The sequence below is a fragment of the Typopeltis vanoorti genome, chromosome 3, assembly GCF_054136105.1.
Source record: "Typopeltis vanoorti isolate ZY-2024b chromosome 3, IOZ_Tvanoo_1.0, whole genome shotgun sequence".
Classification (NCBI taxonomy): domain Eukaryota; kingdom Metazoa; phylum Arthropoda; class Arachnida; order Uropygi; family Thelyphonidae; genus Typopeltis; species Typopeltis vanoorti.
In genome coordinates this window covers 78244912-78366807 of record NC_143551.1, presented here as the reverse complement: position 1 = coordinate 78366807, position 121896 = coordinate 78244912, and the positions used below count along the sequence as shown (strand labels likewise).

Below are 121896 nucleotides of genomic sequence, written 5' to 3'. Positions count from 1 at the left end.
TCCAATCCATCTCTCAAATTCATGAATTAAAATTGGTTCTGAACACCATCTTGTATACAGACTAGTTTAGTCTTCTGACTTGTTTCTCTATTAATCTATATAAATTTATTCAGTTGATCATACCATAGCATCTATGCTAATTCTGTTATCCGTTTCATATTTGTTTCCCATCTTCACTAAAAATTGTGCTTTTTGCAAGTTTAATTTAATTTCAGCAATAGCTGAAATTAAATTAAACTTGCCAAGAAATTATATTATGGTTTTATCCTTTATTGGAGTGTAAGCAAATAAAGTTTGCATGTGAAAATGACTAGACTACTTGTATATAAAGGCTAAAATGACTTTGTGTTAATTGTTTGTATCCCATAATGCAAAGCATTCACGCTTGTATTATGGGAAGGGCTACTATCCAGACTGGTTTTGATCTTTGCATAGGTGCTATTAAGCTGGGGGGGGGGGATGCTCTCTCTTTGAAAAAAAACTGAGTAATCAAGTAGAACCATTCTGCTCTCCAGGAAGCAAGCAAACGTCAAGTCAAACATTATTAAATGTTATCCATGGGAACCAGACCCAGAGGAGATACCAAGGTTGAATTAATGCAGAGGCCATACATTTCTCATATATACAAGTAGTAAAAATGTGTATCACCTTATTATTAATTCTAATTAAAGTCTTCCATATATCTGGTAGGATTAAACCATGGTTCCTGTCGAGGTTATTTGTGGAACGAGCGACTGTAGCAGCTTCTTTGAAGATTCTGGAACGGTAGTTTTCCCTCTATATATGGCATAAGACTTTTATTCCATTCAATAATGTGGTTGGTTGTAGAGAAGTGGGAAGAAAGGCCAGAAATATCTTGTCTGTTGTTTCTAACATAGCTGATGTGTTCCTTTTGTCTCACTTCGAAGCTTTTAGACGTCTGACCAATGTAACTTAGACCACAAGAACAGCGGATGTTATAAACTCCTGCATGTTTGTAGAAAGGATTGAAATCTTTTGGTGATCTTAGAAATTTCTGGATAGTTTCAACTGGCTTGAAGGTCACTCTAATATTATGTGGTTTTAGGAGGCGAGCTAGTTTTTTGGAGATGGTACCAATGTATGGAATAGTTATAGTAGTTATATATTGGGTGGTATATCAGAGAAGAGAATCTTGTTAACAAATCCTCTAGGATAGCCATTTAGGAGTAGATCGTTTGATATTTTATTTAATTCTTCTTGTAGATCATTATGATCCGTGGTGAATTGTATAGCTCTTTTCTTTAGCATATGAATAATGCTGAGTTTTTGGGAGATGTGGCGTGATGAGCTAAAGTTTAGATAACGTCCAGTATTTGTTGGTTTCTATAAACTGATAAGTTGGCACTGTTATTTTCTTTTCTGTATTATGATGTCTAGGAATGGTAGTTGTTTGTACTTTTCAAGATCTAGTGTGAATTTGATAGTATGGTACCTCAGTGTATCGCCTCCTTAAACCACACAATATTAGAGTGATCTTCAAGCCAGTGGAAACTATCCAGAAATTTCTAAGATCACCAAAAGACCTTTCTACAAACATGCAGGAGTTTATAACATCCCTTGTTCCTGTGGTCTAAGTTACATTGGTCAGACATCTAGAAGCTTCGAAGTGAGACAAAAGAAACACATCAGCTATGTTAGAAACAACAGACAAGATATTTCTAGCCTTTCTTCCCACTTCTCTACAACCAACCAACCACATTATTGAATGGAATAAAAGTCTTATGCCATATATAGAGGGAAAACTACCGTTCCAGAATCTTCAAAGAAGCTGCTACAGTCACTCGTTCCACAAATAACCTCGACAGGAACTAGGGTTTAATCCTACCAGATATATGGAAGACTTTAATTAGATCAATAAACATACAAGAAATGAACTTCAGCGTGCAAACTACAAAATGCACCTCAACAAGTAAATCATGTATCCGTGACACGCATATTGTTTCATGCGCACTACTATTTTGTTATTGAAATAGAATTGTCAGTTAACGTATAACTTGTAATTTTCATTTCTTTACTTTCCTGATTGTACCCTGAAGAAGCCGACAGCACAAGCTGGCGAAACTAGTTGGTAATTAAATTAGTTATTCATCTACATTTGACCAATATCTAAATAATAGTTAATTTTCTTTAATCTTTGTGGTCAATAATTAACAATTTCTAGTTATTCGATTTAGTTTGGATATCCTGTATAAAGCAAAGAGCTGAGATTAACATCTCTAATTTCAGTATCAGGTTTAATGCCATGTTCCTTCATAATGTGCATCATTGTCTCACACCTGATCTTTTTAGCTGCTGTGATGATTTTAGTTTTTTCTGCTGCTGTCTTCATACACAGAATTGTGTGAGCCTCCTAGTTCCATTAGTGGTGTCGTGTGCAGCCAACATTCGCTAGTTTATCAGTAGAGAGAGAGAGAGAGTTGTCTAGTTATATGGGTTAACATGCTATGGGGAAATTATAAGAACCATGGAGCTCTAATAACTCTTCAGAAGGTTGGAATGCAGCCACCTGTTATTTTCAACATGTTAAAAACACTCAGGATCAGTAGGATATTTGTGTAGCACACTATTAACCATTATAACCATACAGAAGACATATGACTGCCAAAGAACAGGTCAACCACACTGCATTAGGATGCAAGGGCTATGAAGACATGCTTCCACTGTAATCCTGTGAGAACGAAAAAAAGCGATGTCACCAGAGATGAACATTTTGTAGAGAACAATGTTACATGTACTAACTGGTGACCAGCGGTATGCAAAAAACAGAGACAGATATTCTTTACAGATGAAGCTTTTCACCATTGAAGAGTTGTTTATCGACCAATATGACTGCACAGCACAATAGCAGCCATGATTTGGAGAGGTCATCACCCCACGTCAGTGATGGTTTGGTGAGGGGGGGGGGGTATCCAAGTTGCATTTCGGTGAGAAAGGGGTCAAAACCTCTGCCAAACTGTATTACCATACTGGAACATGTGTCCTGAACAGCACCTTATTTCATGGTAGGCAGCGGACCTTTCAACAGGATTCAGCTCCTGCACACAAGGAGAGGACTACACAACAGTAGTTGTAGGCAAAATGTGCCTGACCATATTTCACTATTCGATTGACCATCTGGAAGTCCTAATCTGAATCCATTGGACTTCAAATTGTGGTTAGAGCTTGAGAGTAGCCTGCAAGAAATGACACCCCAGCATTTTCATTGGATATTGTGTGCACCAACATTTATATGTTGCCTCACGGACTTTAGGTATGCATGAAGGTAAAAGGGGGTAATTTCGAATATTGAGTGCTGCTATATGCATGTTATGTGTGTGGTTTATATGTGCTGAAAGCTGTAAGTGATTTACTGATAGATGAAAGATTTATGCACTGTTCAAGTGATAACAGTATTTATGGCTGGACCAGGATTTTGAGCCGCCTCCTTAGTTGATTTTGATTATGCCATTTGGTTGCAGAGACCTGGGTTCGAGTTCTCTCTCTCTAGGATGCAAAGAACCTTCTTCAGGGTTTTTCAGTTGAAGGTGAGTTAGCCAGTCTCATAAAGTGGTGTCAGGGTTTTTTCATCCCACAAAACAGGCAAACCTGCCAGAATACATGTAATCAATCTATAGACAGAGAATATTATAGGAATAAAAATTAACTACATTATTCCTTCGGATCTGATTTTGAAAGCCTGCATGGTCTACACATAAAGCAGGAAGGAATTTCATATTTTACTTTTCTACTGCATTAATGAAGGCATTTGGTAGTCTGATGCAAAAGTGACCATGCAGTAATAACTTGGGAGATTATACAACATGAGGAATATTCTGTTAAGAAAGGGTATATGTGGAACTACAAGGCAGGTGATTATGACAAACTTAGGAGGAAGCTTAATCTGTACCATAGTATAAAACTGCAGGATAAGGATATTAATAGTGCATGGGAGATAGTTAAAGGTCATCTAGAGGACACAATATTAAATTGTATACCAAGGTAAGGAGGTTAATCAGGTAGAAGTTAGATGGATGAGTAATATCATTCAGCACGAGCTGCAGAAGAAGAAAATGCTATGCAGGCTATATAAAGAGAAAAGTGACCAGCATGGCAAGAAAGGCAAAATCAGATTATGAGGAGAATCTGCCAAGCAGGCCAAAGGAAATCTTTTAGAATTCTTTTGTTAGCTGGCAAGTAAGAGGAAGAATGACTATGAAAAATTAACCTTAATGAATGATGATGGTAATGAGATGACAGAAGCAGATAAAATAGTTGAGTTACTGAGTTACTACTTTGCAAGGATATATCATCCAAGTGAGGTTACTGCTTTAACAATGTGACAGACACTAATGTGAGAACAGAGGTGGATGAATTGGAGGTTCTTAGGATATTGCAGAGTTTCAGTGTAATACAGCTATGGGATTAGATGGGATATCATCTCGGGTGTTTCGAGAATGTATATTGGTAACTAGCAATGCCTTTGACTAGGCTCTTTAAGTCTCAGCTCTGGTAGAGTTCCAAGGCAATGGAAAGAGGGCAGAAATAATTCTTTTGCATAAGGGAGATTATAAGACTACAGTAGCAAATTATAGACCATTCAGTATCTCAGGCTTCATGGTAAAAGTACTGGAAGAATTGGGCAAAAAGAGAATTCAAGAATGGGTGGATAAAAATATGATACTGTATGAGTGGTAACATGGCTTTTGTGAAGTGTCAGTCATGCCTTAGTAATTTAATAACTTTGTATAACAGATACTGAGTTGGATAATGGAAATGGCTGTGCAGTGATTCTGCTGGATTTTGCAAAGGCATCTGATAGAATACCACATGGAACTCTGTTATGCAAATTAGAACAAATGGGGATAAATATGACACTGGTTATATGGATAAGAGGGTGACTGCTGGACAGATATCAAAAAGTGCTATATATGGAGGAGCAGCATGTAGGTGAAAGCAGGTGACTGGCAGTGTGTTGCAAGGTTAGTGTTAGAACCACTATTGTGTATATTGTACATAAATGATAGGAAATATTCAGTTGTTTGCTGATGATGCAAAATTAGGTAGAGTAATAGTTAATCAAGGCTGTAGAGAGCTTGCAGGACAATTTAAGTAGGCTGTCAGCATGGGCAAAAGATAATGGGTGTTAGTTTAATGTGGAGAAATGTAAAGTTATATATTTTGGGATAAATAGATTACAAGCTGTATACCACATTGATGGGACTGTACTCCAGGAAATAGATGAAGCTTGAGATTTAGGGGTGGTAGTGGACAGAGTTAAAATTTTGAGTACAGATTGATAAGGTAGCACATAAGATTACTTGACTATTGAAGAATGCATTAGCAAGTAGAGATAAGGAAGTATTTGTTGTTATTGCTCTTTATAAGGCCTTGATATATTCACATCTGGATGACTGCTCAAATCTGGTCTCCTCGGTTTCTTAGGAATGAGGAAGCAGTGGAGAAGATTTAGATGCGAGCAACCTAAGATGATGAATAGTCTGTGGAATGTTCCCTGTTAGGGTAGATTGTGGGTGTGTTGATTGCAGAGGTTGGTTAATAGGAGAAAAAGAGGGGATATCATAGAAACGTTTAAGTTGCTTAAAGGGTTTTATAGGATTGGTGCAGGAGAAATGTTTCAGCACTTGGCTATAGGGGATCAGAACAAGCATTCATCTCTGTAAACTTTTTTTTTAAAGCTGTGATTAGTAGGATTGTGAGGACTAGGTTTTTTTGCTTTGTGAGTCTTGGATGAGTAAAGTGGTTGCCAAAGTCATTTGTGAGTGCTTTGTCTGTTAATAGGTTCCAGGAGAGGTATGATAGATTGGGTCTTCAGCAATGAATCTTTGGACTCCGTGGAAGTGCCCATACAATAATAATAATAATCTTTGTAAATCATTTTCATTTTATTGCTAGTATGAATATATCGTGAACAGTAGCGCACTCAGGATATAATCTTGGGGGGGGAGTTGGGTAGCTGATTTGAGAATACACACTATGCATCACTTACGACCTTTGACTGAGCATCTGCAATGATCGCTAATTCATAAGTAGTATAAAAATAGAAGACAAAACACAACATAAATTTAAAAAACGAATTTTAATTTAATCTTCCAAAAATAAGATTTTTGGAAAATATTCTAGTGTTTTTTTTTCTTTGTGGGGAGTCAGGGCCCCTTGCCCCCCCCCCCGGGTATGCCACTGATTGTGAACATATCCAATCGTTCTTAGTTTTTCATTTTCAAACATCAGTCCTGCGGCATTCTACCATTGAACACACTGTTGCAATGGATGCAGTTCGTGGCCCATATATGCATAATGGAAGTGAATAAAAATGTGTTATTTATGCTTGTGTTACTTTTCTCCTTACACACAGAAAAATTACTACATCTACATTCAGTACAGCCCCCTGGTGAGTTTTGGAACTTTTTTCTCAGATATCGCTTCTGCATGTTGCACAGAGTATTCCTGCAAAGTTTCACAGCATTTGGGATAGTGCTTTACGAGGCCTTAAACAGGAATACTTTAATTTTGATCACCCTGTAGTTTGAATATGTGAAACATGGTTGGATGAGAATGATATCCTGATGGGAATAAAAATGGAAGGATATATTTTTTCCAAGAAAACACTGTGGAGGCAATAGAAGATGAATAATAATCAGTTGCATGATGACTACAAAGAATAGGCTAGGAAGGAGACTTGGTAAAAGCAGCACAAGTGCAGTATATAGCAGAAATTAGCATCAGCGAAGCCAAAAAAAATCCTAGTGAGTTCTTTCGATATGAGGCAAAGTAGAAAAAAGAATGACTATGCAAGGATGATGATAGTTGATGGCAATGATAGATTGTAACTGATGCAGAAGATATAAACTATGCAGTGAGCAGCATATTTCATTCTCAAAGAGATATCGTGAGAGGCTCCTGAGGGTATGTGGACTGATGATGAACGAGCAGGAGGTATATGAGGAATTAAATAAACTTTATGATAATAAGGCAGCGGGACTTGACAATACATCACAACATGTCTTGACGTACTTCTTTAGAGTCGTGGTTTTCAACCTTTTTTTTTAATAATTGTAACCCCAACACCAAAACTGAAAATTTTCAGTATGACTTTTTAAAACATGTAAAACACAAAATGAACTATAACATACTATATTAACACAGGTATTTAACTGTAATAACAATTAAATGAATCTTATGATTAATTTCCACCAAAAAACACAATATTGTTGTGACATAAATTAGAAGTTAAATGAAAAGGAAATGTTGATATGACATTAAATTATATGAGTGGGCATGCAAGACATATTACATTGATTGATGCAGACTGTTACTAAATCCTCATATAATGCTGTACTTTAAAGTACAATGTTGTACTTTAACATACTGGCAGTAACACTGCCATGTAAAAGAGTTTCCAGGAAGAAATAGAAAACAACCCACAATAAGACTCACTCATGATTTTAAGCTTTCCGAGAACCACATAGCTATATACTCAGAGATTGAACAATCAAAATATTTGAAAATCACATGATTTGTCAACTCCTGCTAGATTGAAAAAAAGATAGGTAAAACATTTAATTATTTATCTTTAGAGTGACATTCTGGGAATTACAGAGAACAGATTGAATGAAGATCATTTCAGAAGACAGGATGTGAGAGTTGTTTACTGAGGTCATTCAGAGTATCATGGGATTGCTCTGGTACTGAGAAAAGATTAGGTGAGATACTTTTTTATTAGGCTAAAGGCTCATCCTCACAATGTGTCAGTTGTAGTTGTTTATGCACTCTATACAGATAAGCTTGATGAAGAGAGGAGTTCTGTGAAAACCTACAGACTATTTTGGACTGCCTTCCAAGGATGGATATACTTTTCATCTTAGGGGACCTCAGTGCAATGCAAAAGTGAGAGAGAGAGAGAGTATGACAGTTGTTGGAAGTTTTTCCACTTGGTTATGCTATAAATTAAAGATACCGAGAAATTATATACTTGGTTTAATCCTTTATCCAAGTTAAAGAATTAAGCAAACAAAGTTTGTGCCTGAAATATAATCAGAACTGGCAACTCGTGTGTATATATATATATATATATATATATGACTTCACATCACTTGCCTTAGTATCCCATAATGCAAAGCACATCCATATGGGCTTCATATAATGCTATGCATTATGAGAAGAGGTTACTACCCAGACCAGTTTTGACCTTCATTGAGGTCTCGTCAGTCGGAGCCAGACCCAGACGTGATACTAAGGTTGAAGTAATGCGAAGTCATATTTTCATATACAAGTAGCCAAAAGGTGTCACACCTTATTATTAAAATACTCTGGATATCAGGTGCAAACTTTGTTTGCTTACACTTGGATAAAGGATTAAACCAAGTATATAATTTCTTGGCATCTTTAATTTATAGTATAACCAACTGGAAAAACTTCCAACAACTATCTCTAATCCAGAGTATTTTAATAAGAAGGTGTGACACGTTTTAACTACTTCTATATGAAAATATGACTTCAGCCTTATTTCAACCTTGGTATTACTTCTAGGCTTGCCCCCACTGACAAGACATCAATAAAGGTTGAAAGCAGTCTGGGTAGTGCATAGCATTATACATGTCTGTAAGGATATGTGCTTTGAATTATGACAATGGCAAGAAACTGTATCACTCAAAATCAGCTAAAGGCAATATTATCACACAATACAAAGGTGAGGATGTTACCTTTGCCTCATCTTTAGTATTCAACACTAAATAGGAGGCTAAACTTCTTCAGTGGCAGGCAATATCATGTAGAATGATGTGGACAAATATCAGAATGGGGAACTACAAGTAGGTCCTTGTTGGGGATCTAAATAGCATAGTAGGAAATGATTGTCAGACATACAAAAATATATTGGAAAAATTTGGAGAAAAGAGCAAAGCTAATAATAATGGAAAATACCTGTTGGATTTCTGTTCAGGACATGGACTGGTTATTACTAACACCATGTTCCAACATAAAAATGTGCACAAATTCACATGGAGAGAAGAGGTAAGGAATAAGAAAAATCTTGACTATGTTATTGTTGATAGTGATGTTTTCCCACTGGTGCAGGACACCAGAGTGTACAGAGGATTTGAAATTGGTAGCAATCACTATTTAGTCTTGAGCAGGATAAAACTAAATTTCATATTGAAAAGAATAACATGTAAGAAAGTTTTAAAGAGAATAAAAGTTGACCAGCTCTCAGATGTGAACCATAGACTAAAATACACAAACATTATTATTGAACTAAAAAATGAGAGAGTTTGAGAACAGGAACCAAACCTTGGAGATTTAGTGGTAAGCCCTGAAGAAAACATTCATTGATTCAGCCAGAGAGGCATGTGGGAGGGTTGTCTGCAACGAGAGAAAAATCTGAACTCCATGATGGACACAGGGGAAGTGAAGGAAAAGAAGAAAGCATATCAAAAGTTCCTGGCAAATAAGTCAGCTTGTGCTCTTAGAGAATACAGAGACAAATGTAAGAAAGCTAAACAGTGTGTAAAACTAGCTTAACAAAAGTCATAGAAAGACTTTGGCAGGAATATAGAAAATAAATATCAGGAAGGTGGCAAAATATTCTGGAGGCTGTCAAAAAACCTCAGAAATGGAGGAAAGAGTACTTTTCAAGGAATTAGAGATGACAAAGGTGACATGAAAACTGGAGAAAAAGATATCCTTGATATATGGAGTAATTGCTTCGAGAAATAGCTAAATGAAACAAGTAGTGACAGCACAGTGGTAAAAAACACTCGACAGGTATGCAATCAGGAATATATATTCATACTTGAAGTAGAAAAAGCCATCAAAAACCTGAAATGTGGAAGGCAGCAGGAGTAGATGATATTCAACCAGAAATGCTTAAATATGGGAGGTATAAAAGTCTTGCAGTGGTTGCACTGCATAGTTCAGAAGGCCTGGACAGAGAAACGAATTCCAGATGATTAATGCTACAGTTATATGGGGCAGGGGCGTAGATAGAGCTGTTGCCGCCCCTCTCAATACACACCAAAAATACTACAAAAAGTCAAAACGACGTATAGGGAAATAAATTAAAACACTATGTTTATTTTTGAAGTAAAAATTTAATTTCAACATTCTAAAATGTTATTTTTCTTGCTTTTCCGTTAGCAAAATCGTCAATGACATTGGCGAAGTCTATTTCATTGTAATGTAGGTAACTGTTAATCAAATTTTGTTTAGAAAAACTCCTCTCACAGCTAGCAACACTTACAGCAATTGTAAGGAAAATTCGCAGTAGTATTACAATATTTGGAAATGAGTTCTCGAGACTGTATTTTAGAATTAACTGCAAAAGTTCAAAAAGGTTCAAAGTGCTGCACCCCCCCCCCCCCAGCTACGCCACTGCAATGGGGCATTATATCAAGCAATACTTAGTCCTTAATTGATTTGTAAGTCAGCAGTTAGAATTGAAGGAAGTATAGGAAGATGGTTTGGTATTAAATCTAGTGTCAGACAAGGATGTAAATTATTCCCTCTGTTATTATATTATCTGTATGGATCATTGGCACCCAGGGAGGGTGGCAAGGGGCCCTGTTCCCCCCAAAAAAAGAAAAAGGGAAAAACACTAGAAAAATTTCCAAAAATCTCCCAATTCAAATTCTTTTTTTTTTTAAATTTATGTTGTGTGTGTCTTTTCTTCCACAATTCTTCTCAACCGTTTTATACTAGCATAAATCTTACCAGGAACATTCAGTAGTGAAATACCTCTGTAATTCTCACATTCAGTTTTATTTCCCTTTTTATATATTAGTACTATGAGAGCTCTACTCCAATCATCGGGAATTCATCCCCCTGTCCACGCCTTCTGAACTATGCAGTGCAACCACTGTAAGACTTTTATACCACCATACTTAAGCATTTCTAGTAGAATATTATTATTATTATTATTAAACAAGACCTCATGGAGTCAAAGACTCATCTAGGAGGTCCTTTTATCTCACACACATCTCATCATACCGGGTCTTAAACACATTCAAACTCCCTGCAGACACCACACTCTCAGGCAAGGCATTCCAATCATTCACAACTCTGCACGAAAAAAACCTGCCTCTCACTCCCCTACTCACACCCTCTTTATACAGTTTCCAGGGATGACCTCTTGTTCTCCCCTGATCTCCCACTATTCTCTGTAGAACTTCTCCACCATTGATCCTATAACAACCCCTTACCAACTTGTAGGTCTCTATCATATCTCCCCTCTTCCTTCTCTCCACTAGACTCTGCAAATTACATCTTTTCAATCTTTCCTCATACTCGACATTCCAGAGGTCAGAAACTACCTTAGTCAGTCGCCTTTGGACCCTTTCCAACATCTCTTCATCCTTCTGAAAACCAGGTGACCAAATCTGGGCACAATAGTCCATGTATGGCCTAATCAAAGCCTTATACAATGGAACAAGAATCTCCCTACTTCTACACGTCAGTGTCCTCCTCATCATTCCCAGAAGTCTTTGTGTTGTCTTCACAATTTTGGCAATGTGTCCCCTAAATTTTAGATCCTTATCCACTATCACTCCCAGATCTCTTATTTCCTCTACTTCCAACAATATATTCTCACCAAGCATAAATTCTGCATCCCATCTTTGTTTTCCAAATTTTAAAACCTTACATTTTGCAACATTGAACTCACATCCCCATTTGCTTGCCTAATCACTCAATTTATTCAAGTCTTCTTGCAAGGCCACAACATCTTCACTACTCTTTATGGTTCGTCCCAACTTTGCATCATCTGCAAACAATTTAGTTCTGCTGCCTTTCTGCATTTCAAGCCTTCGATGGCTTTTTCTACTTCAAGTATGGATATGTATTCCTGACTATATGCTTGTTGCGTGTTTTTTACCACTGTGTTATTACTGCTTGTTTCATTTAGCAATTTTTCGAAGTAATTACTCCATACTTCAAGGATATCTTTTACTCCTTTTTTCATGTCACCTTTATCATCTCTAATTCCTTTTGCAGCACTCTTTCCTCCATTTCTGAGCTTCTTCAACAACCTCCAGAATATCTTACCACCTTCTTGATATTTATTTTCTATGTTCTTGCCAAAGTCCTCCCATGACTTTTGTTTAGCTAGTTTTATACAGTAGAAAGTATTTTTAACTTGGGTATAATTATGTTAAAGATACCAAGCTATTTTAAACCTGGTTTTACTCCATTTTTTCCAAGTGAGCAAACAGACAAAATGCCAAGTTTGCACCTGCAATTGATGCAAGACTAGCTGATCCTACAGGTAGTGCAAGACCAAGGCAACTCGTGGTAAAGGTGGAGCAAGCTCTGATCACTAATCTTAATATTTACCCTTAATGCCAAAACACATCTCCAAGAAGGGGATGTATGATGTTTTGTATTAAAGTGGGCCCCTTGCCTTTAATACAAAACATCATACATCCCCTTCTTGGAGATGCGTTTTGGCATTAAGGGTAAATATTAAGATTAGTGATCAGAGCTTGCTCCACCTTTACCATGAGTTGCCTTGGTCTTGCACTACCTGTAGGATCAGCTAGTCTTGCATCAATTGCAGGCGCAAACTTGACATTTTGTCTGTTTGCTCACTTGGAAAAAATGGAGTAAAACCAGGTTTAAAATTGCTTGGTATCTTTAACAGTTTTATACAGTGTTCACATTTGTCTTTGTTCTACATTTGTCTCTGTATTCTCTAAGAGCACAACCTGACTTATTTGCCAGGAATTTTTGATATGCTTTTTTCTTTTCCTTCACTGCCTCCAGTGAAGGAAAGTTACTTCCAGTGTTCACCATGGAGTTCTGATTTTTCTATCTTTGCAGACAACCCCACCACATGCCTCTCTGGCTAAATCAATCAGGGGTGATCTTCAAGGTTTGCCACTGAATCACCAAGGTTTGGTTTCTGTTCTCAAACTCTTTCATTTTTTCTTCAATAATCTTTGTGTATTTTAGTCTACAGTTAACATCTGAGAGCTGCTCGACTTTTATTCACTTTAAAACTTTCTTACATGTTATTCTTTTCAATATGAAATTCAATTTTATCCTGCTTAAGACTAAATAGTGATCACTTCCAATTTCAAATCCTCTGTACACTCTGGTGTCCTGCACCAGGGAGAAATAATCACTATGAACAATAACATAGTTAATAAAACTTTTCTTATTCCTTGCCTCTTCTCTCCATGTGAATTTGTGCGCAATTAATAATAACCAGTCTATCTCCTGAGCAAAAATCCAACAGGTATTTGCCATTATTATTAGCTTTGTTCTTTTCTCCAAATTTTCCCAAAATATTTTTGTATGTCTGACAATCATTTCCTACTCTGCTTTTTAGATTCCCAACAAGGACCAACTTTTCCTTTTTCATTGTGTCAGTAGCTTACTCCAGAGCCTCAAAAAATTCTTCCACTTCTACCTTAGCAGAGCCTTCTGTGGGACCATAGACACAAATAAGTTTCATTGTCCAGTTCCCCATTCTGATATTTGCCCATATCACTCTACTTGAGACTGCCTGTCATTCAAGAAGATTAGCCTCGTATTTAGTGTTGAATACTATGGCTACTTCTTTTCCTTGGTTGTCATTGCTTGAATATAACATTTTGTATTTATTGCTCAGAAAGATCTCACCAGTTTTTGTCTTTTTTGTTTTAGTCACCCCTATTATATCTATCTGGTACTTATCTAATTTCTCGGCTAGCTCCATTTCTTTGCCACTCAGGCTTCTTATGTTGATAGTACCTATCTTCAACTCTGGTGATATTGAGTTGGGGTGTGTTTTCAGATTTGTTCCAGTAGCTGACTTTTCGCTGTTCGCCCTGGTTCCCTGGCGAAAAGAATGGGGGCTTTGTTTAACCGGGCGACACCCCAGCCAGCATGAAATTTTGGCGTGTTGTACCATCATTTTATATTTAGGTTTAAGTCAATAAGAATACAATTTGGTCTGCTAAATCCCAAATTTCCAGCCCATCCTCGTTCGTTTTCAGTATCCAGGTAGATACCCAACAGGGTGCACCACGAGAAAGTGAGGATTGGACATTAGGTCAGAAGCTCTGGTTGGTTCTCCGCATTCCTTTAAAGGTTATGTGGAGGTCTCCTCTCAGTTATTTGACCCTTAGGCACCCCTGTATTGGAGATTGATTCTCTAAATGACACCAGCAAATTGTGTATGGTGGGGCAGTATCTTAGAAGATGAAGGCAAGCAGTGGTATGCCATAACTGATTGGTTAATAATATTTTATGTGGATTGATTGAGGATTTTCAGCTGCTATTTGGTAGAATTATAAGGAATGATGCTGATTCAGGAAGCAAATAGATTTTTAGCTTGGAAAAATGAATAGGGTTTTAGTTTTATTATTAATAAGTGCAAGGTGTTTTACTTTGGAATGTAGAGGTATAAGACGTGTACTGTATTGGTGGAACTGTAATTCACTAAACTCTGCTTTTTTAGATTTATTATTATTATTTCTACATGATACCTCCAGGGAGTCCATAGACTCATCGAGGGAGGGCACTTGCTCTACAACTCTGTCTCTACCAACTACAACAAATGGCAACTACACCAATGCCATCTACCTCCCACCACCACCATTAGTATTTTCACATCACAACTGAAACTAGGTGTGATGTGGAAAAACACTATAGGGGAGGATCTAGAGACAGACCTGTATAAACCATTGATAACACTCGCAATGTGTTCTCTGAACATGAGGCACCTGTCAGCCATCACTCTGTTGTGAATTACATTATTTTAATAATAATCATTAATAAAGGTGGAATTTCTATTCAATAAGTAATGAAATTCACTTTCTCTTACTACTGCTCTGTATTTTGATATAAAATCACTATTCCACAGCATGCATTGTTTAATATCTTAATACTGTTTCTATTCTGTTGATTAACATATGTACAACTATGAGGTTCGTTATACTTTAAATGCATTGCTAGAATTGCTTTAAATGCTGGAAAATATGATGTTGTTGATGCTCACCACCACTCTAATATCACATAACTAGTGTCCTGTGTGCACAAAATATCTCAGGGCCATAGGAACTTCTGTATCATCCTATACTTTTTTTTTTTACTTTGTTAAATTCAGTCAGGGGTAGTCAAAATTTTAAACAGTGTAACTTCCTTCTTGGAAATAAAGATTTCAGAATAGAATTTGAAAACTTAGGAGGTGCTTGCAACTACTGGGTGCCCTGGATTTAGGTACTATCTTTGTGCTCAATTTGATAAAAGAGATAAGTACCATGCTTAAAAATAAACATACTCTTGTATGAGAAAGGGAGGGGTGAGAAAGTGAGATTGAGTACAGTGTTTGGAAAAGTGTATTTGCAGAATTTGGTAGATAGCAATAGGAGTAGGAGAGGTAATATGATTTAGACATAAGTTATTGAGAGATGTTTCCTAAATAGATACTGTGCAGATTTTTCCAAAGGGACACACACAGAAAGAGCTACATCCAAAGTTGTGCAAATGAGCAAGAAGTTAGTTTTTTGTGGAAAGCAGTGGGTGTATGTCTTGCATTCCCTGTGAGTGTGCAGACAATGAATGATTTTGCAGTATGGTGTGATCAGTTTTTTGTTGGACACAATGAGAGCTGAGAATGGCTCTCATGTGTCCTGTGAGTCTATAATAATAAATTCTGTATTAATACATTTTAAATCAGTTTATCGCTTATTACCATCAGACCTCCAGTCACAAGCACCATGATGGACATGTCTACTCTGACTGTCACTGTATCATGCCTTCTCTTAAATTTATTCATTGTTAGTGAATTCAGTAATTTCTCTCCCCCCTCCTTGATCTCTATACATAATATCATCCTCTTAGTTTCCCTGCCCTTACTCAACTTTTGTGCTAATCTTCCTATTACCCCCCCCCACACACACACACTGAAAAATTTCTTCATCTAAAACTTGTCTTACCAGTTCAATATGTGATTATCCTTTATCCCTCTAATCCCAATTTTGTCTGATGACTTGCCCTGTTCACTGCATCATGCCTTCTCTTAAAATTAAAAGATCTGCAAAATTATGTACAATCTGATGAATGCTGCAAGTGGAACTGTGCTCAAAAAAGAACTCCACTTAAATAAGAGGCAAGCAATCATTCATCCTGCCCTTGAGCGAAAATTCTGTTGAGAATTCTGAATGCTTCATGTTGTCTATTTTTAACAACTGAATCTTTACAAATGGATTTTTAGATTCCCACTCAAAATTGAAACATATATATCTGTAGTATAGGTGAAGAAGCAAATTAATTTCATATTATTATTATTATTCAGGCCTCCATGGAGTCAAAAGACTCATCATGGGAGGTCCTTCCTAAGAACATAAAGTCTGTCAAGACTCATTGAGGGGAGGTCCCCCTTAAGAAAAACAAAGTCTATCATACCACTCTTTAAACTCATTGACCGTTCTCGCTCCCACCACCACATCAGGCAATGCATTCGACGGTTCAACCACCCTCCATGCAAAGAAACCACTCCTTACCATTTTGCTCACAGTTTCCTTTCGTAACTTCCAGGGATGGCCTCTTGTCATCACTCCATCCCGCTGTTCAACCAAGCGAAAGAATTCCCCAGTGTCAACCCTGTAACCACCTCTCAACAGTTTAAGAGTCTCAATCATATCACCTCTCCTCCTTCTATCCACCAACTCTGCAGTCCACATTCCCTCAGCCGATCCTCATAACTATCCTTGTACAGTCCTGAAACCATCTTTGTCATATTACTGTGTCTATGAAGACTGAAGAGATAAAAAGACATCATTGCTCTGACTCTTTACTCTCATTTTCCCTCCTTCAGAAATGCTTCCAAAATGACCTGAAGATCTGCAAGCAGCTGCACAGAATTTTTAATGGTTTTAATAATAGGATGCCATAAAGTAATTCCTAATTTTACAATTTAATGATATGTACAAAATTAACAAAATACTTCATTTGTAAACATACATTGAAATTAAAAATTATGCACATTATGACAAGTTAGCCCATAACAGCCCTAATATCTGAAACAGTAGAAAACTAAATTATTTCACAGTACTCTTTCCCTCAGTTTTTGATTTCCAGTTCTTCTGTTTGTATTGCTCCATTCTTGTCGTCGATAACGTTCAATGTGGACTTAAACTCATGTTTAAGGTTATGAACTGCTGAAATTCCCATTCATGGGTCGTCTCCTATCTAGGAGGTTGACTACCATGATGTGACTCATGGTTAACTACGGGCGTAACGACATGTGGTGAGGACCCTATCTCTTCCACATATTGTCATAAGTATTCATGACTGTAATCTGTGTATATTCAAGTGGCCGGTTTAGTTTTGAGGGACAAAAACCCCAAGTTTCCAGATGAAAAAACCCTCTACCTCTGTATGAGACCGGCTAACTCACCTTTAGTCGAAAGAGACCAGATAAAGGTTCCTCATATCATAGACGGGAATCCTAGTGAGCTCGTTAACGTTAAGCAATGTAGAAAGCATCTCTTCATTGCTGAGAAAGCAATATTTCTCCCTTTAGACACTCATGTATCATCATAATGCAGATGGTATTGATATGTACCCGTAGGTAGGTTGTGATTCCCTTGTGAGAATTGGTGAGACTATATATGAATTACTGAGTACAGTTTTTTTTTTTTTTTTTTTTTTTTTTTTTTTTAGTGAGGCATATTGGAAGTGGCCCAGAGAAAATTGATTGGGGAATGATTCTCATCTCTGGAACGTTAGGTCATATGTTAGGGGAGTAAAGTTTGTGGGACCTAGTGGATAGAAGCCAGGAATATGACCGAGGCATGTGGGTTGATTGGAGAATTGTTGTCAGATTGGTATGAGATGTTTCACTGAGTGAACCAGGTAATGAGTAGGAAGGCTAAGAGTGTTTTTTTTTTTTTTGCATGAGGCAGTTTGTGGATAGAGTGCTTTACCAGAGGATGTGGAGTGGTTAATGAGTTCAGGGGACGGTTTGGTGGGCTGTGTATTCGTTTGAACATTGGGACATTCCACAATAAATCTCTTGCCTCCAGCAGCATAGCTAGGTTTTAAGAGCCTTTGGCGAGTTAGGTGGCTTTTATAATATTACAACTTCGATAGTTGATAAAATATTTTGCAACTAACGCTCTTCCTTTGGTAACTTCCCCAATACCGAAGCGTGTGTGTGTGTGTGGTTGACTCCATGAATGGCAATAATAATAATAGAAACGCAGTTAACAGCAACAGGGAAGAAAATGTAGTAAAATAAAGGAATATAGTAATAAAAATTAAGGGGTGAACTACATTTTCAAGTTATTTGGTTTCTTCTTACCTCATGAACTTGCGGTGTTTCGCAATACCTTATTTCTCAGGTAAACAACTCAAAAAAAAAAGGAGAGAGACATGTCAGAGAAAGTCTAGCTTTTGCTATAAACTTGATATTATGTACCCCCCCCCCAAGAAAATATTTATTATTCTTTTTCGAACGGTTTCACTTCCGAAAAACATATCAGAGAAAGACGAGTAAGACTTGATCATTTCTATCCCTTTTCAATAGCCCACTTACCTTGTGTGTTTGATGTAACGGTCATTTTGGCACAGCCTGTTGTCTCTTGTTAATTGTGATTTACAACACAATTTGTGATTTATAAGAGCATCTTTCGTCCAAGAGATAATTATAATGCTCTTGTGGGCTTGGAATAGAAATAAAATTCATCATATTCCATGTAAGCAGATATATACAACAACCCGGAATAGATGTGCTCAGAATTATTATTATTATTTCGGGCAACTCCAAAAAAGAATGTTTCGATTCATGATATTTTCATCATATTCAAGCTTCAAATATAACATCAACAAAATAAAACGCATTTCTATAAAAATTAATGAAAGCTTGAAATTCAAATAAATACTTGAAAGTTGGCGTGCGTGCGCGTGTGTGTCAATTAATAATCTGCTTTTTTGTTTGTTTTGGTTATTTTTTTTTATTTCCAAGAATTGTTAATAATTTGTAAAACGAAAAACTGGAGAGAGAAGGAGAAATTCTGAATACGAAATAATTGCGAATTAAAATAAGAATTAACACGCATTATTTTTATATGTGTGAATTAATAACTTATTTTTGGAATTCATATTTTTTCAAAAAAATACTAAAATAATTTATTTAAAAAATTAAGATTTCATTAAATTATGTAGTCAGTCAGCTTTAATGTGGTGCGCGAGTAGAATAGTTCTATGGAACGCTTGTTCAGCGTTCGACTTCATTTCTGTTTGGAGTTTTGGATGAATTTTGGTTATCGCAAATAAGATCTACTTAACGTAAGTGATTCACAACTAATTTTATTTTAGAAAACACTCACAGAAATATAATTTTTGATGTTTTTCAGGATTTGAAATCTTATGTAATAAAAACTTACCAGTTTTTAATGAGAAAGAAGAGTTATTTAACTTGAAACGGAAAACATTCCATCGATCACTAAAATTCACCCATTATAATCAAATTTAAAAAATTGTATATTCAGTAGTAGCGTATGAAAATTTATAAAACATTAGAGAAATTAAATATATTTATGAACATCCCTTTCTCGAATTATCTGAGAAACTAATGAAAACTGATTTGAACTAAAAGTAGAATTTGGATATTTCCGACGTATAATGTACTTGATAAATAATACCGAATAGAAATATATTTGAAGTGTAATCATTATTTCTGGTTGCAATAATACTCTTAGAAGAGATTACAGAGTTATATATTTACCAAACATAGGATTTGTCTTGTTTATTTTCAGATATGAACAATTTTGTTATGCATATCAGATCATTTGAATGTGTGTGTGTGTGTGAACAAAATAGAAACTTGGATTTAAAGTTATGTATACTTTTGATAATAGATTACAATCTGTCAAACACTTTTGCCAACTTTAAAAAAAAATCATAAGAACTAACGTATATTAAAATATCACAAATATGTTGTGTGTATGTGTATCACCATTAAATATCTTGCTAATGTTTTAATGTATATGAAATTCCGGGTTTTTTTTTTTTTTTTTTTTTTTTTTTTTTTTTTTTTTTTTTGCTGATCCGCACATAACTTCTTTGTGTTTGTGCAATCACTGTGTTATATATTACAACTTAAAAAAAAAAAAAAAAAACTTTTCTTTTCAAACGTGTTGGTTTAAAATCAATGTATTATTGTTGCACATATAAAAAATAATTGTGTGCAACTATTTTTTATATATGGTTGTGTTTACCGAATTCTATACGACAGGCATAATAGTTTTGGTTATTGAAAAAAAAAATTTTTTTTTCCGTTTTTTTCCCCCATCCTGAAGTTAGACGCTGAAAAAGTTTTCAATAATTGCTGAATTGCGAACATATCCCCCCCCCCCCCGTTTCCAAGTATGAACTCAAAACATTACGCAATGGCGTTCACAGCAAGCAGGCTTTTCCAAACCTGTTACCTCTGCGCAAAACAGGCAGCGGTTTTAGACATCCAAGTTCCTGGGCAGAATTGATTCGAGTTTTATATACACATATAACTGTTACTTAACAGGCATTTATTATTATTTTATTAAGCTATAGTATTTTTATTTATTTTTTTATTAATAAATTGATTTATACCTCTCAATTAAGTAATTGAGGGATTTAAATCAATTTTTAATAAATACATATTTTGTTAATAAATTTTCTGTATACAACCGCTGATGTTTACATACACAAAATTGCCATCTGTATTAATTCTCGCTTCAGTGGATTAAACTGCTTTTTTTTTCTTACTGTGGTTGGACATTGATATTTTAAATATTGTTACTCCAAGCAGATGATTTAGTTTATAATTCAGAGCAAAGAGGAAAATAGTTTTCTCTATTGAGCATATAATTTAAGTTTTTTACAGAAAATGAATTCAGTTTTTCAAAATGGATTTTTGTTATTATTATTATTATTATTATTATTATACAGGACACTTATGTGGAGTCTGAAGACTCATCGTGGAAGACCCAATCTATCCACAGGATCACCCCTTGTTCTGTCATCAACTTCCTTATCTGTACTTGTTAATATGTTCTTCAATAGCCAAGTAATCTTATGGACTACCTTAGCAATATGATCTCTAAACTCTAACTCTCTGTCTGCCACCACCCCTAAATCTCTAGCTTCTGGAGTACAGTGCCATCAATGTGATACAAGGCTTGTAATCTATTTATCCCAAAATGCATAACTTTACATTTCTCCACATTAAACTGAAACCCGTTATCTTATGCCCATACTGACAGCTTATTTAAATTGTCCTGCAACTCTCCACATCACCTTGATTAACTATTACTCTACCTAATTTTGCATCATCAGCAAACAATCTAATATTTCCTTAGGTTATTTCCTATATCATTTATGTACAAATTAAACAGTAATGGTCCCAGCATTGAACCTTGTGGCACACCACTGGTCATCTGTTTTTGACTGGATTCTGTTCCCTCCATATACCACATTTTGATATCTGTCCAGCAGCCACCACCCTCTTATCCACTTAACCAGTATCATATCTATACCCATTTGTTCTAATTTGTGTAACAGAGTTGATGTCAAATAACTTTGCGAAATCATAGTGAAGCCATTTCCTTTATCCCACTCAGCTCTTACTCTATTATAAAAAGTTAGTAAATTACTAAGGCATGACCAACTCTTCATAAAGCCATGTTGACCCTCATATAGTATCATATTTTTATCTAACCATTCTTTAATTCTCTTTTTTACCAATTTTTCTAGTACTTTTACCACCATGGCTGAAATACTGATTGGTCTATAATTTGCTATTCTAGCCTTGGAACCTCCCTTATGCAAAGGAATAATTTTGCCCTCTTTCCACCCACTTGGAACTACCAGAGCTGAGACTTAAATTGAACAGCCTAGTCAGAGGCATTGCCAGTTCCCCTGCACATTCTTGCAAAACCCTAGCTGATATTCTATCTAATTCCACAGCTGTATTTACATTGAAATTCTGCAATATGGAACTTCCAATTCATCCACCTCTGTTTCCACATCAGTGTTGGTCACATATGTTACAGCAGTAACCTCACTATGATGATATATCATAATCCAATTTTGCTTTCCTTGCCATGTGCTGGTCACTTTTCTTGCCTGAGCCTAATACTGTTCATCAGTTTGCTGGTCACCTTTCTCTTTATATAGCCTCCACACCATTTTCTTCTGCAGCTCATGCTTAATGATATTACTCATCCATCTAACTCCTACCTGATTAACCCTCCTTATCTTAGGCAGTTTTATGACATGGCACAGATTTAAGCATCTTCCTAAGCTTGTCATAAACACCTGCCTTGTAATTCCACATATATCTCTTCTTGACAGAATATTACTGTACACTCACAGATGCGAGACCCTTCAACACATATCCAATAATAGGGTAATCAATCCATATTGTGGGATGAATTGCTTATTATTACACATCGGAAAATTAACTTCTCTTTTATAAACATTGTAGTTTTTAAAGTTGTAACTATTTTGCTTGTATAATAGTTGGAAAATGTTTATGTATAAGGCACATGATTTTGCATGTTGTGACCAATTTGTACATTGCCTTATTTCTTTCTACTCTTCAACATGAATTGACTCTTCTTGGCACATTTCCAATTGAGGTTCTCATATCTGTGGTCGGACAGTAGTCATGTTTTCCAGTCTCCCATGTGAAGACTGCATGGCCACTTTCACCAATTGGAAGTATTGTGGTCACTTTGGTTATGGATAGCTCTTCTGATCCTATTGGTCAGGTCCAATACTCTCCCACCCTCTAGTCCCCTCCATCACATGTTGCCTTAAGTAATTATCTCTTAGTAGGTGTATAAATTCTAATTCCTTCTTAACATGTGATCTTTCTTTCTTCCAGTCTATATTTCCATAGTTCCCCTTAATAATCAGTTGAACCTGTACTCATTGTACTAATTTGGTGATGCATGTCTTCCAGATCATCTGTGGAACTCTCTAGCCGAGAGCAACAACTGTATATTTTATCGGCCTATTTTATTTTATTATTTTTTTTTACACTGATTTTCCGCGATATCAAAATAAACACATTTTTGAGCATTGTTTCCTCAGTGAACCTCCAAATATGCCATATACCAATGCCTGCAACCAGTATATCTGCAAACAGTGGCTGGATGAAATTCTTTATGTAACCAGGTAAGTTGTGGTATAGTTAATATGATTGGAAGATGAAGTACCTGAATTGTTTATTAATAAGTAGTCTGAAGAGTTGTGAGGTAGTAAACTTTATAGCAGCATTACATTTTTTTGTTTTGAAAGAAATGAAAATAATATCCTTCAAAATTAAAATGGATAGACTTTTTTTCATAAATATCTCTACATGCTTGAACTTGAAACATTTAGCTTACAAAATTTATTTGTGTATTATATAATCATGGAGATTATTCAGTTTATTGTTATGCCATGAGTTGGTTAAATCATGGTTTTCATTTTCATTTCATAACTGCATCTTTTAATTTTTTTACATTTTAATAAAAAATAATTTTTATATTTTTTAATAAATGAGTTTCTTTTTTATGTTGAGCACATACACAAGAGATTGGTTGATCAACCTATAGTACATTAGTACCACATATGGGTAGATAAACAAGTAGAAATGACTTAACACAAATCAGTATAACAAATCGCATGGATTACAAAAAAAAAAAAAAAAAATCATGAAAATTACTCAAATCAAAAATATTTGCACTATTTAACTGCAGTTATGACTTTCAAAACTGATAACATTAGGCATACAATAAAGTATCAATACTTATAAAAGTCAGTAGTTTTTATGTGAATCTTACCCATCAATGGTTATAAGCTTTATGTATGTTAGTACCCTCAGTGGACACTCTGCTCTAGAGAGGAATATTTTCTAGAGGTGGTGAGATCTACTGATTGTTATTTTTATTTAAACTAATTAAGCTGATATTTGATAATGTCAGATGAACTAAAAGTTCTTAAAGTATAAAATTGGTAATATATATATATACAAATGCCAGGAATCTGTCTTCAGTTAAAGACAGATTTATGTTTATGTCTATGTTAGTTTTCAGAATTCATCAGTTAATGAAATTTGATTTAATTTATGAATCTTTATAACAGAAAATGTCAGAGCTATAACTCATTTATTGAAATCTGGGAAAAAAAATGATGCTAAGGAGATGTTAAGATATAACAGTTTTGATTCAATGTCTTGCCATTAACTCATGTTTTCTTAAATTTGACAGATGGTTACAAAATAATTATTATTATTATTACATGACACCTCCAAGGACTGATTGTGGGAGAGTACACTGTTCCACTATACAACTCACTGTCTCCTCTGCTTAATCCTCCAACAATACAACAAACTACCACCATCAACCCACAGTACCCAGGGCCTGCCATCTTGGGGGTGCAGTGGGTGCAATGCACCCAGGCCCCACGATCGAGTGGGCACAGTCGATACACATTTGCAGAAACGTATTATATTTCGAATGCGTTTTTTTTTGTTTGCCTGTGCCAAAATCATTTGCAGGTAAGAGGTTTACAATACGTTTATTTCAAATCCTTTAATTTTAACCTTTGAAAAATATTTTAGGGCCCCCAAAAGGTTTCTTGTACCTGGACCCCTTTATAGAGAAGGCCGGTCCTGACAGTACCATCTACTGTCCACCACCAGTAATATTTCTGTCTGTAAATTGTGTGTGTTCTCAAGGTCGATTTGCCTTTCTGTGGGTTGAAAAACCTGATTTTTTGTGAGGAAAAAGCCCTACTACCTCTGTAGGAGATCAGCCAACTCGTCTGCAATTGAAATAGCCCAAATAAGGATATTCCTCCCATCCTGACAAGAATTGAATTTGGGTGTTTTCCATGTTAATGGCACAATGTTTCTTAATCCTTCCAATTATGTTACAGAGGAAGTTCATATATTAATATTTGATATTTTGTTTTATTACTGTTTTGCAGTGAAATTGCAAAGTATATAACATCTTGTGGAATTGAAACTCATTATGACGATGATGATTGAGTGGAGGAGGGGAATATCTTGAATATTAAACCAGCCACCTACAATAATAATCACTGCTCTCTCTCTCTCTCTCTCTCTTAGTGAACACAATGAGAAGTTTATTCTGAGTGCTAGTAATTACAATCAGAAACAAATTGCAGATAATTTTCATTTCCTCAGTTAATCAGTCAGCATAACTGATTGATTAACTGAGTAAATGAAAATCAGTAACCTGACTTTCACTGACATAACTACTTTATCAATGCAAGGAGAAGAGAAGAATACTCAGACCTGAGGGTTCTGACATATGACATTGCGAGTTAAGGCTGCAATTTCATGATATTAGCATGATAGAATAATATACTATATTACTAACAGAATGCTGAATTTAACAAAAACCACATTCTTTTATTTCTACTCTTTGATGGTCATTGATTTTATACATTTTATGAACTGCTACTTATGGAAATCTGACAGTTATGACAAACAGATTAAATTATATACCACCTTTATTTTTTAACAACAAACCTGCAGAGATATTTTAGTTTTTAATATCAGTTATTTAAGTACTATTTTGAGATCCATCAGAAATTAAGTCATATTGTCATATGTCACATAGTTCATCATCATCATCAAATTCCTGATGTATACCCTCAGGGGGGGGGGTACAGAATATGATAGTACTACATGAAAAATTTATGTCTTTGCTAACTTCCTATCTACAATTTTCCTCCAAATCAGTCTGTTAAATGTCAAGACTCCAATCTTATCAGGTCTTATATTTCTCTCTTCTAAGGCACTTTTTACTGTATCAATCTACCTATATCTTGGTCTTCCTCTGGGTCTTTTTCCTGCCAACCTGGCAGAGAACACTTGTTTTGCTAATCTTTCCTCTCCCATTCTGCTTAAGTGACCATACCACCTGAGTTTAGCTCTGCATGCATTCCTGGATGCTGACAATATTAAGGTATTTCCTAATATCCTCCTTTTTAATATGATATTGCCATTGATGCCATCTGCTCATGCCCCTAAACTTTCTCGGGACTCTCATATCTGTGGTCTCTAGTCTTTGGTCAAGTGTTTTACTTCTAACCCAGCTCTCAGAACCATAAGTTAAAATTGTTTTGAACACTGTCTTGTATACAGCTAATTTAGTGTTTTGGCTAATTTCTCTCTTATTCCATATAAATTTATTCAGTTGACTTCCTACCATACCAGCTTTGTTGATTCTGTTGTCTATTTTCATATTTCTGCCTATTTTCATTGTCTTTGTCTTTTTAATGCTGACCTTCATACCATATCTATTACAACAGTTATTCAATTTAGTCAGGGAATCTTGCAGACTTGTAGTGGATTTATTTAGAAGTATAACATCATCCGCATAAAGCTAAGGCTGAGATTAACGCCTACAATTTTGATATCAGGTTTAATACGACTTTCCTTCATAATGTGATCCATATAGATAATGAACAAGAGAGGGGATAATGTACATCCCTGTCTGACACCAGATTTAACATTAAACCATCTTCCTGTACTTCCTTCAATTCTAACTACTGACTTACAACTCAAATAGAGACTAAGTATTGCTTGATAAAATGTCCCATTAACACCATATAACTGTAGCGTTTGGAATAGCTTCTCTCTTGGCACCTTGTCATATGCCTTTTCCAGATCTACAAAACTTAAATACAGATCTTTGTTATATTCCCATGATTTCTCAACTATCTGTTATAAAGGGAAAATCTGATCTTAACAGCCTCTATTTGGCCTGAATCCAGCTTGTTCTTCACCGAGCTTCTCTTCCACAGTCCCTCTCAACTGTTTCTCAAGTATACTTGCATATATTTTATCAGGAACACTCAGTAATGAAATGCCTCTGTAATTCTCATGTTCAGTTTTATTTCCCTTTTTATATATGGGTACTATGAGCTCTACTCCAATCATCTGAAATTCATCCCTCTGTTCAAGCCTTCTGAACTATGCAGTGCAGCCACTGTACGACTTCTATACCTCCATACTTGAGCATTTTGGTCGAATATTATTATTACTACCCCAAGACTTTATGGAGTCAAAGACTCGTCCGGGGAGGTCTTTTTATCACACACACACACACAGCTCATCATACTGTGTTTTAAACACACTCAAACTCCTTGCAGACACTACACTACAATCCCAGGCAAGGCATTCCAATCATTTACAACTCTACCGAAAAAACCTGCCTCTCCCCTACTCACACCCTCTTTATACAGTTTACAGGATGACCTCTGGTTCTCCTCTGATCTCCCACTATTTTCGAACTTCTCCAGCATTGATCCTATAACAACCCCTTACCAACTTTTAGCTCTCTATCATATCTCCCCCTCTTCCTCCTGTCCACCAGACTCTGCAAATTACATCTAATTTGCCGAGTCTGGTGGACTAATCTAAGGCAGCAGGAGTAGAATATCATCTACTCCTGCTGCATTTCCACATTTCAGGCTTTTTCTACTTCAAGTATGGATATGTATTCCTGACTGCATGCCTAGTCAGTGTTTTTTACCACTGTGCTGTCATCACTGCTTGTTTCATTTAGCAGTTTTTCAAAATAATTACTTCATACTTCAAGGATATCATTTTCTCCTGTTTTCATGTCACCTTGCCATAGCGCAATTGGAAGAACGACGGTTTATTGCACGCTTCGATTAGAAAAGGCCTAAGTTCAATTCTCGTCATGACGGGAAGAATCTTTATATGGACTTTTTCAGTTGAAGGTGAGTTAGCCAATCTCATTCAGAGGTAGCAGGGTTTTTTCTCCTCAGAAACTCGGATTTTTCATCCCACATACAGACAAATCGGCCCTTCAGAACACACGCAATTTACAGACAAAAAATACTAGCTGTGGTGGTAGTAGTTGTAGGCAGTAGATGGCATTGATGTAAGTGATTGGTAGTAGAGATGGAGAGTTGTACAGTAGGTGTCTTCCCACGATGAGTCTTCGGACTCCTTGTAGGTGTCATGAATAATAATAATAATAATTCTTTTACAGCACTTTTTCCTCCATTTCTGAGCTTTTTCAACAACCTCCAGAATATTTTGCCACCTTCTTGATATTTATTTTCTGTGTTCTTGCCAAAGTCCTCCCATGACTTTTGCTTAGCCAGTCACAGTGTTTAGCTTTCTTACATTTGTCTCTGTATTCTCTAAGAGCACAAGCTGACTTATTTTGCCAGGAACTTTTGATATGCTTTCTTCATTTCCTTCACTGCCTCTTTAACTTCCTGTGTCCACGATGTAGTTTTGATTTTTCTATCCTTGCACACAGCCTTACCACATGCCTCTCTGGCTGAATCAATCAGGGTTATCTTCAAGGTTTGCCACTGAATCACCAAGGTTTGGTTCCTGTTCTCAAACTCTTTCATTTTTTCTTGAATAATATTTGTGTATTTTAGTCTACAGTTCACATCTGAGAGCTGCTCAACTTTTATTCTCTTTAAAACTTTCTTACATGTTATTCTTTTCAGTATGAAATTTAGTTTTATCCTGCTCAAGACTAAATAGTGATTGCTACCAATTTCAAATCCTCTGTACACTCTGGTGTCCTGCACCATTGGGAAAACATCACTATCAACAATAACATACTCAATGAGACTTTTCTTATTCCTTGCCTCTTCTCTCCATGTGAATTTGTACACGTTTTTATGTTGGAACATAGCTGTGGTAAGTACTTTGTTTTCAAAGTGTTCCATGTAAAAATTTGCTAATGGGGGGGACCCATAGCAGTGCCATTAATCTGTTTGTAGAATTTTCCTCCCCATGTAAAGTAACCTGCATTCATGGTATATTTAAATAATTCAAAAATATCAATGGGAAATTTAGACTTGATTAAATCAAGAGTGTCTATAAGTGGTACATTGGCAAATAAGGAGGTGACATGGAACACTTCGGGATAAAAGTACTTACCACAGCTACATACAATCCACAAGTGTGGTCACGCTATGTAGATGATGTGTTTACCATCTGGCCCCATGGAACAGAACACTTTGGATGCATTTGCCACCTACCTAAGCAGCCAACACCCCAAAATCCACTTCACAGTAGAAAAAGAATCAAATAACCGTTTACCATTTCTTGATATATTAGTCACCTGCCTTTCAGATGGATCACTACCTTTTTCTATTTACAGAAAGCCTACACACACACAGGAAGATACCTGCATAAACAATCACATCATCATCCAGTCCAACAGTGCGGCAGTTTAAAAACACTTACACACAGAGCCAGAATCATTTGTTCTAATGATACAGCTCTGACCATAGAACTCCAATATCTGCGCCATACATTCTTAGCCTATGGCTTCAATACCTACAAAATAGATAAAATACTACATAGGCCCATTACTCTGCCCTCCCCTAATACACAAGAATACAACATGACCATTTCTATTCCCTATATCAGAGGTACATCGGAAAAGATAGCCAGAGTTTTATTGAAACATGGCCTTCGCACCACTTTCAAACCTCATGTCAAGCTGGCAACTCTGATCTGCTCGCCTAAGGATAAATTTCACCCTTTAGCACACCCAGGAGTGTATGAAGTTCCTTGTAACTGTGACCTGGCTTATTATGGGCAAACAGGAAGAACAGTGAACATCCGCCTAAAAGAACATGAAAGATACATTCACTACTATTACTATGGCAAGTCAGGACTGGCAGACCATACTTTGGACACTCCTTCACACAGGATTAAATGGAGGACAACAAATGTGCTATTTAGGAGTCGTTATAGATCCGAAAGGTTATTTTTTGGGTCGGCAATGGCTTTGAAGAATTCTCCCAACCTTAACAAATATGGTTGCATTAATTTGCCAAAAATTTGGGAGACAGTTATCCTAAGAAAAACTCCTGTATAGCGTTTTTTTTTTTTTTTCGTGAGAGGGCGCCAAAAATAGGAGTTTAGAGCTTTTGTCTTTTGCTTCACTCACTCACTGTCGCGTGTACAAGTGTGTTGTGCTCTGATGATGCCGAGTTGAAAATCAGCGAAATATAAGCATTAATAAAACATCTTTGTGAAAAAAGTATGTGGTGTTGTTAATACCATGAAAAATAAGTCATGAATAACCATCAACACCTAAGCTTATCTGCATTTTTGAAAATTCTGGAGACAACTACCGTATTTGAATAAAAACTTTAGTTTAATATAACTAAAATCTACATTCGACGTTTCAACCTTTATATCAAGGTCATCTTCTGGAGCATGCAACTATACACAGGAAACAAGCTATACTACAATCAAACTGGTTTGTTAAAGACACTGGCCAACCGCTACAACAATTGTTGGCCTGACCTCTGGTGAGAAAAAAAATAAATAAATAAAATAAAAATTAAAAAATAAATAAATAAATAAAAATAATAATAAATAAAAAATTATACACTAATGCTAGAGTCCTATTATTAGTGTTGTCCACTATATACATATATTAACATCATTCCAGCCAGTTGGTATGGAATGGTTTCTAATACTAGCTAAGGATTGGCTAGAGTCCTGACTTATGCTGGATCTTTCATATTAGGTAGGCTGAATGTGTGCCATCCAGATCCTTGGAATTTTCATGCCATCTTTGTTGTTGTTGATATTTGGGTGGTTTATCAGGATTTCGTAGGATTCCTTAAATTTCCTTTCGTACCAGGTTTTTGTGCAGTGTAAGGAGCAGGTGCTTTTCCAGTTGATTTGGTGTAAGGTGTTGAGTGCGTGGTCTGAGAGGCCTGCTTCACCATAATGGTTATGTTTAATGTGTCTGATGTGTTCTTTCTTGCGTATATGGATTGTCCGTCCTGTTTCACCAATGTATGGTAAGTTATAGGTGCAGCGGATGCAATAGACTCCAGAATGTGCTAATGGGAGGAGAGGATCCTTAGAGGAGTTGAATATGGTTTTAAGTTTAGTGGGTGGTTTAAAGGTGGCATTGAGGTTATAATGTTGTAGGATTCTGTTGAATTTTTCTGATAACCCTTTAATGTATGGGATGGCTATGGTTTTACTGTAATCTAGATTCGTTTTTGTTGTAGTTTTATAGAGTATTTTATTAACAGTATTTTTGTTATAGCCATTATTTATGAATGTGTCGCTGATGATTTTTAGTTCTTGTTTCAGGGCTTGCTGGTTAGAGCAAATTGTTGTAGCTCTGTTTTTAAGGGTGTTAATGACTCCATATTTTTGTGATGGGTGGTGGTATGAATTAGCATGTATGTATTGGCCAGTGTGTGTCGGTTTTCGGTAGACCGTGAAGGATAGACAGCCTGAAGGAAGATGTGTGACTAGCGTGTCTAGGAACGGGAGCGAATTTTGGTTTTCGATTTCGATGGTAAATTGTATGCGTTCGTGTGGTTTGTTCAGGTGGCTGAGGAATGTGTTTAGCATTTGTCGCCCATGCGGCCAGATTGCGAACACGTCGTCAACGTATCTAAGCCAGACTGTCAGTCTTAGCATGGCAGAATCAAGAGCCCTTTGCTCAAAGGTTTCCATGTAGAAGTTAGTGATTGGGGGGGGAATAGTGGTGAGCTCATGGCTGTACCTTCTTTTTGTAGGTAGAATTTGTTTTGCCACATGAAGTAACCGGACTTTAGTACGTGGGCAAAGAGGGATGTAATGTCCGGCAGAAATTTGTTCTGTAGTAGGAGAATTGTGTCATTAATGGGTACATTAGTGAAAAGGGCAGAAACGTCGAAACTGACTAATAAGTCGTCTTTGTCGAGTGTTATGTTTTTAATTTTGTTTATAAAGTGTTGTGTGTTTTTTATGTAGGAGGGGGAATGACCTACCAACTCCTTGAGTGTTGCCGCTGATTTCTTGGTTAGGTGGTAATTGGGACTGTCTATTCCTTCCACGATTGGTCGAAGGGGCACATTTTGTTTGTGTATTTTCGGAACCCCATATAATCTGGGGGGACGAGCGTAGTGGGGTTTGAGTTTTTTAACTGTGTCTGGTGGCCAAGAAGTGATGGACTTGAGTAGTTTTTCTGTTTTATCCTTTATCCTTTTTGTTGGTTATAATTTACCATTTTATATGTGTTGTTATCGGCTACTAGTTGATTCATTTGAAGTACGTATGTTGACCTGTCAAGGATAACAGTGGCATTGCCTTTATCCGCTTTTGTTATTATTATGTTTTGTTTGGCTTTTAATGATTTAATTGCTGCTAATTCTGTTTTTGTCAGGTTGTTCTGTATGGTTTTCTTAGTATTCAGAACATTACTGTTTCTAGTCATATTTTATCTGCTATATTGCTATATTGTTTGGCATCAGATACCTACCTAACAATATAGCAGATATTGTTATATAACAATATCTACTATATTGTTAGGTAGGGATCTGATGCCACTTTCAATGTGGTAGATAAAATCCAATTTGTTTACCTTTTTAGGTGCTATTGCATAGTTCAGTAGTTCAGTCCTTTATTCAGTAGCATAAGTTTGCGGTTGTTCAGGGTGTGGCTTGATAGGTTAATCACATGGTTCTTGCTTGTCGGTGGTTGGTCGCTCCTTGTCTCCCTTGTTTGTTATTCATTGTTGGTGTTTATCGGGGAGGAAGTCCTCTGATTGGATGGATTCATTTGATTGGCCACCATATTTTGCCGTTGTTTCAAACTGTGGAATTTTTTCTTGAGTTTTTCTTTATTCTTTTCGAGGATATGTTTGGACACTCCTAAAAGAAAGGACCTAAGCTTATCTGTTAGGTTCTTCTGGCTGGTTTGTCTATTTTGTGGATGGAACTAACCTAAGTTTTCATGAGGAAAAAAACTCTGCTGCCTCTGAATTAGATGAAAAGAGAATGAAACAGGTCCTAGACTCTAATCTGAATTTGCATGTAGAATCACAGAGAGAGATTGATTAGGGCTGGGATCCAGTAATACTGGATTGATAACTTCAGCATTCTCTACAGGCATGAGCATGGATTTGTTAAAGTGAATTTGTGTTCACAAATGATTTACATATCGCAACAGAATAGCATACTTATATTGGGGGTAGGGGAGGAACATGTACCTACATTTTGTAAAGACCTGTGCTGGGCGAGATGGCAGTTAATAAGGTGAAACTTAGCAAGGATGGCATCATTTGGGTGATAATGACTTGAGAGGGTGTACACTATATTGCAGAGCCAGAGCGTGGGGGAATAATAATGACAATATGAATACTGGCAGTACTCTACATTTTTATATACAAATGCTAGGAGCATTAGAAATAAAGGGAACAAAAGTGTGGCATTGATTGACTCAGTTTCTTCAAAAATTGTTAGTAAAACTTGGTTAACTGAGGAGGATGTTCTAACAGGAAGAGAAGTCAAAGTGTATAGCAGATTTCCTACATTGAAGCTTATAGCATATTTGGCAGGATAAGGAAGGTAAATGTGATGTTGGAGTATTACTCAAGGTAGATAAATTGTGCCCTCTCTCAGAGTGGAGAATCACATTGTTGGTGTTATAAGATGTTACTATAGACCATGGAATATAGATGGTGATAAGCAGGAGACAGTTAAACAGATTAGTTTGGCAAGTGTAAGGTGAGTGATCATTATTGGGAGCTTTGACTATAACTGTATAAACTGGGCATAAAAGGCAACATATAGTACTTAAGGGAACAGAATGTTTGGATTTCTTGAGGGACAACTGTTTTTAAGCCATGGTACAAAGAAAACGAGGATCAAGAGTTCTAGATTTGGTCATAGCATTAAGGATCTGATTTTTTATTTATTTATTTATTTTTATGTTGGGCCCATATACGAGAGGTTGGCTGGTCAACCTATAGTACTCTAGTACCATATATAGGGTAGTGGGATGGGAAAGGAGAAAAAAAGCCTGAATATTATATTTCTTGGGAAATACATCATGGGGGAAGACTGTTCCACAGTACAGCAGTAGCATGGATCTAGGAGGAGGAAAAGAAACTTGTTCTGTGGATTTCACAGTGTACTGTGAAAGGATGGTGGGTGGTGGCTGTACGTATTCCAATGGGCTTAGTACAGAATGGGGGAATTATTGATGCTGTTTCAGATGAACATTTTCCATGGAAATATTTATAGAATATACAAATGCAGAGACTACACATCTATGTGAAAGGGGGGAGGAGTGAGTTGGTAAGAGGTGGATCATTTATCAGTCTAATTTTTCTCCTCTGTATTGAGTCAAGCATTTTGAGGGAGCTTTTAGGAGCCCCACTCCTAATGTGAGAACAGTATTCGATAGCTGGGCAGATTTGTGATTTGTATTATAAGGTTAACAGCTGTTTTGAGGTGAAGTAACGTCTTGAGTGAAAGAGAAAACCTAGTTTTTTGGAAGCTGAGGATGCAATGGTTGTGATTGTCACTGAGATGTTGTACTTGTCCCTCAGTTGGTGAGAGTGACCATGTAGTCCTGACTTTAAAAGAAGAATAGGCATGTAGAAGTATCAAGGCAGAAGGAATTTATATGGAATTATAAGGCAGGCAACTGTTGTATACTTAAATTAAAGATGCCAAGAAATTATATTCTTGGTTTAATCCTTTATCCAAGTGTCATTTGGATAAAGGATTAAACCAAGAATATAATTTCTTGGCATCTTTAATTTATAGTATAACCAAGTGGAAAAACTTCCAATATTGTAGCTTAGAAACTAGCTTTCAACAGTACCATGGATGAAAGTAAAATAAAAATGCGAAGGAAGAGAGGTCAGTAGTGCATGGGAGATACTTAAGAAAAAAATTATTGACAGCAATGGTAGATTGATTGTATACCTCAGGTGAAGAAGATAGTGATTTGGAGTCAAATGGATGACTAGAGAAAAAAACTAAAAATAAAATTAACAGGAATTTTCAATGAAAAAGAGATTATGCAAGAGGTGAAGAACAGGTGCATGAAGAATATAAGACTCGGGCTTGGAAAATGACCAGTATTATAGGAGAAAAAAATTAGAATATGAGAGGAGACGTGCTGCAATTCAAGGAGAATGCCAAGGAGTTTTTTTGCTGTGTGGTGAGTAGGAGAAAAAATGATGGTAGACAGATTACCTTGCTGCATAGAGATGGGGCTCGGTGACCAAAAGAGATGACATTGTTGAGCTATTTTATGATCACTTTATTAGTGTTCCATTGTGGTACAGCAGGCTTTATCCCTAGAGGAATAAGGAGTAGTAAAGTGTTAGAAATGAATTAATAGGATGTATTCCAAATGCTGAGTATGTAAATAAGGCAGGGGGACTAGATAGAATTTTGCCACTTGTTTTAAGGGAATGTGATGTGGAACTGACTGTGCTGTTAACTTCATTGTTTAATAAAAGTCTTGCAACAGGACAGGTTCCTTGTTGGAGAGTTGTAGGAGAATAAGATAGTGCCATTACATAAGAGTAGCAGTAGAATGGAGGTATCAAACTATAAGCCTATTTATGTATTTTTTCTGTAGTTGTTTAGATTTTGAAGAAATTGGTAAGACCTCCTATATGTATTAGGCAGATAATGATATAATTATTTGTGCAGGCCAGCATGGATTTATTATGGGATACTCTTGTTTTAGTAATCTGATTACCTTTTACAATAGAGTAATAAGAGCTGTAGATGAGGGTAAGGCATATTCTGTCTTTCTTGCTATGGCATTTGACATGGTGCCATAGTTGGTTTTTCAATTGCATCATACAGGTTTGAATATCAGGTTAGTGGATTGGATTGGTAACTAATTTTCTAATAGATATTAGAGAGTTGTATAGGGAAAGCAGCATCAGAGCATAGGAAGGTTATATATAACTCCACTTATAAGTGGCGTTCCGCAGGATTCATTACTGTCAAGGAACTACGCAGAGATATTCAGTTGTTCCATCTAATTTTTGCCAGCATGTGTATGAAAAACATTTTGTGTGCAAGTTTCCAGTCTCAGACTCAATGTGTGTCTAATATAATACGTAGGCTGTTTAATAAGTAATAAGACTATATTTATGCAGAAAGCAGATTACCTTTAATCGTCATTATTTACACGGTCTTTTTTGAAGTAACTACCGTGAGACGCGATGCATTTGTCCCAACGTTGCGTCCACTTCTTAAACACATGTGAAAGTCCGTTTTTTGGGAGTTCTTTCAAAACCGCCTCCGCAGCTTTTACACATGTTTTGTTGCTTTCGAAATGGCGGCCTCTTAGTGGTTTCTTGAGCTGAGGAAACAGCCAGAAATCGCACAGTGCGAGATCAGGACTGAATGGAGGGTGTGGTAGGATATCTATGTTGTTCTTCTGCAAAACGTCCACTACACAACCAGCAATATATGGCCTTGCATTACGTGGTGCAACAAGAAGCCATTCTTCAGCAATGGACGCTTCCTTTTGACGTGCTGTACCATTCGTAAAACATCCGCATAGTGTTGATCATTGTCTCTGTGATGGACGTTGAAGGTCTTCCCTCACGTTCAAGATCTTCCACATTTTGCCTTCCTTCCTTAAAAGTTTTATGCCAGCAAAAAACACTTGCCCTCGACATTGCTTCATCGTGAAAAGCTTCGCGTATCATGTTAAGTGTTCGATGCCGATTTTTGCAAACGCACACAAAATTTAATCGCATAACGCTGTTCCAAGGACGCTTCCATTTTGACGATTGGTCGCAGCTCATAGGTACGCCGAAACAAGCTTGCGTTTAGTCACGTGACACTCTGGCACATCAGCCCGTATACACCATCTATCAACCTTTTTTGTTAATACAGACAGCAACATTTCTTTATTCCACAGAAATTAATATTGTGATGAGTGGTTTCACAACAGTAAAATTAGTCTTATTAATTATTGAACAGCCCTCGTATTTCTCATATTAATGTTGCCTTTTTTTCATCTGGCTATAACCTGTAAATTGTGAACACTAAATTAATTTGCTTGAATCCACATAGCTACAAAAATCCTTCATCGTTTGCATCAGTTCAAGTGATGTTGTCACAACCTTTGCAGTATATCCTCTGAATTTCAAATTTCTATCTACAATCACCCCAAGATCTCTTGCTTTCTCCACTTCCTCATTTATAACTCCAGTATGAAGTATGAAGCATTTCATCATGTGGACTGTCTGGATGGTAGACACTCTAAACAAATTTATCTCTGCAACTTGGTGACATCAATGGCAGTTCACTGATGTCACACCAGCTAAAAAGTAACTAATTATAGTGTATTAATTGGAACGGGTTAGAGTATATTAGAGTGGAGACATTGGAGAAATTACTAAATAAAATAAGCGACAAATATGATTTTATCATATGCGTTTTTATAGTATGTTCAAAAATTGACTGTAAATTAGAAATTCTGAAAGCAGAAATTTTGTGTGCACACAAGTTACATGTACAGAGCTGAGAGGAAACATTAGTGCTGGTGTTTTTTCTCTAAAAGATTATTTGAATAAGCTGGAAATGTGGACAAATGAGTGGGGATGTCATTTTAATGTAACTAAATATAAGGTTTTGAAATTTGGGATCCACGATGGAATGCTTCATATTTGCTTGGTGGAGTTATACAGGAGGAAGTGGAGAAAGCAAGAGATCTTGGGGGTGATTGTAGATAGAAATTTGAAATTCAGAGGACATATTGCAAAGGTCGGGACGACATCTCAGACAGTTGTTGCAATATTGAGGAGGACATAAACATGAGAGATAAAAGGATGGTGGGCCTATTATATAAAGTTTTGATCATACCACATCTGGATTTTTGTGCTCGGATCTGGTCACTGAAATTTGAAAGGGATGAAGTAACCTTATAGAGGATACATAAGTGAATAACAAAAATGATATCAGGATTGTACAATGTTGGTTATATGTATAGACTGAGGACATACAGACTGCAGGGTTTGGTGAATAGAAGACAGAGGAGGGATATGATTGAGACATTTAAGCTGTTGAAGAGTTAATGGATTAACACTGGAGAGATTTTTCATATAGGAAAATGAGAGGGGAAGGAGAAGGACAAGAGGACCATCCCTGGAAGTTGGAAAAAGAAGTAGTGAGTAACAGGGTATTATTATTATTATTATTATTATACGGGCACCTCCATGGAGTCTGAAGACTCATCACTAGAAACCCAATCTATCATACCTCTCCTTGAAGCCATTAACAGACAAAGCACTCTCAAACTGACTCTGGCAACCCATTCCACTTATTCACAACTCTCCAAGCAAAAAATATAATCCTCACATCCCTACTAACCACACCTTCATTCAACTTCTAGGGATGACCCCCCCTCCCCTTGTTCTTGTTCCTCTAGCCAATTTCTGAAACATTTCCCCTGCATCTATCCTATAAAACCTTTTAAACAACTTAAATGTTTCATATCCCACTCTTTTTCTCCTATCAACCAACTTCTGCAATCTACACACCTTCAATCTATCCTCATGGGGAACATTCCACAGGCCACTCATCATTTTGGGCACTCGCCTCTAAATCCTCTCCATCACTTCCTCATCCGCAAGAAACCCAGGGGATCAGACTTCAGTACAGTAATCCAGATGTAGGCATATCAAGGCCTTATAAAGAGAAATAATAACTTCCTTATCTCTACTTGTTAATGTGTTCTTCAGTAGCCAAGTAATCTTATGGGCTACATTTGCAATCTTGGCAATAAGTTCTCTAAACTTTAACTCTCTGTCTACCACCACCCCTAAATCTCTAGCTTCATCTATTTCCTGGATTACAGTGCCATCAATGTGATACATGGCTTGTAATCTATTTATCCCAAAATGCATAACTTTACATTTCTCCACATTTAAACTAACACCCATTAACTTTTGCCTAACAGCCTATTTAAATCATTTTGCAGGCTTTCCACTTCACATTGATTAACTATTACTCTATCTAATTTTGCATTTTGTGGTCTGATATTGGATCAGACCACAACCCTGTGGTCATTAAAGCAGCAATAAAATTAAAGAAAACAATGAAACTTATAAACATGGAAAAATATGATCTTGGCTCCCTTAAAAATCAAGAAATACAAGATAAATTTTTGAAGAAACTGGCACAATCCACCAAGTATCCTTACCCTAAAGATGTGATTGAGGATAAATGGCAGAAATTTAAAGAGGGCATAAAAAAAGGCAGTAAAACAAACAATTCCCAAATTTGAGAAGAAGATGAGTAAACCCTGAATGAATGATAAGATACTGAAAATGATGGAGGAAAGAAAGAAACACAAAAATCATCCTTAATACAAGAACTTAAACAAAGAGATCAGGAAAGAATGTAAGATTGCAAAAGAACTATGGCTCAATGACAGATGCAAGGAAATTGAACTTCTTGACAAAAAGCACAAAACCAGAGAACTTCATGAGAAAGTTAGGGAGCTAACTAGCAAATCTTACAAAAGGGTAGGCTCTCATTGCATTGAAGATACCAGTGGAAACATCTTAATGGAGAAAGACAAAATAAGAGATAGATGGGTAGAGTATTCAAAGGATCTCTACAATCATGATAGAATAGTTAAGCCAATGCAAGAAGATTTGGAGAGGGGGGGGATCTACTATTCTTACTGGGAAATAACAAATGCCATTAGGAAACTGAGACCAGGAAAAGCTCCAGGAATGGATGGAATTATGGCAGAATATCTAAAGGCTTTAGTTTATAAGGCTGTAAGATCACTGACTGACAAAATATACGAAACTGGACACCTGCCAAAAGATTTTAAGCGCTCAACATTCCTACCTAAAAACTCAAAGACAATCAAATGTGAAGAGTACAGAACAATCAGTCAGATAGCAAAAGTTATATTATATATCATCCTAGAAAGAAATAAACATATAATCAAAATGGAAATTAATGAAACACAATCTGGTTTTCAGGAAAATAAAGGAACTAGAGAAGGACTCTTCAACATTAGAACTATTATAGAAAGATATCTGGAGAAGCAGAAAGAAGTCTACTTATGTTTTATTGACTACACAAAGGCCTTTGACAATATACAACATGAACAACTAATCAAATGCATCAGAAATTTAGGAATAGATGGTAAATCTCGGAGGAATTCCCAGTAAAGAAGGGTGTCAGACAAGGCTGTGTTCTTTCTCCTATGTTGTTTAACCTCTATACCGAAAATATCTTCCAGCAATTAGAATTTAAAGGAGTCAGCATAGGAGGCAGGAATGTAAACAACTTAAGATATGTATATGATACAGTACTGCTAGCTGAAAATAAAATAGATCTTCAAAACCTACTAGAAGAGACACTGAAGCTAAGTGAAAAATATGGACTTCATTTCAACTTCAATAAGACTAAAGCCATGCTCAGGGGCACGCCAAGGGTATTTGCCACCCGGACGCAAACTTTTATCGGCTGCCCCTAATACTGCATTGTATAATCCAAATTAGATATTAGCTACATATAACTGCCCTATCAATATTGCCACCTGGGTGCAATGCACCCTCAGGTTGGCGCAGCCCTGACCATGCTGGTAACAAGAGAAAAAGGGAAAATGCCGATATAAATATTAAGATCAGAGGAAATACTTTAGATCAAGTAGAGAGTTATATATATTTAGGTCAACTAATTACAGAGAATGGAAAGTGTGATAAGGAAATATTAAGAAGAATAGAAATTGCTAGATCAACCTTCATTAGCATGAAAAACATTCTGACCTCAAGGGAATTTCACACAAAAACAAGAATTAGGCTGTCCAAATGCTACGTATAGTCAACACTGCTATATGGAGCAGAAACCTGGACAATATCAAAATATTGCAAAAGTAAACTAAAAGCCTTTGAGATGTGAATCCTCAGAAGGATTCGTAGACTGCCAAAAAAAACAATTTAGAAATATTAGAGATGATTGGAGAAGATAGGAATCTGTTGAAAACCATTAAGAAAAGGAAAACCGCCTACTTTGGTCACATACTAAGGCATGAATCCCTACAAAAAACACTTCAAAAGGAATGATACAAGGAAAACGAAGAAGAGGAAGAAAAAGAACAGATTGGATGAGAAGTATTAAGGACTGGGGCCTCTTTGTCCTATGGAGAATGCAAAAGAGAAGCACAAAACCATACATAGTGGAAGCTCATGGTAGTCGACCTCCTTGAAGGAGATGACATCTGACAAGAAGATAATTTTGCATCATCAGCAAACAACTGAATATTTACTTTCAGGTTATTTCCTATATCATTTATGTACAAATTAAACAGATATGGTCCACAGTTCATATTCCACATTCCAAAGATCTGAAATCTAAAATGAGCATGAATTGAAGAAATTCCATTTGTAGAGCATGGCAAATATGAGCAGTAGGATGTGATGATTGAGATGTAAGTTGGTGAGGGACTTGTAATGGATTTATTTGTAAGAGATTTTTCTTGAAGTTGAAAGAGACAGCAGAAGAATGATACCATTCTGGAATGTTGTATAAAAAAGGTGGGTATAAGGAAGTGCAAAGCAGGGTTTTATGCTTAGAGAGAGAAGTGGGTGAGTAGAATGCGCTGCTTGAATGTCTAGATACAGAAACAGTAAAAGAGATACTATTTGATGATGAATATTGTGTTTAATAGTAAGAACTGTCTGTGATGAGCCTTTTGATTCCATTGAAGTCTGTTAACAATAACAGTTCGTTTCCTAAGAATATATGCATTGCTGAGTATATATAATGCTTTCGGCATATGACTTATTTAGGCTTTAGGTTCTTTTCATTTGGAGAATTACTTAAATTTGCACTGTTTCTAAAGTATCACTTGTACTCTTAATTTATTAACAAATTGCAATTATAAATTATAAATCATTAAATTACTTTATAACCATAACTCGAGACAAACAGATGGCCTATAATTTGAAGCCTTAGTCCTTTCACTTCCCTTAGGGAACAATTTTTCCTTCTTAGTTTGGAAATCTGCCCTGTCTGAAAGTCATGTTAAAAAGGCATGTCAAGGCTGTTAGTAATTCTGGAACATTCCTTCTAAACATGTGGTGATATACCATGAAGTTGTATAATCTAATTCACATCCCGTTTGCTCAGTTCCTCATATACCACCTGCTCACCATTAATGGTTCCTTCTTCCTTCTCACTGCTCTCTAGTTCTGCATGATGTTACATTCATGAGGATGAAATACTTTTATGAATTGCTCACTTAACATCTCAGTGATATCCGCCTCTGTGGTTATTTCGTCATTTTATTAATCAGTATCACCTTCCATAATTAATTATTCTATCTTCTACTTGCCACTGTATCAAAAGAATTCGCTGGGAGCTTTTTTTTTCTTTTTTTTGGCCTCATTAGCTAAACCCTGCTCATACTACATTTTGCTACCCTTACCAAGTGAGCCACCTTTCTCATACTTCTCATGCAACTGATTATTACAAATTATTTTGTGTTGTCACCATAATGCCTTCCTCCAAATTATGTCTTCATTCATAATGCTTCTTCAAAATTACATACTTCTTCATTCATCCATTTCACATCTACCTTATTTAACCTCCTGACCTTTGGTATGCATTCAGACATTGGCTCTGCCAGATAGTTTCTGGGTAGGGCGCATGCAGCATTGATCTCCTTGCCATCCAATTCCTTGTTCATGATACAGATGCAAGTGATTTTCCGAGTTTATCATAATCACCAGCCATATCGCATCGTTTACATCCTTTTCTCACAGAAGTCTACATGTGGTTGATACCATCAATCATTCCATGGTCACTCACGCCAACTGGAGAGATATTTGACACCTCATTTATAATAACATCTTCTCATGAAATAACCAATCCAAGACCATGGTCCTCTGTTACATATTGCCTGAAGTAGTTGTCTCTCGTAAAACTCAAGAAATTCATTCTGTTCGTCCCTAGATGCTGTCTCTTCATTCTGAATTATATCATACCATAATCAAACTCTCCTACAGTAGTAGCAAACAAATTATTATTATTATTATTCCGGGCAACTCCAAGGAGTCGACAGACTCATCGAGGGAGGCCCTAACATCATGTCAAGAACAACTATTCGACATTCACACAGTATCTATCTTACCTCGCCTTGAACTCATTCACGGTCATAGCACACACAACAGACTCTGGCAGCTTATTCCACTCATTCACCACTCTCCAAGTAAAAAACCTAGCTCTAACACCCCTGCTAACCACATTCTTGCCCAGCTTCTATGTATGGCCCCTAGTCCTCCCACCACCAGTCCTTTTCTCAAAAATATCTTCTGGATTAATCGTATAGAAACCCTTCAGTAATTTGAATGTCTCACTCATATCACCCCTTTTCCACCTATGGACCAATTTTTGCAGCCCACAAATCTTCAGCTTGTTCTCATAAAGTTCATTCCACAGACCTGCTATCATCTTGGTCACTCATCTCTGGATCCTCTCCACCTCCTCCCCATCAAGAAGAAACCCTGGTGCCCATATCTGGGCACAGTAGTCTAGATGAGGTCTTATCATCTAGACTACTTATCAAGGCTCGATAACTTGTTTGTCTCTGCTTCTTAAAGTATTTTTCAGAAGCCAAGTGATTTGATGAGCTGATTAGCCACTTTTGCAATGTGCCCCTTAAACTTCAATTCCCTATCCACCAACACTCCCAAATCCCTGGCGTCATCAATCTCCTGGTGTACGGTTACACCATTGTCATATGCTGCTGCTAATCTTTTCACCCCAAAATGCATAACCTTACACTTTGCTACATTAAATTGACATCCATTTTCCCTGTGCACTCACAATTGCTCTACCCAACTTTGCATCATCAGCAAATAAGTGAACACTTCCTCTCAGATCCTTTCCTATATCATTGATGAACAAATTGAAAAGTAGTGGTCCAAGAACAGAACCCTGTGGCACACCACCTAGTCACAAGCCATCTTTTGGACTCAACTCCTGAATAAACCACTCTCTGGTATCTCTCCATCAACCACCCTCCTATCCAACTCACCAACCCTATATCCATCCCAATCTGCTCCAGTTTACTGATTAGAGTTTCATGTGGTATCCTGTCAAAGGCCTTGGCAAGGTCCAGTAGAATCACTGTAAACCATTACCCTTATCCAGTTCAGCTGTCACTGTGTTATAAAACGTGAGCAAGTTACTGAGGCATGATCTACCCTTCACAAAACCATGTTGTCCCCCATACAATATCCCATTTTCATCTATCCAATCCTGTATTCTTTTCTTGACTAATTTCTCCAAGACCTTGACAACGATTCCTGATATGCTAATAATAAAACATGAGCAAGTTACTGAGGCATGATCTGCCCTTCACAAAACTATGTTGTCCCCCATACAATATCCCATTTTCATCTATCCAATCCTGTATTCTTTTCTTGACTAATTTTTCCAAGACCTTGACAACGATTCCTAATATACTAACCGAGACTCAAATTAAACAAAATGGTCAAGGGTACTGACAATTCTTTAGCCGCTTCACGTACGACACGAGCTGGTATACCATCCAATCCCACAGATGTATTGACATTGAGGTTTTGCAATAGACTACTCACCTCCACTCCACTTTATTTCTCCACAATTCCCGTATAATCTATTGGTTCTTTCATTTCTGCAGTGTCACCTCCTGGATGATATATTCTTGCAAAGTGCTCACTCAGTAACTCAACTATATCAAGTGATTCGGTTACCTCCCTACCATCGGCATTCTTTAAAATCATTCTGCCGTATACATTTTTTCTTTTACTTGCAACATATCAAAAAAACTGTTTAGGATTCTCTTTAGCCTGCATGGTCAATGTTCTTTCGTAATCCTTTTTTGCTTTTCTTACCACACTCGTTACCCTTCTGGCCTTCGTTTTATACCGTTCATGTGCCTGTCGGTCACCTTTCTCCTTAAATTCCCTCCATAGTTGTTTCTTTTTTTGCAGCTCAAGCTTAATGGTGTTATTCATCCATTAACCCCTACTTGATTTATTATTCGGACTCTAGGTATACAGTCAGCCATTGCGTCATACAAACACTTCTTAATCGCCTCCCATGCACTATCAACTTCTAGCCCTTGCAGTTGTACATGCCATGGCACTGAACCAATCAAACTCCTAAGCTTGTCATACTTACCAGCCCAATAATTCCACATGTACCCTGTCTTAATTGTAAATGCCACACCTTAACCACCTCCCAAGTCAAGACCAAATTAATGTGAAGAAGCTGAATTTTCGTGAAGTTTTGGTTTGGTTTTTGTTTCAGTTCACAATAATTTTGGATTTGGTGTGAGCTTACTATTTTTCAGTTTTGGTTTCAGTTCACTATTTTGGTTGAGTACTGCATGTTTTAACTGACTCTACAATGTTTATTAGTAGTGCTGTGCATTTTTAATAGTGTAAACAAGTTTACATTTGTAGTATTTTATTCATTCTGTGTGTAGCTATAAAATGGATACATCTCCAAGAAAGCATTCAAAACTATGTATGCTTTTTAAAGACACGTTTCCAATGAGTGTGATTTGGTTTGGGTACTGTTAATGTGATTTTAAAGGGGTTTAGGGAGACAGGTACCGTTTTCTCCTGACAGAAAAGGAAAGGGTGGAAAGGAAAGGAAACGAAAACTACACTTACCCAAGATCGTTTACTAGTTAGGAAAAGCAAAATGATTATCTTCTATAGACTTAGAAAGTTGGCAGCTAGTGGGATTAATGTTGCTGACATGACAATCTGTCAAATATTGTTTGAAGCAAGGAGGACTACCCCCAGACCAAAAAAAAGAAACAGCTGTTCATGAAGGCTAAGCAGAAAAAGAGACTCCATTGGACAAAAGTGTACAAAAATTGGACTGGTAAGAAGTGGAAGAAAGTCAGATTCTCAGATGAGAGCAAGTACCTTATGTTTGCAAATCAACGGCTGTGAAGACTTTCCTACCCACCTTCAACAAACTCCTAAACACACAGCTAAAAAGATGTTCTGGGGTTGTTTTGCACATGACAATCCAGAACCACTTGTGCCTGTTGGCGGTATGATGAAAAGTGACCAATACATGAAACTATTGGAGAAAAGAGTTGTCCCACAGATGCAGAAAGACAAAGAACTCTTCTTCCAACAGGATCTTGTTCCATTCTATACTTCAAAAAAAGTGAAAGAGTTCCTCAAAAATAAAAATCACAAAATTCAATTTCTTCATTGACCAGGTAACTCTCCTCACATTAACCCAGTAGAAAATTTGTGGGCCATACTTAAAAAGAGACTTGGAAAATTAAATTGTGATAGAAAAGTAAACATAAAAGCATGGTTTTGGGATGCAGAAATAAGAAAAATGTGTTCTACATTGGAAAGTTTATGCCTAAGTGAATTAATGAATCTATTACGAACAGAGAAGCACATATAAATTATTAGGTAAATAAAGTTGGAGTTTAATTTTTGTACTTATTTTCATGCAAAATTAAAATTTTTCTTTAAAATGTGAGTGTTTTGATTTATTTGTTTGCTACCGTATAATGATCACCCTTTTAATATTTGTCAGGCTGATTTGTGTGTACATTTCCTTCTCAATGCCCTCCACATTACCAGGTCTATAACAACACCCGTCCATCTGTACGTCACACCATACTACCTCAAAACAACTGTTACTACATATACTGGCCACTGAATTAGAAACTTTATGCAGCATATATGCAAAATACTTGGTCATGTGCATCACCACATTCTAGCAACTATTTAATCAGTTGCCAATAGTGTTGATCACAATGAAAAACAAAGAATCTTTCCGAGTTTGATAAATGGCTTATTGTGGCATCTGGCTTTTAAGTCAGACGGGAACTCACAATTTTAAAAACAGCAGAGCTTACTAGTTTCTTAAAAGGTGGGATATCCTGGGTGTTTAATCAGTGGAAAAATAATTCATATTACTTGTCTAAAAGGTGTAACTGTGGTCCTAAGATAGTCTCCCAGGAACAAGATCACCATTGTCCGAGAAGTCTTGTATGGACAAACAGAACTTTCTATGTGCAGCAATTGACTGAAGCATTTAATGAAGTCTGTTCCCTACCCATATCTCACCAATCTGTTCACATGGAATTGAAGAGGATCAGTATTGGCAGTTGCATGCCTATATGTAAAATAAAAGTTTCTAATTCAGTGGCCAGTATGTGTATTTGCTGCTTGCATCTCCACCTCAGATGGGCATAACTTCTCTGTTACCATCAACAGCACTCTTCCTTTTCTGTCTTGTTTGTCAGGTAAAACATGATATCCTCCATCTCTGTTCCTTTCAGGGTGTCATCCTCATCCATTCACATCTCACTTATTCCAACAATTTTTCTGTGAATGAAAACCTTGGTAATGCAAAAGTGTCATTTCTCTTTATTTTAGATGCGTCTATCATTTGTATATAAACATAATGGCTCATTTCAAGTTCTATAACAAGTTGCATTAGCACTACTTCTCGAATGTACCTCTTCCTCCCCCTCCTCCAGCCATTCCTCTCCATTATCACTGGACCTACATCCCCTCACCAGACCTATTCACCTCTCCTCCCCATATCCCCTGGCCATCTCAGTCCTTTCTTCTTCTTCATTCATAGATCCACTTCTGTATCTACACTTTTCATACAGTGTCTCCCTGTTCACCCCCCCTCCCTTCTGTTTATGTGCCCTCGCTCTCCTATTCTACTTTTCTGCTCTTCCACATCACCTCTTGTTTCTGCAGATCTTCCATTCACTGCAGTCATTACCAATGGTCTCTCCAGCTGAATTACACAAAATCCATTTAAATGCAGTCTGTGCCTCTTATACAGCTCCATCTGGCCCTCAAATTTATCCCACACATTCACAGAATGTACTCTTTTCTCTTCATACAGCTTCACCAATTACTATTCATAAACTTTGTTTATCATCTCTACTCATCACTCTCATACTTGGGAAACACTCTCCTCAATAATCTTCTGATAAACATCCTTATATTCTTGTTATCAACCAAATCTTTTGTTCCTACTACCAACTCTTGCTTGCTTACTCCATGCAGTGTTTCAATCACTCTGCTCATTCTACCTCCAGAAAAATAATTATGATTTGTTTAAAACTGAAAAGGCAATAAAACATGTTTGTAAAATGTTTTACAAAAATAAGGAATAGTTTAAATCAAATTAAATTATACTTGACAAGAAATTATATTCTTGTTTTTATCCTTTATCCAAACGTGTGGAAACAAAAGTTTGCTCACACTTGGCTATCCAAAAGGAATTGATATGAGAGAAACTTTTGAAAGAGTCATATAGTATACCAGTACATGGGATTTTACATTTTATGGAGGATGGGGAGAGGACAGGAGAGTATCCGTGGAAGTTGAGAATGAATGCAGTCAAGAATGAAGTGAGAGCTTGATTTCTTTTCATAAAGTGGTGTATGATTGGAATGGACTGCCTTTGGACGTGGTGAGTGCAGATAGTGTGAATGAATTCAAGAAAATGTATTACAGCTGGTGGGTGATATGTGGCCTTGCTTGATGAGTCTCCAACTTCTTGTATCTGAGCTGGCTGTGTATGTGTGTGGGGGGGAGCAAGTATCGCCGTCGAGATTATTATTATTACGTGACACCTCCAAGGAGTTCTTGAACTCATTGTGGGAGGACAGACTACACAACTCACAGTCTTCTCCACTTAATCCTCCTCCTATTACACACGATGACACTACTATTACCACCATTAGTATTTTTTGTCTGTAAATTGCATGTATCCTGTTGGCTGATTTGCCTGTATATGGGATGAAACCCTGAGTTTTCATCCCTCATACAGGTAAAAAAAAATCCTGCTACCGTATGAGATCGGCTAACTCGCCTTCAATTGAAAAAGCCCATATTAAAATTCCTGTTGTTATGACGAGAATCAAATTTAGGTCTTTTTCCGTTGAAGAGTGCATGCCCCATTGTTCTTCCAATTGCAATACGGAGGCCTGACCAAGAAGTTTGACGTTAGTATCTTAATTTATATATACATACACAAATTAGAATGTGGAGGGGGGGGGGGGTCTGAGTTTCAGCATGGAAACTCGAATTTTTCATGGAAAAACAAACAGATAAACTGATTGAGGAGCTCGTGCATTTAATATATACATAGTTTACATAGCTATATTGTAGGCAATTTACTGTCTTCATATTCTTAGTTTCATCTGTCATAATTCAAACTAAAGTTTTAAAAATTGCAGTTGTGAAAAAAAAAAAAAGAATAAATGAATGCAGAGTAGTTTAGATTTGAAAAATGTTTAGGTGAAAACTTACACTCTGGACTTATTAAAATATGTCCAAACACGTCAGACAAAAAAAAAAAAAAAAAAAAAAAAAAAAAAAAAAAAAACTGCCCTGCCAAACAATGTATGTGTGTGTGTTAAAATAATTTAAAGAACTTTTAAAGATGTATAAACGTAAATATAAAGAATAAATTATATGTATGTATGTATATAATTTATTCCAGATAAGACTTAACTTCAAAGCACTGAAGATTACATAGCTGTATAATGACTTTGAAAACTGCAAGCAGACTCTTGCTATTCTTGATCGCTCTTCTGTTTTGTTTAAGTAAGGCATATATATATATATATATATATTATTTTATAAAATTATTATTTTAATACATTTAGTAATATTATATAATATATTGTGCAAACATTATGCCTTACTGATAAAATTTTTGCTGTGATTAAGCTGTGATAAAATAAAAACGTATACTCCAAATCAAAACAACTCCAAAGGAATTGTTTTGAATTGTAAATTTTGACGAACTTAAGGTGAGTAACAGTCCTGTTAGGTGAAGAAATATTGACGGTGGTAAACGTAAATTAGATTCTCATGCAACACCAAGAATTCTGGTAAGGAGGTCTAGCCATAGTAACTATTTTATGAGTGATATGCTTGTGAGGTTCTCCGAAATATCTATATTTAAGAACTCTCTCTCCTCATTCTGTATTAAAATATAAATATTTTTCTCACGATAAAAATTTTATTAGGCAAAGCAGGTTGCATTTAAAAATGCGTTAAATGTCTTGAAATTGCAGTACCAATCTTCAAGAGAATAAAATGTATTCTCTTGAAGATTGCGATCTGTTTCTGATTGCACAGTTAAGTTATGCTATCACAGAAAACTTACACTGAGTTAGCTTTGCATTAGGAACACCACTTAATAATGCGTTTGTCCACGTCTCTGTGCAATCAGGAACAGATTGCATAAGGTGTCGAACATCCTTCATGAGTAACTCGACCCATGTCCACTGCAGCAACTCCGTCAGTTCACGCTCATTCCGTGGAGGAAGATCAGCAGTTCTCACACCCCCGTTGTAACATATCCCACACATGTTCAGTTGAATTACAGTCGGGGAGTTTGGGGGCCAAGGCAATGTGGGAATTCGTTGTCATGTTCCTCCAACCACTCAGTAGTACGAGCCCGATGACAAGGAGCGTTGTCCTGTTGAAATATGGCACTGTGGTCGGGGTAGACCTCCTGCAGATATGGATGTTGGCTAACAGGTCCCTGTAGCGTTCGCCATTCAGTCCGTTAGTTATCATTGTGGGATGATAACTAACGGACCTAAGGTGTGCAAGGAAAAAGCTCCCCACCATAATACCACCTCCATCGGTCTGTTGAACCTCAACCGTGCAACCAGTGGATAGAGCGTCATGCTGTTTACCCCAAATGCGAACTCAGCCATCAGCATGGTGCAGAAAACGGAGCTCATCACTCAAGACGGCTCTTCTTCCATCTGTCGAGGGAAGAAGAGTCGTCTTGAGTGATGAGTCCCGTTTCTGCTGCATTTCTGACGTTCCTTGGCCCATTCTTTGCGATGCCTTGTCATCATCATGGGTATGGTCTCCGGCTGTGGAATCCCAGGCGAATCAAGGTATAGTGCATGTGGGAATGAGTCAAACTGCCCGCTGTTGTACTGATGGGTGAACTGTGTGAGAGTTGCACGTCGTTGCTGAGATACCAATCAGAACACCCAACACTCACCTCTAGGATCATCCAGCAGAAGGGCTGACCAATGTGAGCCCTTCTGCTGGATGTCTGTTCATAGTTAATCCAGTCCTGGTACACTCTTTATACAGTAGTGCGAGAGCAACCAACAATTGCGGCTGTTTCAAAATACTGGCACCTGCCCTCTGTGGTCCCCAATTATCTACCCGCGGTCAAATTGGCTAACGTCGCCTCGTTTCTCCATTACTGGCAAACGTTTACTGATTCCATACAGAGGATAGGTGTGCACATTTATAGTAGCCGCACGTGACGTTGATATCACCTGGTACTTCGTTAATACGAGTATAAATCGAGGTTAGGGGGGTTCCTAATGCAAAGCTAACTCAGTGCTTTACAAATCTGCTACACATGACAGTATAGAAACCATAAAGCTCTCTCTCTTTTTGTGTGTGTGTGTGTGTGTAGTATTTATTTAGAAAACGAACAATTTAATATGTTTATGTGCAATTAATTATTTAATTAAAGAAACTTCATATGTAAATAAAAGTGATCCGATTACCGAAGTACTTAAGGGGATTGCAATTCATAATTTGTATTAGTGATGTTACTTGTTTCTGTTACGGTGTTGCTGTAATTTCTGAAAGTATATTCTCAATAGGTAAAAGCAATGATACCAGCCAGGTAGCGGGTGCTTCAAATTATAGCTGACCAGTTTTATCAGTACTTGGCTGACTTTTTTTTTGCTTAGTTATTTGGAATATCGAATTAGAATTTTTAGTGGAAATAGTTAAAGCAGCCCACGAATAACTGGTCGAAATAGATTGAACGATGCGTTTTATAGCTACCAATGTCCTCAAGTTGCATCTTTACTTTCTACCTGCTCCTAGTCATTACCCTTCATTTTGAGACGGTTGTTAGGAAATTCTTGGGATCGTTTCTTAGGTTTCTTTATCAAAGTAAGAAACGACTGTATTTAAAGTTTGATCTAAATAGTTTACATGATGTTCTTGTAGAGATGTTTGCAGAGGAGGCACTTTTCCTTTATAAATACCGAAGGCTTTAAATCGCATCCTTATTTTCTACTTTCTATCTCAAGGGGACCTTAGCAACGTAAGAAATGACATACTCCAAATTTGGACGCAATCGATAGAAGAGGAGAGGAGCCTGCTTATTTTATTATTATTATTCATTGTCAAAGTGCAGCATTTCTTTCATTAATTTCATGCTTCAAATATGGCAGACTGTGTCCTGTTGAACTCTTGTGTAATGAAAGCGGTGGGTATTATCAAGAATCACTGCTGAAATTCTTGATATTCAGCAGTGCAATATGCAATAAAACATATTTGTTCATTTTTTTAAATCAAGTGTAATAACAGCTTTTAATGTTTATTTGCATATCTCCTGAAAAACGTTGCTATTGCGATGTATGTTACTCCCCCCCCTTTTTTTTTTTCGAATAGTTCATTCAAAGATATATAGGGCTAATTGATCCCTCCCTCCATTCCCACAAATTGTCGAAGTTCACGTGCAGTTCCGGACGCTCTCCTTCATAACATTAAAAACGAATTCTTGTTGTTAATATGGATTCATTGATAGCATAATTTTTTACTGTTTTTTTTTTTTTTTTTAATGAAATCCTAAGAACATTTTCTGGTTGATTACCTGCTTTATATACATCGTTTCTTGCCATATACCCTGAACGAACGTAAAGGATGCCCCAACAAAAGATTTCTAATTATCTGTAACAGTTTTTTCCATATTGGTCTATGATTTATCAGCTCTCTAATTTTGTTGGCAATTATTTTCTTTCCTTTTAAGTTAGTCTTAATTTTATCATTCCATCTGTTATTCTCATTTGACCTGAATCTTTATTCATCAAACATGTTTTTCTAATTCTTTCATCTTTCTTTTTATCAGATAACTAATAACACTTTAGGTTCGGTCCTGCACACCCAATTCTCGAATATTAAATCAGGATATTAATATTCTGACCATTATTTAGGAATAGTAATGCCTTCCTTTTTTTTTAATATTCTTTTTTAATATATTTCTGTCACTAATAGTCATATCTTGATTTTCTCCGAATTCATATCAGTGGGACCCAGTCTTTTATCAACTTTTTTTTAAAAAAATTATAATCTAACTCCCAGATCTATATTAAAATTGGCTTAAAGCATGCTGTATACTACTACTTAGTTTGTTATATATATAGTCTTTACATAGTTTCACACACACACACACATATACACATATACATGTATATATATAGAGAGAGAGTGTGTCTTTACACTTTAAAAGTTCCCATAATTAGCTAAGATGTGTATATATATATATATATATATATATATATATATATATATATATATATATATATATATATATAAAATTTCATTTAAAATTTATTGACTGGTCCCTCACCATGCCACTCTTTCATATTTTGCTATCCGTTTACATATTTAAAAATAGATCTTCTAATACCACACCTTTTATTTCCCATAGTCTTTACACTTTAATTTAAAAGTTCTAAGATATTTAATTTAATAATTAAATTTAATAATAATTTAATAATTTAATTTAATAATAATTTAATATTTAATATATTTAATTTAATGTTATTTAATTAATAATAAAATAATTTTTATTTAAATTAAGGGGATATTAAATCCCACATTATTTAAAACCGAAAAAGAAACTCAAAGATTGGAATCAGAGAGTTTCATGCCGAATATAGTAAACTATAAAAGTATCGGCGATTGCTAGCGTGAGCTAATGCAAGTAGTCCTATTACGTAGTACAATCTCGGGCAACTCGTTGCAAAGGTGGGTAAAGTTCTGGTCGTTATTCTTGGTATTTTCTATAATGTAAAAACACATTTCCTAGAAAATGTATGCTGTTTTTACATTATGGTGAGAGGTCACTACCCAGACCGGTTTCAGCCTTTTTTGAGGCTTCATCAGTGAGCAGCTAGACCAAATAGATACCAAAGGGTATAGCGAAAAGAACTTATATACTCTGCTATACGAGTTGTCAAAAAGGTGCAACCATTAAGTTACTTAAATATAAAGAGCCAATAGGCTTCATTTCGGCGATATAAACATTATTTAAATTAAATGAAGCCTATTGGCTCTTTATATTTAAATAACTTAATGGTTGCATCTTTTTGAGAACTCGTATAGCAGAGTATATAAGTTCTTTTCGCTATACCCTTTGGTATCTATTTGGTCTAGCTGATGAAGCCTCAAAAAAGGCTGAAACCGGTCTGGGTGGTGACCTCCCATCATAATGTAAAAACAGCATACATTTCCTAGGAAATGTGTTTTTACATTATGGAAAATACCAAGAATAACGATCAGAACTTTACCCACCTTTGCAACGAGTTGCCCGAGATTGTACTACGTAATAGGACTATTTGCATTAGCTCACGCTAGCAATCGCCGATACTTTTATAGTTGACTATATTCGGCATGAAACTCTCTGATTCCAATCTTTGAGTTTCTTATTCGGTTTTAAAACAATGTGGGATTTAATATCCCCTTAATTTAAATAATGTTTATATCGCCGAAATGAAGCCTATTGGCTCTTTATATTTAAATAATTTTTATTATTATTTTCCTTTCAGTTTCATATTGATCATCTTATTGCAGAATTTTATACCAAATTTGTTGCAGCAGTTAATTAATCTGTTATTTTAAGATCTTATGAAAGATTTATTTAAGACGATATCATCTATAAAGTAGAGAACTGAATTTAATATTTCTCATTTTGATATTAAATATAATATTATGCTCATTAATGATGTGTATCTCTAAAAATACCACTATGTCCCCTCAAACCTGTATATACATATTTCAATTTTAACTGCTGCTTACTTGCATTTAAGTACAGTAGCAAAAAAATAATCCAAACATTGACATTTTAAAGAAAAATTTTTAATTTCATAAGAAAATAATTAAACTCCAATTTTATCTAATAATTTATATGTGCTCCTCTGTTCCTAATTAAGTTCATTAATTCGCTTAAGCATGGGCTTTACCAACATAGAACACATTTTTCTTATTTCTGCATTATCACAGTATGGTCGAAACCATACTGTGATAAAGGATTGTATTAATTTATCCTTTGTATCACAATTTAATTTTCCAGGTCTTTTTCACTATGGCCCACAAACGTCAGGAGAGTTACCTGACCACTAAAGCAATTGGATGTTGTGATTTTTAAGGAACTCTTTCACTTTATTAGGTGTGGCATGGAGAGAGATCCTGTTGGAAGATGAGTTCTTTTGATCCTGGACCGTCATGTGTAAAATAACTCCAGAACATCTTTTTAGCTGGGTGTTTAAGAGCTTGTTGAGAGTGGACGGGAGAAGTCTTCTCAGCCGCTGATTTGCAAGTATAGATTACTCCCTCTCATTGGACAAAGGAATGGCTCTCATCTGAGAATATGACCTTCCGCTTTTCAACAATCTAATATTTGTACACTTTTGCCCACTGGAGCCTCTTTTTTCTGCATAGCCAACACTTGTTTCTTTTTTGGTCTGTGGACAGTCCTCCCTGCTTCCAGCAATCTTCGACGGACTGTCATGTCAGAAACATTAATTCCACTAGCTGTCAAGCCTCTAAGTCTACAGCAGACAGTCTTGGATTCATTTTACTTTTCCTAACTAGTAAGTAATACTACTATCTTGAGTGAATGAGTGTAGTTTTTCTTTTTTCGTCCGTATTTTCCTTTTCTGTCAAGAGAAAAGGTACCTGTCTCCCTAAACCTCTTTAAAAACGCATTAAGTACACAAAAACAACACCACACTCATTGGTAATTTGTCTTTGAGTCATGGGTGTGTGTTGAGAAAGAATACATATTTTTGAACCTTTCTTGGAGATGTATCCATATTTTATAGCTGCACAAAATAAATAAAACACTAAGAATGTCATCTTGTTTTCACTATTAAAAATGCACAATCCTACTAATAAACATCGTAGAGACAGTTTGAACATGCAGCACTCTACCAAAATTTGAACTAAATTTTGTAAATAGTGACCTAAAACCAAAATCAAGTACTTGACGAAAATTCTGCTTGTTCGCTACTGTACAAGCGGTAATCTCGCTGCACACATTACTTAACACTTTAGTGTTCTGAACAATTTTTCCCTTGGTATCTTATCACACGCTTTTTTTTTTTTTTTTCAAGGATATATCCAACTTAAATAAATACCAATCATTGTTATAATTCCACAGTTTCGTGATTCTCATATTAAAAATTCTGTTCTTAAATAATTCATTAGAACTGAACTCAGTTTGTTTGGATTATGAAAAACAGTTGAAGATAAACTGTAACTGACTAGTCGTATTAGGAAACGTCTGTATGCAAAATTTCCATAATTTTCATATTCAGTGTACAGCTCCTCTCCTCTCCACTCCTCTTGTAGGTTGTGCAATGAGAACTTTACTGTTCTCATTTACTGTTCATTTTCAACTGCAAGTGTTGTTTACTGATTTCGGGATGTATGCAATTAAATGCTACTCGAGAAAATTTTGGGAACTTCGTCATATACGTGAAGAGTTGCCTTAGTTATAGTACTTCTGGTTAATTATTGCGTATGAATTAACGAGATGTCTCGCGTTTTTGATTTTGGAATTTAGAAGCCAAAATAAAACTGAAATATTCAGTAATGGAAGTCCTTTCAAAGAACGCTCGATATGTTCTGTTAATAAAGTTGATTTTGCCTTCTTTACATCTTTTGTTCACAAAGATGCATATTTGTGTAAAACTCTGTATTCCTTCTTCCCCCCCCCCCCAGACACATACAATCATTAAGGATTTTACATTCTTTTGTTCACAAATTGACATACTAACAAATGGCGTTTTCAGCGCTTTGAAAACGCCATTTTCATTTGTTATTTCTGAGCGGTTGTCTGTCTCAGCGATGGACCAAATGAGTTCTGAAATGGGCCTTCGATAGAGTGGCAAATCTGTAATAATTTACATATTAAAACAACATGCAATAAAAGAAAATAAACGGACTTTCATTTCTCCTGCAGTTTAGCTAACATTTTCAGGGAATTTCGCTAACTAATACTCCATTATGTGCGAGACAAAAGAATATATAAAACAAAAATGCACTTAAGATACTTGAAGTGATATCCACATCTTAATGAAAATAGAAATAATCTTAAAAGCCGTCTTATTGAGCATAGCTGATTTTTCGGCACGCAAATAATCCATAGATTTTTTTTTTCTTACTGCAAAATAATTAATTTTGGCCTCATTGTTACATATTGCACATTCATGATTATTTAACTTAGGAATGACGCCCGTACATAATGAAAAATATAATAATAAATAAAATATTTTGTTTATCAGAGGAATACGGAATTTCTGCTTAGTATTTTACTTTCAGGGAATAACATTGCTCTTTCAGAAGGGAAAAAAACAAAAATAAAAAAAGAAGGATCATTCAAGAAACATTTGTCAGTGTTTGTTGATCATTTTTGCTTTACATGTGATCTTTTTGTCTTACACATACTGAAAGTTTATTACACTTAACTCAGTTTTCTAAAAGCGCAAACTACAACTTCGTTTGATACACACACATAAGCAATTGTTTGCGTCACATTATATCATAATACATGCACCACTAGATAATCCTAGTGGTGCATGTATTATAGTACCAATTTTACTATATTACCATACTGCTCAGATTACATGGCTTAAATTTTGAGGTCGCCAGAAATAAGATTTTTCACGGCACATAAAACATGTGCAATAGCTCTTGTCTTGTTACTTGTTTTATGCCAGTTTTTTTTTTTTTTCCTGTGTAGGAAGGTGCTTAATTGTATTTATTTTCCAAATACATGCATGGGCGGCCCTATGTGATCATCGACGCATGCTTGAGCGACACACAGGGTGACATTCCATCAATAATAAATAAAGAAATTGAAGTATTCAATATTGTGATCATATTTAAAATAAGAATGACTGCATTACTGGGAAAGTTTTTTTGTGTGAAATATAAATTTTCTATTGTTTAATTTAAAAATGTAGGCAGCAAGACACCGGACGCGATTCTGATATGTAATCATGAACTTCAAAAAGACAAAAACTTATCATGAGGGCAGAATAATAATACTTACAATTAAGACGAATATTGTTTCGTATCTTTGTTGTTGGAGAGGCAGTTCAAAGCACTATAAAATTAATTATCCACGTATTAAAGCAAACTTGCTAGACAGAACTTAGAAAATTATATGATACGCTTTTTTTAACAGTCAGTTTTAAATATATATATTTATATATATTTTATAGTCATATATATTGATAGTAATATAATAATCAAATATATTTTTCCATATTTTTTTTCGTGTGATATATATCTGCTTAAACTTAAATAATATAAAACAATATAAGAAATAAGACAATAAATGAAATAATAATGCCACAGATTTTTAGAGGAAACAGATCATTTTATGATTAAAAATTAATTTTGCTATCAAGAAATGCGAATGGCAGTAAGTCAGAAAAATGAGAAGAGGCGGGATAGATATAAGAAATAGCGAATATCCCAGTATTATACTAACTTGAATGACTTCTGTCCTAGTTTCCGTGGCAATTCAATTTCAGTCTAAGAACACTTTTTTTTTGCCTTAAGATAAGTTATTTTAGTTGCTAAAAAAAAAAATAAAAAAAAAGGATGGATATCTTGTATTGCATAATTTTAGAAAAAATAATTTTTTTTCTTAAAGCGAACAGCGCCCAAAATTGGCAACAGTTATCTATCAGTTCGAGCGGCCTTCGTTCTCCTAATCCTCTCTTTCAGATGAGCAATTAGTGAACTCTGAAGAATATCAAAAAGCTTTGAGAGACATATGTGGGATTCGGTATATATATATTCCCTTTTTTTTGGTGGAAGTAGTGACCACAGGGGATCAGTTTGAGAATGAAATGAGTAATGGAACGAAACGTAACACTGAATGAAATGAATAATGTTTTGTATTGTTCCTTACATTTCATGAGTAATCCTCTGCTGTGTTCCTGGAAGTTTGAGAATATCATAAAGAAAGATTAATGCTGTTTTATATTTTGCTAGAATGATAAACTAATTCACGCAGTGGTAAATATCTTAGTTTATTAGGGTAACTCTATAAGTTTAAATGTCCACTTTTTTTCCCCCAACATTTGTTAGTTGTTTTGTAAATGCAAGTTGCTTTGGTATATCTATCTATTCTTCTGTTATGATTGCATTTAGAGTTGTATATATAACATTTATTCCGATTATTATGCAGTTTGATTTATTTTCCACAGTAACAATGTTACTGCAAGTTGAAAAAAAAAAGTATTTAAAGTTGTCTCATATTTACAAATGGATTTATCCCTGAGCCATTAATGAAACTTATTTGTCAACATCACATCTACAAATTCGATATTTACAATTATCTATGTATTAAATATATTTTCAGACTTTTTTATGGTTATTGCAACAAATATAGTATGTTCAGTTATACTAATAAATACCTGTTCGGTTAAGAATCCATCTTAAAGAAACACCTTGTGCTCTCACTTTTTGTGTGATCCTAATATTTGTTATTGCAATTATCTTCACCTTGTCATTATTTTCTTATACCGTTCTGTTGATCTTTCTTTTCTGCTATTATTACCACGATTTTTCTTCCATCTTTCTTTTTACTTGTCATGTTTTTTAAATGAATATATATATATATTTCCTTTAAAATAAAATAACTTTAATGTCATTGTGTTATCTGCATTTCCAAATGTTCTAAACCTTTCGTTCCTGGCGTAGTAGAATGGTGGTCACTCTGAACAAGATCAAGATAAGATAAGGAATCGTGACGTGATTGGTTGTTGGAATAATGACTTCATTGTGTGCGACGCCATGAGTTTGGAATTTCCCTGGGGGCATATGTGTCCGTGACGACGTCACGGAGATATATGAAATACTGCCCAATCTATAAACAAGATTTTTTTGCGAGTATCTATCATCACTGTCCAATTGTGTAAGCGTTTATTCGGAAAATGCCACGTGATAAAGTTTATCATTTTTCTTGGGACATATATGTCCAACATATGCCCCCTAGGGAAATTCCAAACACTCCAAACTCATTGCGTCACACACACACACACACACACACACACACACACACACACACACACACACAGTGACGTCATCATCTCAACAACCAATCACGTCACGATTCCTTATCTTGATCTTGATCTTGATCTTGTTCAGAGTAACCACCATTCTGCTTGGCGTTCATAATCAACTAACGCGAATATTTTGACTCCATGGAGGTTTTATAATAATAATAATAAATGAAAAGTTATCTTTAATAATGGCGATTGCTTTAGATTTTTTTTCTTTGAATTTCCCTGAAGCTTTGCTTGATTTACGACTTGAAAAATCCAAATTTTCGGAAGGAAAAACATTTCCATCTGCGTGTGAGACTGGCTAATTCACTTTCACTTGAAAAGCCTTTATAATAGTTCTCTGGTTAGATGAATCTTTATGGAGACAGGATTCGAACCAAGATCTTTCTGGCCAAAGATTCCTTATTAAAATCACTCTCGTTGGACTTATATTTCCCCTGTCTTAATCTTTATCTTTTTTTTCCCTTAGCAGGTATCCCTAACTCCATTGTTGTCTATTTTTATATAAAGATATTATATAACTCTCTACTCTTTTACGGGTATTTCACATGCGCCAGGTTTATTTTATATATATATATATATACCTCCCATTCATGAAAGGTTGCAAACCTATAATATATTAGTACAGTAGGTGGGCTAAGGATATTTTTTCCTATTTTATTTTACATAGTCCCGAAATCCTGCTCTAGAAACCAAACGTGAAACCAAGCCACTTCATGCCGCCAGTAAGAGTGGAGATGGTCTTTCCCATTTAAAGACAATCACAAACATTCATGCCACGGCGTATTCGAACTCAAGGCGTGTTGGTTGGAGAGCGTATTTCACATGCGCCAGTTTTAATTTTGTTTATATATATGCCTCCCGGGAATCCTTGAAAGGTTGCAAACCTATAGTCTGTATGTGGGGTGAGGATTTTTTTTTTCCTATTTTATTTTTACATAGTCCGGAAACCCTGCTCTAGAAACATGAAATCAAGCCACTTCAGGCCTCCAGTAAGAGTGGAGGTGGGCTCTCGAATTTAAAGGCAATCGCAAACATTCAATCCCCCTGCGGTATTCGTACCCATGTTGTGTTGGTTGGAGAGGCGGACGACTCACTCTGCAAACAAATAGTAACAAAGAATAATTATCATTTTAATTATTCTTGCTAGTATAGTTCAGTCAGTTTAACTGACATTCAACAATATAGTTCCCAATGCACATGATGGGGCAAAAGTTCTGTCAACCTAACCATCATTATTCGTTTCAAGGATTTAGGCCTGTTCTGGTCAGAAGTTTTCAGTAGGTTCTAATGTTTGTATATATTTGAAGAGCTTTTTCAGTAGGTTCATCTAGTTGCATTTATTAATGTTTTTAGTATGGGTAATTCTTTCATTATGTCTTCAAGCTTCGATAAATCGACTGATGAAGTTTTCCCTAGATATCTTTATCCCGCAAGAATTAGAAAACGTGGAATGTACGTGACATCTATTGAGAATCAAAGATACTATGAGAAACTAAAAATAGCAACGCCAAAAGAGAAATCGTTACGTGTGGATTGGTTTTTTTTTTAAATAAAATCAGTCTCCCCATCAAAAAATAGGATCAAAGCAGAAAAGGATTTAAAAAAGCGAGAAAGCAGCTGACTGACCATGCAAATGAAATGAACTTTGAGCTCGTAAGGGAAGCATTTCTTAGATCAATACGAACTGTTGGACAGTTTTGTTTATAATCTACGTCAACGGCTTCTCTGATCTACAATTGCTAAGTAAAATTAATGATGCAGATGACACTGTTGATCTTTACTGCAGATTCTGTAATGAAATGTAGATCTGAAAATAGTCATAAACTGATCCCACTCTAATAGACGTACTCTGAATATTGAAAAAAAAATCCAACGAAAGTAAAATATTTTTTCTTTTGTATATTCATACACAATTGGAATTGTAAAAGTAATTCAAATTGCAAATGCATGGAGATCGAGCGTGAATATTATAACTTATTTAGAATTAAAAATTGATAGCAATGTAAGCTGTAAACGACATATTAAAAAGTTGTGTAACAGAATAAGATTTATGCTTATCCATAGTTTTCTTTTTAATGATTCTTGACTGCGATGATGTTAAGAATATAAGTACATATTTCACATTGTTGCCAGCCTGTTTTACAGTACGGTATTCTATTAGTGTGGTGTTAGAGATCATAACCCACACTACACTGATACCTCAAATCTCCCGACAATTAATTTTATTCCAATAATCGATAACTGTAAGATACTACAGGGAATTGCAGAAATTAGGCGTGAAATCCTGAAAAAAAAAAAACACTTTAATAGTTTACTCCTATTAATAAAAATGAAGCCAGTATAAATACCTACAGAAACTTTGAAAGCACTTGAACTTCTTATTAAAATATTCATGATGTCTTTAGAATAAGTGAATAAATTTAGAAATTCTCTCATACCTTAAACAAATTCTTAATTATTTGCCTATTTTTAAATCCATGTTTTATCGATGTTTGGCACTAAGACGGATGAAGTGTTGCTCTTGTGTACCCATATGATCCCTTTTATATAGTTTTGAAAACGTAATCTGAAAAAAAATTGCAGTCTGTTACTAGAGAACTGCAGATCCCTCTCATAACTATTACTAGTCACCAGAGTTTGGAGGAAACAAAGAAACTTTGCATAAGGTGCAGATGCGGTTCACAAAACTGATTTCAGGATTGTGGAATGGTGGAATGTTAGCTATGATGATGGATTGAAAGCATGTAATCTACAGAGCTTGGCACATAGAAGATCAAAGGGTAATATGCTGATATGACATTTAAGCTGATGACAGTATTTATCGGGAGGATACGGGGGAGAGTTTTTAAATGATTGAACGAGAGGTGGAGAGAACTAGAGGATATCCATGGAAGTTGTGCAAAAGAGTGATGAATAACAGAGGAGTAATCTGAAAAAAAGTATTTATACTGTTATTATTATTACGGTGGGGAGTTGAATTCATTGCCTGAATGTGTTGTGAATGCTAAGGATTTGAATGAATTTAAAGTTAAATATGATACGTTTCCAACAGAGTAGACCTTCCGCAATAAGTTTGTGGACTCTGGACGTTTGTTGTAGTAATCATTTGTTGTAATTATATAAACTTCTCCCTGAAGGAGTTTTCTGACTTCGGGAGTCAGAAAACTTTAATAATAATTATTATTATTATTAGGCGTCGATTTCTCCGCAGAAGACTCATCCCTTCCCCCACAAAGCGCAGATCTACACGCGTGTGAAAAGTAAAATAAACGGAAGATAAAGAATAATAAACGAATAAAAGAAAAATGATAAATTTCATCACGTGGCATTTTCCGAATAAACGCTTACACAATTGGACAGTGATGATAGATACTCGCAAAAAATCTTGTTTATAGATTAGGCAGTATTTCATATATCTCTGGGAAAGTGAACCGGCACAACTTTGGATTTCGGATTCCAAAAAAAAAACCACATTATGTTATTGAACTGGAATAGCCTCAAAGAAGATATATGATGTGAGTGAATGTTCAATCTCATTATCCGACTTCCCTCCCACCGAACCAAAGGAAACATATCTAGACATACTTGAAATGTTTTCACCGCTGCTAGTAAAAGATGTCAAAAATATTTTGATATTTCAGCATAATGGCGTCCCACATTGGAGAGGGGGGGGGGGGTATGCGTACCTTTCCAAAGAAGTGAAGTTTCTTGGAAATGACCTGTGTAACAAATGATGCTTACATATTCAATATATGAAAAAAAAATAAGTTTTCATATGTATCGATAAGTAACTTCATTTTTTCTAGACTTTTTTGTTTTATATTAAAGTGTTCAATGACGTTTGATCCGCCTTGCATATTAAATATTTTGCTGAAATATAACAAAGATGATATATTTATCAACTGACGCCAGCCCCCCCTCCCCCGATATTACCGTTAAGAACAAGTTCACGATTCCTGACTTCAACGGAGTATCCATAATCTCGATCTTGACAGCTGTCTCCTTTTCTTGAGGATGAATATTCCAGTCAGATAAATACTGTCTTCTTCAACAGTTGAACAGCATGATAGTCTGATTGTGACTAAGTGCTATCATACTCTAGTGGTTTCACGTTAACTTGATAAAAGTTAGCGTGAGAATTCCCAAGCGACTCTTTTAAGCAGTATTTTGACGCCAACATTATTTACATTCTACTATATTCCCCTAATGCATGCTCACTGAGATCTGACTTTTGCCTCTACTCTGGTCGCAACTCCTCATCTCTTGGCTTTCCTTTCATCATGTTTATATCTAGTCTTGGGCATCTCAGAAGATATCAAACTCTGGCATGTATACTTCGAAACTTATTCAAGAAAAGGAGTGGAAGTGGGGGGGAGGAAGCGAAGAAGTTGATATACTCGTACAACATATGCAACCCAATGTTTACCCTTCCTCCGTGTTTATTCTGTTTGCCTCGGTAATGTATTGCTGATTTCTGCTGTCGATGTCACAAGTCATGAGGTTATTACACCACGTTAAACCAAATATAATTTTTTTCATCGCAAATATATTTTTTTTTTTTTTGAACCTTCATAAATTTATCCATCTCTCATTTACGTGTGCAAAATCTGCCAAGGAAACGAAATTTACAAAAGGAAAGTAAATTAACATTCTTTAAGACTACAGATTCGTCTTAACGGATAATGGTCGTACCATTCTCCGTCAAGACATTGCATTCAACTTGCTTTCTTCCTTGTCTTCAATAGGATTGATTAGACTAATTTTGTATTAAGTCTTCTTTATTTTTATATAAGGATATTTATTTGATATATTATGCCGTTTCACGTTCGATTTTTTTTTTTCTGTTATGAACTGAAAATATTTTCTTCTTTGTCTTCCTATATATTTTAATATTTCCTCATATTTTACTAAACGCCACGCACGCACGCACACACACACACACACACATTGGCTTCTCATTTTAAATTCTAGCCTTTCATGGTTGGCCGCTTGGATACATGTTCTCCAACCAACAGGCTACTGGTTTGAATCCTGTTCGTGTGATTATCTTTAGACGTGAGATGAATTTCGTCATTCGGTGGTGTGAGACCACTTTCCTGCATATTAGAGGCCTGAAGCTTCATGTTTTATCTATAGACCAGGATTTCAGGACTATAGAAATAATAAAAATTATCAAAAAATCCTTAGTCCGCTCATGGTACTGATGTAATACAGGTTTACAACCATTTGTGGGAGAAAAAAAACTACATGTTTTAGAACACCGTTTCTCAAATTTTTCTGACTGCAGCCCACTTAGATGAAACATATCACTCAGCGGCCCTCTAGGCCCATATTCCCTCACTCCTTTACCGATTGATCATATTTTATCACGAAGTGAGCCTTTATATGTCATTCCTAAGCGCAAAATTGGAGTAGTTGACTATAACATACACAACCTTAATACTTTCAGTGGAAAATTAAGTTGGATCAAAATTAGGTTAAAAGTTTCTCAGCGTGAGGTGGCGACACTGTGGCTGAATTTATGTACCGCTGTGCACTAGCGAGGTGAGATATACAGCGTGTGGCAAAATATTACAATATTATTCTATTGAAATTAATTGGATTCTTAATATATTGTATTCTGAACTGTATCTAAAAATTTACAAACTAATACAATGTTAATCTATAATATTGCCAGCCTGGTTGGCCAAGTTAGTGTACCCACTCTACAGCCAACAGGTCGCGGATTCCGTGGGAGATGAATTTCATCGCCCGGTGTGAGACCACCTCCCCATTTATTGTGGAGGCCCGAAGTGGCTTGAAAAAGTTCTGTGTTTGTTCTCTAGAGCAGGGTTTCCAGACTGTTTAAAAATAATTTAAAAAATACAAAAAAAAATACTCTGACGTTTTCATTTGCTGTATTTCTCTTTTTTATATATATATTTTTTTTTTCTTGAAAGGAAATTATTTGCTATCAATATTTATTTCTGCTTATTCATTTTAATTACTTATTTTTGCTTGTTTTATACATTCCTGTATGGGTTTTCTGTTTCTCGCAACTTGAACTTCATTTCAGAAACATGGATATAAGCTCGAAAATCTCTGTGCACCTTCACCTATCACTTTTTTCTTCTTTTTGCTCTTTCCTTTTTTTCCCCCATAGAATTTGCTCACATTTAATTGTTTTCAACAACACCGTCCATTTTTATGCCCACGAAATTTGTTACTCTATAGCACATTTAGTGCCGGGCTAATGATTACAAAATCCAGAAATCGAACATCGAACCACTTCTGATAAGAAAGGTGGTGGTCTTGCATGGGCCAATAAGAATCATTTACTACCCATAGCCTATAAGTTGGAAAGCGGAGACGCCGTCTCCTCGGAGCCCAAGCCGACTGGCTAACACTTTTCCACCTTATTCGTCATAACAAGAACAACAACAACAAAAAACCTTTTGGCTGGGTTTTTTGGGTTTTCCTTATTCTAATTTATATGATACCCAAAAGTTTTAATGCAGTCCTTTGATTCATCCACTGTGTCTTAATTATGTTGAATTTAAATGTATTTAATTTAAAATAATTGTGATAGTGTGAAATAGCAGGATGATTAAAATCCACTATTGATTCAAAATTGATAGAAAACATCCTAGAGAATTTCGTCACCCTTCACTTAAAATTATGCAAACCTGTAGTAATTGTTATATTTATTATCGGATAGCTTAATATCTTAGAAATAATTTAATGGATAACACTTTAAAAGTTATAGTGGTATTTTTTTATTTTTTTTATTTTATTTTATTTTTTTTTTTGTGTGTATAGTTTTGGTGTCAGGCCAGGATGAGCCTGCTCCTGTTCCTCCTGCTGCTGAAGGAGGAGGAGAAACACCACCAGCAGCAGAAACAACTAAAGCTCCAGTACCAGAAGGCGGCGGCGACAGTGGTGGTGGTGCCAGTGGCGGCGACAGTGGTGGTGGTGCCGGTGGCGGCGACAGTGGTGGTGGTGGTGGCGGCGGCGGCGGAAAAAAATCAGCTGCTGAGAGTCTTATTATGAATAACAGTAATGCTGCTTTTTGCAAATGTATGGTGGTGGGGTTTGGTTTAATGATAATTCATCTGTTCAGCAAGAATGTCTATATGTAACTCAATTTACTTATTTCCCATTTGGAATATATGTTACTTGCTGTAAAATTTCTTTTATAAATCAATAAGGGCTGTATTAGTTTAAAATGCATAGCACATTTATGATTATTATTGTTGCATAAGTTTTTAGAATTAATGACATTTTGATACTAATATTTTCAAATAAAAATTTTACATTGAAATATTTCTGTTTTCTGTTTTAAATTTAATTACAACAAAGTAGAATTAAGTTATTTTTATGCCATTAATATCAGAAATATCGTCAAACCTCTTTTCTCAGGAGATTAGAAAGAATCTGTAATTTATAAAACAAGATACATTCCTTCACTTTAAAGGTAAGGGAATGTATCTTGATAATATTATTAATTGCCTCCCAGCATAATTAATCACTAATACAAAACCATTGAAAATGCATTTAGGTCTATTTTGCTGAATAGCGTAGAGCAGTTTTTTTCAAAATTGCTTAAAGAGATGCCCTCTTTTTTTTTTTTTGTAAAAAAAGATCTTGCATCCCGTCCACTTTTCATAAAACAATATTGACCTATGGTTTTCAGTATGTATTTTAAATTTTAGAAATCACAATTTTTAACTTGGTATATTAATATTTAATGAGATAGCTAGGCTTGTTCTTCAGCACACTTTTTTCAAAACCTAGAGTCAACAATATAATTCTGCGATACTTGTAATTCTTTGGAATAAACTGTGATGGGAGAGTTATTTTCAAAAATGTCTCACATTCACAGTATTTGAAATCTAATCAGAGAGTGAGAAAGATAATACATCCGCAGAATAGTGCTTAGCAAAAATAGAAGTATATGATATATAAGTCATATGTAGAGAACAGTTACTCGTCGGAGAAATGAAATCAAATTTTGATTATATAGTGACTATATTGCAGTCATAATTACAATAGTAATTCATAGTGCAATGATGTTAATAAAATAAACATGGAGGTTGTTATATTGTATGGAAATAAATGAATGGAGCTATGATTGAAATTGCTTGTTATTCCAATCCCAGATATGGCCTCGCGACCCTTGGGGGGGGGGGCACAATTCGCAAACCACTGGGCAGAGTATTTTGTGGAATCCCATTAAACTTATTAATAGCATTGGAATGCATATTTGATAAACGATAGTGTCGCCAAAAGCGTTTTTATATTATTATTTTTTATTTACGACGAATAGCGATAAGAAAGACTGTCTTTATATACCCTGAAAGAGGAATTAAATTTCTGATACTAGTTTAATTGCCTTGTATTAATATAATTTACTGTTTTAAATCTCATATAAAAATATTACCTTGCGCTAATTAATGTCCTGAATTCAAGGGAATGAAAACTAATTAAGTCGATCAAAACATCGGATATTCTTTGAATTTTAAAAAGAAGACATTTTAATCCATTTTAAGGATTTAATTATTGAATTGCTAAATCGTAATAAACAGTTGAACTGTTTACCTGGATGGTACATGCATTTTATGAAAGGGGGGGGGATTCTCGAGATATCAGCGTAAACATGCAGAACCAGTACATGTTTAGGATGCCTTTAAAAATATCGATTTTTTCTTTTGTTTTCACACACGAACGTAGTTTTGGAATAATAGAAGGATGACCGAGATAATGGACAGTAGATGTGGGAACTAAATGAAGTTTAATAAAAATAAATTGAAAGGTTTGGAGATTAACATTCGAATTTGTTTAAATAAATCTGGACAGGATAGTTATTTATATTATGGATAGGCGGGGGCTATTAAGAGTAAAGACTGACAAGGCCACGTGGCCCATTAATTACCTATATATTCACTGGTCGGTTTGTCTAGTTTGTGGGAATCTGCTTGAAATCTATTAAGACAGAGAAAATATTCCTCTCATTGACGAAATATGAATTGGATTTAACCAATGGGCGCATGCCACTGAGCATGTTTGACCTAGATGCAGAAACTCAAGTCAGCAAAAATTAAAAGACTATTTATGCATATTGCAGTCGTACCGTACGCATAACTCTTCTCTAATAGAAAAAATATTGTGCAAAAAAAAAAAAAAAAAAAAAAACAGGAAAACTTATCCTTGCTTGTATTAATGAAATAATACTGATTTATGTACTGGCTACTTGTTACCTAATAATGTATATCCTATTGGACATGTTCGTCAGGTTATTTACACCAGATGCCTATTACTGTTGATTACATCCAAGTTATTCACAACGTTAAACTTGTCTCTCAACACTGTTAACATTAATCTGCTTTTGTTTAAAAAAAGTTCAAAAAAATGAAAGCTCGAAGTATTTTATTATTTAGTTACACTATCAATAACAGCATTGACGGCACATCTCTTTCAGGTAATCATTGCTTAATATTCTGCAATATATCTGGAATACCACGAAGAAGAGTTTTCACTGATTTTGTTTTCTGATCCTTTTGTTTGAAATAATGGTTAATAACCCTCATTCATGAGTCGGGTAGAGTGAAATTCAATTCATCATCTAGTGTTTTACAAATTGCAGATTCTCTACAATCTCCTGAGAAAACAGGTTTGACCATATTTCTGATAAGTGCTATTTCCTTTAGGCTTGCTTGTACATGAATCTGGAAGTTTTCTAATACGCATGCACAATTGTATCACAAGATACTTTTTTTCATGAAGAAAGTGAACATATTTAGATTTTATACTTCATGCCTAAGATCTCACACGAAATATACATTCATCACGGTTATACGTTGATATTATACTAGCTATCAGTAGCGCACTCGGAATTTAATCTTGGGGGAGGGGGACGAGTTGAGTAGACGATTTGAGAATACACACTACGCATCGCATACGACCTATGACTGAGCATCTGCAATGATCGCTAATTCATAAGTAGTATAGAAATAGAAGACACGACACGACATAAGTAAAAAACTGAATTTTAATTAGGAAAAGATTTTTGGAAAATGTTTAGTGTTTTTTTTCTTTGGGGAGGAAAGGGGCCCCCCACTGGGTGCGCCACTTCTAGCTGTACAAGTTATGATACTAGCTTGTACTGAATAATATTCAGCTCATCCGAGAAAACTGGTTTTGTTATATGGATGTTATTGGTTTTAACTCTTAGTCCCCCCCAATCGGCCTCCAGTTCCATGTTCATTTATCAGGTACGTTGCTATTATTTAAAATATTTATTTTTTAAATTGAAGTTCTCAACGTTTAAGCCATTAGATCAGGTTCCCGATATTTTCTTGGGAACCTGATCTGGAGGCTTGATCAGGTTTCTCATTTTTTGCCATTTCAAGCTTCTATTAGGCAAGACAATGGTATCACACTGTGATTTGAAAGTCATATGCCACGTTTTGTTTGACCCTCAACCACGAAAGGCTGTAAATTTGTAGTACATTAGTACCTTGAGTGGGCTAAAGTTTTTTTTTTTTTTAAATTATTTCTTATATTCTTTACATAATTCGAAAATCCAACTCTAGAGGCCAAACATCAGCCCTCCAATAAGCGAGTGGTAGTCTCTTTACATAGTCTGTAAGAAACTCATCTCCTACCGAAAGCGATTCACAAAGATCCATGCCTACAGCGGAATTCAAACTTGCTGCATGTTAGCTGGACAGCAGATACATTAACTAGGCCGACCATTCTGAATATCCCATTTGAATTGATTTTATGAAATTTAGCCTTCTAGGAGATTTTATCTTCTTCAATGAATCGTCGATGAACGTGATCTGGTTAAGGAAAGGGATAATTTCCTTTTTCGAAGAAAATTATATGTTTTCTTCGAATTCAACTTTGATCCTGAATTGAAGAGTGATATCGTACGATCTGAAGAAAAGTGACACAATATGTGATTTGGTAAGCTTATAAATTTTTTTTGAAATTGTGAGAGATAATACTTCTGTGAAATTTAACTCTCCTGTAAAATTACACTTTTTTGACATGTGTCACTTTTAGAAAGTACGACATACTCATATTGTTATATCTTCGTTATTTTCGTTATTGATATAATATACTTCCTTAAGAATGCCTTACTCAACTCTACCTAGGAATGCTTCCTTTTCGGACACTGGCAAATTTATTTTTTATTGCTGCGCCATCCAGAGTCCTATAATATGAGCTTATTCAAAATTCAGGGAATATTCCTAGGTTAATTGGCATTCATTCTTATATAACACTAAATAGATACTGGTACTAATTGCAATCGTGGCCAATAATCTATTACTCAAACACTCATTAAATTCCCTCCCGCTATGGTTCTAAATTTTTGCAAGTGGTAATTTGAATTCTCGAAGTCAGGCATATACAACAAAAGTTTATTGGAACAAATTACACTTTACGATTATAATTGGAATAGGATACTAAGCTTTTCAAAATCTCTTGCCAAGCTAGTTACTCGATACTAATTTAACAAAACACTTACAAATTGCTAATCATACACAAACTATAAAACATTAAAACTAGCTAATTATGTTATTCTAAATCAAACTCTTAATGCATGCTACATTTAAAGACATTTCACAACCCGTTACTATTTTGGTATAAATCATCTACAAAATTACAAATTCACATATAATCTCAGTCACATGCAGCTAAAATTTCACTCCAGACATTCCTTTGTTCAGCAGAATTACTCTATCGCAAAATACTACTCCTTATTATAGTCCACTTAATATGATCTAACATTAAATTCTGTCTCATTCAAACATATAGTAAAGGTCTTTACGTTACCCAATCTTTTTTTTTTTTTTCGAAGGTCTGTTAACGGCCACGTGTTGTTCGGGTCCTGCTTCGATCGGTTGCTTCTGCAATAGGCTTGCGACTACGCCGTCCGTTTTACATTCTTCCGGACTCGAACTTCTCACTGCGTCGATACAGTGTTGTCTCTGCTCCTACTTGAGTGGGACATCCGGCGACTGGCACAATTTCTGTGTAGGCCGATGATTCGCATGCTGCTCGTCATGGAATCTTGTTCAGCTTACTCAGAATGTCTGTCTGCTATCCGGCATTATGGGACCCTCTCGCTAGTCCCTACTCCGTCCGCTAGTCAGGAATCCTCGAGGTGACGTCAGAAACAACCAGAAAAAAGCCTCGCATTATCGCGCGCATTCCTTATATCTCGTCCTTTCTTTTCCACATGACCCTTAGTTTTTATGCCCCCAAGATGATCCTCAAGTCCTAGCTGCATGATAGTGTAACTATCATGAAAAACATGATAGTTATACTATCATGTTTTTCACTCCAAGGTAATTTTAATGGAAAGTTTTAATTTTTCCATTAATCAAAAAGTAATTAAATCGTCCCCCCATCTGAGGTCAACGTGTGACGTCATGTACACGTGATGATTGTTTTCGTATCGATTGGATTGTCTACAGTTAGATCACATGTATTTCTCTCCAATGGGGAGAGAACCACGTGACTTGTAAGCGTTCTTTTTGAAAGCTTTTAAGTTAAGATATCTACACCGAATGAATTATCTTGTATGGAGATAACGTTGTTTTGAACTTAAAATCAAATTCAGGACTTACGCTATGATGTTTCTCTTTTAAAGTGAATAATATTCTAGCTAGACCATGTCGGGGTCATGTGTAAGCTTTCTTGTGTATTTTTAATGCACATCTTTTCACTTCCCTCGCTTGAAAGCTTTCTTGTGTATTTTTAATGCACATCTTTTCACTTCCCTCAACTATACTTTAAATTACAAACTATTAATACACACTTTTATATGAACATAAAAAAGTAAAAAAACAAAATACTAATGCAATTCTTTAAAAATAGATACAAGAAATCTAACTATTTCAGAGAAATTAATTTTATTGAGCACATGTTTCAAAAATAGGTTATCCTAGTTAGACCGTGTATGTATTCCATTAATAGTTTTTTCTCAATTTCTTGAAAGCTTTTTTGTTTTGAGGCGTGGCTTGTTTTTGACCATGGAGATAACGTTGTTTTCGAACTTTTAGTCAAATTCATTAGAATCTTTTTGCTTGTACGGAGTCCCGGTTCCGAGGTCCTTAATCAGTTTCCCACTCTACAACGACCTTTGAAAAGCTTTTAGGGTAAGATATCCACAGGTAACACATTTTGTATATAAGAGGCTTGACTTGTTTTCGATCAGAGTCGGGGTCATATATGTGTTTTTCCCTCACTTTGTTTCAGGTTAATATTCTAATTTTTTGCAATCAATTATGGAACCCTCAGGTAATACATTTTGTATATAAGTCAGAGGACTAATATCGTTAGTTACTTAGTCTAACCGTTTGTGTCTCATCTCACAAGTGTTTTAGTCTGACCGTTTGTGTGTTTCATCTGACAAGTGTTTTTAAAAATTGGAAGCAAGCTCTTCTACAAGAATTGGTGATTCTCCCAAGAAAAATGGTAAGAATTCTCTTAAAATATTTGATTTCTCTCCCTTTTTTAGCAATCTTTTCTTCCCATGCGATTTCTAATGCAAGAAAATATTATGAATTAATAATCTTCTTTTGCTTTTTTATGTTCGAATAGACAGTGTTAATTAATAGTTTTAATTTAAACTAGAGGGGTGTATTTCTGATACCTTTTTATTTATTTATTTTTTAGTTATCCGCTGTTGTGATGCATCTTTATTCGACGATGGTTTAACACAGCTGTATGTACATAACATTCGGGCACCACACATTAGAGACCAGGAAGTCATCTTTTATTGTAATTGCAAAGGGGGTAACGATCCTTTCCCACCAGAACCAATATACAATTCGTGCGTACGTACGATTAGAGAAGTGACATTATACATGCGCAACTGTGAAATGGGTGCACTACAATCATTTAGTTTATTATGGTGTTTATTATCTATCAATAAAAACATACCAGCTTCATTTTTACAAACGGAGTTTGATATGTTTTCATTTTGGTTCATGAATATCATCAAGAAACATCCATTAATGTTTAACAGGCCCATTACTCTAGGAAATCTGGTTGATTTTTATGCAGACAGTACATTAAGATGTCAGACATGTGAGGAGTGTATGTGCATATTTCATACAACAGATTGTTCAGAAGGAGTAACTTGGTTTTGGTTTCTAGTGCATTTTTTTTTGAAATCATTTTGACAGTAATGATCACTCGACATGGCTTTTACCTATATCTATATTAAAACCTTATATTTTTAAGGCTGTCTGCTTAGCAGGGGAGCTAGATGTAAATTCTACCATGTGTATTAACAGGAAGATATCAGACATGTTTTGTTATTTATTTCTAACCTCTTTTTGCTCGAAAAAAATCCTGCTCCCCGATTTTTCCATATGCAAGCTTCCTTTTAGAGAAATATTTGATTTTATGGAATTTCTTAAAAAAAACACTATCATTAATGGGTTTTTTTATCCCTAAAGCAAAACCGAGATTCAGTCAAATTATCCTATGTACAATGCAATTTTAGATGAAGCTGAGAGAGTTAATACAGAACCTATAGGAAGCATACAAAGGTTTCCCATAGATTGGAGAATAACAGTTAGTGACAAGAGAACAGAAAAGCAACCTGAACCATATTTTACATTTAAAAACCCAGACCGGAGAAGTCGGAATGTATGTGTAAATGAAGTTATTTAGAGGGATCATCAAATATCAAAATATTCTGTTTCCATCGGCGAGTGATCCTTGTTTTGAGGCACCAATCAAACCATTATGGTTCTAATTTTTACTCTTTTTTTTTTATTACAGAAGAAGAAGAATATTTCACCATCGCAAGGAAAATACAGCGGTTCTCTACAAAGTATCAAACACAATTTACATCGATGACTGTGGAATTGTGCGAATTTAAAACTTGTGATCCTAAAGAAGTAATAACACAGCTAGAAGAAATATTTACACGTTTGTTTGAATATGTTAGACAAGATGTTCCAGAGTTTAATAAAATTCTTTTTGCGATGTTAAGTGACAGCTTAACGCACTCTGTTAATTTACCTCTAATGTCTCAGATGGTTTCTCTATAAAACGTTTATTGCAGGCGATAGAGAAGATAGCCCGCAATCGAATAAGTCCTTTTTAAGCAACTTCACCCTAGAAATAATTACAATGTTTATCCCTGATGGTAAAGGACGAATGAAAGGACCCTATATTTTGACTTCACGAAAACAGTTTTAGAAGAAAAAAATACAGTTTCCATTCCTGTTAAATACTAGATAGTCCGAGATAAATATAGTGCGAAGTTATTAAATAAAGCTTCAGTGAAGAAATTCAGTTATTCATACGACAAACGTTACGTCGATTCTACCACACAAATCACTTACCCTTACAGATGGCGGGATTAATCCATCCAGCCACAATATTAGTTTGTGGACCGACGCAAAGTGGGAAATCAACACTGGTTGTTTCACTACTGCGAAATCGGGATACAATCATCACTCCGAACGTACAGAGAATAGATTTTTTATATTCTGAAGATCAACCCCTATACGAGTTAATGAAGAGAGAAATTCCACATATTGAATTTTATAGAGGTCTACAGGACATCGAGTTTTCTCCGGAAGTAAGAAATCTTTTAATTATTAATGATCTGTTTTCTGCAGCAAATGCATCCTCGACAATAGCAGATTTGTTTACAAAAGGAAGCCATCATCGTAATCTTATGGTGTTACTGATCACTCAGAATTTGTTTCCAAAGGAGAAACAAGCAAGAACGATAAGTTTGAATGCTTCCTATATATTTCTTTTACCCAACCCGAGAGATAAGTCTCAGATTTTTTACCTTGCAAGATAAATTTATCATGAACGTTCTTCTATATTAGTGCAAGCTTACAAAGATGCTATTTCACAAAACCACATGCATATCTTCTGATCGATCTCAAATTAGAAAGAGAAACCGTCGTTTATATCCCCAAGAAATGATTGAAAAAATGTCATTTATTCAGGATGAAACCTAACAGACGGAGGTTTTTGACGACTCTTGCTTCGTGTAATTCTGATAAACAACATAAAGCATTAATTTCAGCTGCTGGTAGAGAAGAAATTTGCGGTATTTGTGAAGATTGTCTAAATTTGCTGAAAGGTACGTTACTTGTTTCCCATCATCAGAAGCATAAGCTTTCAAAATTTAAGACTCAGATTCGTCATCTCGCGGATAAATGTGTCTCTCTCGCTATCAAAAAGAAAGTTATGCAAAAAGGAGGAGGATTTCTGGCAGCTCTCATTCCTCTTTTAGCACCGCTGCTCGGAAGTTTAATAAGTCGCTGATGGATTCTGTAATTAAAACAGTGCTCCACGAAAAAGTGCAAAGTCTTGATGACATCGCGAAAATTTTTAAAATGCCTTCGGTATCTTCTGATGAAAAAGTCAAGTTACACATGGACACCCTTCGTAAATATCTGTTATTTAAAGAAAAAAAATCAGTTATTAATCCAGTCCCTGTCATCAGTTTTCAACAGCCAACTCATGATGCTATTTTACTGGCATTACTACTGTCCTACCTTAAAGTGAAAGGTGTCAACTGGTCTTCTGATGGTTCCATTCGAGTGAACAATATGCCTCTACCTGATGTGAATATGCGTGAACTTTTATTAGGAGTTTTGAAAAAACCAGGTAAAAAAGAAAGAAAACATTTACCACCTGAATACGGACAACTATAATCTGTGGTTAAAGATTTCCTTTTTATTAAAAATAAGAAATGGATGTCATACTAAAAAAAAAAACTATGTACTTATTATATGTTTATATTTATATATAAGTATTATCTACATTGTATGTCTGGTATGTTTGTAATAAATATTTGATGTCTTTGTTTATTACAAAACTAATCACTAGTTACACACATAATCAGTTAATAGTCTTTTATTTTGACAATAATATATACATTACACTAACATGGATAACACTGATAAATCATTATAATGCTGAGAAGTAGAATACACCTGATATAATATTCATCCACATTAAAACCTCTAGTCAGTAACTTACAAAAAAATACACAGTGCAAACCACAAGTATCGCTACCATTTGGCTGAATCTGAGAGGTATTGTAAGACACATTTTCACAAAATCTGTTGAAGAATTCAAGAAACGTGTTGTCTGGCTTACTTCCAAAAGAACAGAAAAATATCCCTTGATTTTTCTCTTTGATGCTTACGACTCCCCAGTGATGTCCAGGTAAATAAGACTCATCCGTATTACAAATGGCTGTGAAATTCCCCTCTATATTTTTAGGAAGATGATCTTTCGGTAACACGTGTATCCCTTTAGTAAAATTATCTAAAGATAATAATTGTTCCAAATCTAATAAAATAATGTCACGCTGGTGTGAGATCTCCAATAAACTTTCGAACTCTGACAATAGAATAACAGTGACGTTCTGTGTTAAGGGTTTGGCAAATTTTATACTCAATGAAAGATTACCGTCGTGGACTAGGGTAAAGGCTTCGCTATCAGACTGTTGCATAATCATGTTGCATCAATCACATGTTGCATAAAGTGAATAACCCTTTGCATACTCATTCAGTTTAATATCCTGCCCGCGATCCTCAAGTCACCTTCATCGCATTGATTAACGAATAATATTCCCTCGTATAAACGTTCATGTCGAAACACGGTGAGAACGGACGACTAAGAATTTGTGTGTTGTCGAGTTGAAAGCATAAAAATTTCAAGTCAAAATTCTGAAAACAGCATGGATTTTCGCTATAACTCCCGTTAAATGCATTAGAACTAATTAATCCTAACACAATTCTTCTCGGAATTTTTCTCAGAAATAAATGATCGCGAGTAACACTCGTAAGTCCTTTGTTTATTGAAAATGTTTTGACTTCTGTACGTACCAAGGGATATTTGGCTGTTGCTTTTTGTAAAACATCGGCATGTGCTAGTAAAATCGAAGGTGAAATCTTAGCTTTTCGCACAAATAACGTTGCCTCTTCAAAAACAATTTTGTAGTTTGGTTTAGCTTCAGTAGAAATCAAGGCAAATTCAGTTTTTGCCCTTATAAGTCGTAACCTTAGACCAACTTGATTAATTAAATATCGTGCTTGGCTAAACAAATCGAGATGCAGACGTCCAATTATTTCTATTGTTGAGTTTTTTCCCGTAAGTTTTTGTCTTTGCTGTAATCCAGATGACGGAGTCGTTGTGTTATTCTCTAGAAAGTTTACATCAGAAGGATCGTTTTCTTTGTAAAACATTTCACAAGCCATATGAGTTCTTGCTTCAGATCCATAATTCAATAAACTTTCCAAAAAGGCACGATATCCATAACAGTTATTACTAGAACTTATTAGTGTGTCTCCTAAAAATAAAGAGTGTAGAAATAAGTTGGTAGGAGCGACTTTAGCATTCTCCGATAGAGACGAACCGTCAGCATTCACAATCTTAACACGTGAACACAAAACTGATTTCGACAAATCCAGGTAATGCTGGCCGCCACTTACAAAAAATTCTAACGGACCGGTTTCGAGACTCGAAAGGGGATGATATGCTGCATACAAACTCTTCTCGTGTGAATAGTCAGTTGGCGGTACACAAAAGATATCGAGCTCTAAACCCACACACTCTGAAGACATTTTTTAATCGAATATATCGCGGGTCGTGTTCTCTTCGACAAAGACGTTTTTCTTTCTGCCAGATCCCAGTTGTTTTTCCAAATATTCCTTTGGCTGATTAAGTAAATCTACACCCGCCTCTTGTGCTCGGCTGACTCACGAATGTTCTGACCAGACACTACATCTCCTATTATTTGTTGTCCTGTTTTCATTGCTTGTTTTGAAAGAGCACGTGCTGCTGGTTTAACGAAAGGGGTCACAAACCTGAACACACTTTTAAACAATCCCCCTCCACGGAAAGTAGGACCCTTGAACACGTTCGAGTTTATTCCTAATCCTGTTTGATTCCTATAGTATTCTAAGCAGCTCATCTTCGTTTTTTGAAGTGGAGTTTAATCACCGATTTCCCAGAACGAAATAAGAGAGGTTCCCCGCTGTCTGATCTTAAATCAATTTCTACGATTTGAAAATTTTTTGTAGACATCGGAAAGTAATCTATCTTGTTGTATATTTTAGAAATAATATCACTTCCGTCATAAGTAGCAGGAATTATTCTGAGCAGAGGTGCATACACATCACCTACGACATACGGAGACACCAGATTGCAATAACATTATATTCCGTAAACCCCCTTCCTTATGTCAATTATGTACTTTCCTTTGACTTCTCTAGAAAGTGCACGACCGATTTGAGATTCGTCCATCCCTAGTAATCTAGCAAGTCCCGGATCAGCTTTAGGAAATCGAAGACTAGTGTTATCGGGAATAATTATTTTAACTTTACCATCTGCTTCTTGTTGAAACGTAATTGCTGTGAGCTTTTCTAAAGTATTCAACAAATCGAGGGGGGGTAGGATGATATCCGGGCGTAACAGAAACTTTTTTTGTCTCAATTTTTCCAATTCTCGTTACTATCTGAAAAGGCATATTGTAGGTGCTTTTAAGTTCAGTTATAGCACTAGGCATCGTGATTGTTCCTGGTCATTTCCAACCAGTGTAAACCTCTCCAGAAGGGATTGGAGGACCTCCCAACAACTGAGCTAGATCTGAGGAAAGTTTGATCTGATAACCATGTAAGGTATATATAACAACATTCCATCTTCCCTTTCTTTTTTTACCATCCACAGTAAACATCACATAATTTATCATCATCAGGAACACATTGTTCAGCTATCTTGTCAGCTGATCTGCAATCTCTACTGTAGGATACGTATCAATTGAACAACCAATAATCTGGTATTCACCCTTAGTTTCATATGCAATTTCAAGTTTATTAACAGACTCATCTACATTATTAAAAACAGCAGGGATTTGAATTTCAGCTAAACCCATCATCCATTCACCTGGACCGAGATCAACAGCATGTGGTAGTCTTACAGAATAATTCCCTATTTTGTTCTCTGGGAATATATCCATAGAAGCTGTACTAGGCAAGATTAGATACTCCATTACATACAGTAGAATACTCTGATATCAAAACCTTTTCCAACAGATGAATATTCTTGCAATCTGTTAACCACGCTTCGACGAACTGTAATGAAGAACGAATCCTTTTCGCTCTCTGTTAAAAACGGTTCGATACGTCTGCTCCAAGCTTCCAATACTTCTACAAGATTTACACGCGGTAGGGCAAGTGCTAAATGAACAATCACATCACCATCACCACAATGAATGCATCTCTCTGTGTGTCGCTTAAAATGAGGATAAACAGCATGGTGAACAACATCCAATAAGGCTTCATTCAGAAATCCTGTATTTCGAGGTCGTGTTTCTAAAACTGTCACTTGCGTTAATCCTCCAGGCAAATCCAAGTTAGGTATCTCTGTAGGTATTGACGGAGTTCACGGAGTCGTGCACCCCTGCTTTTCCAAGTACTTTGGATCTGAAGTCAGATATGCCACGAGACGCTATTTCCAACTGTTTCTCAAGAGCAGATACTCGTCTTCGAAAGTTTGCAGCATCGGATAACTAGCAGCCATATCTGTCCTCGGAGGGTATAGTGGAAATTTCAGGTGGTAGCACGAATTTAACACTCTTGTATAGTTGCTTAGGTATAGCGAAACTTTCAGGTGGTAGCACGAATTTTGCACTCTTGAATACTTGCTTCTGTTTAGGTGAGGATCAATTTATACTCATCCAGGTTACAACTATATCACTGAACGAAGCGTTACTATATCCTCTAAACACACATATATCAATTACCGAACAACGCACGCTCTTACCTGTACCGTCTCGAATTATACAGTTCTCACCCTCAGGGAGAACGCCCTTGTTTACAGAAGACAAAGCATAAAGAACCACAATAATACCACAACGAGCTGTTATAAACGGAATACTTCGCTTGCACGAACCCAACTCGGGTCTGGATAAGATCGCCATTTCACTAGCAACTCCGGAATAGCGCTTCTAACTCTGCGTTTCAACACTTTGTCAACAACGTAAAATTCAGGTCTGGCTACTTTTTGCATTTCATCGGAATAAAAACGACCAAAAATTTCTTTTCCGCTTGTGTCTTCGAGTCGATAGGTGACAGGATTGGTAAAAAGAACGGTCTTGATGATAAAGATTTCCTCGGTCCACGAAGATGTGGATTCTTTGTCAAAAAAAGATTTTTTTTTGACAAATTTTTTTACTTTCTTATACAGTACAGGGTTCGGTTCTTCATTCTGGCCATATAACCGTTCGTATACTTTACTCTCGTTCCCGTGATTACCTTCTTCAGGAGCCATCCCAATAGATCTATGTTTAAATAAATTATACCCTCTTAAAAGTTTAGGTAACACATCAACATAACTATATGTATTTTTATAAGTGAAATAACGCCATATCCGACCTCGTAAAGTAGGGTGAAATCTTTCTACTATCAATGCTTTAGTGTCACCTTTAGAAAAGAAAAGATGTATCCTTCGTTTTTAAAGTAAAGCACGTACATGTTTATTCCAGAATTCTTTTCCTCTGTCAACCTGTATCTGTATAGGATCTTCTGCATCCAGTAACAGCTTCTGCATAGCTCTGGATACTTCTAAACCTCCTTTGGTTTTGAGAGGGTGAACCCAAGCTTTACGAGAAAATACATCAATCATAGTTAATAAATATTTAAAACCATTATTAAATCTAGCAATAGCGCTTAAATCCAACAAATCACATTGATATCGGTGAGCAATTCCAGCTACTTTTGTTTTCAATCGTCTAAATCTACCTTTCACTGGTTTATGTAATGTATAGGTAGGTTGTTCTTGCAACCATCGTTTAACTTCTCTGATATTATGTCCAGAAGTTTTTTGCAAAGATGATATGCTTCGAAACCCTCCCAGTTCGACAAATCATAATATATTTTACTTAAATCAGTAGACATCTCAACTGTCTACTGATTTAAGGGGGGATAAACATAGACAAACACTGGTTCAGGTTAAATACATTTTTTATTAAGCAAATATTTACATGGAAGACAATATTTCTTGTATCTATTTTTAAATAATTGCATTAGTATTTTGTTTTTTGCTTTTTTATGTTCATATAAAAGTGTGTATTAATAGTTTGTAATTTAAAGTATAGTTGAGGGAAGTGAAAAGATGTGCATTAAAAATACACAAGAAAGCTTTCAAGTGGGGGGAAAAACACATAACCCCGACATGGTCTAGCTAGAATATTATTCACTTTAAAAGTAAAAAGTAAACATCATAGCGTAAGTCCTGAATTTGATTTTAAGTTCAAAACAACGTTATCTCCATACAAGATAATTCATTCAGTGTAAATATCCTAACCTAAAGTCACGTGGTTCTCTCCCCATTCGAGAGAAATACATGTGACCTAACTGTAGACAATCCAACCGATACGAAAACAATCATCACGTGTACATGACGTCACACGTTGACCTCAGCTGGGGGGAGGATTTAATTACTTTTTTGATTAATGGAAAATTTAAAACTTTCCATTAAAATTACCTTGGAGTGAAAAACATGATAGTGTAACTATCATGTGACCTAACTATAACCAACCACAAAGCAGCACGGTTGTCTTCATTGTTTTGTCTATTGGTACAAAGAAGCTAACCTATCATGATCTCGGGTAGTTCAAAATAGAGGGGTTGAATTTAATTACTTTTTGATAAGGGAGGAATTAAAATTATGTTACAAACGATGGTGAAAAAAACGATTAACTCCACATCAGCTGATCTCAAAAGACCAATCCCAAACAAAGTCGACAGTTCAAAATAGGGGGTTGAATTTAATTACTTTTTGATAAGGGAGGAACCCTCCTAATTAAAAGTACGTTGGGGGTTGATGTCATACCAGCACAGGCTCAAAGCGCGACCCTGTATGACCTAATTAAAACATTGCCATCGGCAATTAAAAGTACGCCACGGAGCTAACTAACTACTCACCTTCATAGAATCCATCGTGGATGGTTAACTCGATACATGGCATCAGTTTATGTACAACATATTTACACTTAAACTCTAAAGCAACTCTCTGGGATAATTCATCACACTGACACATGTCGATCATACAACTCCTTAAACTCATTCATGATGTTGCATTCACACTTTCCCTTGGTAACATATTCCACTCACTCGCAATAAGAAAGTGCTGCTTCTCACTCCTGTGTTCACAGAATTCTTAACATCCATGAATGACCTCTTTCTTTTGTTTTGAAAAGTTTCTCTTGTATCTATGCTATAAATCTCCTCCAGAAATGTGTCTCTATCATATCATGTCTACTTATAAAACAGACACTGCAACTCACATTTACTGAATCTTTTCTCGTAGTCAATATCCCACAGTCCTAAAATTATCCTAAGTTATTCGCCTTTAAAACCTTTCTAATATTTCTTCGAATCAGTGTCTTATGTGTTCCCTGAACTTCAATCCTCTATCCACAATCACCTCCATATCCCTTATAGGAATATTTTCACTCGTATAACACTGCATTTCATCTCCTTGGTCCGAAATGCAAAACCTTATACCTGTCAACATTAAACAAATCCTCACTCTTCTACCCACAGGACCAGCCTGTCATTCCTCCTAAAGTAATTTAACAGATTTATTTTTTATAATTCTTCCCAGCTGTGCATCCTGCAAACAACTGAATGTCTCTCTTTAAGCGATATGCTATGTCATCAACATATAAATTAAATATCAGTGTTGTCTTAATTTTATTATTATTTTTTTTCCTGGCATATCCATGGAAGTTATTGCTAGTGAATGGATTTAAAGGAAGATATGATAACTGGTTTGGATGATTTATATCTCCCTCGATGAGTCCTTGACTCCTTGGAGGTCTCAGATAATAATAATAATAATAATAATAATAATAATAATAATAATAATAATAATAATAATATTCTAAAACTATATACGTTTATATTTAACTTTGCGTAATACTTACGTGATTTCTTTAGGCGTGCTTTGTATCACAAAAATGAAATTTTCGTAATGAAAAACTTTTTCAGGATTTATCCAAAGTGAAAAGAGTAAAAATTAACCTACAAGGGTTAAAATTTTTATCCTTAGTCCGTTAGTTTCCACTAGTCAAATAAGGAGGCCATGCAGAATTTGGTGGCGATACTTCTAGTGGTTGGTGCGAATGTGTATAATGAACAAAATCATAAATGCATCTGCCCGCCTGCGCGTGTATGTGCAAAAGTAACTTCGTATCCAATTCCATCTTTCTTTGCCTATCAGGCTCCGTTATCTGTTATGACTTAAATAGTTTGGATTTATAAATTTAATTTTGGTAAATACATTTACATTTAATTCATCTTCCATAGTCCTCTATGTCTGTCGATGCGTTGTATTTGTTCTCTGGTCAGTTTACGAAACATTGTTTGCAGATATAGAAACTCGAGGGGAATGAAAGCCTTGTCACCTCTATGAGATGCCTCCGTAGAGTAGTCATGGTAAAGAATACTTGATTAAAAAAACGTCCGAATTCCATTTAGTTGCCGTTTGGAATTATAATCAAAGCAACGAAGACTATGAGCATATTATGTCTGTGTTAACTATTGTTGAAGAATAGCAGGAGACAATAATTTTTTTATACGTATGGTAAAATATTTTAATATCACCTTTGAATTATCTAATTACGTCCACAGCGCAGTATCCTTAGCGTTATTTTATTTTATTTATTTATTTTTTGTTATTGTTTTAGCGGAAGGTAACAATAATTATTCTGTCCTTTTTTTTCCCCATAAAATAAAAATTATTTACTCACATAAAAATAAGGTTTTTATTTTTACCTCAACTTACAATTTTAGGTCACCATTTTGAATACTTTACAACTTGTGGTAATTCTTATTCTTAGGGTAGATTAATCTGAGTATATCCATACATACACGAGCGCGCGCACATGCACACACTGGCTAGTAGTATTCCTATTGAATCTGATGCTACGAAATAAAGTGTATACATCAGCATTATAATAAAACTAGAATCCTTAAAAGCAAAATATTTTAAATTGTGGCATACAACAATTCGCAATAAAAGTATAAAAGTATTGTGCTTAAGTACAAACCACAAGAGACCAGTTATATCAGATTAAATTAATGCTCTGTGAATAATTACGTAGACTTTCAGAAATTTGTTTAAAATATCTACTGTCATAATACTATTTGAGTTTATTACGTTGAATGATTGCTTGGATTAGATTGTTTTGAATTACGACTAAAAACTAGAAAGCTGTGAGGTTATGAGTGTATAATATCTCTAAAATACACTTCAGACCGTTTTGCTTATTTCGAAGATGAAACCCTACCCACCTCCGTATTAGCGCGGCTGACCTCGCCTCCAAGCTAAAACCGTTTTAAAGGTTACTCGCATCAGACAGAATTCAAACCCAGGTCTTTCTACCAAATGGGCATAGTCATTACTGAGTGAGCTTGAAGTTAGTCTAATATTGCGTTTTATCTAAAGGAATATTTTCTTGAAGTCCAGCCCCTATAGTGATCCTTCATTAGTTGAAACTACAGTATTAGTCCGCTCACGATTCCTGACAAAAAGGTGATTACTCTTATTATTTGACATACATTTTCTTTTACAGATTTGGAAATGTCAATTAAATTGTCTCATATTCATCTTGTTTCGAAGGTATGTAAATCGAAGTATTTTCTCCTAAGAATATCCACGCACTATCCGGGTATGTGGTCGGCTTTCCTTTGCACTTTTTCTCCAGCATGCTAAGATCCTTTCTTAGATAGGAACTTCAAACTCTAAATGAGGTCTAATCGTTGTTTTATTTACGGGGATATTGACATCTTTATATCTGTCATAAAACTTCCTGAGCATTAATGAGAGTCCGATTTGCAGTTCTGACTCATTTTTTGTTTAAAAAGTTCGTTCGGTTTTCACTTCTGTTCCTGGGATCTTTATCTTCCTCTGATTTTGCAATTCTTTCTTAATAGTAGAAGACCACATTAGATTTTGATACCCAGGTGAAAAACTTGCAAGCTATTTCAAGCTTTTAAATCTTAATATTTTGCAGAAACAGCGAAACTATGCTGTTTAAATCTCTATCAAAGTTCATATCGAACTGCACTATTCTTCCTGATTTGAGGCTATTATTACCCAAATAACAGATCATCCTTGGATTCTAATACTCCAATGAAATATTCTAAATTATATTTTCCGCTGTTGATTCTTAATTAATAGCCTGACGAAACTATCCTGTTTAAATTAAACGAAAAATATACGTTTAATTCCATGATCGTTGATGAAAATTAAGAATATGATCCCTGTAGGGCCCTCTTTTTATAAAAGTTTAACGATCAGAGGCATATCTATTCCATATACTCTCTTCTTTCTGTCTTAACCAGCTCTTTCACTATTTCAGTGCCTTATCCTTAATGTCATATTTCCACAATTTATAAAGAAGATGATTGTGCAGCACATTATCGGATGTGTTAGTAAATATCTATATATCAATACTGTACTTGTCGAACAAAAGTCATGAGACACCTCCAGATATACCTCTTTATTTGAAGAAAATTGTAATACATTGTTCTTACTTTTGACAGTCCAAAAAATATACGGTCAAAATGTTTGCATTCCATTAACCACAAACCACTACAGAGCTTCACCTGCGTCCGGGAAGACTTTATACTAATTTCTGGTAGATATCTGATTATTGTGCTTTACTCTTCCTTGAGAGCAGCGCTTCTCGAAGTGTGATACGCAGTACACCAGGACTACGTGAAGCGCCTGTAGGGAGCACGAAACACTTTTTGTTTTTTTAATTTTGATTTTCAAAAAATGCTATTTTAATTTTTTTACAACAATAAAAAAAAGTAAAGTAGTATTTAAACAAAATATCTCCTTTGGCATGTATAGACGACCTTCGTTAGGGTCGCATCTTGTCTATGACATGATCGCTTTCCAACTGGTTCAAATTAAAAGTTTGAATTCAAATACGCGTAGTTCGAAACACTCAGATAAATTTCATTCGTCTTAAACTTTTTTTATTGAAAATTTATATTTCATATTTTTTTTGTTTCTGTTGTTTCTGTTGGATTTGTATAACCTTATGGACTGCAGTTGTTGTTATGTCGTACAAAAATAATGAGAGATATGTTTAAAATTTGTGTGTTTTTTTTTATTATTGCAGAAGATGGAGCATTTTCCTGTCACACATCGGTTTCGGATGAGACAACATTCTACTTTTGTGGAAAGATTAATAAACAACTTTTGCGTGTGGGAAGTGAACAGCCTTCCATCGTGGTTGAATACGTAAGCAACAGGCGAATGTTAAACTTTTTTTGTGCTGCGCTCTGTGGTAAAGTATACAAATTTTCTTCTTTTTTTTTAGGGGTGGGGGGGATTTATCAGAACCCCCCCTACCACGGCATATTGATATTGTGATTGATTTGTCTAATTTGTTTGAAAAAAAAAAGCCTGGTTGTTATTCAACATGATGAAGTGTCACCATATTTTCAATGATGTGACAATATTCTTGAACGAACACGACCGAGTGAGTGATCGGCCGAGAATAGTCCCCCCTTCCTAGTCTTCGTGATCTCTATATCTGACCTCCTTCGATATTTTCCTGTGGGTATTCGTGAAAGATGAGGTTTGTGAGTGTCTCCTACGCTGAAAACGGACGCCATTGCCAGAACTGTCTATTTTTGACAGTCCTTGACAAAATGTATGGCACGAAGTTGAAAATTGTCCTGATTCATTACAGGACAACAATGTCCTGAAATTGGTCAGTTCTTTTCATGTATTCATCATCCGACCTACACGAACGAAATGACTTCCCAATAAATCATTTGTCTCCTTATAAGCCACAAAATTTGCATGTTGCATGCTTACATTTATATTCCGGCAATACATAAGAAACAGCCGAAGGTTGTTTTTTTTTTTTCTGTGATCAAGTACCTTTCTCTCCCCCTCTTTGGGGAAAAATATAGGAACGTTTTTTATGAGTTTTGTTAATATAATGCTTATCTATCTGTATATGCAGTTACTAAAAACTATTCCATCGTATTTTAACTGTTAAATGGTTTACTAGCATCTACCTCTTCATATATATAAAAAGTTTTTCTTGTGTCAGTTGAGAATGACAGAATTAATGCGCTGTTCTTTACCTAAGATTTTAAAGCCATATAAGAAAAAATATTATATACGTCTATCGGAATTGTCAATTTATGCAGACACTATCCTTAACTTGCAGTTAATAATATTGTTGCTTTAAGAAAAGGAAAGAGAAAGTTATGTGATCACTAAGGTAATGGAGATACGCTGAACGTGTTTTTGTGTAATGGTAGTGTTTACATCAAAATGCGTGCAATAAAGCTGTGTGGTCGATACTAAAATCTGAATAGTAAATTTATATATTGGCTTTGTAGGATGTTAAACCAAATTCTGGTGAAGTAAAGAGAATGGTTGTGGTAAAGGTTAGGAAAGTTTATAATACACTGATCGATAAAATTAGCAGAAAATATTGTTCATAACAGCCTCCGAAGGCGAAAATGAAAAAGGAGTGAAACGGATGTATAATCTAATTAAGCAAGAGATTCGTAGGGAAAAAATGATGTGTAAGGAATATCGTGTGCACAAGGATGATGTCAGTCAGTGGCGGCCGGTGAAAATTTTAACTGGAGGATGCTGCATATACAAAATAAGAAAAATAATCCATTTTTTCCTACTCAGTAACTAATTTATTAATAAATAAATTTACATATTAAAAAATTGCTTTATTAAAAATATTTCACACTCACCACAAACACACACCAATAATAAAAGTTTCGTATCTCATAATTAACGCGCACAAGCATACACTTTATCTGCAGCGACACTGCTCAACGAGCGGTGTCGGATTCACTTGTTACGTGCAGTGACAAGTGCAAACGAATATCAGCGAGTCTAGCTGCAATTGGCCGAACATGATAATTCCGACACTGCATTAGATCGCAGTGCATTCGTTTCGTAATCTAAAGCGTTAATCGAACAATTCCAATTATTAACTATTCAGTCAATGTCAAAACATAAGCTGTAACCTTTAACATGTTGTATTGTATTTATATAATGTTGTAAGCATTGTTATTATTTATAAATACAAACAGAATTTAATTTTTTCGTTTTTCCTTGGAGGTGTTGCAGTGTCGCAGTGCTTATGTACAAGCCGCCACTGATGTCAGTTATGATAGTCATAAGCAGCAGGCCAGAAGCGAAGTCTGAGTATGAAAAGAAACTGGGTCTGCAAGTTAAAGACAACCCAAAAGAATTCTATTGTTATGCTGTAAGTAAAAGAAAGAATACATTTGAAAGAGTAATTCTGCTGAATGCAGAAGGTATGCGAGTGACCGATGCAGAGATGATTGTTCAACTTATGAGTAGCCATTTTGCTAAAAACTATCAATCTAGTATGTGCAACATTGAACTCACCGCTACCTCTTCACTGTATGAGGAAACTCGTGTATGATGAGGAAGTACTAGAGCTGTTGCACAAACTGAATCAGAATTCTGCAATGAGAATTGATGGGATATCAGCACGTGTGCTAAAAGAGTGTTCAGCTGAACTGGCTATTCCTTTGACCTTCCTTTAGCAACATAATTTGAGTCAGAGTAGGAACATTCACAGGAGTAGAAAGAATGCATGGTAATCCCATTACACAAAGGTGGCGCAAATACCAATGTATCGACCAATCAGCATCTGAGGAGTGGTGGTGAAGATTTTGGAAAAATTGGTTAGGGCTCGCATTCATACATAGGTTGACAGAGAATCTTTACTTTGCAATGAACAGCATGGGTTTACTAAGGGAAGGTCATGTTTTAGCAACTTGCTCACATTTTATAATAATCCTACCATTGAATTAGACAAGTGGAATGGATTCACTGTGATACTTTTTGGATTTTGCTAAGGCTTTTGACAGAACACAGCATGGAAGACTTGCATAAATTAGGAAATATGGGATTGGATTATAAACTATTGGCATGGATAAGAAGATGGCTGACCGACAGATATCAAAAAATCGTATATGGGCGGGGGTGAATCTCTAAGATTCAAGGTAACCAGCGGTGTGTCTCAAGAATCAGTCCTTGGTCCATTGTTATTCAATCTGTACATCAATGATATTGGGAAGGATTTGACATGCAACATACTGATTTTCTGATGTTACAAAGATCAGTAGGGTTATGAAAGCTGCTGATATGCAGTACTTGCAAAATGATTGAATAAGCTGGAATTGTGGGCATGTGAAAATGGCTATCAGTTTAATGTTAATAAATGTAAGGTCATGCACTTTGGTGCGATTAAATATCCAGCGTCGTATTATATTGGTGGGATTATGCTAGAAGAAACTGATCAGGCTAAGGATCTTGAAGTTTTAGTAGACAGGAAGTTGACGTTCAAGGATCATGTAGCAAAAATTGTAAATACAACTCGGAGAATAATTGCAATACTCAAACGACCTTGTCATGTAAAGATAAGGAGGTTATTTTGCCTCTTTACAAGGCCTTGATAAGACCTCACTTGGAGACTACTGCGCTCAGGTCTGGTCTCCTGGTTTCCATGGTGATTCTGATATAGTCGAAAGAGTGCAAAAGAAAGTGTCAAAAATGATATCAGGATTGTGGAATACTGATTATGAAGACATTTTAGAATTTGTAGGCTGCAGACACTGGCAAACAGGAGAAAGAAGGGGGTGATATGATAGAAAGTTACAAACATCTGAAAGGGTTATACAGAATTTCAGTAAATGGAATTTTTCATTTTATAAAGGTCGGGGAGAGGCCTAGAAAAATCTAGGCCATGAGGCCTAGATTTTTCTCTCATAGAGTGGTGCGTGATTGGAATGGATTGCCCTTGGATGTTGTGTGTGCGAGGAGTGTGAATGAATTCAAGAATAAGTATGACAGCTGGTGCGTGTAGTATGTGGCCTTCCTCGATGAGTCCCTGACTCCCTGGAGGTCCCTTTAATAATAATAATAATAATAATAATAATAATAATAATTTATTGTAATATAAAAACTAACTAACTAAACCAAGAACCTCTTTCCTAGGTGCACCAGCCAGCTAGTATAAACCCGAAATAAAACTGTTTCCTGTTTAAACCATAATATAAAGTAAGGTTTGTCAATCATTTTGATCGAAATTAATTTTTGAATTAAAATTAATTGTATATTATTAATTATCTCAGGCAATTTTAAATAATAAAGTTAAAATTACCTGAGATCAAGTATCTATAATCAAATATTCACAAGGCTGGCATTAATATATTTCCCTTTTTTTTTTTTTTTGAGAAGTAATGGTTGCAAACAACTTGAGGAAAATTAAGATCCGAAACAATCATAAAAATATGAGTATCGTAATATCATTCTTTCATAGTGGTGATGCATTCAATATCATAATTGAAGAAAAAAGCATAAATACCATAGATATCATATTTATTATCATCTATAACCCCAATTCTTTCGTTTCGAATCGTTTACTTAATTTCTCCAAATGAAAAATTTGTGTCAAAAGTATCTAATTTAGTGTCTGATTAAATCAAACCGAGATGACTCGACAAATAATAGTAAAGTTCTGAATGCTAAATTTCATTAAAATCTGTCCAGAGACAGCGGAATTCTTATTCCGCTGTGGCAGGACATATTTTAATGAAATGGTGAATAAAATGAATGTAATAAGTATATGCATGGTATGAGATGGACCTAAAAATTTATAAATTAAGTCATGAATTTGATTGCTAAATCATTTGATTGATGTTTTATTTTAAAAAATTGAAATCTCAAACAACGGATTCGAATTGTAATATATATTTCACTGGCCACTTGGTGTCTATAAAAGGATTGCGCATTAGTGTCCGCTAACACAGAACAACATTTTTGTAGGCTTTACAATATGAATATGTTTTATTGCACAATTGATTTTAACTGCCAATAATAACAATAACGAAGGGATTTATATATATATATACATACTCATACGTATTGCGTGGGCTCCCTCGCCGATCTGGATGAAAAATCCTGGTTTGCGGAAGGGAAAAAAAACCTGCTACTTCGTATGAGATCGGCTAACTCACTTTCCGTTGAAAAAAAGTCCATATAAAGATTCTTTTCGTCACGACGAGAATCGGGTATTTTCCAATCGAATAGTACACAGTTGTCTACTCGTTCTTCCCACTGCACTACGTAGGCAAATTAAAATAAATTAAATTAATTAATTTAAATTAAAAATTAGTTTTATGAACATAGAGCAAACTCGACTAAGAATGGAAGAATTATTTCAAAGCTTAAAATATGTAAATATTTTAAAAAAATTTTTAAATTTGTTATTCTTGAACTACATATTCATCATTGTAGGTGTTCGATGGTTTAAAATGTGTTAATGTACGAGGGTTATTATTGTACCAAATGACTCAAGCAGGAAACATCGCAGTCATTTTTTCTACTTTCATTCTAGTAAACACGCGTCAGCAAAATGATTTAGCTCAAATTTTATGCATTTCCAACTGTGACAAGGAAAATGCATACACACTGATTTATATCCATCAGTAATAATCTCTAAAATTGCTAATTACTTTGCTAAAATAACAACCACTCATATACAAAATGAGTCCACTTTTTTTTTTCTCATTACGAACATGAGAAAAAAAATATAACCCCGTTAATACCATATGCTTTAAATTACGATAAACATCTAGCGAAATGAAACGATATAAGTGATTTTGTTTGGTCGTGTTGGTAGTAACTCAGTCTACTTCAAAACACCCCAAGAAGAGTTAGCAAACTGTGAAAGTTTTAGTGCTTTGTCCTCCTATACTCAAAAGAGAGAAGTTCGTTGTTGGCAGGTCATGCCCTCTCTTATAAACTAGCGCTGATCTTTAGAAGTTGGGTTGTTTATGTCATTCATCTTTCCAATATAAACATCGCGTTTTTACTCCACTGCTCAAGATTTTCTGATAAAATCAAAGACAGGAAATACTGTACTGGATGTTTATATCAATGTCTTTTTTAATAATGTTCTTGGAATGGCATTTAGCTCAGATTCAAGTTGAAGGACCAAAAAGCAATTGCACTATTTGCGTTAATATAAATACAGAGTAAAACATCACCTTAAGGTTTAATCATGTTCCGTGCTAAATATTGAAGAAATTTGAAATATAACCAAGAGGTTTAAACCTAAAAAACGCGCATAAAAAAAAGGTGAAGATTAGTAAATGTGAGATCTGTTTCAAATTGCGAAACACGCTTATAATAAACATAATACTTTTTCTTTTAAAAAAAAAAAAAGTAAAATGAAAGCATGAATCCTACGGGTGGGGATTTTTTTTTTTAAACTGATAAATGCTTTCCAGATAGTGGCAGAACAGGGAAGTAGAACACAGGAAATGAATTGCTGTAAACTACCGACCCAAAATATAATCTCTGCTAAATATACATGTATATGCAAAGATCCTTGGCGCCTACATGCTAGTGTAACGATAAATGCCAGTACGAAATGTCTTGCTGTGCATACACCTACTTGTTTTTTCATAACCAGTAAGCATTTTCAACATGAAATTTTCTTTTGATGCACAGAAAATAAAAAAGAAAGTGGAACAAGATCAAATTATATGCAAGATTAAAAGTAAGCTGTTATTAAAATAATAGATTCTTAAAGAATTCGAAGTAACTGTTAAAAAGCACGAGTTTTTAAATTATAAATGGAAACAATCAATGAGCATCGAATCAAAATATACAATAGGCGCTAAAATAAAATATAACGAAACATAATTATTAATCATTTAAACAAGAACATTTAAGCAATCCTCGATTCTGTATGAGGGTTGCCAGATTTTTCACACACGTAATGACATACTGTATTCCATATTTATATAAGTTGCCCACGTGTATGATGTCATAATGTGACGTCATCGGTAGACTAAGTAAGAAAATATAAATGGCACTTATATTTTGGTGTGTAGAGGCGTTTTTCTTTTTTGATGCATTTTTTTAATGCATCAAAAAAGACAATTTCACAAAGTAACCCTTGAGATGGAAAAGTTTTGAGTATCCACACTGCGTGTGGGGGTGGAGGGGGGGGGGGTGCGCGCTCTCCTGCATGCTGAGCTGGATTCATATGCACAGTTAAACAAATCTTCACTATCACACAAAAATCATTAAACATTTATCTAAACTGCCCTCGAATAAGTTTAACACAAGTTTCGAGTGTATGTGTTGATAAGAAGTAAGAAATCTTCAAAAAGATGTGACAAATCGCTAAATTAAGGTGCTGGGCTAACACTATCATTACCATTTCGTGAACTTCTGCTAACCTATACAACATACAACATAACGATTTCCTTGTTTTATATAAACGGTTTATTATTGTAAACAAAGCTAGTTGTTGCTATAAAACGGTAAGTTCTGCTAAAAAAAAGATTTTTAAGGCTGCTAAAAGAACTGCTAAGTCTTTTTCAGCGATCAGCGTTAGTTCAAAACGCAGTTGAGTAGTTCGTTTGTTATTGTTGTTCTCGAAAGAAACTTAGGTTTTTAACTCCTCAACTTTACAAATCGACCATAGAACACACACAAGAATATGCAAATAAATACTAGTTAGGATTAATCATGGCGCCTGCCATCTAGCATGCCATAGAAACAATAACATTATTTTATCTGTTCTTTTACTACCTAATAAACTTTCCTTCTGTCCTTTCTTTTCTTAATTCTATATTTATAATTCTAATGCATATTATACAGAGTGACTAAGAAAGAATCTGCTGAATTTTATCCGGCGATTCCTTGAGTGATTTTAAACAAGAATAAATGAGTAAAGAGGTTCAGCCCCACATTTAACGATTCGGCCGCTTGTATGTAATTACAGTGTTGCATTGACGATGCACGTATCGTGATCTAGTTATTTTTCTGGTTCTTTCGAGCTACTCAGAGTTTGTAAACTGTCTTCTGGTGTATGTTATTGAGTCCATAATGTTTGACTATGTGCTTTTAATGTCAAAATAAGACAAATAAGGAAATGCCAGCTAAGTTTTCAACTAGGCATATGTCGACATTTACTTCAATTACGGTTTTTTGTAGAGGTAACGTAAGAGCCGTTAGTGAGGAATACCGATAAATATTTTCCAAACTTACTCTTCCTAAGGATCGACAAGTTTTTGTTGATAAAATAATGGTGTCGGCGGAAACTGGATAATTTGGTGTTGTATCTAAAAACGTGATATTTCCTTTGCAAATATACGTACACCTTGGAATTCTTGAAACAACTGTTTGCAACTAAGCAAAAAAGGCCAATTATGAGCATGCGTGATACTGTTGCTAAATCTGGTGCTCGTAAATCCTGGAGTATGCAAGTATACTTAGTTACAGATAAAACGACGTTTTCTGGAGATGGACTGAATATTACTGAAATGAGAAATTTTGGGTTGTTGAAAATCCTCAACAACCGAAATGAATTTCTAACGCTGTTTTTAGGTAAATGTGTAATCTGGACTTGTTGTAAACTAATTACTTACTAATTACTTACGTTTGGATTGATCACTGAATACATACGTATTCAGTGATCAATCCAAAAACTGAAAATAGAATTTACTAAAATAAAGAGCCAAAAAATCTTCAGTTCGGCAATGCAAAATTATATAAATCAAGTGGATATTAAATCCATCATTATTTCAAAGCCGAATGTCGAAACTATGAAAGTTTCATTACGAAATTTGACCAGATTGCTTACGGGAATACACTCGCCGGCATTTACGAGTTGCCCTAGCGTGGACCTTATAAAACATGATCGCTTGCCCAAGCATCCATATATTCGCCTTCTATTGGTCCATTTTGATAAGGTTTCACTGGCTTGACAGCTTTTTCAAACCGGTTGGTTTTTCCCAGAGACCAGGCAGTCTTATTGTTTCGTGTGGTACGCATGATCTGTGAACCTATATTTTCAAATGTCTTGTTACTATTGAAGTGAGGAATTAGTGTGGAAACCGAGGGATGGCAAGAAGACCATTTAAAGGTGCAACTGAAAAAAACAAAAACAAACAAAAAAAAAAACGCAACTATGTTTTGCTTAAGCTAATCTGTTTAAAATTTTCTACTTTTTCAAAACATTCTCAATAATTTATTTTTAATTTTATTCATATTATTTCCTATGGTAATTAATTGAGAGGATTTTTTTTTTTCAATTGAAGGTGAGTTAGCCGATTCCTTGCGGAGGTAGCAGGGTTTTTTCTCCAGGAAACTTGGTTTTTTTTTCATGTCGCGTACAGGCAAGTCAGACATGAGAACACACGCAATTTATAGACAAAAAATACCGTTGTTGTTATTGATGATGGTGGGCGATAGATGGCGTTGGTGGTTGTGTCTTTGTATATGTTGGAGAATTAATCAGCAGTGGAGACGGTGAGATGTGTGTAGCGGAGTAGAGTAAAGTGTCCTCCCGCGATGAGTCCTTGGACTCCATAGAGGTATACGTAACAATAATAATAATTATTATTATTGTTGTTATGAATCCATTGCATTCCTTCTCTCATTCCTGATTTAGACTCACGTTTTACTGTGAAGATGTTTGAAAGAAAATCCTACGGAATACGGTCATTAATCCATATTCCCGTATTGTTCTATCTTCATTCTTTTGGGCGGGTTTGCCTGTACTAAGTGACGAAAAATACAAGTTTCCTGGAGAAAAAACATCCTCACCTCCATATTATTGTTATTACATGACACCCTCCAAGAGGTCAAGGCCTCATCGGGAGGGCACTATACGCTACTCCGCTACACACACACACGCACACACACACATCCCACCGTCTTCCCTAATACTTAATTCTCCAACTACACTGAATGACACTATTACCATCACGTCATCTACCGTCCATAACCGACAACAACCATATTTTTTTTTGTCTGGAAATTGCGTGTTTTCGAGTGGTCGATTTGCCTGTAGGTGGGATGAAAAACCGAGTTTGGAGATAAAACTGTTACAGCCGCATGACATTGGTTAACTCACTTGCGATTGGAAAAGTTCATATAAAAATTCCTCTCGTCACGACGAGTATCGAACGCAAGTCTTTTCCAATCGTACTGAATATCCAATCGTAGGGCACAGAAGCGCCCTACGATTGGATATTCAGTTCTTTTTGTTTAGAAACGTGATGTAAACGTGTCAGATTTGTGAAAATTTGTTTCTATTCCTTTAAATGCTCAGTGATGCTATGATAGTTACTATCCACGATGTCATCTGCTGCTTCTGCAATCATTGCCAAGGTTATCATCCAATTACACCTAAACTGGATTAGGTTGCCCAGGAAAAGCCAAATTATTTCATGAAGAGTGGTCAGATTTAAAAAATAACTAAATGAGCGCTATATATATATAATGTTTGCTAGCCAGAGTCTATTTAATAATTCTATTTGCGGTAATAATTTCTTCATAATGCCAGCTGTATTATAAACCTTGCATTCACAAACACATATAAATTAAGGTTGTAAATATAATTCTACAAAAATGCGACATAAATTTCTACGGGGTTGAGCAACAGAGATATTCTTCAGCAAGTTATGATTTGAAAAAAAAAAAAATTAAGCAGTTTTGCTACAAACAACTTCTTGTAGCAAATATGTTTTATATAAAATAAATCTTCATGATGCAATACGTGTATCTGCTGATATAAATGCTTCAGTGGTCATATACGAAAAGCATCTTCCAGCAAACATCTCAGTAAATCAGCTTGGCAACAGTGATTAAGCAAACAGCAGACCATTGGCTAGGATATATGCCGTCTCCTAGGTAAGCACTGTTCTACCACTCTTTAAATTCAAGAAAACATGTAATAATAATAATAATAATAATAATAATAATAATAATAATAATAACATAGTGTTTTCATAGCTGAGGTACAATTCTGAAGTCTTTTGACGCCCTCCAAACTTGCCACTCATAACATTGCCTTAATTGCTTAGTAGGGTGAATTACAACGCTCCTAACAGACTGCCTAGTGGACTGGGTGTTTCGTTCTTTTCAATCGATAGGCTGTTCGTTTGAGCCCTTACCCATAGCATGAATGTTTGTGAATGTATTTAGATCGTAGATGATTTTCATCGCTCGATGTGAGACCACCATTCTGCTTATTCAAAAACTAAATGGCTTGTGGTAAGATGAATTACCGTATTGAATACTTAGTTAATCCAGGAACAGGGATCCTGGATTACCTTAAGTCCACTAATGGTACTAACTTGTGGTAGGTTTACAGCTTTTAACGTAAATTTAGATTCATTTATTCATAATAGATTAATTAAGTTACGTTCGATCCTTTAGCAAGTAAGCATAGTTAAGATTCGTTAGCTATTTTCTAGAACCTCCGTAGCTCAGTCGGTATAGACGAAGTCCTTTGGTCGGAAAGACCTGGGTTCGATTCCGGTCAGTGACGTGAGGAACCTTTATCTGGTTTCTTTCGACTAAAGGTGAGTTAGCCAGTCTCATACGGAGGTAGGGTTTTTTCCTCACACGGAAACTCGGGTTTTTCATCCCCTTGAACACACATGGATTACAGTCATGAATACATCCCAGCCCAGTCCCGAGCCCGGATAAAATTGGGGTTGGAGTAGGGGAAAGCAATGGTGAACTACACTAAAAATCTTACAAGGAATACTTTGTGGGCAATGCTTACAAAGACTGAAAGGGAAAAACCAGTAGCTATTTTCTACAGTGCAGTGCAGCACTTCTCAAGTATTAAAAGAAACAATAACAAACTAGAAGCACATTTTTTAATTGCAATTGTTTCCCAATTTAGAAAGCTTTCAGGTTGAATCGCTGCTAAATTATATTCTACATGAGGGAAGCTACAATTCCGAAGGATTTTTGCATTTCTCTAGATGTTTATCAGAATTATGTTGATGATTCTGTTTACAAGTCTGCCAATTGTTCGCTTAAAAGTATTAATTAAAAAATATATATATAAAGTAATCATTGCTTTCATGCATAATCAACTGAATTATTCGTAGAGGAGAAGGAGCATCTCCGTAAGGTCAGTAGAAGCCAGAGCACCCGAGTTCGAATCCTGTTTTGAAGACGATTAATAGAACATGAAAAGGTGGTTATCCTCGAAATTCAGGTTTATTTCTTCCAAAGTCGGCGAGCATGAAAATTAACCGAAAACTTCGTTGGAATATTAAACTACTGTAGACGTAGCCATATCTGATGCAATATTCAACATGCTACTCAGAGAGTAAAAAGGATTTATTTTTTATTAATTTTTTTTTTCGTGGGGATGGAGTGATGAAGCAATAACGTGGCGAAATTTGTCATTGGAGAAGGAAGTACATATCGGAAAATTTTCCAATACCGTTATCTCTTCTCCTCTCCTTCTGGACTCACCGTAATTAACGAAATGGAATTTACCCAGTTATCATCGCTGATGTGGTGTATAGCATGTGTGTTGTACAGTATGGCGCAAAAAAAAAAGGACTGAATATCTACAACGATATATGTTGTGGAGTAAACGGCACCTTGTCTTTCAAGACAGGTTTCGTAGCCAATGCTAGGTTGTTCTCTGTCATCTTAGAGAATCAGGGTTGGGATATCTATTGGACATATCGTGTAATTTTATCCCTTAGATCATGAAGGTTTGAAAACAGGTCATGGTGAAATACTCATTCCTTCAACAAATCCCAAACGAAGGCATCAAGTGATGTGAGATCAGGAGAACGTGAAGGGTGCGGGAATTCTGTAAACCTCGAAATGAGCCTCCCGGGTTAGGGTTCTGATAAACAGGCTCTAGAACCACGCGAAGTTGCTCTTTCCTGTTGGAATGCCTGGACCATTTGGACCAGGCGTGGATCATTTGCTCTACCAACTCCGTATGAACGACAATGATGCTCAACAATAAACGTCTTGTCTTCTAACGTCAATACCATTGCTACAGTTAAATATAATGGCGTAGACTCTACACGTGCTCTTCAATTAATGTGCACGCAGTCGAACGGCATATATCATAGCCTGTGTACTGAACGGGGTGTCGAAGTTCAGTACTGTTTTTTTTTTTGCGCCATACCATACTTCAAGCTCAGGAAAGTTGAAATATTATTCTAATTGACCTGGGGGGGGGATAAGAAGGTAATAAACCCTTGAAGGGTGGTGTGATAAAGAAAATTAATGTTTATTATTGGCCAAGAATAAAACAGTCGCCCCCCCCCCCAAAAAAAAAGACTCCTGGTCCTGATGCTATATGTCTATTCTAGTTCTCAAAATTATTGCTTCAGTACTAACTTCTACCTCTTTTTTACACTTTCTTGCACTGGTACTTGCCATAGAATTTGGAAATTAGCCTATATCTATATTTATATTGAAATAATAAAAACCAAATTCTTTTCTTGGCATTAATATGCCTCATCTGTAGCTGCCTCTGCATCCAAATAATGATTATAATAATAAATAAATGATAAAAACTAGCCTTTCTCATCTTAAATAACTCACCTTCATCCAGTGCTATTTTTCCGCGAATAAACCAATCATGATCAGCAACTAGTCACCAGATATTTGCCATTCAACTCTAAACGCATGCTGGACTTGCGAGAAGGATGAACAACTTATTTTAAAACTAAGTTTAAAATAAAAAAAAAGCTGATTTTCAGGCAACCAAACATAAAAAAAACTACAAATAGGCACAGACTTTTTTTTTACAGTAAAATAATAACCGCTCTTCATATTTGCCAATTCTTTGCGCTAATCTTAGTTCTTCACTTTGGAGCAATTTTCTTCCTTCAGTATTTCCTAGAAATTACAATTTACTCATTCAAAAAAAAAAAAAAAAGGAAGAGACAGACCTGGCTGTTTCAGCAACATCAATGACTAGACTCATTTAATGCTGAACAGACATTCAAAAACTTTCTGATGGGCAATCTTCTTATACAAAATTGATAGATAGATATTTAACCGAACATACAATGATTCCTCCTCTCTTCCTCCATTTATTTGGCGTCCTGGGTTCGATTCCCGTCGTCGAAGTGAGGAGCTTAAAGATCCTTCTCAGACATAGCCAAGTTAGCCGGTCTTGGGCGTAGACTGCAGGGTTTTTCTCCCGCAAAGCAGGCAAACCGGTCTTAAGAACACAGCGCTTCACAGACAATTACACATGGTTGAGCGTGGAGGTAACGACCCCACTCTCGTAGTGAGTTATAAAACCCAAAAATGGGAGGTCAAGGCTGTAGTGCAAAGGAAGAAGCAGAAAATAATAGAAAAATAAAACGCAAATGGTTAGATTTACGTTCTTCTGTCGTCTTTTATATGAAATTAATAAACGGTAAAGAAATGAAAAAGTGTTGTTTTAATTTTCCAAAATGGTAATTTTAGTATTATCATACAACTCTTGAGCGTTATCTGAAAAGTTACCATCTTCTAATGAATAATTTCGAATTAAGGATGATATTTGAATTGATTTTTGATTATTTTGATATTTTGATTTTTAATAAGCCAATTGGAAAGAGAAGGCAGGAGGGTAGACTACAAAAAAGGATATTGGATGGATAATGAGACCGGAACAGACCAATATGGTCTATACCCGTAATTAGTGTTATGATGATGATGATGGTGATGATGATTTTTGATAATTGATTTTTGAAATTGATTTTGAATTGATATTTGAATTTTTGTCATGCAGCACATAAGTGACCTTCAGATCAAAAACACATCCCACACGTTCTTGTTTGAATGCATCAGAATTTTGGTAGATAAAACATACAGTGAGAATTTCATTATTCTCAAACTTCCCTCGCTTCTTTTGTTGCATCCCTTCAGTAAAAATTTAGCTGCCTTACATTTACAGATGCCGATTTACCAAGATTAAAAGTAGATGAAAATCTGGTTTCATCTTCGTAAACAGATTTAGACATTAATCGAATCTGCACTGCAGATATCTAAAATTATAAATATTATAATTTCTTGCAGCAATCATCGCTATTGAAAAAGAAATTAAACTTTACATGTCAGAACTACCGATATTTCTTCAATATTTGCTTCAGTCAACTGATGATCATAATTAAACGTTAGACTCTTGACCTTTGACATTAAAATTTTGATTCAGTACTGTACAAAATAATTCAAGAAAAATTTATCTCTTCCACAAAAATATAAAAATAATTCAAGAAAAATAAAAATTTTATCCGAATTAAGTATTATTTCCATACAAGTTTCTACTAGAAGACGGCAATCTTTATTATTATTATTATTATTATTATTATTGCCTCAGCCATTATATGAAATGAGAAATGTGACAAATAATAATTAAAGAATGAAACAATATTTTACGAAGTATACAAAAAAATAAGGATATATAATTACAATATTTTTTTGTATTAGTTTCGTTTTCTCGCGTCTAAATTCTTTTGTATTATGTTTGTTCTTTGTCTTTGCTAATGGTTTTTTTTTTCTCAATTATCTCGTTTAGTTAACAATTATCATTCATGTCGTAACTTTTATTCCTAGGCTGCAGCAGTGTACATAGCCTAAAAGAGCTTCAAGTTGCAATGTATACTTCGCAGTCTCACTTGGGATTTTGAAAACTTGTACAATGAGAGGGGGGGGGCTTAGAATAAAGTCTGAAATGATTTATATATATTTACATGTGACTCCTACTCACCTTTTAAGCCAATACAAGTCTACTACTACATAGCTGGATCACATCGTGATCAGTGGCGGCTCGTGGCTTAAATTCGTGGAGGTGCTGCAACTTTCGAAATATACATACACACGGTAAGTACACTGCATACGTGTTTGGATAAAATATGAAAATTATGGTACAAATTAAAAAAAAATTAACATGAAAAAAATATTGTTTATTATCAATAAAATTGGGCCTGTGTAGCTCAGTGGATGTGGCGTTTGCCAACCACGGCGCTTGGCCACACGAAGGAAGACTTGGTTTCGAGTCTAGTCGGCGACTAGATGAAATTTTTCTAAACCTTTTTTCGACCGGTTCCCGAGTTAATCGATCTCTGGCACGGGCAAGCAGGTTTTTCCTCCTGGAAACTCGGTTTTTCGTCCTGTAAACTCAAGAAAATCGACCGTAGAACCCACATTATTTCAGACATTAAATATATTGTGTTAGGGTTAGGGACCACGAGATGGCGGCACATTTGAGCCGTCTCTCTTCACTGAGTACCAATCTTTTTACTATAAAGAACTGAAGTCATTCATCCCAACAATATGTTACTCTGCCCAACTTTTCCATCACCAGCAAAGAAATTTTACTCTGAAAACTGAACCTTGGGGTGCTCTACTCCTGAACTGACTCTTTAGAAATTCTTCTAAATACTGCTTCTTTTTTGTCAACAAATTGAATATGTTGTTGGTATTGACGAGCCCTTTGGTTGAAAAGGCCTGCGTTTGAATCTCGTCTATAACGTAGGTCTCATACGGAGGTGGGGGGGGGATTTCTCCCGGAAACTCAGGTTTTTGCCCCTCGAAAGCAAATTGGACTCGAGAATACTCAGATCTGTAAGCATAAATACTTTTCCTTAGGGGGGGGATGCGGGAGAGGCATGGCAAACCTACTGCATTAATTGCCTAAAATCTCTATTTAGGGATTCAACCCCTCTTGGGGGGGGGACGAAAATTGAATGGATTCATTGAAGTATTCATTGATATATAATTGTTAAACATAGAAAGATTTTTCGATTGTAAAGCGCTCTTTAATTTCTTTATAGTGAGTCCTTTTGGTTATTCTCTGCAATCATGTAAACATGCTTCATTCGTTTTCTGGCATGAGAAGTGAAAATGTTTAAACATTTTCATGATGACCATTCGTATAGGAGAGAAGAGAAGGGGAACAGCGAAAGAAGTAATTTATTTGATGGTATTTGAGTGTGTAACAACTTCAGTGGTGGATAATGCAACAAATTGTTTAAAAAATCGTACCAACCCGGTGCGAACGTTAAGAATGTAAGCGAGTCAATAAGAATGCGAAAGCAGCGGGTGAAAGAATTGATAGTGGTGGCAGGTACAAATGATTTGAAAGGAAACAAAAAGGCTATGAGTGAGGATGTGAAGGAATTGCTTGAGGTAGCAGAAGAGAAGAGTGAGAGAGTTAGGTTGGTGAGTCTGTTGGCGTGGTATGACAGTGAAGAGTATAGAAGATTACATAATTGCTAATGACTTTATGCGTGAATTATGTTTGATGAGTGGTGTGGAATTTGTGGATGTGTGGAATGAGTTCGATGGGCGAAAGGATTTATATAAAATGGATGGTTTGCATTTGAATGGATTCGGTGTAAGGAGACTTGAAAAGGTGTTGTCGAATGTAGTGGAAGTGAATGTGCAGAATCAGGGAAACTAGAGTTATTAAGGGGGGGGGGGAATAGATATGCAGATTTTAGGGAGACAGTTGAGTATGTGAATGTGTGTAATATGCCCAAGCGAGTAGGAAAGACCACGAATCAGAATGGGGTAGTTAGTATAAGGCATCAAAATAGGGATGGGACAAATCGGCTTCTGCAATTCATGTATACAAATGCCAGAAGTATTAGGAACAAGAAGGAAGAATTTTTGGCCTTGGTTGGCACTTCCAGACCACAGGTTATTGGCATTAGTGAAACATGGCTGACAGAAGATGACACAGCTAGTGGGATTGAATGTGAGGGGTATGGTGTGTTCAGGAGTGACAGGGAGAATAAAATGGGAGGGGGAGAAGTATTATTGATGATAGCTGATGAGCTACAGCCAAGAAGAATAGAAGTGGAACTGCAGGATAGAGAAAAGAGCATATTTGAGACTATTTGGTGTGAGATTGAAACTAACAGAACAAAATATACAGTTGGGTGCTGCTATAGACCAGGTGATGGAATAGATGGTGGAGATAGTATGCATAAGCAAATAGAAGAAATGAGTGGAAGGAGAGTAATTATTGTGGAAGATTTCAACTATGGTAACATTGATTGGAAGGAGGAGAGGACACATGGGAGGAAGGAATTGGATTTTATGCGGTTATTAAGGGATAACTATCTGTGACAACATGTAATGGAAAATACAAGGGGTCAGAGAGTGCTTGACCTGGAAATTGCATCTGAGAATTTGGCTGCAACGAATATGACCACGTTGCCACCAATTGGTGAGAGTGATCATAGGGTCTTGACTTGGGGAGGGGGGCTAAAGGTGTGGAATTTACAATTAAGACAGGGTGCATGTGGAATTATCGGGCTGGTAAGTATAACAAGCTTAGGAGATTGATTGGTTCAGTGCCATGGCATGTACAACTCTAAGGTCTAGATGTTGATAGTGCATGGGAGGCGGTTAAGAAGTGCTTGCATGAAGCAATGGCTGACTGTATACCTAGAGTCCGAATAATAAATCAAGTAGGGGTTAAATGGATGAATAACACCATGAAGCTTGAGCTGCAAAAAAAGAAACAACTATGGAGAGAATTTAAGGAGAAAGGTGACCGTCAGGCACATGAACGGTATAAAGCGCAGGCCAGAAGGGTAACGAGTGTGGTAAGAAAAGCAAAAAAGGATTACGAATGAACATTGGCCATGCAGGCTAAAGAGAATCCTAAACAGTTTTTTCGATATGTTGCAAGTAAAAGAAAAAATGTATATGGCAGAATGATTTTAAAGAATGCCAATGGTAGGGAGGTAACCGAATCAGTTGATATAGTTGAATTGCTGAGCGAGCACTTTGCAAGAATATATCTTCCAAGGTGGTGACATTGCAGAAATGAATGAACCAATAGATTATACGGGAATTGAGGTGAATGAAGTGGAGGTGAGTAGTCTATTGCAAAACCTCAATGTCAATACATCTGTGGGATTGGATGGCATACCAGCTCGTGTCGTACGTGAAGCGGCTGAAGAATTGTCAGTACCCTTGACCATTTTGTTTAATTTGAGTCTCGGGTGTGGGTTACTCCCGAGGGGGGGTGGAAAGAGGGGAAAATAGTTCCACTGCATAAAGGAGGTTCCAAGACTGCTGTTGTAAATTACCGGCCGATTAACATATCAGGAATCGTTGTGAAGGTCTTAGAGAAATTAGTCAAGAAAAGAATACAGGATTGGATAGATGAAAATGGGATACTGTATGGGGGACAACATGATTTTGTGAAGGGTAGATCATGCCTCAGTAATTTGCTCACGTTTTATTACACAGTGACGGCTGAACTGGATAAGGGTAATAGGTTTACAGTGATTCTACTGGACCTTGCCAAGGCCTTTGACAGGATACCACATGGAACCTAATCAGTAAACTGGAGCAGATGGGAATGGATATAGGGTTGGTGAGATGGATAGGAAGGTGGTTGATGGAGAAATACCAGAGAGTGGTTTATTCAGGAGTGGAATCCAAAAGACGGCTTGTGACTAGTGGTTTGCCTTAGGGTTCTGTTCTTGGACCACTACTTTTCAATTTTTTCATTAACGATATAGGAAAGGATCTAAGAGGAAGTGTTCACTTGTTTGCTGATGATGCAAACTTGGGTAGAGCAATTGTGAGTGCACACGATGTCAAAATTTTGCAGGATGATTTGGATAGTTTAGAGGACTGGGCTAGGAAACATGGATGTCAATTTAATGTGGCAAAGTGTAAGGTTATGCATTTTGGAGTGAAAAGATTAGCAGCAGTATATCACATTGGTGAAACCGTACTCCAGGAGATTGATGACGCCAGGGATTTGGGAGTGTTGGTGGATAGGGAGTTGAAGTTTAGGGGGAACATTGCAAAAGTGACTAAAACAGCTCACCAAATCACTTGGCTTCTGAAAAATACTTTAACATGCAGAGACAAACAAGTTGTTGTTCCTCTGTATTGAGCTTTGATAAGACCCCATCTGGACTACTGTGCCCAGATATGGGCTCCAGGGTTTCTTCTTGATGCGGAGGAAGTGGAGAGGTTCCAGAGACGAGCGAAGATGATAGCAGGTCTGTGGAACGAACCTTATGAGAACAGGTTGAAGATTTGTGGGTTGCAGAAATTGGTTGATAGGCGGAAATGGGCTGATATGATTGAGACATTCAAATTACTGAAGGGTTTCTATAGGATTAATCCAGAATATATTTTTGAGAATAGCACTGGTGGTGGGAGAACTAGGGGCCATACATGGAAGCTGGGCAAGAATGTGGTTAGCAGGGGTGTTAGAGCTAGGTTTTTTACTTGGAGAGTGGTGAATGAGTGGAATAAGCTGCCAGAGTCTGTTGTGGGTGATATGACCGTGAATGAGTTCAAGGCGAGGTATGATAGATACTGTGTGAATGTCGAATAGTTGTTCTTGATATGATGTTAGGGCCTCTCTCGATCAGTCTGTCATCTCCTTGGAGTTGCCAAATAATAATAATAATAATAATAATAATAATAATAATAGTAATAATGCAACTGAGTTATGGGACTTCTGCAGTTGGTGGAAAATGATTTATTGCAGTAAACATACTGCAATTTGTTACATATGCTGTAACAAATTGAAGTAGGACTGTCAGAGTATTGTTATTTTTAACACATCAGTAGGTTAGATGTACACTAAGTAACAAAACAAGTGGAATTAATATAAAGAAATCCTCTAAATCCTCTTACATCTCTTTATTCCCCAAAGTAGGAAGTTTTTTTGCAATTCGGTGGGCAGCCAGCCTTCAACCTCGGCAGTCACTGATAGTTGAGCTCATGGCTACCGATGATTTTGAAGACATGAGTACGGCAGACATCTTTCGCTATCTCATATTCTAAACTCTAACTGGCATATTATTATATGTGAAATTTTGCGAGTTGTTCTATCGATTTTTCTAAGTTGCTGGATTAAAAACAGAGGGTTTTTTTGGAAAAAAAAACTCTACCTCCTTTCCGCAAAATATCGAATTCCTCAGAAACCAGCTGAAGAATGGCCTAGAAAAACTTCCTCTAATCTGTGACTAGGATCAAACCTGTTATGGTCATCCTTATAGCGGTCTAGCATTATGAAACTAAAAACATTGCTACAGGATTTGGCACTTAAATTTTGGGTAATGAGAGCTAATTTTTAGTATTACAACTTTAACGCCTGATCAACTTTTTATGGTACTTACTAAAGATAACAAAAAATGAGATGAATAACAGTCTGTTCAAACACCAGGTATTAGTGTATGAATAGAGAACCCATTCCCTAATGCTTGCCTACTCCCTTCATTCCCTAAAGGGGGGGGGGTAAGTAGAGCTCACTGAGTCCCAACTGTTTTTGAAGACAGATGATGGCATGTCTCCATCGTATATATAGTCTTTATCGAGAGTGGATTCACGCCATCACTGAATTAAGGCTTTTCAGGACGCACGCACACACACACACACACACACACAGAGAGAGAGAGAGAGAGAGAGAAAGTACAGCGTGCCTCCATCTCGTGATCCTAAACCTTAACACTCGTATTTCACTGTGTCTAGTGAAATCGGATGTTTTGAATTGCATGGTTAAAAACTCGAGTTTCCGGAGGGGCGGGGGATCCTACTTGTCTCTATACCAAAGATCGACAAACTTGGGAACTGGTCGTAGGCCTAAGAATAGTTCCTCTAGTCGCTTTCTACAATCGAACTTACATTTGCCTTTCTTCGTTCAGCCTAGTGCTATGGAAGGGCTAAGGAAGCGAAAGCCTTTCCCACAGAAATACACAGGCACCCACATTTTTGTATTGAGACTGAAATTCAAATGTAGTTTGCTAGTTGAGCAACGAAGATCTTTAAATGACCTAAAAAAAGGGAAAATAAAGAGTTTTTGTTTTTTAAATTTTAGCCATTTTTTTCTAACAATTATAATTTGAAAATGATAATTCGATAGACTAATTTAAACCACAGTTCAAGCAAATCTCATATTTTTATGATGTCTGGATCATAAATATTTCTACACTTTTTTCATATAGTCTATGTATGTATATTTCAATTTGACAAGTATAAAAATGATCGGGATATTGTTATTTTATTTTATTTTATTTTTTAATTTTTTAATTGTAGTGAAATCTGGAGCATTTAAGCTAAACTCGAAATACGTCAACAGAGTTTAAATAAATATCTCACTATCATAAAATATCATAGTTCAGAGAAGAATTACTGATAATTCAAGGTTATTCCCAAGTACATTTAAAGGTCATTAACTGTTCAACAGGTACTTTTAAAAATTATTTGACCTGCTATCTGTTGAATATTGTTCTTTATCAGTTGCATATCATTCTGCCCTCGTTTTCACTTATAACATGTAATTCAGATCGATCAGTTATAGATGTAAACTTTATGTTTAGATTCAAGATTGTATTTAATTCTAACCTATAAAAGATTTTTCAATACACATACAGAAATTACACCACTGCACTGCACTGCATATTAAGATTCTAAGGTATACTGATTATATCTGATAGCTTTGCCAGTTTTTAATTACTACATAAGACAGTATAAACAAAAATGGCTAGAACATTTAAATCGAATGGACAACAGCAGACTACCAAAAATATTATACAGATACAAAATAAGTGGAAAAAGAAGAATCGGAAGACCAAGAAAGAGATGGCATGAGACCGGAACAGGCCACATGGCCTAAATTCCATGTTAGGAAGAAGAAGAAGAGCTTTGCCAGTTTTAATCAGTCTGATAAAATTAGGTGACCTTGACCATGGTAGACATATTTCATACTTACTCAGTGACCATTACACAAAATCTTTAACCTTTGCGTCATATTTCTAAGAATTTTCTCCACCTGATAATGCACGTTACGTACACGATGGATTGCGTATTCGATCCCATCTAAGAGCAGTAATTTCATGGCATTTGGCTCTTAATATTTATATCATTTTAGGGTCAATTAAGTGATAGGTAACCATGGGTAGGTTTGCGAAACTGAAGGAAGAACTTAAACATGTGCAAGTCTATATCCATATCACTCTTTTTGTTCATTTGGTCTCTTAAAACACAGCCTGACACACACACACACACACACACACACACACACACATATATATATATATATATATATATATATATATATATATATATATATATATATATATATATATATATATATATATATCAGACTGCTTTTATTAGTAGGTACGAGAGTAAAGAAAGCGTAGAGCTAATAAAATATATCAAAAATATATCAAATCAATCCAAACTGAAAAGTTCATTCTACATATAATATAGTACGAAGAAGACTACAAAGTATCAGAATCATTTCCCACTAGAGTCACGCTACCACCCGCACTCATTTATTTTTGTGAGTGATAGGATTACAACTTGCAGCAGAGCACCAATTTGTTCGTTCTCTTTCACTAAAGTGAGACATTTATCGGAATAAAACGGACATTGTTAACTGTCTCATAAATCTGTGGCTTTTTTTTTTTTTCTTCCTAAAGTCGAGTTTTCATCCATCTAACAGATAGAGAATAGACAGAAGGGCAATTAGAATGAGTGATATGTATATTAATGCATGTCATTATAATAAGAACTAATTCACCCACTTATAGCCATATTAAATAATGACTATCATTAGTCATTGTTTAGCGTAGCCAGATAAACTAAAACTGAAGCTAGGATGATATATTAGGCTGTAATGAAAACGCTATCGGTGTTTAGAAAAGTACCACGACATCGTGAATGTTTGTGAAGGTCGTCAGTTGAAGATGGTTTGATTTGAATTCAATCAGTATCAACGATGCCCTTTGGAGCCTCCGTAGCTCAATCGTTATAGCGAAGCCTTTTGGTCGGAAAGACCTGTTCGATTACCATCAGTGATAAGCGGAACCTTTATCAGTTTTTTCGATAAAGGTAAATTAGCCGGTCTCATAGGGAGGTGTGTGTGGGAGGGGGGAGTTTCCTTTCGAAACTTGTGTTATTTCATCCCTTAAAACAAGCAAACTTGCCCCTGACCAATGGTTTATCACACATCGAAGTATTTCACATTTACAGACGTGGAATACTTCGGGAAAGAATGATAGCCTAAACTGGACCCTGGCTAGGAAGTAGTAACTTCTGACACCAATACCTTGGATCCAAATATCAATACCGGTATTCTGGTATCCATACGCTAACAACAACAATATACCCTTTGAATGGTAAAAATCTCACTTCTCATCCCGTCTAGGACCCGAAGAACCTTTATTTTTTTTTTTTTTTTCCAGCCACAAAATAGACCACAGGCATCCTCTCGACTCGAGGTTTGGAATTATAGCTTGTTACTAAGTTGTTTGGAGAAGGGGAGAGTTGAGATACAACCTTCATATCCCAGTCAGTATGGACGAAGCCTTTGATCGGAAAGACCTGGGTTCGATTCCCGTCCGTGACGTGAGGAACCTTTATTTGGTCTCTTTCGACTAAAGGTGAGTTAGCCAGTCTCATACGGAGATAGGGTTTTTTTTTTTCACCCAGAAACTCGGGTTTTTCTTCCCCCAGGAATCTCACCAGGAATATTTTGCGGGCAAGAGTACTTGTAGGTGTACATATACAGTAAGTGTAAAAAAATATGTGTGTGTATGTACTCGTATGTGTGCGTGTGCCCTAAAAGGCGACTGGTTCCAACCTTACTGTCTATGACAGTAAGGTTGTCATCGTCTTTTATGAGACACTGCCCTCTTACTGGAACCTTAAAGCGGCTTTAAAATGTATCAAGTTTGGTTTCCAGATCTGAGCTTTACAGTTATCTAATCATTAGCCATCCCATAGTACTAATGCGGTATACTTTTACAACCTTTCATGGATGAAATTTTCGTAAAGAAAACGTTGTATTCATGAGTATGGCTGAGATATTTTTTTTTTTTTGATAATAATTCCACCATGAAGGTCGAAATCCATTATACAGATTATTACCAAGGATGGAACAAAGGTTAATAATTTTGGAACTGTTCTGTAAAGATTACGTGTTGTAATTTTTCAGGCTACTTCAACGTAAGTAGGATGATGCATCACATCGTACACTAAAAATCACCGAGTCTAAAGACTTTCACAAACGTACTTGTCTGATACATCACGTCTCTGTTTTCCATTTCTCAGGCCAATAAGTTTCTTTATATTATATCTGGATTTTTTTTTTTTTTTTATAATTAACCTTGGAGATATCCAAGGATTTTTTGAACTCTCTGTTTTTCAAACATCTTAGGGTCACTATTATGGCACTGTAGTATATGTGAGTATTCTACTGTGATGAGTATTCTACTACATAGGTTGGTGTGATATGTTTCGCTTTTTTTTTGTCTTATTGTTCTATTTATTAATCTATTCCTGTATTTCGTAATCAGGGGCGGCTCGTGCATAGGCTCTGCGGAACTGCAGCATCCCCAAATTTTCTCGATATATAAATATATTTATTGATTTATTTATATTTGCTTGTAATATTTAATTTTATCATCAACGATCCTATACAATTCTCTTATTTTGTATAAAAAATAATAAAAATCCATCTTGTAGCACTTAGGAGGGCGAAGGACGCTAGCAGCACTGTGTTTATCACAGTGCCATATTGCTAAGCGTGCAAGCATATGCACGTCATAGTGAGATGCGAGCTATTAGCGTAATGCGGCACTGTCCGTCGCGTAGTTCCACTGTCGTTTATATGCAGTTTGCGCCAGCAGTAGAGTGTTCGTAGTGCTTATCGTGTTTACTCCGTCTCTTTAAACATTTGGACATTACAATTAAAGGATTTAATTGTAACCCAGAGACCAAAAAAAAAAAATCCTTTTCCAAGGATTGTTTTTCCTTTCTTAATTGCCTTGGGATTGGTGCGTGCATGTGTGTGTGTGTGTGTGTGTGTGTGTGTGTGTGTGTGTGTGTGTGTGTGTGTGTGTGTGTGTGTGTGTGTGTGTGTGTGTGTGTGTGTGTGTGTGTGTGTGTGTGTGTGTGCTCCAACCGATCTACTGCAATTTAGACGGCTTTTTAACTTCAGTGATCATGTATGACCTTTCTGATTGTTGCTGTGAGTTGATTTATTTTTTATTTTTTTAATAGTTTGTGATTTCGTCATAAGGCTTATGTTTCAGTTGATTTCGAAGATCGTTTTTCGCTGGAATTTATAACAGAACGTCAGTAGTATCTGTGTCAGCAGCATATATCAATTACTGATCTTAATGTGTTTGCCCTGTCTTGTATACATCTCTTTCAAGCTAATCTCAGTCGAAGGCTATAGCGATGAATTCTAGCATTCGGAAAAATCAAGTTTCTACTTTTCAAAAATGGAAGTTTTATTCCGAATACTGACCTACAGGTCACTATAATAATAAAAAAATTATTCTTCATAGCAAGACAACCGAATACTAAGAAGAAGAATCAAACAGTAGAAGACGATTATTTCTCTGTCAGTAATGTTTTAAAGCAGCGAAAGTCCATTACAAGTCAGTTTTTAAAATAAAATTTTTAAAAAGAAGTAGAAGCTTGCTGCAAGATCTCCTACAACACTGGATATGTAGCTACTGACGTTCTGCAATAAATTTTAATAAAAGATAATTTCTTGAAAGAACTATTCCCTATGTTGACAAAATCACAAGAGACGAGCTGTCATTTTCCTCAAGCTTCTTAATAAAGTGCTCGCGGCAAATGACACTCGGAAGGTACTACAGTCTCGTTTTATTAAGATGCATTGCGACGTAAGATTAACATTTGGCGATATTGGTAGCCTTCAGTCTACTAGTGCTAGTTGTTGTCATGAGCAAGGTGTCACTTTTCGAAATCTCTTATGTAAATAAAACCTCAAAAGGAAATGCAATTTTAATGCTAGAAATCATTTTAGAAAATCAGTCTTTTCTTGAATTCATAAAACAGTGAAACGCAATCAAACCCCCCATACTGTCCGACCACAGATGCGAGATCCTCGGCTGGCAATTTGCCAAGAAGAGCCAATTCATGTTGAAGGGGAGAAAGAAATAAGGCGTTGTACGAATTCGTCACCAACACGCGAAATCACGTGCTTTATACGTAAAATTTTCAATTGGCAATTGTGATTACCATTTAGTTTCTAAATGGTAATTACAAAGTTACCATTTGGAAACTAGAATTGTCATAAAAGAAAAGCTAATTTTCCGACGTATAATAATAAACACTCATCATTGATTACCTTATTATCGGAATGGATTCGCCTTCTTCTGCCATGCGCAAAAGTGTCGAGGGGTCTCGCATCTGTGGTCGGACAGTAGTTGAATAAATGTAGTACTTAGTTTCATAATGTTACTGATTATTTTAATCTCGTGTATAGTACATTTAGTACAGCAGGATAATGGTTTGGATTGGATCGAGTTTAGTTATTTGTTTGTCTAGTTAGGATTATAGATAGGCAACTAAGGCTGTGTGGCCAATATATTGTGTCTGATAACTGTATTTTTTTTTTTTTTACTTGTTTGGAAATGAAAAAGCAGACTTTCCGGCAGGTTTACCATCTCCTTATTTGACCAGCTAACTCACCTTCAGTTGAAAAATTCTTTGAAATATTTCTCGTGTTCTAGTTGGGAGTCGAACTTAAGTATTTATTTTTAGCCAAAGTCAAATAAAGGTACGGCGTCCTCGCGATTGCGGTATGAAGGCGCAACACTAGGCTAAATGTTCGAAAACCTCGTTTTAGAGACCGAATATAATTTTGCCACTTCAGGCCTCCTAGGATAGTGGTGGTCTCTCACTGGTGGAGAAAATCATCTACTGCCTGAAGATTTTCACGAATTGTTAAGCACAAATGCTATACAATTTTTCAACCAGGCCAGCAGTTGAAAAAAGGAATTAGAATTCCAGTATATATATTCTTAATTCCAAACAACATTTTAAACTAATAGATATATTAATAAGCATTGGAAATATGGAAATAAATAAATGATTTTTTATGTCACTTCTTCAGTTTGTGTGCAATGATATTTAGTTCTCTGAAATTTTTTTAATTAGTATCAATGATACGATATTGATTAATTACTGTTGGATGATACTAAATGCAAAATGTACCCCGTGAATGCACGGGAAGATTCATTTTCGAGAAGAGAGATGCTCAGTGATTTACTATAACTAATAGTATTCACGTGCTTATAATAAAAGATCGTGACTTGACATTTTCGATTACCCTAAACTAAACACTTAATTTGGCCTGATTTGATATCCATTGGGTATCAAATTACTGCAGTGTACACTCTCATTTTTGTGCTTCTGGTTAAGTACTTGGTTTATTTACTTACTAATTACAACACGTCCGATGTAAATGATGTCTTTACGGGTTAGTACCGGATGGGAAAATAGTTTAAATTACTTGAAGCTTTTTTCCTTATGCCATAGAACTGCCATACATTGTTTGCCACATCGGTAAGTTCTTTTTGGTGGACTTTATTTGCTCCATTTAATTTATAAAAATGGAGAAGAAACACAAAATCCTGCATGACCAACAGGGGATTCTGAATTGTTTTAGAATGATCCGTATGGTGGTTGACTTTTGGAAAAAAACTCGACGAAATACTTCATCTTATTGGATGAAGTATTTCGGTTTTAAAAATCTCTCTCTCTCTCTCTCTCTCTTTCTCTACCTGAATTATTGATAGCCAAGTTCTCTTGGCAAAAATCATGACATTAACATTCGTATAAATAATTTCCATTTCTTAGGAATTACAATGGGCTACTTAAACGTGTAAACAGTGAAAGAATTCTGTAAAAATGTTTGTTCAGAAGGTTCATTTGTAAGGCGCTTTTACCGAAATTTCCGGTAAAATGCACTATAATCTTTACTACCAGATCCCAGTACACGACATTAAGTTTCTCCCAGGACTTTTCGTTCTCGTATAATTTTTAATTTTCAAGATTTATAATATAGAAAGCAGGAGTTTGCTACAACTGGCTGAACCTTGCTCTACCAGAGAACATAATAAAAAATGTAGTGAAGAAGAGCCTTCATCAGTAAGAATTGGTTATGGAATTGGTGAATTTATTTGACTTTAAGACAGAATTAGACATTTCGATCGGAGGATAAATTAATTAAAATTTAAATATTATCGTTATCTAATTTGGCAATGTTGACCGTAGATATATTTGTATATGTCTGTGTATAAATATCTATGAAAAAATAAAAAAAAATAAAAAGTGAGAATATGAATGAGAAGAAGAAACCGTGTCACCTGGATGAAACCAACCTCATATCCACACTGGGACACAGACTAACTCAATGCCAGAAATATAATAATAATAATAATACTTTATTATTATTATTATTATTATTATTATTATTATTATTATTATTATTATTATTATTATTATTATTAGAATAAGCTCATCCACCAACCACGATTAACCACTTTAATAATTAATATTTTGTCACTAGCCATGCTTCTCAATGCATGGTCAACCGATGAAAAAGGACAGGGCCGAATAAAGCTTACTACCTCCGCATAACATGATTCTGTTCATTTTTCGTATGGCTTAGATAATGATTCAGCAAAAACTAAGCTGGAAATACGAGTTATACAGATAAAAGTGTTTATGTAATAAACCAGACATCCTTGTCAGGCAATAATCTCATCGACTCCCTCGCGCACATCTCCACGTTAATATCTCAACACCACAGAAATTAAAAACAAATAGCAAGATAATCAACTTTCAATTAATTGAAGGCACTTCTTTTTAGACTGTGAGCATATTCAGCAGTCATTTTAAAACGTCAGGTTCGTAAGGTTGTAGTTTTCTTTAAAAAAGTATTCTCTGTGTAACAATATTGACTTAAAAAATAAAAAAAAAAGATACCTCTGTGTAGTACTAAATTACTATACCTGTTAGACATAAGAGATGAAGTTATGTTACACTTTGAGAGCCTTCTTAGTTAAGCAGCTGTTTAGCGAGAGCGGTTCTATAGCGCAGTTGATAGGACTACGCAAATGCATCCTTCCCTTGAAAATCTGGGTTTGAACCACCTTATAACGACTTTTCAACTGAAGGTGAGTTAGCCTGGTCCCATACAGAGGTAGCAAGGATTCCCTCTCAGAAACTTCGATTTTTACTGTAGTAAAACAATAAACCTAATATTTTGGCCGGTGGCCAAAATATTAGAGATATCACAGGGCTAATTAAATTCCACCAGTAACATGCGGCTAACTACACGTGACAGATATTGTCTATAAACTGAAATAGATTACCTCAGGGAGATAATCTATTTCAGTTTATAGACAATTTCCTACACCTTGAAACAGTTTATAAACTGTTTCAAGGTGTAGGAAATAATGGCGAAAAGATAGTGAAAGCTAGCTGGGCAGGTAAAAGTATGTCGGAACAAGTTACACTGCTTAGATATCACATGAGCAGTGTATCTGATATACCAAGAATGGCGTGATAAACAGAAAACATGAAATCGATGTCGGAAATATATCTGGAATTAGTCCGCGCGGTTAGCCTAGTGGCTAAGCGCTTCGCAACCATATGCCTGGGAGAAGGAGTGTCCTAGGTTCGATTCCCGTCGACGACGTGAGGAGTTTAAGGATTTTCCTCAGCCACAGCCAAGGTCCATATCTAGCCGATCTTGGGTGTGGACAGCAGGTTTTTTTCCACCAGTTTATCTGGGAATTTTCATCCCACAAGCAGGCAAACCGGTCCAGTGAACACACATGGATTACAGTCAAGAATACTGACCCAGCCATAGGTCTGATTCGTCAGCTATGCTGGTTCCGGAGCCCGGATAAAATTTGGGGGACTGAGATGGTGCCGTACCTCCCCGTAAAGGAGACTCACGGCCGTGTATCACATCATACGATTGTTATTATTATTATTATTATTATTATCTAGAATTAGTTGGTCGATGGTAGAGTCAGACGAAGGATCTACTGTATCGTATAATGAAAATGACTTTTCCATACGCAGGATAGAAGAAGGATCGCATCGACTGATGGAGGTCGGTTCCTGTAACTTCAAGTAGGAAGGAAACAATGGTTGAGGAGCGATAACAGCAATACGATGCCATGGACTCAGTATGCTTGGTCACAGAAAATGCAAGGCGATGGAGTGGTGGCCCGAAGTAATTTTCCTGGCTTCCTTTTAATCCTCTTGATACCAAAATGGTGTGGTCTGTCAAAATTTTTGCTGCAGGCCAATTGCTTCTTCGTGTTAGCCATTTATTCTGCATGCAAGGGATTCTTTTAAGAAGATAATGCGTTGCATGGCACGTGTCTTTTGCTAGTGAAAGAAACATGATAGTGAAGCTAATGGATTCTCCTCACCGATCACGTTCCTAGTGAGCATCTTTGGAATGTGGAACCCACCGTCCACAAATTGGATGGAACAGCAGGAATTTATCCTGTCCGCTTGAGGTAGGCTATCCGTGGAGCGTTTTTTGGAACCTTGTGAAGTTGATGCTGTTCTGAAGGTCACCCAATCCCACTTCCTGAGAAGGGAAAAAAAAATAAACTATTTAGATAACAGCGACAAGTCATTAGCTTTTATCGATGTTAAGATGTTCCCTAAATAATTAGGTTTAATTCCTTCCATTAAGAATGAGATTTATTTTTAAAAAATAAGTTATTTTTATTCCAGCCATTTATGAAGAAATAAATCAATCAAATTCAGGATAATTTGTAAATTATTTCATGTGAATTGCAGCGATTTTTAGTCACAGAAATCAACGGAGCCCAATCTAATAAATATTATGAATTGCAAATATTTCAGTTTACTTTGATAAAAGGCATCCTTTCACCATCTCAAATCTAAAGACATCCTATTTCTGATTAAATCGAGACGTTTAACTCTATTCAACGTATGGGTGACGGCATTGATAATGATTGTGAAACAAATGATTGCAGCAATCAGCAAACTCATTAGAGAAACTTGACTGTTTTTGATTACTGAGTGTTTACACGTTACAAATAGAGCAGAAATTATTCCGCTAAAGAAAGTTGATACCCGTAATGGAAGAAGTAGCAGTAGTGGATAGGATGACCAAGGGCCCACGTTTCTTGTTGATTTGTGCGACGAAAGAGAGAGAGAGAGAGAGAGAGATGACAGTTTTAATCAGTCAGCAAACGACCTTGGGAAGTTCAGTAGACGTTTTTTAACTGCCAACACAGTACGTGTGTCTTTCCTGGATCAGCGTGAAGTAATTGGGACAACGAGAAAATCACGATGTTGGCGAACAGAATTGATATTAATTTATTGGTTTTTATCCTATTATCATCCCCATGCTTAAAATTAGCTCGAGACTACGTGTACTGTCTTTCGACAGACACTGAACTAACATATTCAGTAGATAATGGTATCAGGAAATATATGCATGAAGGGAAACATTAATTCCACTAGGAGAAATCGAAAACTTAAGCACTAAAGTTTGGAAAATGAAACTAAAGGTTACATAATACTGATCAGCTGCACTCATTTTCCTATATCCATGAGTCATAGTAATATATTTTAAGTTGCCTTGTTTTTTGGTTTAATTTTCCTTTAGCTGCGTCTGACTAAAAGTGAAAAAACAATCGATATTTCTTTGTTAAGTAAGAAATAAAAATCCTCCAAGAAAGAAACAAAAAAAGAACCATAAATTATTCCTAAAAAAGCAGTATTGAAAAATATTTTCAGTTACATCAGTTTCATAATGAGACCAGTAGCTAAGACTATGTACTCTCGGACCGGTGGGCTGTTGTTTGAGCTCATGTAAAATGTGATATGTTCACGTAAACTACGATATTTTTTTGAACCTGTTTTTAATTTATCTTAAAAAAAGGATACGTCTTGTTTATTTTTGTTAACTAAGAAAGAAAATCTGTAGGAAAGAAACAGAAGTCAAAAGTATAAACCACGAATGGTATCAAAATCCGGCAATACACTCCCAAACACCTCTCTGACCTGCTTCCCTCTAGGGAAGCAGGTCAAACTCTTCTGACCTACTTCCCTCCAGAGCTAACCTGACCTTTTAAAGTCAGCAAAATCAACATATTACCACTTCGGACATGAAAAACGCCCGCCAATACTATCAAGACCCTCCAATACACTACAAAACACCTCTCGCCTAGCCTGCTGCCAGGCGTCTCCATAGCTCAGTTATCGACGATATCCTTTGGTTGGAAACATCTGGGTTCGAATCCCCCCCCCCGTGAAAGTGAGTTAGCCGATTTTATACGGAGGTGGAAGAGTTTTCCTCACGGAAACTCGGATTGTTCATCACGTAAAAGCTCACACGCTGTTAAAATACACCGACCTCATTGTCTAAATTGCGTCGACCGTAAATCCGAAACGACTTACAACGTACACAAAAAAACTTATGGTGTTGTTTTTTTTTACTTCTGTTTCTTCTTGAGGGATTTTTATTTCTTACTTAAAGTTGTGATATAATTAGATAATGAAACTAAATCATCAGTCAGTAACTATTTTGGCAATCTAGTAAAGCATTTCTTTTATTACAGATGGCTGCCACACTGAGGAACTTAATTTTCCTTATTACACTCACTTACTCACACTGCAGACCTTCGAAGAATCGTTATGATAACATTTCATTTAATTTCGACGTTACGAAACTACGGGAACACTTAATCTTGTGCTTTATGACATCCGTGAAACCCGCTCTTGATTCAATCACCTCCAGTTGAGCATGGCCAAATAGAATAAGTTCGTTCGTTTCATTTATGATTCTCTATTAGTCCTTTTTCATGAATAGTTGAACTGTAATTTCTCTATCTTACTTTCAAACGACATTTGAAAATTATATCAATCCACAACTATTTTATTAACGATACGTTATTATTGTTTAATTATTATCATCTCTAGGATTCCATTGGAATTCAGTTGTTAACCACTTTATTTTACTGTTCGTTTCTAAATTAAACCGCGATCGACTGGGTACAAAAATAGCATCCCTTAGCGTTATGCAGTAGTAACTCAAATCCCCCACGATGTGCGAAATTTGTTACCTGCGTGATGTAACCAACTTAGCCATGCAGTTGAAAATAAATGATTTAAAAATATAAGTATGCCGTCATCCTGAAACTTACGTTTTGAAGTCAATGCACATGATTATGCCAAGAATATGCCAGTTCAAATTTCCCCACTAATTTAAAAATGAAAATAAGAAGAATAAAAATAATAATATCAAGTATCGATTCTTTCATATGATAAAGTGTTAGTAATTGCATAATTAGTTCACCCTATACTATTATTGACTAATGTTAACACCCATTTAATCATGTGAATAAGGCTCTAGCCCTATGAAAGGTGCGTTGGACTGCCTCATATTGTGGAGATAATCCCAATACTGAAGATAATCCCAATACTGAACTCCGCCACGAAACAAGCAAACCGAATAGAGAACTCATGCAGTTCTCAGAAAGGATAACTGCGTGAGTTCTTGCCTCACATCTCTAGTTTCTTCGTTGTAATCCAAACAAACTTTTTCTATGGAAAATCATGGCTTTCTGATGAGTCATAGAAAGAGCAATTCTTTGGATTTTATAATAGCTTCCTTGTTGAATTGATTTACCAACGAACATCTACAAAACATCAAGGATTTTTTAAAAAATTTCTGTGTAATTTTTTCCGTGTAATTTTTAATACACACAAGCGGGTATGAGTGCTGTAACTATTTTTTTTTTTCATACGTGACAAATGTTAATTATGAACCACTCTATTTTTTTGTGCCTGGAACAAAATATAAAGTACTTCTTTCAACTGCAGAATGCCTCTTAGTTGCAAGAGGCATTCTGCAGTTGAAGGAACTTTGAAGAAACCATTTGATGGTTTCTTCAAAAGCAATCATCAATAAACATTATGATTAAAATTATTACAATTTTTAAAAATTGTTTTTTACTGTTTCTAAAAATCGTTACGTCTCTGAGTTTGTTGCTATGAGTTTTTTGAATAATTATTGCACTACTTATGCACCTTCCTTTTTTTTCATTATATTAATATGCTATTACGACATGATAAATCTCTATATCGTGAAAAAAAATGCCATTAGAAAATAATAAATTCGCATTTCTAACTTTTTTTTCATATTACTCCAACACATGAGA

The 121896-nt window shown here is 35.7% G+C and overlaps 3 protein-coding genes across 4 annotated transcripts; 1 reads left to right on the top strand and 2 right to left on the bottom strand.

The window, feature by feature from the left end:
• Positions 1–19219: 19219 nt before the first annotated feature.
• On the top strand, positions 19220–75170 carry LOC150108304 (uncharacterized). 2 transcript variants are annotated; one of them, XM_090415732.1, is made up of 4 exons: positions 19220–19287; positions 49324–49427; positions 66776–67012; positions 74762–75170. In XM_090415732.1, exons 2-4 carry the CDS (start codon positions 49367–49369, stop codon positions 75031–75033), a joined length of 570 nt encoding a protein of 189 aa, XP_090271858.1. In that variant the 5' UTR covers positions 19220–19287; positions 49324–49366; the 3' UTR covers positions 75034–75170. The 2 variants fall into 2 exon arrangements, with proteins under 2 accessions (XP_090271858.1, XP_090271859.1); XM_090415733.1 differs by lacking the exon at positions 19220–19287 and adding an exon at positions 24452–24526.
• Positions 75171–77553: 2383 nt separating this feature from the next.
• On the bottom strand, positions 77554–78585 carry LOC150108303 (uncharacterized protein F54H12.2-like). Its single transcript, XM_090390440.1, has one exon. It carries the CDS (start codon positions 78583–78585, stop codon positions 77554–77556), a length of 1032 nt encoding a protein of 343 aa, XP_090246566.1.
• A 2299-nt stretch (positions 78586–80884) lies between these two features.
• On the bottom strand, positions 80885–81292 carry LOC150108302 (uncharacterized). The gene has a single exon (XM_090390439.1). It carries the CDS (start codon positions 81290–81292, stop codon positions 80885–80887), a length of 408 nt encoding a protein of 135 aa, XP_090246565.1.
• Positions 81293–121896: the final 40604 nt, after the last annotated feature.

Excerpts from the sequence above, each read along its gene's own strand:
- LOC150108302 (XM_090390439.1), bottom strand. The coding sequence starts at position 81,292 with ATGGCTCCTGAAGAAGGTAATCACGGGAACGAGAGTAAAGTATACGAA.
- LOC150108304 (XM_090415732.1), top strand. The coding sequence starts at position 49,367 with ATGACTTTGAAAACTGCAAGCAGACTCTTGCTATTCTTGATCGCTCTT. Across the intron at positions 49,428-66,775 it reads CGCTCTTCTGTTTTGTTTAA|TTTTGGTGTCAGGCCAGGAT; the intron begins GTAAGGCATATA and ends TTGTGTGTATAG. Across the intron at positions 67,013-74,761 it reads GAGTCTTATTATGAATAACA|AAGAAGAAGAATATTTCACC; the intron begins GTAATGCTGCTT and ends TTTTTATTACAG.
- LOC150108303 (XM_090390440.1), bottom strand. The coding sequence starts at position 78,585 with ATGTCTTCAGAGTGTGTGGGTTTAGAGCTCGATATCTTTTGTGTACCG.